This window comes from Sminthopsis crassicaudata, chromosome 2 (assembly GCF_048593235.1).
Source record: "Sminthopsis crassicaudata isolate SCR6 chromosome 2, ASM4859323v1, whole genome shotgun sequence".
Lineage (NCBI taxonomy): Eukaryota > Metazoa > Chordata > Mammalia > Dasyuromorphia > Dasyuridae > Sminthopsis > Sminthopsis crassicaudata.
The window spans coordinates 437,270,338-437,414,516 of record NC_133618.1 but is presented as its reverse complement, the minus strand read 5'-3'; the positions used below and the strand labels follow the sequence as shown (position 1 = coordinate 437,414,516).

The following is a 144,179-nucleotide window of genomic DNA, read 5'->3' as shown; positions in this document are numbered from 1 at the left end:
GCTAAGATGAAATCTTTACACATAGGACATTAAGGAGTTGCTTCCAGAATTGAGATGAGTAGAGCATGCATGGAAATTCTAAAACTGACTTTAGCTGGACTGCTATGTGGTAATGAAGAACCTTTTCCCATAGGCTGTGTAGCAGAACTATTTGCATCTTTAAAAAGGTATTCATCATCTCCAGCCATCTATCTGGGGGATTCATGTCTGAGAAAATAAAGTGACTCCATCATTCAAGATGTAATGAGGTAGTGTTTTATTCTAGAAAATCAAGTGCTTTTTGTCAACAAATAATGAACATAATAGTGTATTTCATTTTTAATATATTTCAATTATATGACTGCAATAAAATGGACTACTATAGAATGTAATTTTGTAAAACCTTTCTGTTCCCTTCTCATATAAGATCTCATTCAAAATCCCCTCAAAGCTAGTACACTGAAATTTTGCAAAGGGGAGAAAGTAGGCATAAGGGCGAGAAGTTACTGATATTTTTTGATTGTATTTTTGTTTGTTTTTTAATTTTTAAATTAAATTAAATATTGTTATATTTTTAAGTTCCTCCTTCCCTACCTCACACTAGAGAAAGCCATAATTTGGCAGATATAAATTCATATATATATATATATATATATATATATATATATATATATATATATATATATATATATATATATATATATATATATATAAAACCATTCTATGAATATTTCCATTTATCAGTTCTTTCTCTGGAGGTATATAACTTAATTCTTTGTAGTTGACTTGAGTATTTATGACATTTAGAATAACTTAGTCATTCACATTTGTTCTTCAAACAATATTGTTGTTATTGTATACAATGAGCTGCTCATTTCACTCTTCATTCTTTCATGCAAGTCTTTCCATATTTTTCTGAAATAAACCAGCTCATCATTTTTTACAGCACAGTAGTACTATATCACAATCACATACCATAACTTGTTTAGTCACTCCCCATTTAATGGGCATCCCCTCAATTATCAATTCTTTGCCATCACAAAGAGATCTGCTACAAATTTTTAAAACACGTAAGATCTTCTTTTTATCTAATACTTTCGGGGAAAAGACCTAATAGTAATATTGCTGGATCAAAGGGTAGACATTTATAACTCTTTGGGCATAATTCCAGATTGTTCTCCAAAATGGTTGAATCAGTTTACAATTCCACTAATAGTGTATTAGTGTTCCATGATTGTATTTTTAAGCAATAATAAGATCCAAGATTTTGTTTATTCCTTTGGAATCTTCCTCTCAGGTATTTTGAGACTTAAACCCACAATGTTCTCGGAATTGTCTCGCCTCCAGAGCAGACCTCCTCTACATATGCTTGCTTATGTAAAAATACAAATTGCTTTTCTTACCTATGTTTTCTTCAGTGACATTTCTCTTTTTCTATTTGCACAATCAGATATTAATGTTAGAAGTAAATATGGCAATTTCACCATCATCAATAGTGAAAAGAACAAATGATAAGAATCCTTACAGATATTTTCCTTTTTTAATTTGTTGTCCTCCATCCAGCCTTCAATGTTATAAAGATATTTCTTATTTGGGCCCCAAATCAAATTTCTTTAAATTTGTTTTTCCTGTACTAATTCTGACTATTTTACTTTTTTTTATAGTTTTTATTTACCAGATATATCCATGGGTAATTTTACAATATTGACAGTTGCCAAACCTTTTTTTCTAATTTTTCCCCTCCTTCACCCCCTCCCCTGCCCCGGAGATGGCAGGTTGACCAATACATGTTAAATATGTTAAAGTATAAGTTAAATACAATATATGTATACATGTCCAAACAGTTGTTTTGCTGTATAAAAAGAATCAGACTTTGAAATAGTGTACAATTAGCCTGTGAAGGAAATCCAAAATGCAGGTGGACAAAAATAGAGGGATTGGAAATTCTATGTAGTGGTTCATAGTTATCTCCCAGAGTTCTTTCGCTGGGTGTGGCTGGTTCAGTTCATTACTGCTCTACTGGAACTGATTTGGTTCATCTCATTGTTGAAGAGGGCCACGTCCATCAGAATTGATCATTGTATAGTATTGTTGTTGAAATATACAACGATTTCCTGGTCCTGATCATTTCACTCAGCATCAGTTCCTGTAAGTCTCTCCAGGCCTTTCTGAAATCATCTGCTGGTCATTTCTTACAGAACAATAATATTCTATGATATTCATATACCAAATTTATTCAGCCATTCTCCAATTGATGGGCATCCACTTAGTTTCCAGTTTCTGGCCACTACAAAGAGGGCTGCCACAAACATTCTTGCATATACAGGTCCCTTTCCCTTCTTTAAGATTTTATTTGGGATATAAGCCCAGTAGTACCAATGCTGGATCACAGGGTATGCACAGTTTGATAACTCTGAGCATAGTTCCAAATTGCTCTCCAGAATGGCTGGATGTATTCACAATTCCACCAACAATGTATAAATGTCCACTTCCCTTCCAACATTCAGCATTATCTTTCCCTGTCATTCTAGCCAATCTGACAGGTGTGTAGTGGTATCTCAGAGTTGACTTAATTTGCATTTCTCTGATTAATAATGACTTGGAGCATTTTTTCATATGGCTAGAAATAGTTTCACTTACTTCATCTGAGAATTGACTCTGACTATTTTATAAGATGATATTGATTATATATTTTGAAAATCTAGTGATTGCAACAGTTTTTAAAAGAATACATTAAATTGTATTTAATTAACTAACTTAATTAATTAATTATATTAAATTAAATTAATACATTTCATTAAGCTTACAAAATAGAATTTAACCATCTCTCCAAACTATATTGCCATCAAAGCGATATTTGTTTTATTCAAGAATAGAAGTGTAGTAGGATGGCCTGGAAGACAAGGATTAAAGGGCAGCCTCAGACACTTTGAGCAAATCATTTAGCCTCTAGGTGCCCTAACTAACTCTGTAATACTCTAAATTGTAGAAAGGAGTGTTATAAAAGCTCTCCTGGGAGGGTAGAGAGAAGATAGAGTCATTCAGTATTTACCTTAATGATCCCAACTACCACCATTTGATTCTTTCAATGGTACCTGCTGTGCTCCCAGTAATTAAGAGTCTAGGAGATAAATGGCCTTTTGGGTTGCTGGTCCAAGATCTGCTTTGAATTGAATTAAATGCTGATGAGGTTTCTGGTTAACACGATTACTAATTTTTTTTCTTTTCTTTTTTTAAAATTTTAAATAACAGGTTTTTATTTTCAAAATACATGCAGATAGGGTTTTTTGTTTGTTTTTTGGATTTGTTTTTTTGTTTTTTTGGCTGAGGCAATGAGGTTAAGTGACTTGCTCAGGTTCACACAGTTAAGAAGTCTTAAGTGTCTGAGGTCAAATTTGAACTCACGTCCTCTTACTTCAGGACTGGTGCTCTAATCACTGCACCAACTAGCTTCCCCCCAAAAATAGTTTTCAACATTCACCCTTGCAAAACCTTGTGTTCTAAATGTTTCTCCCTGCCTTCCTCCTTCCCTTCCTTGGTCAGCAAGTAACCCAACATACACTATACATGTTTAATACAAATTACCATTTATGCCTATAATATAACTTGCTTTATTCTATTATTGTAAATATCTCTATGTTCAAACCTGAATTTAAACCTAATTACTAGTTGGCTGGTCCAACTTACTAACAGAATTTGGTACCGGATTGACATGTCAGAATTGAACCTCTGCTAAGATGCTGATGGAAAATATTTGGCACAAAATAAAATAGGAGGTTCTCTGCATAGACGAGAGGTCTACAAGTTTTGTTCAGTTAATATATTTTTAGCCTTTTATGTGTTGATCAATTACACTGATTTTTTTCTTCTTAATTTTCTTTTTTTTAATCTTTAAAAAATAGTTTGTCATGTGGGTTAGCTCTCTGGAAGGGGAAGGGAGAGGGCTACTAGGAGAACTGTTATTCACTTGTTTTTCAATTATGTCTGACTCTCCTTGACCCCATTTAGGGATTTCTTGGCAAAAATACTGGAGTGTTTTCCATTCCCTTCTGCAGAGAAGAATTATAATAATGTATAAAAACAATGTATATCAATAACAGTTTTTTGAAAAGGAAACAAAATGAAATGCCAGAATCTAGAGGAAGAAATTTCTCATTCTGACTTGGAGGAGTAAACGGAAAGAAAATTACTTTTCTTTCTGTTGATCTTGTTGACTCTGGAACAGAAGCTGTAGGTCCATTAGGAGAAACTGATGTATATAATCAGAGTTTTCTAAGGGCAAAAGAAAAGAGGATCAGAGGTGTCAAAATGCCAAGATGGAAATAGAGCAAATAGATGCAATGAATGGACAATGGTTATAAGATCGATTTGTGGACCAATTTAAGAAGTTCAGATCCATAAATTTATGTACTAAGTTTTGCTTTTCACATGAAGGTCTTATTTCCCAAGGATAAGTGTCGCTTGGAGAATAAGCTTCTTCTTGGAGAAAGAAAAAGAAGAAAAAGGTAATGATTCATCTCTTGGCCTCTGTTCTTATGGAAAAGGGATGGGGGGAAGGGAGAGAAAGTGGTGTGGCAAGCAACACCAAGCTAGTATAGATTTGAAAAATAAATTAATCAAAGTTTAAGCTCCTTTAATCAATTATTATTTTAAAAGCTCTATTTATGATTCAGAGTTAAATCTGATGTGGGCATACTCTGCCACAATGTGTATGTACTCTGTCATAATGTATGCATTCATTTTTTAAATTTAAATGTATTCACTGGTGTTTTAAATTAATTTGATACAGAATATAAAAGACCTTGAGAAAAAAACTTAACTGACTTCTAACTCAGGAGGGAAGAGGACAACCAAAAAGAGAAGATTCAGATACAAAAGGAATCCACAAAATATTATATTATAGAGCAGTAACCAGCTAAATTCTTTGTATATGACCAATTTAAGTGGATCAATTTCAGTACAAATAAATGTCAGGAATTTCATAAATTGTGTGTATTAATACATTAGTATATTTATTTGCAGAAATTGAATTTTGCTTTTAAATTTAAAAATAGCTAACAAAAAAAAACTACAATCATAATTTCCTGTGAATTTGGTGCAAATTAAGAGAGGGGAACTAGGTTTTGATATAACTAATTAGAATGATTTAATCTTTGTTTAAAATTCCATTTATATCAATTTCAGGGTTTTTTCCTTCTTTATAGTGAGTTTCTATGAAGAACCTTGATTATTAAGGTGGGAAATGGGACAAAAATTGAATAATTTGATTATCTATATTCAGAATATCGTCCTAAAGATATTCACTATTTTGAAACCTGGGCATAAAGGAAGTAAAGATAGGGTGCTTTTTAAAAATTGATTTTATTGTCTATATTGTTCCAAGAAATAAATGGATACATTATCCATGTATCTGAAGTATCTCATGAAATTGGAGGGAGGGAAAGAAAAAGAGAAAAAGAGAGTGAGAGATGCTTAAATTCCCCCCCACCCTGAGGCTGGGGTTAAGTGACTTGCCCAGGGTCACACAGCTAGGAAGTGTTAAGTGTCTGAGACCAGATTTGAACTCGGGTCCTCCTGAATTCAGAGTTGGTGCTCTATCCACTGTGCCATCTGGCTGTCCCCTGCTTAAAAAGTAAAGTAGTTTTTCCTACCTAACCAGAAGTTCCCTCACATTCAAACAAGAATGGCCCAGTAGGACACTAGGAAAGGGGTCTTCTATCCTGTTTCCTGAAGTGCCTTCATTGAAAGATGCAGCCTTCATTTCTCTTTCCTATATTCTAGTTACACATGTATATTTCTTTTCACTTTAATCAACTCATTTGTTCCTGTCCATGTTTTTGTTTTATCTGTCTGTGCTATGTATAATTTACTATTAGAAATTGTTAAAGTTAAATACCTCATTCTAAGTAGCTATGTGACTGAGCTAATTCTCATTTGATGACATTGACACACAGCTAGCATTTGTATGGAGTTTTAAGGTTTATAAAGTGCTTTACAAATATGATCTCATTTTAACAATAACCTGGAAAATAGGTACTATCCCCATTTTACAGAGGAAAATATTAAGGCAGACAGGGGTTAAATGACTTGCTCAAAGTCACATAGTTAAGCAGAATTTGACCTCAGGTATTCCAGACTCTAAGCCCAACTTGCCATCTACTGTATTACCTCCCTGCCATATTTGATCTTGTGCTAAAATTTTCCCACTGTGACCACTGAATTCCCTCTCTGATACTTAATATGCATACGTTGGACAAGTAAGCATCTCTATGAGCCTCAGTTTCCCTATCAGTAAAATAAGGGGGATGGGGATGACTTGACCTTTAAGTTTTTTCCAGCTTTAATAGGTTAAAAGTATTTTATTAATTACTAAATTATTTTTACTTTATTTTATTAAAAATTAATTTATAATTTTATTTATTAAATTTATTTATTGAATATATTTATTCATTAAAAATTATTCTAAAATATATTTATTTTAAAATATTTTCAATTTATTATTTATTAATTTATTTAAAATTATTTTAAGAATTATTATTAGAGTATTTAATAGATTTAAAGTATTATATTAAAAATACAATAATATAAATATTAAAATTCTGAGTGGCTAGTAAATTCACCTTCCTATTTTCAAAGATAGACTTGTGAGAATATGTTACTGAGTACAATCTGCCAGAAGTACCATTGCCAAGTCTAGAAAATCCCAAATTCATGAGATACTTCGGATACTACAGAGAGAAATGTGTCCATTTATTTTTCAGAGCATTTTAGGCAACAAAATCAATCCACAATCATTTATTAGGTCCCTACTATGTGCCCAGCTAGAGACTGAAAGAGAAAAATGAAATGGTTTCTGAATTCAAATAACTTTAAATCTATCTAAAAAAACAGTATGTATACATGTAAATATATATCAAGTAAATGCAAGCAGGGACCAGAGCAGAGGAATCGAAGCTGGGGGAGATGAGGATTCTAAGAGGTGGAGGGGAGTAAGAAGAATGGACATGATTAAAACGAAGGTATTTCTGGCTCACCTTTCTGTTTCTGTCAGAGCTGATGCTGCATCAGCCTGCATGAACTGAGAAAGAATTTGGGATGCTAATGTAACCAATGCTGTGAATCCTAGTTTCCTCTGCAGTAGGACTTTTGAAGATCTCTGGCAGTGGGAGAGGGAGAGAGACAGCAGGGAGGGACACACAGACGGGTAGATGACCAGAGCAAAAAAAAAAAAAAAAAAAAAAGATAAGTAGAAGAAATGGTATTGAGCACTTCTGGATTCCACCAAGATGTCTGGTGTCTTTACTCATCAAGTAGGGGTAAAACAGCTGTGAATTGAGCATAGGATACTCTAGGAACTTTCCCATATCAAGAATTCAGGTAGCTGATGAGATGCTCTTTCTCCTTTCCCCTTCCCAATCATTTCTTTCCAAAAGGACAAATATTTAAATGCAGAGGTTTTGTTCTTTTAAGTTGTTCATTTGCTTATTTGAATAATACTTTAAGCTAACTTTCTTTTGAAAAAGATAAGATCAGTCTTAATTACTTTTGACTCATATATGTACCTAATTGCATACAGAAGGTAATAGAAACCACCAGTGACTTGTTAAGAAAACTTAAATAGATAAGTGATCTAATTATCTGCCTGAATGTCAGGGATTTCACAAACTGGGGCTTGATGAATTATGTGTGTGATAAAATTTTACGATGATTATTTTATTAATAACCTGTATTTATGAGATTTTTTTTTAAAAGCAGAGGAAGGGGTCTCCATAAAGCTAGGGTAGTTTGCCCTTAGGCTAATACTACTGGCACATTATAGCTGACAGAACCAGGTTATTTTGAATGCAGGTATCACAGGCATCCTTCTTCTCAGAGAGTGGAGAGGAAGTAAGTGGAGGGAATAACAAAACTCTTAGGGCTACACAGTAGAAAGAGAAAGATATGCTCTGAAAAGTATTCACAGTGTGGGAGGAAGTAAGAGGATATCAACAGTTAAGCTAATTATGAATAGCAGGTGTCCCTGTCTAGGGGCACCTGCTATTCATAATTAAGCTATAACTTTGAAATTAGAAAATTAGCAGCACTGAGATTTGTCATTTCTATCTAGATATTCTCTGTATAAATGTCCTAAGACTGGAAAATGTTATTAGTAGAGCTCACTGTTACTCAGCAGCCTCCTAGAGTAGGAGAATTTAGAACTCTGACTTTGTGATATCCCATAATAATCATTAGTGCAGTCTAAGACTGTCTTTTCCTTTGACCTGTTCTAAGACTTATTTGTGTATTGGGAAGTTGTAGAAAATACTGTGAGTGACCATTGGTTGGTCATCTAATCATCTTCCCATCCCTGATTACCTTTGTACTTTGTACTTAGTACTAACCTTTGTAGTTTGTTTCCCCTTTTGGTAAAAGAGACTCAAAAAGTATTAAGCCATTTTCCAGTTGTTTCCAATTCTTCATGACCCCAATGGGGCTTTCTTGGGAAAGACACTAGAGTGTTTTATATTAGAGTATAAACTGAGGCAAACAAGGTCATACAGCTTAGTGAAAGGTCAGACTCAGATCCTTCTGACTCCAGACCCAAAATTCTAACTGTTGAACCACATAGCTATCCTTTGACCAAAAGGGGAAAGAATACAAAACTTACCTAAAGAAAGAAACTCCTTAAAAAGCAGAATTGGCCAAATAGAAAAAAAGGTATAAAAGCTCACTGAAGAAAACAATTCCTTAAAAACCAAACTGAACAAGTAGAAAAAGACTTCAACAACATCAAAAAACAATAAAACAAATTCAAAATAATAAAAAAATAGAAAAAATGCGATCATAAGAAAACTGAGAAAATAGATCAAGGAGAGAGAATTTAAGAAATATTAGATGATCTGAAGCCAAAATTTTTGTTGTTGTTGTTATTTTGTCCTTTGTTCCTTTGTTATTAAAACTTTTTATTTACAAAACATACACATGGGTAATTTTTCAACATTGACCCTTGCAAAGCCTTCTATTCCAAATTTTCTCCTTCTTCCCATCCCCTCCCCTAGATAGCATGTAGTACAATACATATTAAATATGCTAAAAATATATGTTAAATCCAAAATATGTATATATATTTATACAGTTATCTTGTTGCATATGAAAAATCGAATCAAGAAGGAAAAAAACTGGGAAAGAAAACAAAATGCAAGCAAACAACAACAGAAAGAGTGAAAATGCTATATTGTGGTCCACACTCAGCTCCCACGGTCCTCTCTTTCGTTTTAGATTACTCTCTTCGTTACTGAACAATTGGATTTGGTTTGAATCATCTCATTGTTGAAGAGAGTCACATCCATCAGAATTGATCATCATATAGTCTTCTTGTTGCCATGTACAATAATCTCCTGGTTCTGCTCATTTCACTCAGCATCAGTCCATGTAAGCCTCTCCAGGCCTTTCTGAAATCATCCTGTTGGTCATTTCTTACAGAACAATAATATTCCATAATACTCATATACCACAATTTATTCAGCAATTTTTCAAATGATGAGCATCCATTCAGTTTCCAGTTTCTTGCCACTACAAAGAGGGCTGCCACAAACATTCTTGCACATACAGGTCCCTTTTCCTTCTTTAAGATCTCTTTAGGATATAAGCCCAGTAGTAACACTGCCGGATCAAAGGCACAGTTTGAATAACTTTTTGAGCATAGTTCCAAATAACTCTCCAGAACAGCTGGATTCATTCACAGTTCTACCAATAATGTATCAGTGTCCCAGTTTTCCCATATCCCCTCCAACATTCTTCATTATCTTTTCCTGTCATCTTAGCCAATCTGACAGGTGTGTAGTAATATCTGAGTTATCTCAGGTATCAGTGGTATCTCAGGTATCAGTGATATCTCTGATCAATAGTGATTTGGAGCACCTTTTCATATGACTACAAATAGTTTCAATTTCTTCATCTGAAAATTGTCTATTCAGATCCTTTGACCATTTATCAATTGGAGAATGGCTTGAATATATATGAACTTTCATAATGAACTTAAATATATATGAACTTATAAAGTTGAGTCAGTTCTCTATGAATTTTAGAAATGAGACCTTTATCAGAACCTTTGAATGTAAAAATGTTTGCCTAATTTATTGCTTCCCTTATAATCTTGTCTGCATTAGTTTTATTTGTATGAAGCCATAATTTTTTAAAAGCCTAAACCTATTTCAAGAAATTATAAAGGAAAAACTGCCTCAATATCTTAGATCCAGAAGGTAAAACAGAAATTAAAAGAATCCACTGATCACTTTCTGAAAGAAAACCCAAAATGAAAACTCCTAGGAAAATTATAGTCAAATTCCAGACCCAATTCAAGGAAAAATTATTATAAGCAACCAGAAAGAAACCATTCAAATATTATAGTCACAGTCAGACTCACACAAAATTTAGCAGTTTCTACATTAAAGGAGGGGAGAGCTTAGAATATGACATTGTGGAAGGCAAATGGATTAGGATTACAACCAAAAATAAATTACCCAATAAAACAGAATATAATCCTACAGAAAGGGTGGGGGTGGGGAGAGAGACAGAAACACACACAGAGAAATAGATATTTAATTAAATAAAGGATTTTCAGGCATTCTTGATGAAAAGACTAGAGCTGAATAGAAAATTTGACATGCAAACATAATACTCAAGAGAAGCATAAAAAAAGAAAACTTGAAAAAAAAATCATGAAAGACTCAATAAAGTTTAATTATTTGCTTGCCTATATAGGAAGATGATACCTCTTCTTATAACTCCTAAGAACTTTATCATTATTAGGGCAGTTAGAAGGAGTCTACATATATAGTTACAAACTGCATATATACAAACTACATATATAGTTACAAACATTAAGAGTTGAGAAAGGAGGATACACAGGAAAAAAGGGAAAGGGAGAACAAGAATGGAAGAAATTATCTTACCTTAAAGAGACCCAAAAGGAAGACACAAAAGGAAGATCTTTTACAGTAGTGGGGAAAGTGAGGGCTTGGGCCATACTTGAACTTTACCCTCACCAGGGGTAGTTCAAAGAAATCTCTTACTCAACAGGGAAATAGAAAGAAAAGGGAATAAGAGGAAGGGGAAGGATGATAAAAAGGAGGGAAGCTTAAGGGAGGCAGCAGTCAAGAAAAACAGACTTTTGAGAAAATACAGGGTAATAGAAGAGTGAGAAGGATTAACAGAAGAAAATAGAATGAAAGGAAATGCATACAGTTCTCAGTTTACATAAGTAAATCATTCTATAAACTTCTGTGAAAAGTGATTTTTACACAATACAAATTTGTCCTTGGAGAAGGAAGGGGGCCAGGCACACAGAGAGAGAGGGAGACAACACATGGTTCAAAGTCATCTGGGGGCTGAAGACAGAAAACCAAGAACAAGAGATGGAACACATGGGGACCAGGGACACACACTTGGTACCAGAAAACAGGACAGACAGAAAACAGATACACAGGTTCTAGACACTCTGGGGAGGGGGTGAACAGAGCAAAGCAAAAACTCTTCCTGTCTTTGTCCTGTAGATCTCAAGCCAAGCCCCAAATCTGAAGGCTACAGTTGTGATAATGGACTTTATGAGTGTCTATTCTGCTTTCTCTTAAAGGGTTGTTTTTTTTTATTGGTTTTTTTTTTGTTTTTGGTTTTGGTTTTTTTTTTTTGGTAGGAGTGAAGGATGGAGGCCACCAAGCTGAGGAATAGGAACAGAGAGAAAACATAGTACTGTACAATAAAGTTAACCTAGGTGGTTTGGGGTTTTGTTGTGGTTTTTGTTTGTTTGTTTGTTTGTTTTTTTGAAATGTGAATTTCAGAATACTTTAAATTAAAGCAATAATTAGGAGCTAATTTGCCCAACTCTATGGCAGTAAGTCTGACAATCTAACTGAAATGGATGAATATTTATAAAAAATATAAATTGCCCAGGTTAACAGAAGAAGAAATAAAATACTTAAATAGTCCCATTTTAGAAAAAGACATTGAATAAATCATAAATGAACTCCCTAAGAAAAATATCTCCAGGGACAGATGGATTCACAAGTGAATTCTACCAAACATTTAAAGAAAAATTCATACAATACTATGTAAATTATTTGCAAAAATAGGTAAAGAAGAAATACTGCAAAATATCTTCTATGACACAAATATGGTACTGATACCTAAACCAAGAAGAGCCAAAACAGAAAAAGAAAATTACAGACCACTCTCCCTAATGAATATTGTTGCAAAAAAATTAAATAAAATATTAGCAAAGAGATTACAGCAATTTATCAGCAGGAAAACTATTACTATAATTAACCATATCAATAACAAAACCAACCGAAGTAGTGTGATAATCTCAATAAATGCAGAAAAAGCTTTTGACAAAATGCAGCACCCATTCCTATTAAAAACACTAGAGAATATAGGGATAAAGGGAGCTTTCCTTAAAATAACAAGCAATATCTATCTAAAACCTACAGCAGGCATACAGTAAGAGAGAGAAGCTGGACACATTCCCCATAAGATAAGGTTTGAAATAAGGATGCCCATTATCGCCACTATTATTCAACATTGTACTAGAAATATTGGCTTTAGCGATCAGAAAAGAAAAAAGAAATTAAAGGAATTAGAATAGGCAATGAAAAAATAAAAGTACCACTCTTTGCAGATGTTATGATAATATACTTAGAGAATCCTAGAAAATCATCCAAAAATCCAATAGAAAGAATTCACAGCTTTAGCAAAGTTTCAGGATATAAAATAAACCTATACAAATCATCAGCATTTCTATATATTTCTAATAAAGTCCATCAGCAAGAGATAGAAAGATAAATTCCATTTAAAATTACTGCAGACAAAATAAAATACTTGGGGATCTACCTGCCAAGATAAACCCAAGAACTATATGTACACAATTACAAAATGCTTCAGACAGAAATAAATCAGATCTAAACAATTGGAAAAATTAAATAGTTTATTGCTAGACCAAGCTAATATAATAAAAATGATAATTCTGCCTAAATTAGTCTACTTGTTCAGTGCCATACCAATCAAACTGCCAAAACATTATTTTATAGAACTAGAAAAAATAATAACAAAATTCATCTGGAAGAACCAAAGGTCAAGAATATCAAAGAAAGTAATGAAAAGAAAAAAAAAAAAAAACCCACCCACAAAAGATGGTGGCCTACCAGTAACAAACCTAAAACTATATTGTAAAGCACTATGTCTGTCATCAAAATCATTTAGTATTGGCTAAGAAATAGAGTAGAATAGATTAGATATACACAATACAATAAGCAAGCCTTAGAGCAATCTTGTATTTGATAAACCCCCAAATTCCAGCTTCTGGAATAAGAACTCACTATTTGACAAAAATTGCTGGGAAAACTAGAAAATAATATGTCAGAAACTCAGCATAGACCTACATCTCATATCCCATACCAAAATAAGATCAAAAGGGATTCATGATTTGGGTGTAAAGGAAGATACCATAAACAAATGAGGAGAATAAGGGATAATTTACCTATCAGATCTTTGGAGAAGGTAGGAATTTATGACCAACAAAGAATGAGAGAACATTATGAAAGGCAAAATGAACAACTTTGATTACATTAAGTTAAAAAGGTTTTACACAAGCAAAATCAACAGAAACAAGATTAAAAGAGAAGTACAAAGGTGGGGAAAAAATTTTATAGCCAGTATTTATGATAAAGGTCTCATTTCTAAAATATATGAAGAACTGTGTCAAATTTATAAGAATTCACATCATTCAATTGATAAATGATCAAAGGATATGAACAATTTTCAGATGATGAAATTAAAACTATTTATAGTAATATGAAAAAAAATGCTCTAAATCATTATTGATTAGAGAAATGCAAATTAAGACAATTCAGGAAACACCTCACACCTCTCAGATTGGCTAAACTGACAGGAAAGGATAATGATAAATGTTGGAGGGGATGTGGAAAAACTAGGACACTGATACATTGTTGGTGGAGTTGTAAAATGATCCAACCATTCTGGAGAGCAAACTGGAACTATGCCCAAAGGGCTATAAAACTCTGCATATCCTTTGACCCAGCAGTGCTGTTTCTGGGTCTGTGTTCCAAGCAACTCATAAAGGAGGAAAAAGGATCCATATGTGCAAAAATGTTTGTAGCAGCTCTTTTTGTGATAGCAAAGAATTGGAAAAAGAATGGGGCCTATCAATTGGGGAATGACTGAACAAACTGTGGTACACGAAGGTAATGGAATATTACAAGTGATTTATAGAAAAGTCTGGAAAGATTTACATGAACTGATACTGAGAGAAACAAGCAGAAGCAGGAATATATTGTACCCAATAACAGCAAGAATGTGTGATGATCAACTATGAAATACTTGATTCTTATCAGTGATTCAGTGATCCAAGGCAATCCCAATAGACTTTGGACAAAAAAAAAAAAAAACCACACAGCAAAAATAAATAAATAAATAAACAAACAAACAAACAAACAAAAAACAGACAGACAGACAGATAGATAAATGAATAAATAAATAAATGGATAAATAACTAGATAAATGAATGAATAAAATGTATATTTCTTTTAAATTATTAGTATCAACATTAGCTTAAAAACTGATATGTAGTAGTTGATTGCCCCCAAGGTAATTTTCCTCTCTAGAGGAATCTTTCTGCATTGTGGACTAAAATATAACAGACTTTTATGATGTATTTATTGCCTAGAAATCTGAATAAATTGGATAAAACCTACATCTTCTTGGAACTTGTACACTAAAAGATCAAGATTGAGGGGGATCACCCATTCATTAATTTAATAATTGTTAACCTATAATGTCCAGTTTACCAGATAGAGCCCTAGTCCCTGCAATATGTGAATACTAATACTTAAATGACTGAGAAACAGGGCATTGTTCCCTTCCTAGCAGCTTCCTTGCTGTGGCACAAACAGAATGGTTTTCTGGTACCCTGCCTCTCATTCCTTATTAGGTGATTCAGAGAATACTCTGATTTTAGTGGTCCAGACTAGCCCATTTCCTTGACTCATAGATGACCAGGCAGTTATCTTTTACTAGGGATTTGAAGTGAGCACCTTGCACAATCTAAGATTGTCTACAATCTACTGATTGCCTGTAGAGCTGATAGTCTCACACCTATGCTGTTTCCCATTGACATTTGTCCTCCCATGGTAATCATCCCAGTGTAGGATAGTTGCTCTTTGGGAAGAGCTTCCTTCCATTTTGCCTTGCAACCATTTTGATTTGTTAATCTTTTCTGACTCACTATTGATTAGTTCTACAATGCTCTTGTTTTACCATGACCTGGTAACTTGTCACTATAACTGTTGACATGAGTACCTTCTACTTGTAAGTCTATTCAGACTTTGGGTCCTTTGGGGATCTAACATAAAAGTTTTAGGCTCTAAAACCAAGATATTGACCTCCAACAATGACAAATCAGTCACTGGCTGGTTGGAATATTTTCAGGGGCCTATCAAATCCAGGAACAGTGAGAGGACCAAAGATGACCAGACAAGGTGCTTCTCCCAAGCTGGGCAGGTGCCTGCCTTCAGCACTGCCAAAGTTTTCTGAAGCCCAGTCCTCTGGGAATTTCAGTTCAGCTTAAAATTCGAACCCAAAAGGAATTACTCCAGCTTTTAAATAAAGGCAGTAATGGGTGGTCTGAGTAGATAAACCCTGATATAGGGTTTATTTCTCTTTTATCACTAACCAGTCAGTGTCACTCTTCCCTTTTAACTGGTTATTATGACCAGTCCTAAGTCAGTTACTGTATAACTCATTCACAATTGATGACTTCTGAGATCAAAGGAGATCTTTACTCATGTCGTTGTCTCAGAATGTGCCCCTGTTTTGTTCCAATAAAAATGGAGTTCAGGAGAGTAGAATGTCATTCAGGTACAGGACAGCCCCACTGGTGCTTGGTGAGAGTGTTAGACTTGGAGTCAAAAAAATCTAGGTTCAAATCCCACTACGTCACTTACTAAAAGTGTGACTCTAAGCAAGTTCTTTAAGTCTCCTCCTCAGTTTTCTCAGCTATGAAATGATAATTCTAATATAACTATAGCATTTATCCTGTTATTATAAGGATAAAATGAGAGAATTGTGCTGAGTGTATTGAAAACTTTAAGATGCCATGGAAAACGAGCAATTATTACTATATTGTGATTATATAATATGTGGGATATTGATGGGATGTAAAACTAGAAGCTTAGGAAAAAAGTAAAAATCTGGAAGTTCTGAAGAAAATTTACAATGTTTTAATATAGTAAACTAATGACTGCTATAATTCTAAACCAATTAAAACATAGGTAATGTTTCTGTAGAAATGTGATAATTAAATAACTTTGTAGTGTAAATACTAAATAATTTGATATGGTTTGTAATTATTACAATGAGGAGAATTTACTGTATAAGATGGAACCTATTGGACTACTTTCATATTCCTCTGTGTTCCTCTTTTGATCTTGTGATTACTTCTTAGATCAGACAAGTGGTAAGCAAGCAGCCTAGTTAAAAGGATCTTAATATTTTTTGTGTCATGGATCCTTCTGGCAGTCTACTGAAACTGATCAAGTGCTTCCCAGAATCATGTTTTTAAACGCACAAAAAAAAAATTAAGATTAGTAAACAGCCTAATTATATTTAAATAAAGTTATCAAAATATATTTTCTTCAAAGTTCACAGACGCTCCCAGGTTAAAAATGCCTGCTTAACTTTGCATAGCTTTTAATCCAACAGTGTCATTAATGAGTCTGTATCCCAAAGAGACCATAAAAGAGTGAGAAAAGGACTCTAATCTGTAAAAATGTTTGTAGCAGCAATTTTTGTAGTGGGAAGGAACTGGAAATTGAGTAGATGCCCATCAGTTGGAAAATGACTGAATAAGTTATGATATAGAAATGTTATGGAATATTATTGTTCTATAACAAACGATCAGCAGCCTGATTTCAGAGAGGCCTGGAGAGACTTACATGAAATAATGCTGAGTGAAATGAGCAGAACCAAGACAACATTGTAGACAGTAACAAAATTACATGATGATTAATTGTGATAAACTTGGCTTTTGTCAGCAATGGGGTGATTTAAGGCAATTCCAATAGACTTGGAATGAAAAATGTCATTCACAATCAGAAAGAATAGGAGACTGAATATGTATTGAACCTTGGTATTTTCACCTTTTTTGTATGCTTGGTTTTTTTTTCTTTCTCTTGGATTTTTTTTTTCTTTCAGTCTGTTTTTTTTTGTTTTTTTTTTTCTTTCACAACATAACAAATATGGAAATGTTTTTTAAAGGATTGCACATATTTAACCTATGTCAGATTGCTTGCTGTCTTGGGAAAGGCGAAAGGAGGGAGAGAGGGAGAAAAATTTGGAACACAAAGTCTTACAAAAATGAACATGGATAATGATCTTAACATGTATTTGGAAAAATAAAATGTTATTGAGAAAAAAAAAAAAAAAAAGCCTGCTTAAGAACCACCTGATATGGTGGCCACATTGATCAATCAGCAATTGAAGTATCTTGTGAGAAAACTATTTAAATGATATAACAAAGCCCTAATAATAGTCCCAAAAAGCACATCTGTGGAATCTCCTACAAGTGAATAAATGGGGGAAGTGAGAGTAATTGAAAAAGTGATTGGGCTTTTCTGAAGATCCCATTGTTTTCCCTCTCTTGAAAAGATCAAACCCAAATCTGGTTGACTATAGGCAGGCCTGACTATGAAATCCTTGGGGTTAATATGAAGATGTATTGTATGAACTAATAATGCAGGAAGCAAATTTACCCAGGAGCAAAACAGAATTAGACTAACCAATGATGGTTTAGAAAAACAGATGATAAAATATACTTCTTTCCCCTTGGGAGCAACGAGTGCAAAATTTTAAATGTGATGTCACAACTACTGTGTCAATTGATTTTGTTTAATTGTTTCAAGGGACGAGAGATTTGATTTCCAGATTCTTATAATCAAAAAAGGAGGCATAAAGCAAAATCATCAATAAAACTTTGTTTTTAACTACAGGGTTGAAAGAAATCAGGTTCAACAAAATTATTCAAAGATCAGTCTGTCTGGATCAAATCTTGGCAGAAAACCATCAAGTTCTCCATCATTACCAGTGTTCCTCCCTCCCATTTTCACAGTCAGTTCTTCCACTATAGTCCTTGAAAAAAATTTTCAGCTGCCCCATAATCATCTTTTTTGCAGCTATCTGACCTGTGCCTCGAGAAAAGAAACAAATGTTTGCAAGATCAGACTGAAACTGAGAGGGACATATTAGAACAAAAGAATGCTTCTAAGATATCCCTATCATGAGAATCCATGGTAGAAAGAATAAAGGGATACAGAATAGATGGGGGGTAAGGTCCCTTTAAGATTCCTTTCTAATTGCCCAACCCATGGCTGACCTTGATTCACAAATCCTGGTCGAAGGCATCCTTTGAATATCCAGGCCCCGCCCCCACTATCAGCTCTGCTTCCCCCAGTCCTCATCTGATCTGAGCTAACTGAAAAGCCCACCAAGAACTTGGGGGTACCGCCCATCATCTTGTAGGTATAAAAGAAACGAGCCAGAACGCCCTCTTTACAGGAGCCCTCCCGCCAACATATGGTATCCTTCCAGCCATGTTAGGGTTCCTGCCCGCCCAGTGGCCACCTCTGGCCCTGGCGCCTTTCTAACTGAACTTTACTTCCAAATTCCTACAATAAACCTCTTATTTATCAGTCTAGGTTTCCAGGCCTGTAAATTCATTTACAGGGGACACTGCACCTCATGGGATTATCTATGCGCCGAGAAATGGGGTTCCCCCTTTCCTTTCCCTCATTAGTATAAGGGGAATAGTAATAATTCTAAAACTGACAGTTTGGATTTTTTTTTAATACCCTACTTCAACTTTACTCTTTTGTTTACACAACTTATTTTCACAGTCCCTAAAAGGGCATCCCTTCCTTAAAGGATACCATTCTGGTGTTCCTGAACATGAAAAACACCAATTTCCTCATCCATGAAGCCTGACTTTTAGCACCATCAGGATTGGCCACCATAATGATAAGTTACCTTGCTCCCAGATAAATGGAGTCTTAACTGAACAGCCCAGCTAATGCTGTCAGTCTCACTTGGGATTGCCATTCCAAAGCCCCAATTCTTTACATGTTATTTTTTTCACAGAGCAGCCACAGAGCTGTCAAGAACAAACTCAAACATATATAATTAGGCCTCTTCTAATACCCTACTGCATGTCTAGGACCTGATTTTGTGCAACCAAGGAGTGGACTATGGTGGTCTATGACTTACTCAATTTGCTTTCCACATGAAAAAACATGAATATGTTTTAAGTTTTGCTTTTCAATTTATTTCCCCAAAATGAGTCTCTCTCAGACTCTGGTTTTCCCATCAAAAAAAGAGAAGAAAAAAAAAACAACCCACTTGACCCAAGATCATACTTCATGTTTTCTATAAATGATACATGCAAAGTCAGTAAGAGAAAATTTCATTTTAAAACAGTAATAAAATCTAAACCCAAGGTCAAAAGCTCAACTGTATTCCTCTATCCCCTATTCAAATAAGCCTCAATGAATATGAAATATTAGGCCTGCAGTCAAGAAGGTCTGAGTTTGAACATGCTCAGACAGTTAATAGCTATATGAACTTGGGCTTGTCACTTAATGTCTGCCTCAGTTTTCTTATCTGTAATATGGGCATAATAATTACACTTCTCTCCCAAAGTATTTGTGAGAATAAAATGCTAGACATTTTTCTTATTTTTTTTTTTTTGACTACTTCTCCAACTTCTCCAACTGGCTCCTAAAAAAGCATGATACTATCTCAATTCAGATTAAGGGAGGCCTTAAGTCATTCAGCTGACTGATTATAAAGCTGCATAGAATTGTAATTAAATTTACATAGATTCCAAATCACTATTGATCAGAGAAATGCAAATTAAGACAACTCTGAGATACCACTACACACACACCTGTCAGATTGGCTAAGATGACAGGAACAAATAACGATGAATGTTGGAGGGGATGTGGAAAAACTGGGACACTGATACATTGTTGGTGGAGTTGTGAAAGAATCCAACCATTCTGGAGAGCAATCTGGAATTATGCCCCAAAAGTTATCAAAATGTGCATACCCTTTGACCCAGCCATACTACTACTGGGCTTATACCCCAAGGAAATACTAAAGAAGGGAAAGGGATCTGTATGTACCAAAATGTTTGTGGCAGCCCTTTTCATAGTGGCTAGAAGCTGGAAGATGAATGGATGTCCATCAATTGGAGAATGGTTGGGTAAATTATGGTATATGAAGGCTATGGAATATTATTGTTCTATAAGAAATGACCAACAGGAGAAATACAGAGAGGCTTGGAGAGACTTACATCAACTGATGCTGAGTGAAACGAGCAGAACCAGAAGATCATTATACACTTCAACAATGATACTGTACGAGGATGTATTCTGATGGAAGTGGATTTCTTCAACATAGAGAAGAGCTAATCCAATTCCAATTGATTAATGATGGACAGAACCAGCTACATCCAGAAAAGGAACACTGGGAAATGAATGTAAACTGTTATTTTTACCTTCTGAATCCAATTCTTCCTGTGCAACAAAAAATTCGGTTCTACACACATATATTGTATCTAGAATATACTGTAATATATTTAACATATATAAGACTGCTTGCCATCTGGGGGAGGGGGTTGGGGGAGGAAGGGAAAAAATCTGAATAGAAGTAAGTGCAAGGGATAATGTTGTAAAAAATTATCCATTCATATGTACTGTCAAAAAAAGTTATAATTATAAAATAAAATAAAAATTTTAAAAAAAATTTACATAGAAAAATTAAAATGTGAAATGGCACTAAAAAAAAAACCTGATAATGTATGATTTAAAGGGTAACACTGACTTATATCCAAGTCCCCAGTCCTTTGCTCAGTGTCCTGTGCTGAGAAATCCTTTTTCTTCTTTCTCACTCCCACCCTTCCCCTCACCTAGGCTATTCTAGTATCCTCCTTACTCTGGTATCCTCTCTGACTCTGGTCTCTCCCCAGTTCAGTCTTCTCTCTACAAACCTTGTCCAAGAAACCTTCCTAACCCAGCCCTGCCTATCACTTTTCTACAGCACAATTTTCATTTATTCCTCACTGCCTACTAATAAAGTTTAAATTCTTGCTTTTCCTATTCAAGGTCCTTCACAATCTAGTTCCAGTCAAACTCTTCTCACACTACTTCCCTTGAAGTCTAAATGAACTATTTATCCCACCCCATCCTCTTCTTGCTTCCCCTGCCTCATGCCATCTCCCAGTCTGCCTAGACTTTATGACCACCACCACCCTGTGCCCTATGATCCAGGGACACTGGCCTCCTTGATATTACAATCTCCTAATTCTGGGCACTTTCGCTGGCTGGTCTTCACCCCAAGAATGCTCTGTCCCTTCTATTCTTGACCTTCTGGTTCCCTAGCTTCCTTCCCTAGCTGGATTCCCTAGCTAAAATCTTACCAACATGAAACCTTTCCTGATTCCCCTCAATTCTAAGACCTTCCCTGTGTTGAGGTTGGGAAGGGACCCCAAAATGGTCACAAGGTGTCTCAAAAGAATTTGCAGGCTTGAAACCATATCCAAATCAAGGAGCAAAATTTATTGTAATTTTCTTTCTTTCTTTCTTTCTTTTTTTTTTCATGAGGCTAACCCCAGTTAAGTGACTTGCCCAGGGTCACACAGCTAGGAAGTGTTAAGTGTCTGAGACCACATTTGAACTCAGGTCCTCCTGAATTCAAGGCTGGTGCTCTATCCACTGCGCCACCTAGCTGCCCCATTTATGTAATTTTAAGGCGAACTGAAACAGGTAAAGTCCAGAAGATTTAGCCAGGAACTTGAAACAAGAAGACACATTTATCTAGTTCTTTATGTTGTAGATATGCTAATTTTATGGCCTAGGGGTAGAACCAAGGAATGGTCTCAAAAATTTGGTTATTACTGACCAACACATAGTAATGTTTATAGGACTATTCCGAGGCCAGAAGACTTGAAATCATTGACAGATTGTTAGAACAATAGTCTCAGGATCACTAATATATCTTCCCTAAAGTCTGATGGAAGAAATATTATATTCCTAGCCCAGAAGACTTTTACAATAGCATTCTTAGATCAAAGGGCCTCAGGATCAGATTCCAAAGCCAGAAGATTTAGAATCATTGACAGATTGTTAGAATCGAAGGTCAGGGGACCTTAAAATTATTGCTGTCTCCCCTAGAAGCTATATGACATCACCTATGTTGATTAGTTCCAATATATTCAATAAATAGCCTGCTGGTTTGTAGTTATTTACATGTCTCCTCAATAAACTTAATGAGGACTTTTTTTTTTCTTTCTTGGGGCCGACACATATAGTAGATGCCTAATTATTGACCATCTGACTGCTTTTCTATCTCAGTTTGGTCAAATTTTCTTCATTATTCAAAATCCAACAATAAGGCCCCAACCCATATTGAAAGTGATATATCTTTCCTGAAAATGTTTATGACACTTTGCTTGGATTGCTCTTATCTCACTCCTCCTACTAATGATTCATCATGCACTTTAACTAAATTCAACAAACATTTCTCAAGTGCTTCATAAGTGAAAGGCACTATTCTAGATCCTAGGAATACAAAAATGAAAAATATGCAATTCTTGCCCTCAGGGGACTTAGAGTCTTGTGGTCATGTGGCATGTAAAAAGATGTTTAATCATTTCAATCTTGTGCAACCCACTGTGCTACCTAGCTGCCTCCTCCCTCCAAAATAAAGATAAGTATACATATAAATTTTACTAGAATTTTTTTCTTTATTTTTAGGGTTAGGGAGGTAGAAACATAGATTTTTATTCATTAAAAATTCATTAAATTTTTTTTAAACTTTTAAAAGTATAAATCAAACCAATCAGGAATACTCAATTTCCTGAATTAAACCTGGCTTCAGACACTTGCTGTATGACCCTAGGCAAGTCATTTAATCCTGCTTGCCTCAGTTTTCTCATTTGTAAAGTGAGCAGAAATGGTAAACCACTCAAGTATTTTTGCCAAGAAAACCCCAAATGGAGTCATGAAGAGATGGACATGACTGAAAAACAACTGAACTAATAACAAATATGTAATGGAGGTAAAGGAAAAAATGTGGGGGGATTGGGGAAAGTGTCCCAAGCAATATATGGAGGAAAGAGACAGCAATTCCTTCCCCATACTAGATTTTAACATTCTTGAGAGCAGGATCTGGGTTACACTGACCTAAATTCTGAGCATTTTAGGACTCTGCCTCCTTGCACAAAGAGGATATTGTGGAGGAGGTAGACTGTGAGTTTGAGGGAAACTTCTTCCACCAAACAACAACAACAACAACAACAAAGCCTTAGAAATCAAAAAAACTGAAAGGGGTTGTCTAAATAGAGACACTCAGGCTTCAAGGACAAGATTTCTATCTTGAACTTACCACTACCTTAGACAATTTTCCCAGGACACCTGTAAGATTAACCACACAGAAAACATCCCACTGAAATAAACTGGACCTATGACAGCTCCTGAGATCCCATGGGTAAGATATTCTACACCCAAGACTAACATATTTTGTCCCAAATCACCTGGCATCCCCTTCCCAATACTTAAAGTAGCATTACTGGATAGGCTCTTGTTCTGTGAAGTTGCTGTCCCTCTGACATCACTCCAATCACATTATGCTGACTTTAAATTTTTCTAGCCTAATTTTAATTCTAAGTTTCTAATTTTAATTTTCTAGCCTTCCTTTATTGATCTCCAGTCCAGGAGACTAAAGTAGGAGGCTCCTCCAGGAGGATCTTAGGTCCTGAATTCCTCAAAAGTTCATATTTTGATGTTTGTTCAACTTAAATAACTGCACCAACTAATAGAGCAAAGAGAGGGAATAAGGAAGAAATCTTTCCCCTATTCTCTGTTCTCATCCTGGAAATAACTCTGAAAACCAATGATGACTATGAAAATATGTTTCAGGCAGGAAATGAACTTTCTAAAGAGTTGGTAGCTCAACTTAAGAGGGGTAATGTTTTATATAAGCTTGAAAAATATATTTAACAACTATTGGACTACTTGCCATCTAAAGGAGGGGTTGGGGGAAGGGAGAAAGATTGGAACACAAGGTTTAGCAAGGGCTAATGTTGAAGAATTGCTTATGTTTTGAAAATAAGCTTTAATTATATATGTATGTATTTTATAATACATAAATTTAAAATATGTATTATATATGTGTATGTATGTATGTGTGGGACACCTGTGCCTCGTAAGGAAGTGGATTCTGTTGATTTGGAAGGTCTCTAAAACAGAAAGCAATCACCAATCTATTTAAAAATGGGAAGGCGTGACTGTTTGTTTGCAGCAGGAGAGGAAGCAGCTACTAGCAGGAAGGAGCCGGAAGGTGCAAGCTGCTGGAGAACACCAGGGCATGGAGAGCAAAGGAACGCCAAGGGAAAAAGCGAAGGGAGCAGAAGTTTGAATAACAGTGTCCAAGAGTTTTCAGGGCTCAAGTGGAAGAGTAGATGGGTTCTGTTGCTCAATAAAACTGGAAGAAAGGCCCTCTGCCGAGAGAAGGAATGTCGTGACCACTTGGGGGATAGCCCCTGTGTCCGGGAGACGGTGAAACAGAAAATAACTGGGGAAGGCTGGGGGATCTCCCTGAGCCCAGATCCGGCCTCAGACACTGCGGAGCTGTGAGACGCTGGGCAAGTCACTTCACATTGTCTGCCTCCGTTTCTTTTTCTGTATATCTGTCAAGAAAACCCCCGAAATGTCCCCAAACCCCACAGAGTTAGGATTGAAAACGACTGAACAACAAAACAGGATTGTGCAACCTGCAGGGGCGAACTGGATTAGATAATTACTAAACCCAGTAAAAACAAACTACGTGGCCTCCTCCAGTCATGCCTTAGCTCCCAGCGACGGGGGAGGGAGACAGCGCGATGCGCTCGGGGGCGGGCACGGGCACGGCACAGGCCCTGTAAAGTCGGGATCGCTTCGTGGTGGGGCCGCTACGATTACAGGAACAGGATTAGGAAAGAAAGTGAGGCCGGCGAACGAGAAATGGCTTCCCAGCGTAAGGAGGGGTGGAGCTGGGCCGCTTCCCGATCCTATCCCTCCCTCAAATTCAGCTTTAAAAGCTCTGACGCCCCACCACCGCCCCTGTTTCCGAGGCCCCATAGGAGATTCCTCAGTGTTTATTGCCGCCAGCAATAGGTAGTACTTCTAGAGCGGTTTTTTAAGGTTTCTGAAGTGCATTTATTAACTCATCTGACCCTCAAAATAACCCTCTGAGGGAGATGTTATTATCCACACTGAACAGAGAAAACCAGGGAACGGAATTTCAGTGACTTGTCCAGGGTCACACGGCTATAGAAGGCCGAATTAGAACTCAGATCGATCTGCCCAAAAACCTAAAGCCGGCAACTCCAGGCCCGCAGGAAAGGCGGTATAAGCCAACCAGATTCCCGAGGGACCAATTGGCACGCACTGCGTCCCTCACTCGGAAGCCCCGGACCAATCCGATGACATCTCGTGCTCAGACCGGGTATGGGTGGGGGAGATACGCCAAGCATGCTAGGACCCGGCGCCAAGGGACCAATACCGAGGCACAGCGCCCTACCCTAGCGGGCCCCTAGCCAATAGGCAGAGAAGACGTTCCCGGCCTCCCCTCATTCGGACCAATCCTAAGGCAAAACAGAGGGGGCGGTTACTTCATCCTGCAGTCACAACAGTTAAAAGGGCTCTGAAAGGCAACCTGGTATATAGCCACATATTCTGGGGCTGCGCGTTGATAGAAGAGTTTGGGGGTGGAGGGAGAATAAAGAGTGCAGGGAGTCTGGAAGCTGCTCGCCGCCAATCGGAGTGGTTTAGTGCAGAGAGCGCGAGTTCTGCGCATGCGTACGGCCTCCCGCACCTGCGCGGTGACGTAGGGAAGCGTGCCGGGAAGCCCCACCCCGCTCCGCCCTTATAGCCACGGCCTCAAAGCGCGCGCGCCATTGTGTGGCTGGGATTCGGCCGCCGTTGTTCCTTCGTCCTCTGTTCGTGTTCTCTTATTTTCCTTTTCTTTCCTTTTCTCCCCTTCTGTCTTCCCTTTTCTCTTCCTACCTTCCTAACCACCTCACCCCTGTGACCGCCTCCTTTTCCCCCCTTCCCCCGCCCACCAGCGGAAATGCCGCGCGTCTACATTGGGCGCCTCAGCTACCATGTCCGCGAGAAAGACATCCAGCGTTTTTTCAGTGGCTACGGGCGCCTGCTGGAAGTCGACCTGAAAAACGGGTGAGCGCGCGGCCTGGGTACCCTGGCTCTCGCGGTGTCTCTTGGGGTGAGGTGGGGCGGAGTGTATGTGTATGGGGGGGTGAAAATAAGCGTCCGCGCCGCCGCGTGGCGGAGCTCGCTCTCAAAATGGCGGCGGCCCGACTGACAGGGGGCGGGGGAGGCCGGGGGGCGGGGCTGCACGTGCACGCTAAGGGAGGGGGGGCCCTGTGGCCCGTCGCCTGAGGCCTGATTGCCTCCGGGCGTGCCGCCCTTTTCCCTTTGGTCCAGGTACGGTTTTGTGGAGTTCGAGGACTCCCGCGACGCTGACGATGCCGTTTACGAGCTGAATGGCAAGGACTTATGCGGAGAGCGAGTGATCGTGGAGCACGCCCGGGGCCCCCGCCGGGACCGCGACGGCTATAGCTACGGCAGCCGCAGTGAGTCCAGTTCCGCGCGTGCCGCGACGCCTTAGGGAAAGGAGGGCGAGGAAAGGCTGGGGGCGGGCTGGCAGGCAGGCAGTGAGGGTCAGGCAGACTTCGGTGGCTCCCCCTGGCGGGGAGGGGAGGCGGGACGGGGATTCAGCACAAAGGAGCCAGGCGCTCTTAGTCATCCGGGCCTAGGGCAGGTGTGCTGTGCAGGGGTGGTAAGGGCAGTGGGAGAGGGGAGACGAAAAATTGCCTTGGTTTTCGGGGCTAGCCTAGGGCACCGATGTCCTAGCTCTTGCACTGAGGAAAACTCCATATTGAGGAGCCTCGGGCTGATTGTCAATCCAGGGAGGGGTGGGGGGGTTTCCAGAAGAACGAGTGTATAACAGAAGCGTTCCTCTGCGTTTTGCCTTTTGGTAATTTGTAAGAGCTCAGCGGAGCTAGAAAAGCACCACTGGCACCAATTCTGAGGCAGGGGGTGTTAAAACCGTTAGAGGGGCACTCCCTGAATTTCATTAGATGAAAATATCTATAGGCAGATGCCTTTTCTGAGAATCCTAGTGGGGGGGTGGGAGGAGGGGAATAATGTTGGGCAGGCTTTGAGACTTCTCCAATTGACAGTAAATAAGTAGCTTCTCTAGAAACAATTTAATATTGCATTAGTTTATTCAGACCGGGAATTTTAGAGCTAGTGTCGTGCTGTAATTGAGGTGTGGTTGGGGCATGTTTATGGGGGGGGGGTGGTAGTTATTTACTACTTAATGAAAATGTTATATGTTGAAATTGTTGCATGTTGAATTCAAACTTTTTAACAAGTCCTTGATGTTTCAATTTGAAAGTGACCAATGGGGCTGAGGCTGTGTCCACTGAGGCTAAGATGACTGCCTTTCCTGATTGGCCTTGGCTTTTCCATACATTGTGTGACCCTTGCCCTATGACCCTTTGGCTGACCTTACCGGAAGCCATGACGACAGCAGCCTTTTGCCATTAGACGCAGGGTGATGGTGAGGATTCCAAGGGTTAGACAAAACTGGTTAATCTGAACTAGGTGACTGTTACCTTGCGTGTTTTGTGGCCAAACCACCACCAAAAACCTCACACTGTGATGTAAGTACTTAGTGTAACTAGTAAACATTTTTGTAAAATGTAGAAATGCATGTAATCAGTTAAGTTTTATATTTTACAATGTTCTGTAAAATAAAACTTAGCGAGGTAAATTGAATAAAGGAGCAGTCACTTTCTAACAGATTGTAGGAGAAATTTAGTAGGATTTTAGTATATTTGACTTGCCCTTAATATAATGTATGGCAAATCACATATGTGTTGGAGGTTTAGCAAGATTAAAAGCAAAGTCCTACTCCAGTAAATAAATTACTTTGTTTGTACTAACTTTCAAAACATTTTTTGCTCCTAGCATTATGAAACACCTAACTATTTATTTATGTGATAAAGGTGGTGGAGGAGGAGGATACAGCAGTCGAAGAGCCACTGGCAGAGATAAATATGGACCACCTGTTCGAACAGAATACAGACTGATAGTAGAAAATCTTTCTAGTCGTTGCAGTTGGCAGGATTTAAAGGCATGTATATTTGTTATTAAAGTATTCCTATTAATATATTTTAGAAAGAAAATTTTCTGGTAAAATTTATTTGGAATAAATAATTGCTTTAAAATTTAAACAGTTGTATAGTAGGTTATAGAAACTTTAACTAAACTTTTTGCTTCATAGGATTTCATGAGACAAGCTGGAGAAGTAACATATGCAGATGCTCACAAAGAACGCACAAATGAAGGTGTAATTGAATTTCGTTCCTATTCTGACATGAAACGTGCTTTAGATAAATTGGATGGCACAGAAATCAATGGCAGAAATATAAGGCTCATTGAAGATAAGCCACGGACAAGCCATAGGAGATCCTATTCTGGAAGTAGATCTAGGTAATTTAAACCATTAGTTACCATTAAACCAACTTTCATGTACTATTATAAAAAGGTACACTGGTTTTGGGAGTTAGAACTAAGGTCCTTAGTCTATGCCCTCTTAACATGGAAGAAATTGCCTAAAATTTTAGGCAATTTGCTTTAGATATCATGTAATGGGTAGTTACCATCCCTAGATTTACAGCATTGACTATTGATAGTGAAATTATGCATTTAAGTTTTTCTTTGGGGTTAATCCTCAACATAGGTTCAATACCAATTAAATAAAATCTTAAGTGGGGTGTTTCATTGTATGAATAAATAGAAAAGCATTGATTTTATTGCCTACTGGATGCAAATGCATGTGATGGTAGTACAAAGAGAAAAAACAGTACACTCTTTGTTTTTTACTTGTAGATCCCGATCTAGGCGTAGATCTCGAAGTAGGAGTCGAAGAAGCAGCCGGAGTAGATCCCGTAGTGCCTCCAAAAGTCGCTCAAGGTAGAGGGTGTTTTTTATTGTTTGGTTGATTGTTTGAAGTTTGTTCATTTAAGATATGGTCATAAGATCATGTGCATGATAATTTGTTTCTTTTCAAGATCCAAATCTAGGTCTCGAAGCAAAGATCGTTCACGTTCCCGATCTAAAGGCAGGAAATCTAGATCAAAGAGCAAGTCTAAGGCCAAGTCTGATAGAGGCTCTCGATCTCGTAGCAGATCCAAGGCAAAGTCAGAGAAGTCACATAGTAGATCCAGGTCTCCATCTCCCAAAGAAAATGGAAAAGGAGAAACAAAGTCAAAGTCAAGATCAAGAAGCCAGTCTCACTCCAATTCACCACAACCTCCACCACCATCAAAGGCTCGTTCTGAGTCTCCTCCAGTCAAAAGGGCTACATCAGTATCTCACTCTAGATCTCGGTCACGATCGAGATCTAGTTCAAGAGATTAAAAGTCCAGAACTCCTTTGCACACTTATGGAACACTTTCTTACTTGCCAGGCAATTATTCTGTGATGTTAGTACTTCCGGTGTTGGCCTCTTCTCAGGAGAAAGCCTGAACATAGGGGCATAAAGGTTTGATTTGGAAGCAAAATTAATGGGGAAGAAATAAGGCTCTAGAGAAATGGTGACACAAAACAAGCAAAGACCCCCTTTTGTAGAAATTAAGCTCTTTGATTTTATAGTATTTCAGCAGTAATAACTTTTGTAGAGATTAGGCTTACTTTTGATTTTTAGCATTTCAGCAGGATCTGCTGTTGAATGAAGTTTTCTTTTAAAGTATTAAACTCTCAAAGAAAGGCTTTAAACTTTTAAAGCTTTGGAGAGGACTCAGTTATTGGTTTAATTTTTTTGGTTTATTTTTTTTTTTTTAATTATGTTCAAGTTTAAAATAATCCTGAGTTGTATTAAAGGTTTGCTACCAAGGAAATGAAAGCCACAGGTCAATATTAAATGGCTTTTGAGCAGTTTTGTCTCATATCTATTTTTTTTTTTTTAAATACGAACTGTGTTGTGTATGGTTAAGTGTAAAATTAGGCAAACCTCAAATCAGCAATAAATTCAATTTGGTATACCATTGTATTTCCATGTTATTAATTAAAACTTGCTAAAGTAAGTCTTCCCACCACCCCTGCTTTTTTCTCCTTCCCCCATATTAGAAACAAAAGGTCTTTGTAGGTAGGCTTGCATGATGCAGGAAATGTGGTAAAGATGGAAGTGTTCTAACTTGAGGTTTGCTAGTGCCCTGGGTAAATGATATTCCAAATATTTTTAGGTAATTGTCTTAATTACCACCATTTTCTGGTAGTGGTTAGTGTCATAAACATCTTAATAGTTGCAGGATTTGCAACTTGAACTATTCAAAAGCAGCAGCTATTCCTTAGTCTTCCACCATATTTGGAATTAGAAGTATGAACATTAGGTTATCTTTCTGAAGTTAACAATTACTTTTGTAAAACTGGAATTGGAAAGTCAATCCAATTGAGTAATTTGGAGGATAGGGATTTAGATTTATTGTTAACCTTAAAATAGGGATTCCTAGATGGGGAAACTTCAACTACTGCTATTGGTAGGCCACTTAGTATTAAACAATTCCCCCTTCAACACAAAGGTTAAGTGACAATATTTGGGGTTATTTAGCCAGGTCTTCCTGTCTAAAAAAAGTTGGCTTTCTCTGCTTAGCCATACTGCCTCTAATTCTATTAAAAAGTAAAATCCTAGTCCTTTAGTTAAGAAAATTTAATAATGTGCAATTAGAATTTCCTTGTAAATTTTATACAATGTGTTTTTTTTTAAATCAGTGGTAATTCCAAACCTTTTTTTTCCTCATAAACTTTTAAATTTAATTCCTAGTAATGGGAAACTTGAATTCATATTCATGATAACTACATTTAGATTAATATAGAATATATACATGTATGATCAACATCTTACATGGTTGTAAAGTACTTGACTTGCTGATACAAAGACAAAAAATTTGGGAGTTAGCCAGATGTTTGTCAACTTAGTGAAGATGAATTAGTCATTTCCAGGATGCTTACATTTAAAGTTTTTATTACCTTAACACTTACAACTGAGACCTTCCTCGGCTGTGTTCATAAAGCATAATATTTATCTCAGTGGCATAGAAAAAGGTTATTCATAGAACAAAAGTCTGCAGTAGTATGATGAATGAAGTCTTAAATGTTAGGATTATAGTTTATATTTTAATGAGTTCATTGTTAAAATTTATACAAAGTAAAATAGGAATAACCAAATAAGGGTAGTAGAAAGATCCAATATTCTAGCTCTCTTGCTAACAAGATATGCAGTTGGGGCAGTTCTTTTTTACTTCTAGTTGTTTGATAAGTCTCAAATCTAAAAATCCCAAAATTTTTATCTCATTGGAATAATTTAGATGTTGAAAGACCTGACGATTGCCTCAAAATTTAAATTAGAAAAATGAGGTGGACAGAGACTAGGAGTAGGACTGGTCCAGTTTATCTAAAGGTGCAAATATATTTAGAAGTTGGGCTTTTAAAAACTAATTTTAGGATTCATGTCTTCAAGGAACTCTGTATTCTGAAGTATAGAGATTGTTATAGAAGTTGTTTAAATTGCTGCCAAAACACAAGAGGCAAAAATACTGGTGTTTTGCCTTGTGATAACTAGGTTTTCCTTGTTAAGTTATAAAAAATGAGCTGCTTGTTTGGTTAATTTTTTTATATGTTTACTATAATAGGATGTCCTTTATTTGTAGAAGAGCCTAGGGTATTGTAAGATTAGAGAGTAGTTAATAACAGTCTGCTATTTTTATTAATACTAGTGACCACAAGGAAATGGTTGAGTGTACTATCTCTTGGGCACTAAGCTAAAATAAAAACCATAAAATAGCTCACCTTTGGCCTTTGTGGATTCATTTTTGGAGGAACTTGGCTAGAGTTTTTTTTGTTTTTTTTTTTCTTTTTAAGAGTAGTTTTGGGGGAGGGGGGTTGATTGGCTTTTCAAAATTTCCAAGGCAGGGTGGTCCTTCACTGGGGCTTTACTCTTTAAAAAGTTATGCTACAGTATATAGCAATATTAGCATGTTTGGACATTGTTGACTACTGCCTTGGCTATATAGATAATTGTTTAGCTGTATTATTAAATAAAAATTTTTCAGTAACTACAAAGCGTACTGCATTTATTGAATTTGCCTCATCACATAAACTTGTTTAATGGTTCTGGTTAGGTTAGTTTTTGTTTGTAGCATGTGAAATATTTCACAAATACAGTAGGTTAATTTCCTCCAGAAATAATTGTGATACATCAGTCTTTCAAACTGCATGCCAGTTCAACCTGAACAGAGTATTTAGAAGCCTGATAAATCTTAAATGTCAATTAAAAGGGGCAGAATTTCCTGATGGTCTACTGAAAGGGAATAAACATTTTCTTACTTATTTGCAAAATGCTTACTAGAAATAATGAAATGGAGAAACTGAGACATAGGATCCTGTTTCCCATTTTGCTCAAGTCATTAGTATATATTTGCCAGTCCTCTGAAGAACCTATACTGTTTTCCCCATCTGACTAATCTATCAACTCTTAATTTATTGACAAAGTAAAGGAATTTGGACTAATTCGGAGGTATTAATCAGTCTATTGAAAAGCTCCCAAATGCAGCTGGGAACTATATTAAAATGTAATGGACATATTTAACAGTAAAAATACAACAGAATATAATGTTAATATGTTTTCCAAATCGTTTGTGGTCAACAGCAATCCTTTTTCTATAGTTTAGTTGCCACCATTTCTGCTAGATACCGTAACTGGACAAGTTCATTTAAAATCAGAAGATCCTTCCAATTCTACCACGGTTTTTAAAATTATAATTAATGCTAAAGTAGCTAAAAGGAGAGAAGGGCAAACTATGGCATTTCATTTCCCTGTAGAAATTTGCACAAAATAACCAAATGATTCCAGTTGTCTATGGTAGCCTAGTTTTTGAGTGGTAATTACACTGATTTTGAGCTACTTAAGTACAGTATAAAAACTGCTATCCTATTAATATAATTCAGTTGTGCAAGACTGATCCTAGTTGAGGCTTTTTTGGCAATGATACTAGAGTGATTTGCCATTTTCTTTTCCAGGTAATTTTACAGGTGAGGAAATAGAGGCAAACAAGAGTATCTTTCCCAGTATCAAACAACTTAGTATCTGAAGCCATATTTTAACTTGGGAAGTTGATTTTTCCTAACTCCAGCATATTACTGTACTACCTAGCTACTCTAAATAACTTATTTGACTATAGTAAATAAGGTTGTCCTATTATACTTTTCATTAATATATCCCATTATATATGTGAAAGGAATAGAAGGATTCTATGAGAAAATTGGAGTGGATTAGCTTCAAAAAGGCAAAGTAATTTGATTTGCCCAATATCAAAAATTACAAGATAGAAACCAGGTTAGATCTTAAAAGAGCTTATTCAGTCTTTAGTGTATCAGTAAACAAGATGTTGAGTAGCTGATTTTTTTGTTTTGAGAAGAAATTGTCTTTTGTAGCACTTTTGCTCCATGAGAGGTAAAAAGCCAACCACATATCTAAGAGTCTGTTCCAAGACATTATTGAGACTAGGAGAACCTGTGTCTTTTATACCCGCTCTCTTCTAGGATCTAGATGGTGGTTCTTCCCTCCACATTTAGTGGAGGAATAGTGAGAACCCAACCAAATCTCAATTCAGCTCCTTTACTACTTCTGTCCTAAGACTCCAAATGCATGATTGGTAACCAACATATTTGAAATTGTTAATATGTTTCATACTGTAAGTCCCATTATTGGGCATTCTACGTGTCCGTGTTGAAAAGAAATATTTAGAGCTGAAAGTAACTTTTAGAGATTACTGAGTCCAAACTATGTACAATATATTCCTATCTTTGTCTAAATTTATGGTAAGCAAGCTGTTCAAATGCATCCTTTTAACAATATGACTATATATTTTTTCTGTTTCACCCTACAGAGCTGTTAAGTTCCTTAATTTTCAGACTTTTTGTATTGGAAAAAGAATTATTCAATTAGTAGATTATGCCAAATAAGATAATTCCAATAAAGTCAAGTTCAGTTACACAGAATTTTGCATATATGAATATTTGAACAAGTAGGAAATAGATTTTCCCTAAATCCCATAGACTTCCAATTATTTAAAATTATTTTTCTAACAAGCACTTATTTTCTCTCTCCCACTTCTTAATTTTCAACATTCATTATAAGATTTTAAGTTTCAAATTTTCTTCCTCCGTCCTTCCTTTTCCCCCTCTCTCCAAGACAGCAAACAATCTGATAATAGGTTATGCGGTAATGTAAAACATTTTCATATAGTCATGTTGTAAAAGAAGAAATAGAACAAAAATAATCCACTCCCCCCCCCAAAAAAAAGTGAAAATAGTCTGACTCAATCTGCATTAAGACTCCATAATTTCTTTCTCTGGCTGTGCACAGTATATTCCATCATGAAACTTTTGAAATTGTATTACTGAGAAAAGCTAAGATATTTGTAGTTGATCACTGCTCAATGTTGCTATTACTATGTATAGTGTTTTCCTGGTTCTGTTCACACAGCATCAATTCATGTAAGGATTTTCTGAAATCCTCCTCATTTTTTTACTACAGAGTCATATTCTATTACATTCATATACCACAACTTATTCAGTCATTCTCCAATTGATGAACGCCCCCTCAATTTCCAGTCCTTGTCATCATTTTTAAAAAAAAATGCTTTAAGTATGTTCCCCTTTTTTCTGATCATATCCCAAAGACTTAGGTATTGGTGGTATTAGTGGAACAAAGATATGCATAGATTGATTGCCTTTTGGTCATGGTTCCAGATTGCTCTCCAGAATGGTTGGATCTATTCACAATTCCACCAACAATGCATTAGTGTCCCCAATTTTCCCACATCATCTCCAACATTTGTCATTTACCTTTTCTGTCATATTAGCCAATCTGACAGGTGTGGAGTGGTACTTAGAGTTGTTTTAATTTGGGTTTCTCATTTTTTTTTCACATGACTATAGATAGCTTTGATTTCTTCATTTGAAAACTGCCAGTTCCTTTGATCATTTATCAACTGGGGAATGACTTCTACCTGAGTTTTCTATGTATTTGAATTGTAAAAACTTTCCCAGATTTTGCCTTTCTTCTAATCTTGGTTGAATTGATTTTATTTATGCAAAAACTTTTAAAGTTAATATAATCAAAATTGTCCATTTTGCATTTCATGATTCTCTCCATCTTGTTTGATCATAAATTCTTTCCTTTTCTATAGATCTAACAGATAAACTGTTCCTTGTTCTAATTTGTTTATCACTGTTTATGCCAAAGTTGTCTACAATATTATTCTGCTCACTTCATCCTACATCAATTCATATAGCTAATTCCATATTTCTCTAGAACTGTCCCTTTCCTCATTTCTTTCATCACAAAGATTATTAATTATATTATATTATATATTATATATATATATTAATTATATAATTATATTAATATAATATTATATTAATTATATTATTATATATATTATATTAATACACCATAATTTGTGTAGCCATTCCCCAATTGATGAACATCCCTTTGATTTCTAGTTATTTGCCATCACAAAGAGTTACTATAAGCATCTTTTAATATATGGATTCTTTGCTTCTTTTCTTATTCACTTTGGGATATAGGCCTAACAGTAATATCAGTGGATAAAAGGGTTTGCACAGTTTAGTAACTTTCACAGAATACTTCCAAATTGATTTCAAGAATAACTGGACTGTCCATGAACTCATATAAAGTGTACAAAGTAATAGCAATGTTGTGGGATGATCAGCTATAAATGACTTTAATATTTTAAGGAATACAGTGATCCAAGACTACATTGAAAGACTTAATAATATCCATACTCAATGATTGTGTCAGAATCTAGATTGAAGCATACTTTTAAAAAATTTTATTTTTCAGTGGGGGGTGTTGGGGGAAATCTCATGTTTTCTTTTGCAGCATGATTTTTAAAGTTATATATATATGTACATATGTACATGCATATTTTAGGTTATACATGTACATTCACTTTTTACATATTTCCATATGAGTCATGTTGGAAGAGTAAAATCAGAACAAAAAAAAAAAAACACAAGGAAAAAAGAGGTGAAAATTATGCATTCAGTCTCTATAATTATCTCTCTGGATGCAGATGGCATTTTCCATCCAAAGTTTATTGGAAGTCCAAAGGATTATCAAACTGTGCATACCCTCTGATCCCGCAGTGTCTCTACTGGGTCTGCATCCCAAAGAGATTTTAAAGAAGGGAAAGGGGACCCACAAAATGTTTGTGGCAGCCTTCTTTGTAGTGGCAAGAAACTGGAAACTGAGTGGATTCTCTCAACTGGAGAATGGCTGAAAAAGTTATAGTAAATGAATGTTATGGAATATTATTGTTCAGTAAGAAACGACCAGCAGGATGATTTCAGGGAAGCCTGGAGAGACTCATATGAACTGATGCTGAGTGAAATGAGCAGAACCAGGAGATCATTGTACACAGAAACAACAAGATTATGTGATGACCCAACTGATGGACTTGGCTCTTCAACAATGAGGTGATTCAGGGCAATTTCAATAGAATTGTGATGAAGAGAGCCATCTGAATCCAGAGAGAAGGCTGTGGGAACTGAATGTGGATCACAATATTTTCACCTTTATTGTTGTTATTATTGCTTGCTTGTTTTTTTCTTTCTCATTTTTTTGTCCTTTTTAATTTGGTTTTTCTTGTGCAGCATGATAAATGTAGAAATATATTTAGAAGAATTGCACAGGCTTACCTTATTGGATTACTTGCTGTCTAGGATAGGAGAGAAATTTGGAACACAAGATTTTGCAGGGATGAATATTAAAAATAATGTTTTGTGTATTTTGAAAGGTATTTAGCTATTTTTTAAAATTAAAAATAAATTTATTATTTTAATAAAATAAAGTTTATTGGAATTGCTTTGGATCACTGAATTAGTGAGAAGAGCCAAGTCTATCACAGTTGAACATCACACAATCGTATTGCTGTGTACAATGTTTTCTTGGCTCTGCTTGCTTTACTCAGCATCAGTTCATATAAACTTTTTCATATAAGCTTTTATAAAATCAGCCTGTTCATCAATTCTTATGGAATAATAATATTCCATTACTTCTATAACTTGTTCAGCCATTCCCCAGTTGATAGGGATACACTCAATTCCCAATTTTTACCACCACAAAAAGAGCTGCTACATTTTTTCACGTGTCCTTTTTTCTTTTCTATGATTTCTTTTGGATACAGACCCAATGTGTACAGCACAGCTGGATCCAAGGATATGCACAGTTTTATAGCCCTTTGGCCGTAATTGAAGTTGTTCTTTATACTTGTTCTTATATTCTATTATTTGCTATATTCCTTTTTTGTCAACTTTACAAGTATAATCCAAAAACATGTACAATATATACTATACCTATAAGTCTCCTGCATTTACAAAGGGATGATCTGGGAATGTGCTTATTTCTTTATTCAAGTCATGCTTAATCTACATAATTTCATTATATTATTTATGATTGCTGAGTGGTTTGTTATTGTTTTTAAATTTTCATTTTTGTAGTCACTGTTTATATTGTTTTCTTGTTTATATTGTTTTCTTGCTCTGCTGTTGCACTTTCCATCAGTTCATATGGATCTTTCTGTGTTTCACTGTATTCATCCCATATTTAACTTCTTACATACAGCACAGTAATATTTCTTTACATTCATGTACCACAATTTGTTTAGACATTCCATAATAGATAAACATCTTCTTTATTTTCTATTATTTGCTATTACAAAATTGATGTTATAAGGGTATATTTGCAGTTTTCTTTTTATCCAAAGGGTCCAAAGGATATGAACATTTTATGCAGTTCTTTCCATAATTCCAAAATGCCTTCTAAAATGATTATACTATTTTACAGCTTCACCAACAATGTATTATTGTACTTGTTGTGGAAGAACCTCTAATATTAATTATTTCCCTCTTTTTTGATCATCTTTGCCAATTTCCAGGATATGAGATGAAACTTTAGGGCTGTTATGATTTGCATTTCTCTTATTAATAGGGATTTTGAGCATTCTTTCATGTGAATTTTAATTCTTTGTAGTTCTTTTGAGAAGTATTTGTTCATATCCTTGACCAAATATCTATTGGAAAATGGCTGTTATATGTAAAATTGTTTTTTTATATATATATATATTTTATGCCAAATTCTTATTTGATACGAAGTTGGTTTTTTTCCCCCATTTGACTACTTCTTTTACCATTACGTACACTGACTTTTTCAGTTTGATATAACAAAAGCTATGGATTTTATCTTTGGTAAGGCTTCTATCTCCTGTTTGATAAAAATACACCTACCTATACTTGTGAGATGAATATGATCTGGTCTTCTAATTTTTTCATAGTTATATGAAAAAAAGGTCTCCTGTCACTATTATATTACTAATTGTCTTCATATAGTTCCATTAACATTTCCTTTATTTATTTGAATACTTTGAATATTTGGAGAACATAAGTTTATTGTTATTATTAGTATTGGTTTGATTCAATATGCACCCCCCCTTCCATCATCTACTTGACCATTCCCCTTCTTTTGCCAGAATATTTTATCCATCATAATCTTCCATTGAATTCCTTTTTTAATCCCTTTAATTTTTTTAAAGATTTGTTTTTGCTTTGTCAAATGATTGTAAAAATACTGCTTTTTTTGTATTCACTTGATGCAGAGTAATCTTTCCCCATCCCCTCAGTTTTATTTTGTATAGTTTTGTTTTTAACATGTGTTTCTTTTAAGCAATAGATTGTAGAATTTTGTTTTCTTAATCAGTCTTATACTCATTTTTGTTTCATTGGATTGTTTGATCCATTCACATTTAAAAGGTTTTTTCTTTTTTTCCCCTTTTTTTCTAATTATTTTTGCTCTGAACTTAAAAAAATAAAACAAATATGTTTATAACAAAGTGGAATAAAAAAAAAGAATATTGTACCTGAAATTGCAGATCTGTTATACTCAACTAGCTATTCCTTTTTAAATGTACAGCAAAGTTATTGTATAATAGTAGGTAGCTACCATTAGATATAAACATTATATATATAAATATATGTATGTATATGTCAGTTCTTTCTCTGAATGCAAACAGCATCTTCCTTCATAGGACCTTTGTAGTTAATTGGAGTATTTATAAAAATAGTTAGAATGACTTGGTTACTCAAAGTTATTTTTATTAACAGTATTGATGTTACTGCTTATATGACACTTTATTGATTATGCTCACTTTACTCTTAATTATTTCATACAAGTCTTTTCATGTTTTTGTAAACTCAAACTCATCATTTCTTATTAGTTCCATCATGAACATATACCACAATTTTTAGTCATTCCCCAATTGATAAACATTCTTATAATTTCTAGTTCTTTGCCAACACAAAAAAAGAGAACTGCTATAAATATTTCAGACATAGGTTCTTTTCCTTTTTATCCCAATCATTCTGGAAAACAGATCTGACAGTGGTACTCTAGGTCAAAGGGCATAGGACAGTTTAATATTTCCTTGGGCATACTTCCAAATTGTTCTTCAAAATAGTTGGATCAACCCAAAGGGCTATCAGACTGTGCATACCCTTTCATCCAACAGTGTCTCTCCTGGACCTGTATCCCAAAGAGATCATAAAAAAGGGAAAAGGACGCAAATGTGCAAAAATGTTTGTGCAGTCCTTTTTGTAGTGGCAAGAAACTAGAAACTGAGTGGATGCCCATCAGCTGGAGAATGGCTGAATAAGTTATGGTATATGAATATTATGGAATATTATTGTTCTGTAAGAAATGCTGAGTAGGTAGATCCTGGAATTATATGAACTGTTGCTAAGTGAAGTGAGCAGAACCAAGAGAATATTGTACAGAGTAATAATAAGGTTATATGATAATAAAAAGACCCTCTCTAGAAGGAGGTAGAAAAATGAATAACAAAAAACAATTAATGAACGGACTATTTGAAAGAGAAGAGAAGGGAGGGAAAAAAGAAGAGGAAATTAAGCAGATAAAAACGGGGAAAAAAGGAACTAATTAGAAAAATCTTAAAGGAAAAGAGGTAACAAACAGAAAAGGGAGTAGGGAAAAGAGAGCTAGTGGGAACAGGGCTACTTTAAAAAAGATGAAGCTATAATAACTGAAGGAACATAGTAGTGGTATATTATTAACAGAAGTGGGGGGGGATATAACTTGAAAAAGTCAACATTAGAGATCAAGGGAAGAAAACATAAAAATAACTCATAACTTTAAATATGTCTATCAAACATTTAAAGAGTAATTCCAATATTAAATAAATTATCTGGAATAATAAGCAAATAAGGGAGGACAGAGGTCTACTCTAGCTTCTCATTTGCTGGTTTGTATTGATGACCTTTATAATTATCTTCATTGTTGTTTGGTCGTTTTTTCAGTCGTGTCTGACTCTCTGTGACCCCCTTTTGGGGTTTTCTTGGCAAAGACACTAGGAGTTTGCCATTTCCTCCGCCAGCTCATTTTTAAAATGAGGAAATTGAGGCAGACAGGGTAAAGTGACTTGCTTAGCACTTGGCTAATAAGCGCGAGGCTGGATTGGAACTCAAAGAGATAGATCTTGTTGGTTCCAGGATTGGCATTCCTTCCACTGTGCCACCTAGCTGCCTTGTCTCCAAGCTTTGTATTCCATAAAATCAAAACTTCTATGATTTCTATTTTGAACTTTCTCCTAGCTGCCCTGTCTCCAACCTTTGTATTCCATAAAATCAAAACTTCTATGATTTCTATTTTGAACTTTCTCCTCTAGACAGTTTCTGCCACTGCCTTGGCTCTTGGGCTTCCTCATTTCCATTGTGCCTCATACCCAGAACAGTGCCAGTTGCTGTTGCTATGGGAGATTGGGTGATTGCCCACATATGTACACCCCCAGAACAAGATTCCCATCTCCTTCCCAGAGCATCTTTTTTTTTTTTTTTTTTTTTTTGGCTGAGTCAAATGAGGTTAATGATTTGCCCAGGGACACACACAACTAGGAAGTGTTAAGTGTTTGAGGTCATATTTGAACTCAGGTCTTCCTGACTTCAGGGCTGGTGCTTTATCCACTGCACCACCTAGCTGCTCCCTTCCCAATATCTTTCTTCACCCATGGGAACATTTATAAGTGGAGCCCCCTCCCACTACCAAAACAAGGCCTTGCTCCCCATTTCTCCTTCAAGATCTTCTCTTTCTGACATCATAGAAATAACTTCCCTTCATAATTAACCCTCTTTTTCACTGGGGTACACCACATCTTCCTCAGTCCTCTTTTATGCCCTTCCATATTATAATATAGCCTCACAAAAACATTGATTCACTTGTAATCAGGCTATCCCCAGATTCTGTTCCTATGCCCCTAGGTTCATATCCCCTATGTTAACACTATCTTGATCTCTACCTTCTACCTTGTATCTTTGTGCATCTTTAATAAGTCTTTTTTTACAGATCTCTGCTAATAACTTTATTGTTACTCTCCCTGGGTACTACTTTCATTCAACCTTCCTGCAATTCTGTTGTCTGGGGTGTTCAAGAAGCAAATAATCCCTTCAGATTTTGTTTTTTTTTTTCCCTTAAGAATGATTCAATGTCTTTTTTTATATTAAACATTCTTTTCTCTTTTTCATTTGTGGTTCAACTCAGATTTTTAGGGTAGGTCACCCTTGGGCAGCATTCTGAGCCCGGTTGCTCTTCAGAGCATCATTCTTTCCTATTTAAGAATAGTCTTGTATTATTCAAATTTCCTTTCCTTTGTATCACTTACTATTGCTTATAATTATAATGTTCACATTTTTTTTGTCTTATCCTGTCTTTCTGGGAGACTTGTGATCTTTAAATTGTCTTTGCATATAACTCATTTAGTGAGCATATTTTCTTTAAATATGACAACAAAAAAATCTGAACATTTTAATGAAAGAAATATCATATGAGAACTATCCAGAGTTTAGGAATACAGAAAATGAAATATCAATTCAAAGAATTAGAAAAAACCAAAGATATAAACACCAAGACATATAGGGGTTGAATTTAACAATTCAATTCAGAAATAACACATTTTGCAAGTAATACCTAAAAAGGAAATTCAAATAATGCAATACTATTTCTCAAACACCACAAAATGTAGAAAGGTTCTGAAGAGCAGTAGAGTTCAGAATTGCTGCCCAGGGTAACCTACCTGAAAATCTGAACTTAACCACAAGTTTCAAGTTCCATAAGGAGTATTTAATAATTAACTGATACAAGTATTTTGGTAGAATGATACCCAAACATTTCATGCATTTTATGTGATTTTTAAAAATAATATTAACCCTTAAGAGAAACATTAAAAGGTAAAAATAAATTTTGGGAACTATATTTCTGTTATAAATATACATAAAGAACACATATCTAATTTGGTTTTATAGTTATAATATAAAAAAGAAATGAGAGGTGGAAAGGAAATTGTACTAGAAAAATGTAAAGTAGGAGTACTACATCTCATGAAGAGACAAAGGAAACCTATTATATCTGAGGGAAAGAAGGGAGGGGGATGAACATAGCATGTATCTTACTCTCATCAAAATTTGCTTAAAGGGAAAAATATTAGACATATTCGATTTACAGAGAAACTTCTATCTCATTGAAAAGTGAAAAAGGAAGAAGTAAGCTAAGCGGAAGGGAATACAGAAATTGTGAGGAAAAGGGGTAAGAAAAGGGGAGGAACTCTAAGGTGGGGGAAGGATCCTAAAAAGGGGGGCTGTGAGAGGCAAGTGGTACTCACAAGTATAATACAGGGGTAAGGGGGAAGGAAAGGAGAAAGGCATAAGCAGGGGTTAACAAGATGGCAAGTAATACAGAATTAGTCATTTTAACCATAAATGTGAATGAGGTAAACTCATTCACAAACTTAATGGGTTAAGTGGAAGCAGATAGCAGACTGGATTAAAAGTCAGAATCCTACAATATGTTGTTTACAGGAAACACACTTGAAGCAGGGTGATACAGAGTAAAGGTAAAAGGTTGGAGCAGAATCTATTAAGCTTCAGTTGAAGTCAAAAAAGCAAGGGTAGCCATCCTATCTCAGATCAAGCAAAAGCAAAAATTGATCTAATTAAAAGAGATAAGGAAGGGCACTATATCTTGCTAAAGAGTAGCATAGACAATGAAGCAATATTAATATTAAACATATATGCACTAAGTGGTGTAGCTTCTAAATTCTTAAATGAGAAATTAAGAGAGCTTTAAGAAAAAATAGACAGCAAAACTATAATAGTGGGAGATCTCAACCTTGCACTTTCAGAATGAGATAGATCAACCACAAAATAAATAGAAGTCAGAGGTAAATAGAATACTAGAAAAGTAAGGTATGACAGATTTTTGGAGAAAACTAAATGGAGAAAGAAAGGAATACACTTTCTTCTCAGCAGTTCATGGAAACTATACAAAAATTGACCATATATTAGGACATAAAAACCTCAAATTCAAATGCTGAAAGTCAGAAATAGTAAATTCATCCTTTTCAGATCATGATGCAATGAAAATTACATTCAATAAAAATCCAGGGGAAAAGAGAACAAAAAATAATTGGAAACTAAATAATCTCATCCTAAAGAATGATTGGGTGAAACAGCAAATCATAGACATAATAACTTCACCCAAGAAAATGACCCAATAATGAGATGTCATACCAAAATGTGTGGGATGCAGCCAAGTGGTAATAAAGGGAAATTTTTTTTTATCTCTAGAGGCCTACTTACATAAAATAGAGAGAGAGAAGGTCAATGAATTGGGCTTGCAACTAAAAAAGCCAGAAAAGGACCAAATTAACCCCCCCCAGTCAAACACTAAACTTGAAATTCTAAAAATAAAAGGAGAGATTATTAATAAAATTGAAAGTTAAAAACTATTGAATTAATAAAACTAAGACTTGGTTTTATGAAAAAAAATAGATAAACCTTTAGTAAATCTGATTAATAAAAGAAAAAAGGAAAATCAAAATCTTAGTCTTAAAAATGAAAAGGGAGAACTTGCCACTAATGAAGAGGAAATTAAAGCAATAATTAGGAGTTACTTTGCCCAACTTTATGCCAATAAATTCAATAACTTAAATGAAATGGAAGAATACCTTTAAAAATATAGCCCAGATTAACAGAGGAAGAAGAGTCCCATTTTAGAAAAAGAAATAGAACAAGCTATTAATCAACTCCCTAAGAAAAAATCCCCCAGGACTACATGGATTTACATGTGAATTCTACCAAACATTTAAAGAACAATTAACTCCAATGCTAAATAAACTATTTCAAAAAAAAAAATAGGGATTGAAGGAGTCCTACCAAATTCTTTTCATGACCACAGACATGGTACTGATACCTAAACCAGGTAGATTGAAAACTGAGAAAGAAAATTATAGGCCAATCTCCCTAATGAATATTGAAGCAAAAATCTTAAATAAAATATTAGCAAAAAAGATTACAGAAAATCATCCCCAAGATAATACACCATGACCAAGTAAGATTTAAACTAGCAATGCAGGACTGGTTCAATATTAGGAAAACTATTAGTAAAATTGGCTTTATCAATAACCAAATTAACAAAAACCATATGATCATCTCAATAGATGCAGAAAATGCATTTGATAAAGTCCAACATCCACTTCTAATAAAAACACTTGAGAGTATAGGAATAAATAGACTTTTCCTTAAAATAGTCAGATATGTTTAAAACCTTCAGTAAGCATCATATGTAATGGGGATAAACTGGAACCATTCCCAGTAAGATCAGGAGTGAAACAAGGTTGCCAACTATAACCATTACTATTCAATATTATATTGGAAATGTTAGCTTCAGCAATAAGATAACTAATAAGGAACTAGAGTAGGTAATGAGGAAACCAAATTATCATTCTTTGCAGATGATATGATGGTATACTTAGAGAACCTCAGAGATTCTACTAAAAAGCTATTAGAAATAATTCACAACTTTAGCAAAATTGCAGGATACAAAATAAATCCACATAAATCCTCAGCATTTTTATACATCACCAACAAAATCCAATAGCAAGAGATACAAAGTGAAATTCCATTCAAAATAACTGTCAATAGCATAAAATATTTGGGAATCGCCTATCTACCAAAGGAAAGTCAGAAATTATATGAACAAAATTACAAAACACTTTCCACACAAAGTCAGATTTAAACAATTGGAAAAATATTACGTACTCTTGAATAGGCTGAACGAATATAATAAAGATGACAATACTACCTAAACTAATCTATTTATTTAGTGCTATACCAATCAGACTCCCAAGAAACTATTTTAAGGGCCTAGAAAAAATAACAAAATTCATATGGAAGAACAAAAGGTCGAGAATTTCAAGGGAACTAATGAAAAAAAATCAAATGAAGATGTCCTCGCTGTATCTGATCTAAAACTATATTATAAAGCAGCAGTTACTAAAACCATTTGGTATTGGCTAAGAAATAGACTAGCTGATCAGTGGGATAGGTTAAGTTCACAGGACAAAGTAGTCAATAACTATAGCAATCTAGTATTTGACAAACCCAATGATCCCAATTTTCAGAATAAGAATTCACTATTTGACAAAAACTGCTGGGAAAATTGGAAATTAGAATGGCAGAAACTAGGCATTGACCCACACTTAACACCATATATCAAGATAAGATCAAAATAGGTTCATAATTTAGGCATAAAGAACGAGATTATATATAAATTAGAGGAACATAGAATAGTTTACCTCTCAGACTTGGGGAGGAGGAAGGAATTTGTGACCAAAAAAGAACTAGTGATTATTATTGATCACAAAATAGAAAATTTTGATTATATCAAATTAAAAAGCTTTTGTACAAACAAAAATAATGCAAACAAGATTAGAAGGGAAACAATAAATTGGGAAAATGTTTTTACAATCAAAGGTTCTGATAAAGGCCTCATTTCCAAAATATATAGAGAATTGACTCTAATTTTTAAGAAATCAAGCCATTCTCCAATTGATAAATGGTCAAATGATATGAACAGACAATTTTCAGATGATGAAATTGAAACTATTTCCACTCACTATTGATCAGAGAAATGCAAATTATGACAACTCTGAGATATCACTACACATCTGTCATATTGGCTAAAATGACAGGAAAAAATAGTGAATATTATTGTTCTATAAGAAATGACTAGCAGGATGAATACAGAAAGGCTTGAGGAGACTTACATGAACTGATGCTGAGTGAAATGAGCAGAGCCAGGAGATCATTATATACTTCAACAACAATAGTGTATGAGGATGTATTTCTGATGGAAGTGGATATCTTCGACAAAGAGAAGATCTAATTAAGTTCCAATTGATCAATGATGGACAGAATCAGCTACACCCAGAGAAGGAACATTGGGAAATTAATGTGGACTACTTGCATTTTTGTTTTTCTTCCCGGGTTATTTTTACCTTCTGAATCCAATTTTTCTTGTGCCACAAGAGAACTATACAGATCTGCACACATATATTGTATCTAGGATATACTTTAACATGTTTAATATGTATAAGACTGCTTGCCATCTAGGGGCAGGGATGGAAGGAGGGAAGGGAAAAAATAGAACAGAAATGAGTGCAAGGGACAATGTTGTAGGTATTACTCATGCATATGTTCTGTCAATAAAAATCTATAATTAAAATAATAATAATAATCTTTCTATTATTGTGGTTTGGGTTATGCCTTCATAATTTAGAAAGTTTTAAATTCTTGTGTGTTTATTTTATAGCTTGAACTTTGCTAAAGCTATTGTCTCAATTCCTTTGCTGATTCACCAGGGTTTGCTAAGAAAATCATTATGTTATCACAAAACAGAGATAGTGTAATCTCCTCTTCGTCTATGTTTATGTTTTTAAATATTTTCTCTTTTATTGCTAGTGCTAGCATTTCTAAAACTATACTAAATAATAGTGTATAAGTAAAAAATAAATTTAAAATACTCATATATTTTTTGAGAAGTCTTATAGTGGATTGCCATTGCATATGATACTTGCTTTTTGTTTTGATAAATATTGTTTATTATACTAAAAGAAAGAAGTCTTTGACTATATCTTGTAGAATTTTTAGCATAAATGAGTGCTTTACTTTTCAAAGGCTTTTTGTATCATCAAGATAAATCATGATTTTTCATTTTTGTATTTTTAATATGCTTATATTGACTTTTTCCAAATGTTGAACTCTCCTTGCGTCTCTGCTATGAATCCAATTTGGTTATAATGAATTTGGATAAATTTTTTTGACATTATTTTTCTTTTCTTTTTTGTAGGATTTTATTTAAAACTTTTAAATCTGCATTTATTAATACTGTCAGTCTATAGTTCTCCCTTTGTGCTTTGTCATTACCTTGTTTAGGAATTAAAAAGGAATTTAGTAGAGTATTTTCTGAATTCCTGAGAATAACTATAGGATTGTTATTAATAGTTCTTTAAAAATTTGATATTGTTGAGTTTGGGAAGGAGAACCCAAAAATTTGGGGTCAGACTATGTCGCGAGGTGTCTCAAAAGAATTTACAGGCTTGAACCCATTTCCTAGTCAAGGGACAAAGCTTATTGTAATTGTAATGCCACTACAAGCAGGCTGAATTCCAAAAGAAAATAACAAAGTCCTAAGAGAGAGGAGACCCCTTTATCCAGCTTTCTATCATTGATATGCTAATTTTCTATGGCCCAGAGAAGTAGTCTCCAGAATTTGGTATCACTGACCAGATTATTACTGACCAGATCATCATTCAGCAATAAATTGAGGAGTGGTCTCCAGAATTTGATTATCACTGACAAGATTATCAGTCAGCAATGAATTGAGAAGTGGTCTATTCAGAATCAGAGAGAACATTGTTCTTAGATTGGGAGTATGGGAAGTCCCTGAAGAATTTTTTTTTTTTTTTTTGCTGAGGCAATTGGAGTTAAGTGACTTGCCCAAGGGTCACACAGCTAGGAAGTGTTAAGTATTTGAACTGGGATCCTCCAGACTTCAGGGCTGGGGCTCTATTCACTGCACTATCTAGCTGCTCCCAAAACCAAAAGATTTAGGATTTACTGACATATTGTTAAAACATAACCCTCCTTCTAAAATCAGAGGACCAGAGGACCACAAAATCATATTACATCAATACTATCCTTTTGTAATCCATGAAGGATCTTGAATTGTTATTATTTCCTTTACTTCTAGTACTGTTTCTTTTTTCTGAGATTAAATTATTTAAGATTTCTATTTTATATTCTATTAGTTGGGTAATTTCTATTTTTTAAAGTAATTCTCCATTTCTTTTGTGTTCTCAAACTTGTAAGCATATGTCTGTGCAAAGTTCACATAATATTTTTGGTTTTTCTGGTTTTGTTGTAATTTACCTTAGTAATATTTTATTTCTTTGATTTTCTATCCTCTTTTTAAAAATTACATTGACTAAAGCTTTATGAATTTTATTAATCTTTTCACAGGACCATTTTTTGATCTTTTTAGATTTCCAATTTATTGATTTCTCCCCATTTTTAAGACTTCCATATTTCAAGACAAAATACTTTACTATTTGGCTTTTTTGTTGTTTCTCTAAATTTTAAAAATATGTGTTCATTATTTCTCTCCTTTTCTATTTTGTGAATGTTTTTTGTGACTTGCCCAGGGTCACACAGCTATGAAGTGTTAAGTGTCTGAGGGTAGATTTAAACTCAAGTCCTCCTGACTTCAGGACTGGTGCTCTATCCACTGCACCACTTAGCTGCCCCTTTTTTGTTGTATTTCTTAAGTTTTAAAAATATGTGTTCAATTCATTATTTCTTTTCTTTTCTATTTTGTGATTGTATATTTTTAAAGATACTTTTTTTTTCAAGGACTGCTTTAAATACATTCCAGACATTTCACTATATTGTTTCATCATTATCATTATCTTTCATATAATTATTAACAATTCCTATGATTTGTACTTTGACCTACCCATTATTTGGGGACTTCATTATTTTCTCCATTTAGATCTATGAATTTTGATTGTGCTCTTCCAAATACTTACTGTTTTTGTTGTGTTAAAATGTACAAAGGATATTTTTAGTATTTTTGCCTTTTTACACTTAATTGTAATTTCTGTGTAGCCTCATCCATAGTCAATTTTTATAGAAGTTATAGGTATTGAAATATATATATATAAATATGAATGTGTCTATTATATATATGAATATGTCTAAAATATATATGAACGTATATTTTACATATAGAAATATGTGGGTCTATTAAAAATATTAATATATACTTTACTAGACCCATTTAGAAGACCATATGTCTTTTACCTCTTATTTCTCCAAAAGTTTGTTCAATTCCATTTTTCTCCTTTTGTTTATCTTTGTTAGATTTATCCATCTCCAGGAGAATCAGGCAAACAATTTTTTAAGGGCTTATTATGTGCCAGGAACTTTGACAAGTTCTGGGGATCTAAAAATAGGCAAAACAGTCCCTTTGCCTTCAAGGAGCTCACAGTTTAATGGGGAGACAACAATCAAATAACTATATACAAACAAGATGTGTGAAGAACAAATTGGAGATAATCTCAGAGGGAAGGCACAAAGGTCCTTAAGGACTGGGAAAGGCTTTTGTAGAAAGCTGAATTTTAGCTCAGAACTCAAGAGAGTGAAAAAAGCTGGGGGTATGATGAGAAGGGAGAAAATTCCAGGCATGGGAGACAACTAGTGAAAATGCATGGAAACAAAGTGGGCGTGTTGGTGCAAACCTGAAGTTCTTACTACTAGACAGGGTGAAGCTATGGATTTCTTGAATATGGGAATTCTGTGGTGTAGTACAGCTAAAATGAATGGGTGTGTGCACTGAATCTGGCACCAATATGGTGAACTCCCTTGGACTGGAAGGCAACCAGGCTCCCTAAAGAGGAGCAAATAGCACAATAAAAGACCGCAGGTCCTGGAATCATACCTACCAACACCTACCAATATCTAGGCCTGCGATCACAAATATCATATTCAGCAAGATTATCTATGACAATGAATGAGAAAAAAATAGTCAACAAATTCGCAGATTTGGGGGACTTTCTAGTGTGTGGATTAGTAGTGACCACAAAAAAATCAGACTCTGAGTAAGAAAAAACAAAAAGTGGTTTATTATGATCTCATAATCTGACAAGGTGTCAGTTAAAGGGAGTGTGAAATAAAAATTGCAAAACAAGATTAAATAGCCTGAAGAAGCTCCTGAAGGCCTGGCCTTTTCTCCCATTGTTTGAGGGAGTCCAGGCTTACATTCTAATCAGAAATCTAACCCAGAAATAAGAGAACAAGTCAATAATAAACTCAATTTAAATTTCTCTAGAGAACTGATATATAAGCAGATATCCTCAAATAAAAGAATTCAAAGCCGTCATCACCTTTAAAAGAAGTACCTAAATGCTAATTAAGAGGTGGTGGGAAACAGGAGGGGACAAACATCTACAACTTTTTAGCTATAGATCTATTTGTCATTATAAAGTCTCAAATCACACTTAAGGTACAGGTTATGGCTATATTCCCATGATAGTGTCTTCACTCAGTTAATTCCACACACTAACAACCAAACCCAAACTTAAGAGAAAATTTTACATATAAGAGCCAATATTAAAGATCAGTTTCAAGGAATTCAGCATGGACAAATTGTTTATATTTCTTTACATGGAAAATTTATGCCTTATGTTTTAAGATTGACAATAGGATAGTTCAAAAAAAAAAAAAAGATTGAGGCAGAGTTAAAATAAAAATAGTAATTATGTTATATAAATGAGGTACAGAGGAACACAGAGGCATTAGAGGAGGAGGGCTCCTAGTTCTGAAAAACTACTCATTGGGAATGGGTTAAATAGATAACACTACAAAATCTATAAAGAAATAAAGGGGGGAAGTTGATGGGGAATAAAAGGTGAGGGAAGAAGACAAGGGAGCAATCTGTGGGTGAGAGGAGGTTAAGTACTAGTAAAGCAAGAAGCAGAATTAAAGCAAAAGAGTCAGCATGATGGGGGGTAAGGTCCCTTTAAGATTCCTTTCTAATTGCCCAACCTATGGTTGACCTTGATTCACAAATCCTGGTCAAAGGCACCCTTTGAATATCTGGGCCCAGCCCCACTATCAGCTCAGCTTCCCCCAGCCTTCGCCTGATCTGAGCTAACTGAAAAGCTCCCCGAGAACTTAAGGGTACCGTCCATCATCCTCTAGATATAAAAAGGGCCAAGCCGGAGCACTCTTTGCAGGAGCCCTCCCAGCCACACATGGTATCCTTCCAGCCATGTAAGGGTTCCTGCCCGCCAGCCGCCACCTCCGGCCCTGGTGTCTTTCTAACTGAACTTTACCCAAATTTCTACAAAAAACCTTTTATTTATCAATCTAGGTTTTCAGGCCTGTATGTATGTGTGTGTGTGTGTGTGTGTGTGTGTGTGTGTATATATCTTGGAGATGGGGGGAGGAGGAATGAAAGGAGAAAAAAAATAAAGTAAAAAAGGTGCTCAGCAGAAAACAAAAGAACAATTTACAAAGAAGTAAAAAAAAAAAAAAGATGAACACTCATGAATATAATTTCTTCTACTAATACATATTTTATATATAATATTGTATTAACATAATATGATATATATTATATGTTCCAGTCCAACTCCAATGAATACTGAGACTGTGAATGAATATCCAAGACTAGGTAGAAGATATACTTTGCAATCTCCATTTATTAATCTGAGTGCCAGGCTTAATATACCTTTTAGGCTAGTGTACAATATCTTCAGGTGATATATACCTTCCAGAGCTAATGCACAATCCATATTTTGACATTTCAGTTCCACCTTATCAATACCAAGATACATATCAATACAGAATTGTAAATAGCCTAGTTGTGATGCTCATCCACATCAACAGAATTGTAAATAGTTATGATGTTTTATCAATAACAAAGTACTTATCAAAAGTAACTTCACCCCACAAGTCCTGTCAATACTCTCCCTACAACCCCTGCTATGGACAATTTCCTTTTCTCTGCTCACCGAACCATTCCCTTAGGTTAGGCCCTCCTTAATTCTCACCTGAATTAAAAAGATTAATGCTATTATTGTCTCATTAGTCTCCCAGACTCTCCTTCTCTACCATCTTCCATGTAGAAGTAAAGCTGATATTGCTAAGGCATAAGTATGACCATCAGTCCCCTAATAATAGCTAGTCTCCATATGCCCAATTCTTTATAACTGTTACCTCATTGGACCCTCCCAAGAACCCTGAAAGTTAGGTGCTATTATTGTCCCCATTTGGCCGATGGGGAAACAAACTAACAGAATTTTTTTAAGATCCCACAATTTGTAGCAATCTGAAGCCAAACCTGAATCGGGTCTTGCAGACTCCAGACCCAGCTCTCTACCCATTGTATCACCTGGAGCTCTCATGCTTGATACCTTGTACAGGTTGTCCATTACACCAGGAATATTCTCCATCTTCACTGCTGCCTGGTAAAAACAACAATTCAGGCAGCACCTCTAATAATACTGAGTACTAACAATAGAGACTAATAACTGGGAGATTACAGATCTCCCAGAAATTAGGAGTTCCAAATGCATTTTATATAAGATTATCTGCTTACATGTTGATATCCCTCTAAGACAATGTAAGTGCCACAAAGGCCAGGAGATTTCTTATTTGTCTCTATTCCTCTTATCAAGCTCAGTGTCTGGCATATAGTTGGTCCTAGATAAATGCTTGTGGCATTATACTAAACAAAACAGCTCCTATGCATATCATATGTCAAAATGATCTAAGAGTCTTTGAATTATACAACAAAAGAACTATTCTTGTTCAATAACCCCTGGATCATTAATATCTATCTGGGTAAAAAGGACAGGAATATATGCCCATTAAAGGTATTTGTCACTGTTATAAAAGAAATCCTATGCAAGTTCCAATTCTAAGAGGGATTCCCTATTGAATAGGAGGTCTTTCAAATGATTGCATTTGTGCATGAAATGCTGATTACATAAAGCCTTAACATGCTGCATAACTTGCTAACAGAAATGCGTTATCATTTAAAAGAATTTGGCATAACTATCCACACAGAAAAAATAAATAAATAAATAAGTGGACCATAGTGGATCATAGCTTTAGAGATGGGACTGCATGAAATCTTACAAGTTATCTAGCTCAGCTTCCTAACTTGGAGATGAAGAATACCCATTATTCAAGCTGTGATGAGCCCAGAAAGTTCATCCCTCATATACATCTTGGATATACATTGCAATTGGACAGTGAGTTAGAACCAAATTTCAACAAGAGGAGAGCAGAACTGGAATAGTTTTTTGAAAAATGCAAATTCTCTTGATCCCACACTTAGTGACTAAGCTTCTTCCAGAAATGAAGGTTCACCTTTTAAACAACAGTATTTTTTGTTGATGTTGTATTGCTTCATGTCACAGAACACTAGAACTTGAAGATGTCCTTGGTGGTTACAGATGGGCTGGAAAACATTACAGAAATGGAATTATGAAAAAGTAGCTGTACCAAGCATGGTGGATTTTAATCCCTTCTAGCAGAGAACTTGAGGTTGATTTAGACTTGAAATAAAGAGTTCTGAGCTGAACTGAGTTATGCTAATTAAGTGTCCATATTAAGTCTACCACCAAAACGATGATCCTCCACGAGTGAAGAGAAGATAAAGTTGTTTGTGGAGGAACCAACTGACGGAGGTTGAAAAAAAAAAAAAAAAAACTATTAATGAGACTGAATCCCTGAATAATTGCTACACTTCAAACACCAGCAAGATAGAGTGATCCAGCCTGAGATAAGAGAGATATATATGTAGAGATAAATGAATAAGCATATGCTAGAAAAATGAAGTTAATTTTTTTAAATTTTAAGAGTAGTTGTGTAATGGATGTGGAAAGAGTAAATAGACAAGCCACGTGCTCTATTGATAGCCTGACAAACTCAACAGAACATGAGGACAGTCCCCAGCATATTGAAAGAACTCCCTATAGCAAAATATTGTAGAATATGAGTCATTATCACATGGGATGATAATCAGGGATAAGTTGTGGTCTCTATTATTGAAGGAAATATCCACTTCAACAAACTCACAACTTCACTAGAAGTTTACTAAGGTAAAACAATTTTCAGAAGTCTGTATATGTTACTGACAGAAGCACAAAAATGGATTGAGCAAAGATATTGTCCCCAAGGATCTTACAATCTGGTACAGGGGATTAAATGTACACCCCCCAAAAAAAAGTAATACCCGGAAGAATGTGGTAAGTACCTAAGAAAGATACAAATAATGTGTTATGAGGGTTCTGCTGTAAGAGGGAAATAAGAGGGAAGAAAACTAGGCCTTGAAGGCTGGGTAGCATTTCCTCAGGCAGAAAAGTGGCAAGAGCATTCCAGGTAGAAGTAATAAACATAAGCAAAATCATAGAAAGGAAAACTGAGAATATGTTACAAAGACAGTAAATAGTTCGGCTTGATGGTGTCAGCCGGATGGAACCTGTCTAACCTCTGGATGGTGGGAGTTGAACAGAGTAAATTAGAGATAGGAGAGTCAGGAATTAAACAAGTTTAATTTCAAATGAGGGAAAGGAGGCAGATCAGACACATATGCAGGGGCCTGCACCCCTCCTAAGGGTACCTGCAACTGAATCTTGATTTATATGTACTTGTGACTGGATTAAAAAATGGTATTATGTCGCAATAGTCGGGAGGCATAACAACAAAAAGTCCATTCACGGCAGAGCTTCAGGTCTAGGCCAGTTGATGCTTGCCTGAGCACAGAGACCATCGGTTCCAGGTGAGCACAAAGAAATGTTTTGCCAAGCTAAGTTCACAGCTTGCTTGCTGGGCCTTAGCTCTGGAAAACAGGGTGTCTCCTAATAGTGTCTTGACAATGGAAATAAAAAATGTATAGGGGAGTGTCCGATTCACTGTGATCCTATTTGGGATTTTCCTGGCAAAGGTGCCATTTCTTCTCCAGCTCATTTTACAAATGAGGACTTGAAGCAAACAGAATTAAGTGACTTGCTTGGGGTCACACAGCTAGTAAATGTGTAAAGCCAGATTTGAATTCAGAAAATTGAGTCTTCCTGACTGACTCCAGGCCCAGTCTAGCCACTGCACCACCTTGAAGAACAGAAGAAACTAATGTTAGGAAAGTAGCTTAGGGCAGATTCCTAGAGGTCATTGAATTCTAGACTAAAGAGTTTAAACTTTATTGTTTTAGGCAATGGGAAGAGAAGGGCCCTGGGATTGTTGATGGCTTGCAATATGGTTCCTGATGTTGCCAGAAAAACTTCTATCTCTTTAGGGGGCCTGGGATACTGTGGTTCTCTGTAAATTGGCAGCATCAGTGAGCATGGAGTTTATGACCAGAGATCTGAAAAAAAGAAAGATTAGAGATGAAAAAATGGTGTTTGGAACGTATTACAATAGGCCAAGCAAAAAAAGAAAAAGAAAAAAGAAATGTCTGAATTAGAGTGAGGACAGTGGGAGTGGTAAACAAAAGATGATAAATGTAAGAGCCAAAACATATATTAATTCCCTTTACCTTTTTGGCATTACAATCTACAAAAAAAGTTGAGAAAGAAAAGGCATCTTTCCCTACTTTCCATGAGACAGAAAACTGATGTCTACTTTGTAATCCAACATGGAATGGAGAATAGAAGGACGATGCATAGAGGATAAAATGGGGGAAATGGCCTCTTTCTGTCTTTTGACAAGACAGGTTTCAGCAAGGTATTTGACAGAACTTCTCATATTATTATTAAAGATAAAGAGTCACAGGTTAGATGATTAACCAATTGAGCAGATTTGGAACTGGCTGAAATGACTGAACCCAGTAAGTATTCATTAATTGGATGATGTCAATTCAGATGCAGGTTTTTGGTGAATGCCCAGACATCTACTCTTGAGCCAGGATAGTTTGATTTTAAAAAGGGACTTGAATGGAATATAGATGAATATAGATGACATATTGGTGGGGAGGGGAAGCTAATACAATGGATGATAGTCAGGATCCAAGATGATTCCTACAGGTCAGAAGAAAACTGTGGACTAATTCTAACAAGGCAAAATTTAATACAGTATTATGGCATTCTACATTTGGGTTCAAATTCTATGTAGTGAACTTTGCTAATCAACAATTCATCTGATACAGATCTGGAGGTTTTAGTGATTTATAGTTGCAATAGGAGCCAAGAGTGAATTAGAACAGCCTAAATGCTCAAGGATCCCATGTCAGACGGTTTATTATTCATAGTTGCGCAACGATGCTCCCCAGCCCTTTTGCCAGCACTGGGAACATACCCAGTCCAAGAAGCAAAACTGTGTGTTCTCAATCCCTATACATGATTGGAGTTTCTGGACAGATTCACAGGGACCAAGTGGGAGGGGCATCATTGCAGCAGTCACCAGCCAATCAGCCATCGACTGGGCTGAATTCCACCCATCTCAGCTACAAGGGTATTGTGGTTAGGAAATTTTGCTAAACAGATTAGGATTATTAGGAGTCTTGAATATCTGGTTTAAAAGAAGCTGACTGAACCAGTTATTGGTATATAGGAACTTCCTGGTGCATAAGCAAGTGAGTCAGTGCACAAACACAGAATTGCTTCTGTCACCTGTAACCTAGTAAAAGACTAATCTTCACACAGTTAAAAAAAGTTAATGATATTTTAGGCTGCATTAAAAGAAGTACAATGTCTTCATTTCCCACCATCGGCATTCTCTAGATTTGACTCCTCCATTATATGCTCTCCCAGAAAAAAAAAAAAAAAAAATCATTCATTAACAGAAAACTCATCATCATAGTTTGCTTTTGCTTTGGTAGTCCACCCTCATCAGTACCCTCAGCTGACCCTGCCCCTCTGATTGGAAGGCAGAAGGGGAAACCAAAAAGTCCCCCTGCCCAAAACCTCCCTTTGAAATACCACCAGCAGCATTGCTTGGTTTCCACTCAACCTCATACCCTTTGTACTTCTCTCTTCCCAGCTTCCTTTAGTAAGTCATCTTCCTTCATCAGATTGTAAGCTCCTTGAGGGGAGGGACTGTCTTTATCATATTTGTTTTCCTTGCACTTAACACAATGGGTAGAACATCGTGTTCACTCATTTTTCAGTCATATCTGAGTCTTCACAGTCCCATTTGGGATTGGGTTTGGTTTTTGTTGTTGTATTTTGAGGTATTTGGATTTTTTTTTTTTTTTGGTGTTTTGTTTTATTTTTGCAAAGACATTAGAATGATTTACTATTTCCTTCTTCATCTCATTTAGTAGTTATGAAAACTGAGGCAAACAAGGTTAAGGGGCATAGTGACACAGCTAGTAAGCGTCTGAGGCTGGATTTGAACTCAGGAAGATGAGTCTTGCTGACTCCAGGCCTGACACTGTATCTACTTTGCCATCTCACTACCCTGTGTACTCTGTGTGTGACACATTGTAGTGTGTTGCATTGAATTGTGCAGAATGAAGGAGGTAAATGACCCATTTTACTCTTCCCTGTTCAGGACACATTTGACATATGTTTAACAAAAGTTCTGGGAGATATATATTTAAGAAAGAGATTAGAGGCAGCTAAAATGGTGCAGTTCATGGAGTATTGCACTTAGATTCAGGAAGACCTAAATTCATAATCCTGCCCCAAACACTTACCATCCATGTGACCTTGGGCAAGTGTTCCAACGTTTCTCAATCTTAGTTTCTTCATCTGTAAAATAAGGGCAATAATAGCACTTCTCTCACAAAAACTATTGCATAGATCAAATGAAATAAGTTGTATAAAGTGTTTTGTAAATCCTAAAATGCTATACAAATGCTAACTTTTATTACTTCACAAGAGAGTGAAAGCCATTCATCTGACAATCTATCAAATTAACTGGGAATATTTTGCCTAGAGATGAGAAGACTTAGTCAGGAACGTGATAATAATTTCAAGTATTTAAAAGAGAGCTTAAGCTTGTTACCCTAGATCCCAGAAGTTGAAAACTAGAAGCAGGATTTGCAAAGGCAGATTTCCACTCTCTATAGTGTTGCCCAACCCTCCTAGATTTGCCCTCCATTTTTCTACATCTAAGTTCATTAGCTCCTCTCCAATTCAAATCCATAGCTCCAAGCTCCTCACTAATATTCTTTCTATACCAGACCAAACCAGATGATACATGGATTCAAAGCAATCACACTTAATTAAAACAGAAAGATGAGGTAATAACAAATAATTGGATCAAGTGTGAAATGCTTTTGGCATTCATTCCCAAATAGCTGCCATCCCCAAATGTCTCTCAGGTGTGCTGGTCGGCTCCCAGTGAACTTCTCTATCTGCCCAAAATGGCAGGAGAGGGACATTGTCTGCACACAGCAAGGTGAAAGTAATTGGTGCAGAGCAGGTTCTCCTTGGTTCCCTCCTCTCCTTCCAGCAGTAGTGTTGGGAACCATGGCTTCTTGGTGTAGCAGCTACAGTATTGTTTTTGTCAGTACAGCAGCAACCCAGGAGAACCGTCAACTTCTCTTGAATATTAGAAAGGAACATTTTCCCTGCATCTCTCCATGTCGCTACTGTCTCCACTCCCTGTACTTACTTGTCTTACATCCATGGCTTTAGCATGGTCTGAGCATGGCTGCCACCATTTCTGAGACTCTCCACAGCTGAATCCATACCTTCCAGCTTAAGCCTACTCAATCAGAATAAAACTGGGGGGAAAATAAAATTTTAAAAAGCCTACTCAATCAAAATAAAAACTGGAGAAATAAAATAAAAATAAAAAACAAAGCCTACTCACTCAATCAGAATATAAACTGGGGTGGGGGGGAAGAATATAAACTGCGTGTTGTTGCTGTATCCACAGTGGCTAAGCCTGCCCACAGGTTTTTGGCAGGTAATTTAGTCTCAGTAAAATTTCCTCTAATGGGGGTTTGTCTGAGCCCAATCACTGTGGAAACATGTGGAAACACACTCTTATATTAAAAAAAAAAAAAAAACTTCCTTAAAATTAGTCCCATCCAGAAATAGAATCTGTCATCCTGAAAAATGATTAGTTCTTCATTTGGTAGCCCAATGAACTCTTGGGAATGTCTCAGAAGAGGTTCCTATCCAAGTACAGGCAGAACTAGATGACTGCAAAAGCTCCTTCTAATTGTGAAATGCGGTGCAATGTGTTCTGTTATTTGGTTTGAAGTATAATCCTAGATCATCAGACACCTATATTGGAAGACCAGGATCAATTCAATCCAAGAAACCTTTAACGAAGCACATTGATCTGCAAGTCTCTGGAAACACAAAGAAAGAAATGAAATATTGTGTGCCACGTTGGAGTTTACCTTCTGGAGAATACTCTAAGACTGATCAGGACATAGAAGAGGTTTGAAGAGAGAGAAGATACTAAGTAGGAAATCTTCAAAGAATAGGAGGCATTTGAGCTAGAAGATAAAGATCCTTGAAGAAGAAGGAAGACATCCCAGTCTAAGAGGATGGTGTGTGCTTCTTGTTGTGAGAATTGAATTGTCAAATTCAGGGAAGAGTCAATCATTGTGCTAGACCAAAAGGGAGATTATGTGATGGAGAGTAACATGAAATGAAGACAATGAGATGACCGATTTTGAGCTATAAAGGATCCCCTCATCCCAAAGGAAAGAGGAAATACAACTCACCCATATTACTTTATGTAGTACCAGAGCTAGAATAGAAACCCATCTCTTCCGACTCTTGGAGCAGTATTCTCTTCACTACACCAGACAAGTAAGGGAAGATTGAAGGAAGGAAACAAGCATTTAAATCACCTAACCATATCTCCCTCAGTTTCCTCATCTGTAAAATGATCTGGAGAAAGAAATGTTAAACCCCTCCAGTATCTTTGCCAAGAAAACCTCAATCACAGTCACAATGGGAAAATGACTAAACAAATGTGCCAGGCAACTTACAAATGCTAGCTTTTTGATCCTAAAAATAGCTCTGGGAGTTAGGTATTATTATTATTTCCATTATATAGTTGAGAAAACTGAGGCAAATAGAGCTGAAGAAACTTACTGTTCAGTCACTCATTTGTGTCTGACTCTTCAAGTCCCCATGGGCCATGAATGCCAGGCTACAATTGCACTAGACAAAAGAGAGGTAGAGCCACAATGAAGGGTACTTTGTTTTTGTTGTTGTTATCAAGCTAAGCAGGAAGAGGGTATTTTATCCTAGAGGCAATAGGGAGCCACTGAAAGTTTTTTGATCCAGGAGTGACACAGCCAGACCTATTTCCTTCAAACATTGTTTGACTGCTTTGAAAAGCATCCTTTAGAGAAGGGAAAGCCCAGAATCCAGGAGATTAATTAGGAACAGAAAGTTAAAACATGGTAAATTAATCTGGGGTTATCATCTGTAGTGTGAAGGCCTATGACCATCTCTAAAGTAAATTGCACCATTCCCAATTCCTGAGTCTATTTAAAAGGAATGACTTGAAATAAAAAATTGGAGCTCAAAGACAATTCCAATAGACTTAGGATAGAAAATGTCATTCAAATCCAGAGAGAGAACTATTGATAAGGTCAAAAAAGAGATAGCCCAAGATAAAAATAATTAACAGGAAAATTCTTGTCTGAGGAGAGGTTAAAGGAAATAACTTGAGACACAAATGATTAAGAGAAATTCCTGTCTTATTTACAAATATCTCTGGAACCTCTTGGATAACTTCTCTGTGCAAACGTTGTTTTATGACCCTAGTTATGTATAAAAGGAATTTCTAAAATTGTTTTCCTCGCACTCGGTTTATACTTACCTTGTACCCGCCAACTTGTTCTGGTGTCCCGGCCCTTGCCAGGCAGTTTGGCCTGTCTGGAGGCCAAATGACTGTCTATTCCTTTACTATCAATAAAGACTTTGTTTTAAGTACAGCATTGATAGTGAATTCATTCGCTATCAGATCTGCCCTTGGTTACTTTGGGGAAGGAGAGAGAGAGAGAGAGAGAGAGAGAGAGGCAATTAGGCCACAAAGAAAAGAGCTGATCCATCTCAGCTTAAAGCCCCAAATTTCTCCTCATCACTAGGAAGACTAAATATGGACCAAAGAATAGTATTTTCACCTTTTTTGTTTGTTTGCTTTTTCTTTCTCATGTTTTTCCCTTTTCTTCTGATTTTTCTTGTACAATATGACAAAGATGGAAATATGTTTAAAAGGATTATATATGCATAACCTTTATCAGATTGCTTTCTGTCTTGGAGAAGGGAAAGAAAAGAAAGGGAGAAAAAATTTGGAACACAAAATCTTATAAAAAATGTTGAAATCTATCTTTACATGTATTTAAAAATAAAATACTATTGGGGGCATCTAGGTGGTGCAGTGGATAGAGCACCAGCCCTGAATTCAGTAGGACCGGAGTTCAAATCTGATCTCAGACACTTAACACTTCCTAGCTGTGTGACCCTGGGCAAGTCACTTAACCCCAGCCTCAGAAAAAAATAAATTAATTAATTAAATTAAATACTATTTAGGAGAAAGAAGGAAGGAAGGAAGGAAAGAAGGAAGGAAGGAAAGGCATAGAGTCCCATGGGACTTTGAGTAACCTGTGGTGTAGTTACAATCTCATGTGTGTGTAAGGAAGACTGGGATTTTTTTTTTCCTGTGGTGGCAGGAATGAAAGGCAAAGATCATTAGTACTTTTTCTCCTCCTACATCCCTCCCATTACTAAGTGCTTCATTGAAACTTCCTGAAGCTACAGGGCCATTTTGTGAACCTAACACCCACAAATGTGCCTGGGACATGTTGATGAGGAATGGAAGGACAAATGAAAAATGATGTAGGTGTTTAGCCCCAGCATCAGAAAGACTTAGTGAAGGACAAGGAGAGGCAGCTTGTTCAGGGAGTGACAATTATGAGGCTGGAGGAAAGCAATAATTTGCCCTCTCAACCAGGAATGATATAAAGAAAATTGATTCATCCTGACCCAGCTAGGAATAAGGACTGGGAATATTTCTATGACGGGGAGAGGATGGGGCAGCAAACCTCAACAATTGCTTGAGAGAAACCTTTTTGTGTAACAGACAAATATAATCTTAAAATAGAAAAGCCAAGAATATATTATTAGCTCCAGGCATATTGGCCCAGGATGGTGTTACTAGAGTTATAATATTCCTCTGAGAAAGATGCAACTACAGAAAGAAGTTTCTGTAGCGACTCTGTGGGGAAATAGTGACTGTTAGCTTTGGGGTAAGAGAACTGCAGCAGAAAGCAGTATTTGAACAAATAATAGTAGCAGTGAGGAGGAAGAGAAATTTGGGGTTTCACCAAGGGAGCTTGATACTTCACTTTGGAGATTTATTCAAAATTTTTTTCCTTCCCATTGTGAGAGATTTATATTGTTTTTGTATAGGTGATATGGAGGAGGAAAATGAGAATGATTTAATTGAATTATTTTCATTGTTCTTTACTTTGCTCTTCTTTCTCAATTAAATCACCTGCAATTTGATTTACGGTTCTTGCTTGCTCTGAGAATATACCAAATGGGAGATTGACCAAAAATATCCCATGCTGAATCTGAGATAGCAAAAAGTCAAGGAGATTCTCATGATAGTAGGAACATGAGTAGTTTCCCTAGAAATGGTATACTGCAGAATAGAAAACTCTGTAATGATCTTGGAGCTCTCCTTGCTGTTGCTATTCTGTTTTACCTTTATCATTTGAAGTAGTTCCTCCCTATGCCTTCAAAATTGCCTTTCACTGTTTCTTTTCTGAATTGCTAAAAATAATAAATAATAGTTAACATTTTGATTGTGCCTACTACGTGCCAAATACTATACTAAGTACTTTACAAATATCTCAGTTGATTTTCACAACAAATGAGTACCATTATAATACCCATTTTACAGATGAGGAAAATGAAGGCTAAAAAGCTGTACCCCAAGTTATATGTTAGTGTCTGAGGCTAGATTTGAACTCAGGTCCTCCCACCTCCAGGTCCAGCACTCTATTCCCTGTACCACCTAATTGCTATTTACTAAAGTTATCATATGTCACTGCTTACTATTTTTTCCTCAAGGGGAATACCATGACTCTTATAAAATCACTCTTGGACAACAAGAGCTTATGAACATATTTCCAGTTCTTTTATTGGTCATGTCTAAATATACTACTCTTGACTGTCATACAAAAAGATTGTTCAGTCAGATGTCAAGATCTTGTTTATTTATATACCCCATACCTCCTTCTCTCCCTCCCTTCCAGTCTCCTCACTCTTAAGTGGATCAGGGTAAATAATTCATTTCTTCTCTCCCTTGACTCAGAGTGTGCCCCATGTGCCCTAACCCTCTCTTCTCTCCCACTATGCACATGACGCACACTTTCCACTGAGTCTTTCTTAGACTAGGAATAAATGCATGCACAACTTCTCATTTCCCTTCCAACTTCCATCATGATGGCTAGCGCTCAACCGTGCAAATTACCTTGTTGTTTCAATAAGCCTCAAGGAGACATTAATACTGGAATGCAACAGGTGAAACTAATGACCTCCACCCTGAAACCCTACTGCCACAGCAAAAAAAAAAAAAGAAAAGAAAAGAAAAATCCTTGCATTCTTTATATATGCACATAGATGAAAATCTCAGGTCCTTTTTACAGATATACATACACAGTCAGACATTCATTCATGAATCACTGCTGCTTCTTCCAGCAATATTGTCAAGTTTCATATTTTATCTTATTTTTATTTTTAAGAGTATTTTATTTTTTCCAAATATATGCAATGGTTTCAACATCTCACCTTTGCAAACCCTTGTGTTGCCAATTTTTCTCCCTCTCCCAAGACAGCAAGCAATCGGATAAATTGCACGTCTCAGAAAGAGCTCTGAAGAACTCCCATGAGGCCTAGGCCCTACACTGAGTTATTAAGTGATTTGGAAACAAACACATCATTCTATTCACTCCGGTGGGAATCTCTGTCCCTTCTCCTTTTCTTTCTCTACTGATCTGTTCCTAAAGTCAGTGAGGCTGCCCAGTGGTTAGAGCACTGGACCTAGAGCCAGGATGAAATGAGTTCCAACCTAGACTTAGACATTATCCACTTTGGGGCTTTGGGCAGCTACATAATCTCTTTGTGTCTGAGATGCCTCATCTATAAAATGGGGATAATAATTGCACCTTCCTCTCAGGATTATTGTGAGGATCATATGAGTTACTACAGTAAAATAGTTTCACCAACATTAAAGTGCTTTGTAAAAGCTAGTATTGTCATTATTTCATCATGTCTATGAATTATCTTGTTGCCCCTCATGATACCTCCTAGGTGAGACAGCTTGCTCTTCTTACTTAGTACATTAGATACATTCTATACATACATACAGAGTCCATTCTATAGTCAAAAGATTTGGGTTCAGATACTGCCTCTTTCCCTTTTTCTATCTCTGTGACCTTGGATAAGTCACCACCACCAGAGAATTAGCTGTCCCTGGTAACTGTGGTTCCCTTCAAACACTAAGCCATTTCTGGATTTTAATAAAGGATTTATTTTTTAAGGCAGAGTAAAATATTATCTAAAATTAATTTAGAGATATCAAGAGAATGTCTGGAGCTAGCGATAAGCTTCTGAATCTTAGCTGGTTTCACCTGGAAATCAGGCCAGGGCTCCAGGCCTGTGGGATAATAACAGTGAGAAGTGTACCCAGCCATTCCTTCCTTCTAAAGGTTTGGGCTCCAATTCCACTGCACATATCCTAAGGGCCAAAATGATATATACTTAGTTTGTGTCGACACTATATAATCCCGAACTACAAATATACCAGAAATATGGTCTCCTTACATCAGCGCAGAGCAATTGCTCCATTTGCCATTATTCTTTGGGGATAGATCTGGTTACAATATTGACGCTTTCCTTTATCAGAAAAAAAAAAAAAAAAAAAAAAGAATTGGCTGCATCCACATTCTGGGTATGATGCTTCATTTAAATATAAAAGCAATTGATGAAACCAGATTTTTAAACCAGCACTAGATGGCCAGAGCTTTGTCCTAGGCATGCTTTGTTCCTCCCAGGACTAATCTGCCAATCTGTTCTGTTCCCTTTTTCCTCTTTTGAGCTGTCAAATACCCAGAGTCCTGTAGTTATCATGCTTCTCTCCCAGAACTGCATGTCCATTGGAGTAGAATGCCCTTTGTGAACCACCACCAAATGGAATCTCCCAAACCAGTACTCTCTCTGGAGGGGGATGAGAAGGGAAGTAAAAAATTCTGGATGCCACATCCAGCCCCCAAAATAAACTCAGCCCTAGCCCTCCCCAGTTTCTATCCTCTATTCTCTTTTTTTCCATTGTGATCTTTGGAACGCTCCTTTGTTTTTTTATTGTTTATATTTAATTTATTTTTTAAAGCTCTTTATTTTCAAAACATATGCATAGATAAATTTCAACATTCATCCTTACAAAGCTTTGTGTTTCAATTTTTTCCTCTCTTCCCCTCATCTCCTCCCCTAGATGACAAGTGATCCAATTATATGTTAAACATGTGCAATTCTTCTATACATATTTCTATAATTATCATGCTGCACAAGAAAAATCAGATCAAAAAGAAAAAAAAATGAGAGAAAACAAAATGCACGCAAATAACAAAAACAGTGAAAATACTATCTTGTGATCCACAATCAGTTCCTACTATTCTCTCCTTTAACATTCACTCTACCTTGTCCAGATTCTTGTTGCTATCATCAATAGCCTTTGGTATCTTCAATTCTTGTGACCCATCTTCATCAACTGCCCCATACACCCAGCCCCTAACAAATGCATTGTCCCCAGGTAAAGAAGTTTCTAATTATGGTTTGTTAAACAGTCCATCTTTCTAAGGATATTCATCAGGATTTGCCTAATCCATTTTTTCCAGATTTCCCCCTTTATCTTTCTTTTTATTAAAGCTATTAAAGCTTTTTATTTTAAAAATAAATGCATGGATAATTTTCAACATTCACCCAATTTGCCTACAGAGACTAGAATGAGTAGCTGTCTTCCCTACGTCATAACTTTCCAGTATCACAAATCTCAGATTTGAATAGGATGTCAGAGGACTAGTCCAAACCTCACCTGAAAAGGATTATTCAATAATATTCCTGACAAGTTCTATCCAACATCTATTTGAAGACCTCCAACAAGGGGGAAACTATGACACCCTTGCTGCTGGAACTGGCTGTGGGCATTTGCTTGAGCCTTAGGGGTCTTTCTTCTTGATCTCACCTCTGAGATCTAAAGATTAGCTAGAGTCAAATCAAATAAAAAAAAAATTACATTTGTATATTAACTATATACAGGTACTATGCTATGACCACTGGTGTGTATGGCTGAAATGGGGTGGAAGTGGGAATCATGGGAAATGTGAAGGTTGAGGAACTCTGTGATTAGCATTTTTAGGGAGAGTAAATGTTTATGTTAAAGACCCCTAGTATGCGGGCAGTTGTGGAGGGAGAGAAAAATTGGGAGTCAGATTCCAAATTTATTGAGAAAGGAAAGGGAGTGACCCAGGAGTACTTGTAGACAACATCTACCAGGGTTTTAACTAATAAGTGGAGAGCATGAACCTTAAAGGAAGAGAGATTAATGAGTAAGAGAAGTAGGGTGAAAACTTGGAAGTGGCAATGGGGAAGAAGGAGTATTCCAACTTTTCTGTTTCCACCAGTAAGCAGAGAATGAGTAAAGATGCAGCCAGTACTGGAAAAACTGGTCAAGAGGAATCTTTGTCATCTGGGGAAAGTCACATTTCAATAAGAGCTAATAGATGAAGAGTAGGTAAAATTTAGGATAAAAGGAAGTTCCATAGAGTACAGTTGGTTGAGTTGAGTTGAAACTTTGGGGTGGGAGGTTGAGCATCAGACAGGGTAGTAGAAAAACCAGGAGAGAGCAATGTAAGAGAAACCTAGAGTTGGAGAAATTATCAACAGTGTCAAATGCTGCCAAGAAATCAAGAAGCATGAAGATTGAAAAAAGACCTTGAGACTTGGCAATTAAGGGATCATAGGCAACTGTGGAAAGGTCAATTTCAGTTGAGTGATGTGACTGAAAATCTTGATATCTTGTTGTTGAAGGGAACTATACAATCCAATTCTTGAGTCCTGGACCTAATGGGGAATATTTTAATACTGATCTTTTTGCTTCCTATTGTGGTCTGAATGTATCACTCTGCAAAAAGTTTACAGAAATTCTCTTAAAAACCTGGGTAGGCCCTTCATCATGCTGACCAAGTATCCCTGAAACACCATCAGAGCAAAACACAAATTATGTTCTAGCACCTGACATAACCATCCATTAATTTAACAAATTAGCATATTTTACATCAGCTACAATAATCATCGCTATTCAACTGGTGTTAAAGTTTTTAGCTGACTGGCCACCCTCCACGGAGGAAATATTAAATGATCCCCTGCAATACTATGAGCCTTAGATTTCATTTTCCTATTTACAATTGGAGGCCTTACAGGAATTGTGCTTGCCAACTCATCCCTAGATATTGTTCTTCACAATATATAGAAACCATTTATTTTAACATTTTTTTTTTCAATTTTAAGTTCCAAATTTTTTCCTTTCCCCTGGCCTCTCCCTTACCCAGTGAGGAAATAAACAATATTTTATCAATTATACATGTGAAATTAATGAGGGAAAGGAAAGGGGGAACCCCATTTCTCAGCACATAGATAATCCCATGAGGCGCAGTGTCCCCTGTAAAATGAATTTACAGGCCCGAAAACCTAGATTGATTAAAAAAAAAAAAAAAAAAAAAAAAAAAAAAGGTTTATTGTAGAAATTTGGAAGTAAAGTTCAGTTAGAAAGACGCCAGGGACGAAGGTGGCCCCTAGGCGGGCAGGAACCCCTACATGACTGGAAGGATACCATGTGTTGGCTGGGAGGGCTTCCTGCAATAAGGGCATTCCGGCTCACCTCTTTTATACACAAAAGATGATGGGCGGTACCCCTAAGTTCTTGGAGGGCTTTTCGGTTAGCTCAGATCAGGTGAGGGGTGGGGGAAGCTGAGCTGATGATGGTGGGGGCTGGGCACAGATATTCCAGCCATGATTTGGGCAATTAGAAAGGAATCTTAAAGGGACCCCAACCCTCATCAAAATCATGCAAAACATTCAAGATATATTTTATTAAATCAAAATAAAACTGGCTCTTCCTTTTTTTGTAGGGGGAGAAGTTCACAATAAGTTTAATATTCATTCATGCCATTTCTTCACTTGTCAGCCTTTATCTCATAGAGACTTTTAAAAAAAATTAATATATGTTGTGCAGATTTACCATGTCTTCTTACACTGAATACTTCTTTTAAAATTATTTCAGAGTCAAGGGAGAGAAAACTCTAGTCTTGGCAAAGATAAGATATAAAAATAAGCAGATATCTTTGTGTTTGTGTATATAGAGACCCATTATTTCCATTGTTATGGCAACCAAAGGTCTCAACCAATTCAGTCTCATTTCCAATAATATGATACGATTAACACTGAACAATAAAGAATCAACAATTCCATCACTGTCACAATCAAAACAATTCAGTTCTACAAACATCTTTGAAGCAGCTACAAGTCCTTTGAAAGGATAGGGACTATAAATACAATGACAAGCACAAAATATCTCCTGCTTTGAAGGAGCTTAAATTCTTATGAACAGATAAGGAAATGCAAGATATATACAAAATAAATAAGAAATAATTTCAGGGTTGAGGGGGTGGGGGATAAGGGATCTCATAGAGCAGATAGCATCTAAATTGAAATTTGAAGGGAAATAGGAATTCCAGCAAGGTGCTGGGCCTACAGACTCATCTTCTTGGGTTCAAATCTGGCCTCAGATATTTAATAGCTGTGTGACCTTGGGCAAGCCACTACACCTTGTTTGCCTCAGTTTCCTCATCTATAAAATTAGATGGAGAAAGAAATATCAAACCCCTCCAGTATCTTTGCTAAGAAAACTCCAAATAGGATCATGAAGAAGCAAACATGATAGAATAAATGACTGAACAACAATAACAACAAAGATTATTCTATGGTTATGAACCAGAAAGTGAGAATCTAGAGTAAACACAAAAAGAATGTGGATAATGAAAGAAACCTTCTCTGGAAAGAGGTGTAAAAAATGAATTAAAAATTAATGAATGGGATTAGTAAGGCTGGGGGAATTAAATAAACAGATAAAAGCAAGGAAGAAAAAGGAACTAATTAGCAAAACTCCAAAGGAAAGAGGTAGCAAACAAAAGAGGTGGTGAGGGGAAGAGAGATGAATCTAAAATGACTGAAGAAACATAGCACTATACTTATAGCAGAAGAAGTGGGGAAAATCACAACTTGGAAAAAAACCAATAATACAGTTAAATGGAAGAAAATATAAAAATAACTCATAACTTTAAATGTGAATGGATCAAACAATCCCATGAAACAAAAGAGTGAAAGATTATTTAAGAAAACAAAATAGTAAAATCTATTGCTTAAAAGAAACATATTTAAAAAACAAAAGCATACAAAATAAAACTGAGGGAATGACTAACAACCATTGAAAAGGCATGGAGGAAAAAAAAGAAAAAACAAAGAAATGAAAAGTGGAATTTCATGTCCAGGAAGCAATAAGCAGATTAATTGTGGTGTTTTAGACCAGAATACTTAAATCCTGCAGAAATTAAATGAAATACTATGGTTCAGCAGATTGCTGACAGGTTCTGGCACTGATGCACTGACTGAACCAAATAATATTTTCCAGATCAGAAATTGATCTTTTGAACATTTGAATAGAATATAAGAAACACAACAGGTACTCCCTACATTCAGCCATTAATTTGGGTATTTCTAGGGACTATGACACTGCTATCCTGAAGATCTGTGGTGATGAAAAAGATATTCTCTAAGTGCCTCTTATCTTCCTGGGGTGTGTGTCTCTGTCACCTACTTCAGTAGCTTTCCAAGAACTAGTAAATGTGCAAATCAGTAGAAACAGCAACCTATTTTTAAAAATCACAGTTGCTGTTGTTTTGTAATAAATAAAAACTCACTATTGGCATACATTACACAAAAAAAAAAAAAAAAAAGGCTAGATATTAGAGTCAGAGGATATTATTTAGTTGCATTTCAGTCACATCTGACTTTTTATATCCTTGTTTGGGATTTTCTTGGCAAAGATACTGAAATGGTTTGCCCTGTTCTTTCTCTTGTTCATTTTACAGATGAAGAAACTGAGGCAAACAGGGTTAAGTGACTTGCTCAGGGTCACACAGCTAGGAAGTATCTGAGGCCAAGTTTGAACTCATCTTTCTGATTCCAAGTCCAATGCTATCTACACTGTGCCATCTTGCTCTCTAGAGCTAAGGGGATCTTAGTTTAAATCCCTCCTTTGCCACTTATAATTTATGTGATTTTGGTCTTTGCGTCTTCATCTGCAAAACAAGAGGTCAGACTTAAATGGCTTTGTAGATCTTTGTAGAGGAAGTAGAGAAGGAGGAGGAGGAGAAAGAGCTATCTTCCTAACAACACTCTATGCCAATCTGTCCCTCCTTAGGAAATCTGCTTCTGGAAGAAGTTCATCATACTGATACCGAAGAGGTTTGGCTCCCCTAGATTCCCTTAGGATTCGGCACAGAGCAGAGAGTTGTGGGAACCCCCTTCTGGCAGCACAGAGGTTCTTTGTAAAGGAATTTACAAACCCCCAAAGCTAGACTGGTAAAAGGAAGTTTATTATTGGCATTGGAAAGTCAGCCTAGAAAGGCTGTATTCCTTAGTGGCAAAGTCCTGACAGGGAAGTAAAGTTTCTAGCAGAGAAATTCCAACAGAGAGCTATAAAGTCTTGTTAGGGAAATAAGTGAGAAAGATAAAGAGAGGGTAACGCTGAAAGAGAATATCATTCCAGCTGGTAGAGTTTGCTGCTATGTCAGGAAGAGAGAGGTTCCTTGGCATGGCATATTAGGTCCTCTGCAAGGACCAAGGCCCAAGTTGGCTCATTTTGTAATAGAAGCCTAGGGGTTGCTCTTGATAGGGGCTAGAATCAGAATAGAAAATCTTGTTGTTGAATGAGTGTCTCTGAACTAATCTTTGAATCAATGGGATTAGAATCTCCTACTTGGCTAAATAGGAGTGGTACTCAACCAAACCCACATAGATAACTGAATGCTTAATTTCATGGGGCAGGTCTTTCCCAGAGGCAAGGTTCAAGGAGAATCTCTCCTTCAAGGAGCTTCTCAAGTGCTTTACCTCATGGCTCACCCATAAGTCAGAGCGAAAGAGAAAGAGAGGCTCCCCTCGTCAATACCAGACTCTGTGCAGACACAAGATTTAGCCCTTCAATAGCTCAAAACTCAAGTGATTCATTAGCTTCAGTCTCCTAAGAAGTGGGAACTAACAGAATTCCGGTTAGCATTCCCAGCTGTGCTGGCCATTAAAAGGTTGTTAACTCTGGAGAGCCACATGGCACAGTGGATACAGCACTGGACTTGGAATTAGGAAGATTCGTCTTCTGAGTTCAAATCTGGCCTCAGACTGCTCCAAGCTGTGTGACCCTGGGCAAGTCTGCCTGTTTCCTCATCTGTAAAACGCGTTCTTTGCCAAGAAAATCCTAAACAAGGTCATAAAGAGTCAGATGTGACTGAAAGGCAACTAAATAACATCCTCTGACTCTAATATCTAGCCTCTTTTTTTTTTTTTTTTTTTTTTTTGTATAATGTACATCAATAGTGAGCTTTTATTTATTACAAAACAACGGCAACTGTGATTTTTAAAAATAGGTTGCTGTTTCTACTGGTTTGCACACTTACCAGTTCTTGGAAAGCTACAGAAGTAGGTGCGAGACACACACCCCAGGAAGATAAGAGGCACTTAGGGAATATCTTTTTCATCACCATGGATGTTCAGGTTAGCAGTGTCATGGTCCCTGTAAGTATCCGATTTATACCCAGAAGTATCCTGCAATGTACCATGGAGAAGAGAACATTGGATCGGGACTAGGAAGCCTCTGTCCCTAGTTCTGACCTTAGGCAAGTGACTTCTCTAGGCTTGTTTCTATCCCAATCCTGCAGGCATCATTCATTCACTATAAATATTTATTGAGAAATTACGCGTAAGCCAGAGTGCTGGATGCTATAAGGCACACAGGGGGGAACGATGACGTTATTTCGTGTGACATTTTATGAATAGAAAACACTTTAATGTATGAACTAATTTGACCTCCCCATCATTTCTGGAGGAAGGCGATGCAAAGACCATCGTCTCATTTGCACGGGGAAAGTGGTGATGGATCAGGGTAGGAGGGTGGACGAGAAAGCCGCAGCCCGGAAGATGAGCGGGAAGGTTAGGAGGAGAAATGCGGGCCAGGCTCACAACTGGTTGCGCCCCAAAGTGGGAACAGCATCTGCTGGGCCTCGGGGCATGTTGAGAGCCACTGAGACGAGTACAGAGGCCCAACAAGGCGTTTTGAATGTCCTGCGGCAAGGTCTGAAAATGACAAAATTTCCCAGTTAACTCTACCCATGGCCACCTTCTTGCAGGGGGAAAAAAAAAAAAAAAAGGTCTGGTCTGTCATCCACATGAGAACCCTCCAGATGCTTGTCCTGAGAGACCGGGCTCGCCCTCGGCGCACCCGGCCCCCGCAGGGCACCACTTTGCGAAGCCTCCCCCCGGCGGGGCGTGGAGCTGCAGCCCCGAGAGCAGAGCGCTCCGTGCTGGTTTTTGGGGCTGGGCGACTGAGAAAGGTCCTGGTCTGCGACCTCCAGCGGGAGGGTGCCAGAGCCCCGGGCTCTTTCCTGGGGCTGAAGGATCCGCTGTCTAGCTAAAACAGGGGAGGCGTCCGCGTTTCCGCCCCGTCCCGGGGCGGTGAGATGAGACCCGAGTGGGGCGGCCCAAGCTCTGCTCAGCTCTGCGGGCCCGGTGCGCCCGATCCCTCGTTCAGACAGCCCCACCTGGGCGCCTCGGGCTCCCGGCGGCCGGGCCGTGACGCAGCCTCGGAGCGGCCTTTCTCGGGCACTCCGGGGGTCGTTCCCGCCCCACCCCATCCCGGTCCGAACCGAAATGCGATCTCTGGGGGCTGGCCCCCCAGCCCCTGGATCGAAGCCCACCTTCGCGAGGGCCCCTTCATCCCAATGGAAGGTTCCCGAGCTGCAGGCAGCCCAGGCTGGGGGCGGGGGTTCCGCGCTGCGGCCCCCGCCCCAGCTCGGTGTATATTAAATATGCTTCGCTTGTCAGTTTCTCTCCCGTACGTTTCTGCAGAGGAGGCGGGTCCGCCCCCCGTGCGCGCAGGCGCGCGCCCAGCCTGGGAAGCCGCAGGCTCAGCGTTCAGTGACCACAGGCTGGTTTATTGTAGGTAAGGAATCAGATAAGAAAGTCATTTATAAACCTCTTTAAATCATCAAAATGCGGCTCGCGGAGGGGCTTCTCGGGCGCCCGGGCCTCGCTCCCTTCCGCGAGCGGGGCAGGGCTTTGGAGCAGCCCCTGCCCCGGCCTCGGCCAAGTGGACGCCGTTCGTGGGCACGTCTTCTGCTAGGGTGGGGGGTCGGTGGGGGAGAAACGAAGATGTTCGAGAAAATCCCGGGCGGAGGTGGGTTTGGCCGCCTCGCAGGGCGGGAAGCAAAACGGGGGTGGGGGGCTGGGCTCGTTTTCGGGGCGTATTCTGGCTAAACTGGGAGAGTTTGGGCGTGTTGTGTTGTGGTTTTTATTTAATGCAACCAATTAAGAGTTTTCATTAATGCTGAGGAGGAGGGGGCCGGAGAGGGCAGAATTTTCCTTCTCTGGAAAATGGGTCATTTCCCAAACTTACTTTTTATTTTCCCTTTCCTTGATTTTATTTTATTTTTTTCTGAGAGAGAAAATGAAATCTGTGTCGGGGGGACAGGAATAAAAAGAATTCCGCCATTTTGATGTTTTAAAAAAAGTAAAGTGGTTTCGGGATGACAACGGCTGCCGAAGCAGGGCTGCAAAGGCGGGGCGGGGGCGGCGGCTCCGGGTGGGCTCGGGCTGGAGCCTGGAGCGGCGCCGGCTCGGGCTGGGAGCTGTCCCTGCGGAGCGCGCCGGGCGGAGCGGCTGGCGGGGCTGACTGAGGCCCCGAGCCTGCCGGAGGGCAAGTTTGCGGAGAGCTCCCCTTCTGGGGGGGGAGGGGGAGAGGGGACCTGATGCTGCAGGGGAGAGGGACGGAAGTGGGGAGGAGGCCGGGGGAGGGGACCTGCGGCGCACTGACCTGGCGGCGGAGACGCTGGGCCTCCACAGCCAGGTTGGAGGGGCCGCCACCCCTGGCCCCTCAGAAAAAAGCATCCTTCCTTTTCTCAGCGTGTGGCCTGGGCTTTGTCCCAGGGTAAAGCAGCCCTCGGGTAAAGGGACGGGATTTTCCCAACCAAATTCTGGCACGGAGATCAAAGTAAACTTTCTTTTCTTCCAATCCGGATTGTCCCAGGTACCTGGGGGTCCCCCGTGTGTGGGGGACACTGCTGCTGCATTGTGGGTGCCACAGCCCCGGGGGAGACTACGCAAGTCACTCAGCGTTTGTTAAACAGACTCTGGAGGAAATAGAAAGTTTAGAGAAAACGGGGACACAACTATGCCTTTGGAACTCATCTGTGATCATTGAATTCAATAAATTGATTATTGAATAATTAACAATATTCATATAGTTCCTTAAGGCTTATAAACCCATTATATATTTCACAATCAGTACCATTTTACAGATGAAGAAACCGAGGCCCCCAAAAGTTGTTACTTTGTAAACCATAGTCATATGTGATAAATACACAAACATGTTAGTTGCGGTGGAAAAAAAAAAAAAAACAAACCCACCACTCCACTGAATTTGCATTTAAGACAATCTGGATTTCCGTCCTACATGCCATTTGCTCTGTGACCTTGATTATGTCACCTAACCTCCAAGCCTTAATTTCTACCAATATAAAATGGTTAATTAGAGTTGAGGTCCTCCAAGGTTTCTTACAGCTCTTAATCTATGATACTATTAGAAAGCAAAACAGCAGCAAATAATATATGCGAAAAGCATTTTAAGCAAAATGTTTCCATGTACCGGGACAGAACTGAATCAGTGAAGCCGGGAAGGTTTCCTGGAGGAAGTGGCATTTGAATTGAGATTTAAAGGAATTTCCAGCGTGGGAGCAGTTTGGGAGCGGCCGTTATAGATTTAGAGACCTGGGAGCAAAGAAATGGGAAAGAAAAGGGGACAGCCTATCTCATCTCTTGGGATAACTTGTTCTGTATGTTGACCCCCAGCTGTGGATGGTCAGACTTCCTTTGCTTTGTCCTAAATTTACCCCTTGAAGAATATGAGATCTCATACCTTTCATGACACTATAGTCTTGGATGTTCCTCAAAGGCTGCCCGTCCCCAGATGAAACAGGGCCATTTCTGTCATCTTGGATGAAAAGACCTGGCCCTTGGATGATGCTCTTGGACGTTCTATGAACATTCCCAGCTCTTTTATTTAAGGGACATGGCTCAGTGCAGATGACTTTTGTTCTTTCTGACCCAGTTTATTAGGACTCTCCCCTTCCAACTTCCTCCCCATTATCATATATACATTGTACTGATTTGTCTATACATTTTGGTTCACTCCAGTAGAGGATAAACTCCTTGGAGTTTCTTTCTTTATTTCCTGGGAATGTAGCACAGTAATAGGCACTTAATAAATGCTTGTGGAGTTGCTGTCACATCAGAATAGCATAAATTTAGACCTGGAAGACTTCGTGTGGTCTAACATTATTTTATGAGTGAGGATACAGACTCAGGAAAGGAAAGTGATTTCCCAAGTCCTACACAGAGCTGGTGGCTTAATGAGATTTGAACTCAAGTCCTCTCACTCTAAATCTGGTCCCTCTTTCCACTATTCCACTTTTCCTCTTGGCAGTCTATTTATAGTGCCTTTATCTAAACTGCTTGTTTGGGGAAGCAAATTACTTTTCAAGGTTCCCGAATACTGTTTATTCTTAAATGCCTTTCTAGAATGTTAACAGTACTTAGCTGCTTTAAAAAAAAAAATCCATTCACTTAAAAAAATGAAGTTTTCTCCTAGAGGGTAATTGTTCTCCTGTTCTCTCCTACACAGTGTCCCTGCTGATTTGTGGCTGTTTGAGTCTGATAAGGCTCATCTCCAGGGATGCTGCTGCCGCTGCGACTACTTCTCCTAGAATCCTAAAGACCAGGTTAGAGTGGAATCAAGAACATTCAAAAGCCAGGTGCAGGCTTTCATTACTGGGGCCTTTGTGCCCCCAAGAGCTGAGCTGGGGCTACTTAGGAATCAGACTCTTTCAATTTATAAAGTGTGTTACACATAGTTCAGTATTCATCATGATTCTGGAAAAGAGGTGGTGTTATTATTATCATCCCCATTTTACAGATGAGTAAACTGAATCTGGAAGAAGTTTAGTGAATTGCCTAGGATTCCACAGAGAATAAGTGACTGAGAGATAGCTTTTGAATTCAGGCCTTCCTGTCTTCTGAATCCATTATCCACTATCCTGAGAGCATTCTCCCTATGCCTTCTATCTGCCTTTCCTTTCTTGGGAAAGAAGATTCAGTCCCTATGTAGTTCTCTTGGTTTCAGGTTAATCGGAGTTGTTGGGGTTTAGAGGATTATTTATTTTATTTTATTTTTTTGCTGAGGCAATTGTGCTTAAGGGACTTGCCCAGGCTCACACAAGGAGGGTTATTTTTTAATAATAGCTTTTTATTTTTCAAATTACACGCAAAGATAGTTTTCAACATTCACCCTTGAAAAACCCTGTATTCCAGATTTTCTTCCTCTCCTCCTCCTCCCCCCTCTCCTAGATAGCATGCAATCCAATATATGGATAAATATATTTTATTCATATGTTAAATATGTACAAATTTTCTAAGTATTTCCACATTTATCATGTTGCAAAAGAAAAATCAGATCAAAAAGAAGAAAAACTGAGAAAGAAAAAAGCAAGCAAGTAAACAACAACAAAAAAAGATGAAAATACTTTGTTGTGATCCACATTTTCCTATGGTCCTCTGTCTGACTGCAGATGATTCTCTCTATCACATTGGAATTGGCCTGAAACATAGAGGGTTATTTTTTTAATCACATATGTCAAAGGTTGGCTTCCTTGGCCTCCAGTTCCTGATACTCCTGCATAGTGAACTTAACTTTTCCTGGCCCAAGCCAAGTAAAGGCAACTCTAGTATTTTGTTACAATTGGGGACTGGTCCCTCTCTTCCTTGCTTGTTAACATATAATCACCTCTGCAAGTAGTGGAGAAGGGAAACATGTCAAAGGAAGATCTCAGAGTTCAAAGGTCCTGCTTCACCTATAGTCCTGAGCAGGTTGGTTCATACATGTTAAACCTGTGATTTCTTTGATATAAGGAACTCCCAGATGAGGAGATTCCTTCTACCAAAGCAGGTCAGCACCTTCTCTGCAGCTTACACAGTCTTCAGAAATTGCCTGAGTACTAAGAGAGTAAGTGACTCCACCAGGGCCACACAACCCCAAGGCTAGGACCCTCTTGGTTTTCAGGTTCTACATCCACTTTACCATACTGAAATCTTAACCTAGAGGAGACCTCAGAGTCATCTTGCCTCTTTTTTACAAAGTCTCTGATACTCACTCAGATCCTTCTTGAAGACTGTGATGGAGAGCCATAGTTCTGTAAAGTTAGAGTTGGAGAAAACCTCCACATTTGCCAAGGTCACAGGTGACATTAGGCAGCCCAATTCCAGCACTGGACAGCTTTAATTGTTTTAAATATATATATATATATATATGATTCCTTCATGCAGTCCTAAATATGCTACCCCATCCTAACCATTCTCCTTTAGATTTGCTCCAACTCTTCACTGACCCTCCTAAAAAATTAGGAGCAGGGCACCATGCTCCTAATCCCCTGGTCTTTAAGTACATTTAGTTATATCAGAAAGTCTTCCTTGGAGTGTCTTTGTTCTGTTGAATTGAACACTGAATATTAAAGAATATCCAGTGCTTTTTTTTCCTAATATGGAAGAAAGAGCACTGATTGAAGTCAAAGGAGATAAAATCCTATCTTTCTTTTACTTGTGTGACTTGGGGGCAAATCATTCAGTCTCCCTGGGGCTCAGGTTTCATCTGTGAAGTGAGGGAGTTGGATAAAATGATCTCCAGGGCCCTTTCCAGCAATATTTCAATGATCCTGTAAGATGGGTATGGATTCCTTCCCTCTCCCTATTTCCCAAGACCTGACATCTTTAAACCACTTTGAAGGCACCTATGAACCTTTGCTTCCTCACCTGATTTCTGGGCTGGTTAGAATTAGGAGCTAGAGAGCACATAGGCCAGAGGGCTTTCTTGGGGCAGGACATCACCAGAATGAAGAAGTTTTTCTTGAACCTCAACATGCTGTGATAAATATAAGAGCCAAGAGGGATGAGTCAGGCTCATTTTGGGAGAAACTCATTTCCTGAAGCTGAACCTCTCCTGGGGTCTGCTTTCCATTGATTTGATTGTCCTTTTCTGTTGGGGGTTTGTGTGCAGGTGGCTCTGGGACCTTTCGGTGGTCCGTGGATGGGAGAGTGGAGATGGAGATGTTGAGGACCTTGAAGGGCACTGCTGCTGGGGAGGTCAGCGTCCACCTGGTTGCCAACGACAGCACTGGCCACCTGCCAGCCACCACCTTCATCATCCCAGGTGCCCCTGGGCCCCAAGTCCTCAGCCAGCCAAGGGCCCCATCACTGCCTTTCCTCTATCTTCCAACAATTCACAGCAGGGTGGGAGCTTAGGAAGAACCTTCCTGTAGTCAGCCAAGAAGCCACCAATGCCCATTCCAGCTGTGTTGTCTTGCATTCCTGAAAATGACCAGGAATATACCCAATGCTGCTAGAAATCCCCCCTCCCCTCTGCTTCTGAGCCCCCCATCTCTACCGGAGGAGTCAGGGAGCTGAGGACCAGACCTGGGATGACCTGAACTCTCCCTTTTTGGCCTCCCTGAGTCCCAGCAGCATCCAAGCTAGAAATCTCCAGCCTGGGTCTGGAGAACCCTTTCTTCCTAGACTTTGTCCAGTGGGCAAGAGGTGATTGGGATAAATGGTATTTCTACCGGTATGATAGTTCCTTCCAGCTCCCAACACGAGGAAATATGTTGGTTTATGGAGGAACTTAGGACAGCAGTCTGTGGAATGACGAGGCTCTTTGGAGCTTGTTCACTCTCTCTTATGTTCTTCTCTTAGCCAACACCACAACCATTAGCCTCCCCACCAATACTTTAGAAATCCCACGGTTCCCCAGGGAGTCTGCGAGAGCAGGAGGACCAGAGCGGGTCCCAGGAAGCGAGCCGGTCACAGCTACAGTTCTCCCCCAGCTCAGTTCGGGGCAGGCTGGCAACACCGTCAGAGTGCTTGAGTGGAAGGATGGGGCGGCCTCTTTGCCTGGGAGCAACCTACGGGTCAGTCAGTATGAGGAAAGTATCCTCAGCCACCTTGGGGGGGAGGGACTGGAGGCCTTTCTGAGGGAGATGCAATGTAGAGAAAACTGGCTTGGGAATTGGAGGAGTTGGATTCAAATCTACTCTACTGGCACAGCACCTGTATAACTGTGGGAAGATCATCCAAGCTCCTGGTTCTCAATTCCTCATCTATAGAAAGAGGGGCTGGATTAGAGGGCTTCCAAGGTCCTTCCCCCTATGATCCAAAGTTAAAAGAAGATAAGGGGATTGCTAGAACATCTTTCCTTGTCCCCTAAAAGGCCCAGAGGAAGGGCAGAAGAATGTACAGGACGTTCTCTAACCTGCCAGCCACTTCCCACCATCCACTCAGTTTCTGAACTCTAGACTTGGACAGAGGTTCTTATTGTGCTTCTCCTGGGGGTCCCCTCCGAGTTTTCTCCCCATCTCCCCAGGACCTTTCCTTGCATGAAGGTGGGAGAAGGGGGACTGTTACCCCATTAGGGCTGGAACAAGGAGGCTGGAGAAGGCCCATCAGAGCCTGCTGACGCTCCCTTCTCTCCCCCAGCTGCGGATCAGTGACTATGGAACGCTGAAGGTGGTGGGCCCAGACAAATTAAGCTCCCCAGAGCTGCTCCGGGAAGACTTGGACCCTGACAGAGTCTCTCAGGGCCCAGTTGTTGGTGTTGATGCTGCTTCCCAGATACAGGGTAGGGCATTCCCCTGCTGAGTGCTGGGCCTCGGGGCCAGAGATGAGGGTGGAGGCTCTGTCTGTTCCTAAGTGGGGGGCTCCTTCCCACTTGCACACTTTACCTGGTACTCAATTCAGATTTTTCCTGGGATCCACTGGGGTTGGGACTCCCCTGAACCTCAATCAGAGGGGGCAGTTGGGTCATTGAACTGAAGAGCTCTCCAAGTTTATCCTAGAGAAGGGAGGAAGGCAGAAGCACCTGTAGCGATGGGCTGAGAGTCCCAAGGACCCAGAATGGAATGGGGAGTTATGGGATCCTAACCACTTCACATCCTTTGGTTCTGATGTAGAATGCCCTCAGGGGCGCCAAGATGAGGAAACTTTGGGCCACTGCCACATGTGTGGGCGCCAGAATATATCAGGGCAAATCAGGGGTTTCTGCAGCGAGCAGTGCCATCGACAGTTCAAAGAACGGTAAGAGGAATGGGGGTCTGGGGGCAAGGTAAAGGGCCCTCCTATCTCAGGCTGGGGAATCCAAGGGATCCCTTGGCCTGTAGTCCCTCTTGAGTGGGAGCCTTTCCCAAGGCCTCAGAGAGCCTTTCAGACATCCAGGTCTCCAGTCAGGGACTGCCCCCAGCTCAGTGCTTAGGGAACCAGGGCCCTCTCTGACCAGTACTTCCTTACATGTGTGATCTTGTCCATTAGAACATAAACTTCTTAAAGGCAGGGAGAGTCTACAAAGTATCTGTATCCCGGCGCTTAGCACATAGTAAGTTCTTAGTGAATGTTTTTCCATTCATTTATTCATGTTGACATCCAGTTCATTGGATTCTGAAAGTGACTGGTTGAGGTGGGCAGGAAGGCAGCTCCAGGTGTCTGTGTTTGGAACGGAGGGGAACTTGGGGTGGGCCCTGTGGAGAGAGAGAAGCCTCTCATTTCCCTCAGGTCTCCGTGTTTCTTCTTTCTTCCTTCAGATCTGTGATTGTGGAGAACTCGGTGGGCAGTAACAACACTTCCGAGCTGCTGAAGCCTGTGAAGAAGAGGAAAAGGAAGGAGTACCAGAGCCCCTCCGAGGAGGAATCCGAGCCTGAACCTCTGGTAGGGAGAAAAGTCTGGAAGTAGGAAGCAGAGTTAGGAGGCCCACCACCCACATATGCCTTCAGCTGTTTATTACGATGCTTATTAGCATCCTTGCTGTGGGTGGGGCCGTGGGCTTGGGGGGGGGGGGGGAGAAATTGGACTAGACCCATTCCTGTTGTCAAAAAGATGCGAATGGATATCCTCTGAGTCCTTGGGCTCACCTAAGTAACAAACAGCAGCAAAGTCTGTTGGAAGAGCACATTAAGGGCCAGGGGAATAGTGGCTCTCGAGTGACAAAGCTCCATCCTGAAGGGGAGAGAAGAGAATGTCATTGGAGATGCCCTCGTTTGAGGTTCTAAGAGCCAGAGGCCAGGTGAGGGTGGGGTATGGGAACAGCCATGGGGAACAGGGGAGGAATAAAGAGAAAAAGCTCCCACCGTAATACCTGGCAGCCTGGCCTAAGCCTGGCACACTGCATGTGTTTAAGGCCTAAGTTTCCTATCTGTGGGTGCCCACTGGTCCAAAGCTCTTTGGTGGTGTGTGTATGAAAGATCATCCCAGGGGCTCTGACAAATTTCACTTGGGTCAGAGACAACTTTCCTAGAAACTGGGAAGAGGCTTATTTCCCATAGGAGAAACAAGAGGAACGCAAGAGCCTGGGGCCCGAGCCCACTGCTGACACCCCCGAAAGTGAGGAATGGAGCAGCCAGCCTGGTATGGTACCTGTTTTATGCAGGAATGGTGGCAAGTGTGTCTGGACTGTCAGTCTATTGATGAGAATATTTATCATGAATATCTATGGCTAGATTTATCTGTTGTGAAACTATAATGAAACAGTGCTGCAGAGCCAGGTAGCACAATGAATAGAGTATTTGACCTGGAGCCAGCAAGTTATGGGACCCCAGGCAAGTTCCTTAACTTATCTTTCTCACTTTCCTCAAATAGGGAGATCAAGTGAGATATTTATAAAGTTTCTAGCACAATGCCTGGCATACAGTAGGTGCTTAATAAATATTTGTTCCCTTTCCCTTCCATTCTCATATCATCACCTTATTGTGGATTAGAGAAAGAGATGGAATTATTTTTTATAAAACTGTGCTTGGTTCTGGGTCTTTCCCACATCCCACCCCTCACCCCTAGCTTATTTAAAAAACTTGTTTCTCTCACCTATTCTTTGGCAATGTAGCTTCTATAGGGATGGTTTTAATCAGTCAGTCAATAAGCATTTTTTTAAGTGCTTACTTTATGCCAGGCACTGTGCTAAATGCTGGGATACAAAGAAAGGCAAAACAGTCCCTATCCTTAATCAGCTCACAATCTAATGAGGGAGACAACTTGTAAATAAGTACATGAAATTTGCAGAATGAATGAAAGTAATTTGAAGTGGGGAAGAAAGAACACAATTTAAATTTTTTTAGGAATAGAACTAATCTTCTCACATGAAAAACTAATTTTTTCATAGAAAGTCAAACAGTTGAAGAACACTCCAAGATTTATCTATTTCAGGCTGTTCTACTGGCTTACTTCAGATTTAAAACCTGCCTTCCATTGTCCTCATCTGCTAAAATTATTAAATGGCACTTTCCATGTCCTGCCTGTCATTGATTTTCATCAGTTTGACATGGTGGCGCTTGAGCATAAACATCTGTGACTGAGTGCATTGTGAAGTTGTACTGGGCTGGATATGTGTTTATAGCTTAGATGAATAGATACATTTGTTCACCTTCAGAATTATGAAGTCCTAGGTAAAAAAAAAATTAAAAAAAATAGAATGCCTTAGGATGTAATGGTGGTATTTTCATCATAGCTGCCAAGTTGATGGTAAGGGCTTCAAGGGAGGGTCAGTTTGGGAAGTGAAAAGGCTGGTTAAGAAATGATATCTGAGGATAAAAATCTAGATTTTGACCATTAGGAATGATGGGCCTTTGGTCAATATTTCCAATGAAACCAAAATATTTGCCTGGAATTTGTGAATCTAAGCATGAGAACTTTAAACTGAAAATGGAAAAAAGAAAGAGAAAATTAAATATATATATATATATATGTGTGTGTGTGTGTGTGTGTGTGTATACATACATATTGTATGTATACGCACACACAAATATAGAATATATACATATATATTTACATATTATCTGCCAAGCTATATTGTAGCCAGTACAGCATAGTGTCATGTTATCAAAGAATGAAGTTAATACTAAAACATCTGTCTGGTCTTTGATATCTGTGGGAAAATTATAGACGATAAATATGGCAAACTGGAAAAATTCATACAAGGAGGCAAATTGAATCTTTTAGATATCATTGAAACTTGGTTAGATGGTTTTTGTGACTGCAATCTATCCTGTAAGAATATACCTTTTTCAAATGGAACAGAAAATATAAGAGAAAAGTAAAGTATTATTATTATCAATTATCAGCAGTGCCATAGAAATAGAGCCAGCTTCCTGGTCCTCCAAAGCCCTCAGAAGGAGCCATTTTTGTTTTGAAAATTATATATATACAAATATAGCATTTATGTATGTGTGTGTATATACATATATATATATATATATATATATATATATATATATATATATATACACATATTATCTGCCAAGCTATATTGTAGCCAGTACAACATATGTCATGTTATCTAAGAAAGAAGTTAGCACTAAAACATCTGTCTGGTCTTTGATATCAGTGGGAAAACTATAGATGATAAATATGGTGAACTAGAAAAATTCATACAAGGAGGCAAATTGAATCTTTTAGGTATCATTGGAACTTGGTTGGTCACTTTTGTGACTGGAATATAGCCTGTAAGGGTATATCTGATTCAAATGGAAGAGAAAATATAAATTTAGCATATTATTAACAGTGCCATAGAAATAAAGAGCCAATTTCCTAATCCTCCAAAGCCCTCAGAAGGAGCCATTTTTGTTCAGACTGCCTTTAACTATTGACACTTGCCTCTGTGGACTCCCTCTCCCAGGTTCTTAACATATTGAGAAATGAATCTCTCAGCTCTTGCTTTTTTACACTGGTCACTTCCCCTGCTTTTATCCACGAAGATTCATTAATTTAATAAGCAGTTTTAATTGAATAGAAAAAAACAATAAAAACAGAAATGTTAATCACTTAAAATCTAGACAGCATATACATTGCATTTGAGTTCACATCTGACCTCAGACATTAAACTGTCTGTGTGACGCTGAGTAAGTCACCTAACTCTCATGTCTCAGCTCCTTATCTGGAAAATGACTTGGAAAAGGAAATGGTAAACCATTTCAGTTGCCAAGAAAACTCCAACATAGGGTCACGGAAAGTCAAACACAGCTATCCTGAGTGAATAATATCAACAAAAACATTCTTTTCGATCCCATGTCCAGCTCCCTCTGGCAGAAAATTCAGTTTAGCAGCTTGTTCTTCCCCAGCCCAAGTCTTCATCTCATAAGTACAGAAAGAGTATCTGCCCATAATTGTCTCAGCTTCCAGATGCACACATGGTGTGGGGAGACATGTACAATTCCTTTTGTGAGTCCTAATTCACCATAAGTGTAGAAGCTTGAGATCTAGAGAACCCCTTTTCCTTTCTTCTAGGCCATTTGCCTCTGTAATATTCAGCCAAGCATAAGGCTATTTAAGCCTTTACCCAATGCCAAGGAATACCTATGTTAGCAAGCAGAACCTTGCTTATTCTGTCTGTCTTGGTCTCTACTCAAAGAGCCATTGACCTAGAACTGGAAAGAAAGGGCCCTAAAAGTCACCCTGTCAACTCTCCCCTCTCCTCATTTTATAGATGAGGAACCTGGAGTTCAGGTAGTTTGCCCCGTCATACAGTTAGGAAACAGCAGAACCAGATTTGAACTTGGGTCCTGTGATTTCACCATTTGTGTGTGTGTGTATGTGTGTGTGTGTGTGTGTGTGTGTGTGTGTGTGTGTGTGTGTGTGTGTGTGGCAGTTGAGGTAAGTGACTTGCCTAGGATCACGCAGGTAGGGTTATAATCGGAGGTTGGATTTGAACTCAGCCCGGTGCATCCAGCTGCCGTACTTTCTTTCACTCTTAAAGTCTGCTGCTTTAACTATCCTTGAAGCCTGCCTTCATTAGGAAGTGCTGACGTTTAAAGGCATCCAAAGCTACCAGGACCAGTAGACTCTGTCTCTCAATTTGGAGGTGGGAGGTGGGGTCCAGTGTAGTAACCCATGTCTTTCTTCTCTCCCCTTTCAAAAGTTCATGCGTGATTCTGCAATCACTATCTCCATCATTCATCCGCCTTGTTTATAGATAGAAGGCACGTTAAGCAAATGAAACCATGTCAGGATGTCAGTCAGTCAATAAGAACTTTTTAAGCAGCTACTGTGTACCAGACCCCGTGCTAAGTTCTGGGGATACAAAGAAAGGCAAAAGATGTCCCTGAACTCAGGGAGCTTACAGCTAATGGGCAGTGGCCTGACAAAGGGCTAAACTGCCTTCTGCTGTATTCTTTTGCCTGTTTCCAGTGGGGAAAAAAAACAGTTGTAGTTTCCACAGGTTCCAAGAGGTACATTTGAGACACCTGTAATCATACGTTATAACCATATTTCAATTACCTACATTATAAACACCTATCAATTTGCTATGAAATAGAAATGAGTAATTATCACAAATACACTGTATATTCATGCCGGTCCCTCACCTTTAACCCATCAGTAGATGCAGCAAGCATGAGTACATATTAAAAAGATTTATGATAATTCCATATTTAGTAGATGAAAAACAAAAGTAATAAAATATATAACACAAAGTATCCCATCACAGGTTTGTGTGCAATTAATATATGTCACAGAGGTCAGATGCAGAGGTAATAAAGGTCCATGTAACAAGAGTCTTCCAGCACTAGCTTTGTTTATTAAGAGCAGAATATGGCATTAAAAGCATACTGCATAACAAATAACCGTCAAAGTTACGCATTACTTGCTCTGTCTACAAAAGGAACCACTTCCCCACTGTTGCTCCTACAGTATCATTAATTAGCTTGGTCACTAGCCCAGCAGTCCTGGCACTTCTACTGTGGCCTTGACTTGTAGGGCCCACAGGCATCCTCATGCCTGCTGACCTTCAGTCCCTATCCCGAGCATGTAGAGGGCCCACGCTGACTACTTCTGTAGCTTCTCCATCACTCTCATCTTCCTGCTCACCCACTTTCTCAGTTGGGCAATAGGGCACTGGTGATAGATCTTTCCACAAGGCTTCTTTATTAAACACTAAGTTACTGAGTTCAATTGTTTCTGATTCTCCCTGGCCAAGTTTGTTCCATTAATCTAATTCTCTATTTTTTAACCAACATTAGACAGTTTTGATGACTGCTGCTTCATAATATAATCTAGAAGTACTATTCCCCCATCATCCCTACCTCTTTTCCTTGTTTCCCTTGATAATCTAGTTTTTTTTAATTTTTCCAAATGGAATTTTGTTAATATTTTTATCAGGTTCTATAAAGTATCCCCTTAGTAGTTTCAATGATACAGTAGTAAAAGTTTAAATTGACTTTGATAGCAGTGTCATTTTTATTATTTTGGCACAACCTAGCCAGGAGCACTGAATATTCCTCCAGCTATTTAATTAAGTTGTTCTTTATTTCTTAAAGGAGAACTTTATGACTGAATCTATACAAGTCTTTTGTGTGCTTTAGTAAACCAAACTCCAAATCGCTTATTCATTTTATAGTTATTTAGAATGAGTTTTGTAATTATATAGACATGCAGTGGATTTTTGAGGATTGTTTTGTAGTCTGCCATATTGATGAAGCTGTAATTATCTCAGGGTCTTTACTGATTCCTAAGGATTTTCCAAACATGCCATCATATCATCAAGCAGTTAGTAATGACTTTATTTCCTTCTTCTATCTTTATGTCCTTTTCCTTTATTGTTGTTATCAGCATTTCTAGAACTATATCAAATAATAGTGAAGAAAGTAGCCATCCTTGCTTCACCAACCATATTTATTGGAAAGAGTTCTATGGTATCCTTATTCCATATAATGTTAGCTTTTGGCTTTAGATAGATGCTTTTTTAATATTATAAATTTTATAATATTAACAATATGTTATTATATTATAACCATAATATAATATATAACAATAAATATTAATGTGATATAAAATATATATGTAACTATATATTAATATTATATGATAATATAATATTAAACAAAGGTTTCTCTATGTATATAGTATAAATTTTATAATGCTAATATGTTATTCTATTAACATAATATAAATATTAATATTATAAATATATAATTATTATAATATAAATTATATTAATATTGATGACAATATAATATTTTAAAAGGTTCCTCTAAGCCTATTGTATAAATTTTATAATTTTAACAATATATTATTATAGTATTAATGATATAAATATTAATATTACAAATATAATAAATATTAATATAATTTAAATATCTATATAATCATATATTAATGTGACAATATAATATTAAAGGTTCCACTATGTCTATAGTATAAATTTTATAATATTAACAGTATATTATTCTTATGATATAAAAATCAACGTAATAAATATAACAAATATTAATATAACATAAAATATATAATTATATATTAATATTATATGACAATATAATATTAAAGATTTCTCTGTGCTTCTTAATAGAGTTTTTAACATAAATGAATCTTGTACCTTCTCAAAGACTTTTCCTGTTTTTATGGAGATAATCATGGTTTTTCATAGTGTCTAACCACTTTTTGGAACTATTGACTGGCATGTTATTCAATCTTCCATTTTGTTCCAGTAGATAATAATTGCTGACATTTATATAACACTTTGAAGTTTGGAAAACAACTTACATGTATGATTATCTCATTATTTCTCATAACAATCCTGGGAGATGGGTGCTATTATCATCCCCATTTTACCAATGAGGAAATTGAGGCTGAGAGGTTAAGTGATTTGTCTAGGGTCCCACAGCTAGCAAGCGTCAAAAGCAAAATTCCAACTACTCAGGTCTCCCTGACTTCAAATCCAGTTTTTAATCCAAGCTACCTTGGTATGGAGAAGCTTTCTATGGGATTTAACTGACACACCAAGATTTCTTAATTCTGTCCCATTGCTAAAGCATGAAAGGGAACTTGAGTGTCCTATTCGTCAGAACTTTTCTGAGTTGAAGTCACAGTTAGAATGGGAGGCCTCCTTTCTGAGAAGAAAGGCGGGCTGGGGACTGAGGGTAAATCTCGGTGGAGCCAGTACTTAGCACTTCTAGTGGCTACACCCAAATATCAGCAGGTATGGAGTTAAATCTGTTTAACATCATTTTTGTAGCCTCATACATAGCTACTAGAAATGCTAAGTGACAGCTCAACCGAGACTTCTGTTAAGACAATTTTCCTATACCTCTATACCATTTTTTATAATGTCGTTATAACATCTTTAGGTAGGTCATATTCCCAGCTGTCTTCATAAGATATTGAAAAGTACTAGATGACCCAAAGATTCTTGGGGACACATGCACAAATTAGTAGATTCTTGTTAGGCTTATAAAGGGCATCTTTTTCTACCCCTGAGATTCTAATAATATATCCTCTGCACAGGGCTGAGACCAGTGGCACCTGGCAGACAGTCCAGGGCTTTTAAATTTGTAGCATGGTACACTGGTCTACTCTTCTAATTCTAAAGTCCAGGAGTCTATACACATATCTGGATCTTTCTAGTCTTCTGTCCCAGAATTGTGAGGAGACATATGAACTAGAGGACACCCTGATGAGGCTGCTGACTAACCTAAACAACATGGTCAGGTGCTTTTTATGGTTTTCTGTCTCATAGAGGGCAACCTCCTGAGATGGTTCTTGAACTAGTGGGTTGGGTTGTGTGCTCCATGATCATACACCACATCCTGCTCCTGCAATGAGAACCCACCATGCTGTTTCTTCCTTAAACAATCCTCCTGTTCCTCAGGCACTGAAGAATCACCAAACTCAAATCCCTTTGGATACGTTGCCATGGATTGTGACCCAAGTCATTGCTTGCATTAATCTGTTAATATTTTGAATATGCAATAATTGGTCTTGATAGTGTTGATACTTCAGGGAGGTTCAGCAGGTCAATTAAGTCATAGAATCATAATTTAGAACTGGAAGGGGTCTCAGAGGTCACTGAGACCCCCTCATTATACAACGGGAGATACCTAGAGATTAAGTAACTTTGCTCATGGTCCCACGTCTAATGGATGTTGAGCACAAATTATGAAGTCTAGCATTCCATCCAGGTGGGAACCTGAGATGGTTGTAGGAGAAGCAGTTTTTAGTTTCTTTAGGATCTGCGTAGCACCCTGTTTCCAACCTCATTGCCATTTCATTAGCTTCTACTAAAGTTCCATTTGCCTCTCAGGTGTATTTAGCATTCCCATGTCCAACTGGACCAGAAATATCAAACTCACAGGCCCTCAGGAGGCCCAAAATAGTTTCAGTGCAGAATCAGATTAAAATGTAAGCAAAAAGTTTTTAATAAAATAATTAAAAATACATGTCCTAGATAGTGCACATTTATGGTTTTCTAAGTCAATGTGCTATGGGCAAAGATTTCTTTCTATATGGGTTTGACTCCATTGAATAATACAGCTGTCCCTGACTTCAGTCCTGGTGCAAGGGGTCTATTTCAGGCTGCCATGTCCTCTGTTCCTTCTCTCCTTTAACCTTCCAGAACAGGCCATTTTATTCATCATTCTATATATTAGCAGATTTTCTATGTACTTCTACCTTGGAATCTGGAAAGGGGTGATTGATAGGATGAAAGACCTCTGGCTTCCATGGCCTGTGACGAAAGGTTGTTTTGGAGCTGGTTGAAGGCATTTTCTTTGTTGCAGATCCCCTTCCTATTTTCTGGCTTCACCCCAAAAGCTTGTGATCTCTGTAGCCACTGGTCACATGCAGTCTACTTTCTTTCCCATCAGGGCAAGCTCACCCAGCAAGCATGGCTCCCTTAGGACAGAACATCCATCTCTTCATCTTCTTTAACTTCCATCTTCCAAAGAAGCCTGTCCACAAGTAGCACAAAGTCAGAAAGGGTGTTCCCACCCTTTCTATTGTTAGCTGTTAATGCCCTGGACATAAGCTCCTTCCTGGTCACTGCTCCACCACATTGCCTATCTAATCTTTGCAAGTATTCCACATTGTGGACTGCGATCCAATCTGAGTATGAGCTCACATCTTGGACCTCTAAGTATTTTCTAAATTAGTTTTGTCCCAATTGGCCCCCAGCACGTGCTATAGTGTCCTAGCTTAGCCTCCTCAGGACTGGAATGATTTCTCCTCAGACAGATGTGGTATTTCCCCTGAGAAGCTTCTCAGCTTGGCAGCAGTGAGCATTCTCCTCAGTAAGTCTAATCTCCATTTCTTGCTGCTGTGAGTCTAGGTGTTAGTCTCTCCCTTCTCTCCTGAAGGCATTAGTGTCACTCTATAAACAATCCTTCATTTCCCACGAGGTTTCAGACTTTAAAGCAACTTCTTGTCCTAATAGAAGATCTAGTGATAAGTTTCTAGGTATTTCCAACAACTCCTCTCTCTAGGGATGCTGGGATGCATCACTTATTCCACTAATTTGCACTACATAGATGCAGCTTTGTCTACTTCCCTAAACCCTTAACAGATATTCCACATTCCCCCAAGTTCTTCACAGAACCATATATGCTGCTTTCAGGGCCCTTGTCATCTACATGAATAGGGTAACCCTAAACTAGGGGCTCCCTATGAGGTTCCAAGCTCACTACTTTGTGCCGCATCCATTCTTCTGGTCTCTGCCCAAATCACATGCAGTACTATGATAGATAGGAATAATTGTTCACACAATAGTAACACAGCAATGGCTTAACATTAGAGGCAAAAAAAAAAAAAAAAATGTAGCTGTTCTATTAAGGAATGAAATCTCTGTAGGAACAACAGAATTTCAAACTCTCCATGAAACCTAAAAGCAACATAAAACAAAGAACAAAAAACAAGTTTAGTCAATCTGGAATAACCTTAAGCTGTACCAAATAGACTCGCCAAAAAATTTTTTTTAGTTCTAGAAAGAAAAAAAGAGAAAACTGTAATGAATTCCCTTTTATGAATCATGTGGTGGTGCTTTAAGGGTGTGCAGTCATTGTTTTAGCCTTAGTTCTTAGACTAAGCACCTGGCACTATGCTAGGTTATAAAGCGCCCTGAAGGCGCTCATAGTCTAATGGAGCAGATAATGCACAAACAAACGTGTAAGCAAGATCTAAAAGAACTAATTGGAGACAATCGACTGGGAGGGCACTAGAATGAAGGGGGATTGGGAAAGGCTTCCTGTGGAAGGGAGAGTTTTAGTTGGGGCTTGAAGAAAGTCATGAGGAGGGATAGCCTTCCAGGTACCAAGGACAGCCCCCCCAAAAATGTCCGTTGACCAGAGACACTGGGTTACAGAGTAATGAAAGTGAGTATAGTATGAGAAGACTGAGAAGGGTTATAACCCAAGGGTTATAAAAGATTGTGGGTGTAAAAAAAGAATTATGTTTTATTCTGGAAGTGATAGGAAGTCATCAGAATTTGTTGAATGGGGTGACAGTGAGACGGTCTTTAGGAAGATCACTTTGTCAGGTGAGTGGAGGATGGAACGCAGTGGGAAGACCAGCAGACTGCTGCAGTATTCCAAGTGTGTAGAGATGAGAGTCTGCCTGTGGTGGGTGGCAGTGTCAGAGTGTTAGGACCATGTACCTGAGATGTTACTAAGGTAATATCTATGCATCTTGGCAACTGATTAGATTTGGGGGAAAGGGAAGGAGGGTGACACTAAGTAACCGATGATGACATCAAGGTTGCAAGGAGAAGGGAAGTACTACCCATGACAAGGAGAAATCAGGAAGAGAGGATGGTTTGGGGGGAAAGTCTTCTAAAACTGTTAGAATGGGTCTATGGTGGTCATTGATATCTACTAGCACTCTGATATATCTGCCTGGACTTTGTGATAGTTTATCCTTCACTCTCAGAGGACCATGGCATCAGGGAAGTGATGCTACAGCATGCAAATGAGTTGGATTTTAGGGAGGGGAGGATGGAGTCATGAGCTTCACTTTCCCCTCCAGAGTCATTTAGGTCAAGGAACCATATATAGATCAGGACAATTGAAAATGGCCCTGGTTGCAGTGGGAGACCTTGGCTGTTTTAAGCTAAGATCTTTAACAAATCTCAGTTTGATCTATTCAGTGATTAAGGCTAAGTAAGGAAAAGAAGGATTTTAGTGTGTCTGTCAAAGAGCAAAATGTATTCAGCCTCTAGGCTTAGGCCCTTATACCCACTGGTCACTCCTCTTTCTTCATAGAGTGGTATGTCAGCTTTGTCATTAACTTAGTAAACCATTTAATTGGGTTAGGGGAAAAACAGTAACAAAAACAGAAGCGTAATGTATGTTTAAACTCATGTGTAATATAGTTTAAACATTCCATTTGATCACTCACATGTAACATAGTTTAAACATTCCATTTGATCACAAGTCCAATTATTTCCTAGATGGGAAAATTCCTGTTAAGTTTGGTATGTATTTTCTCCCCAGCCAAAATCTGGGATCCAGGACTGTCAGAATTTGTATGTGACTGTAAACATCCCAGATCCTAGGTGAAACACAAAGTGTGGGAAGACAGTCAACCCACAAGAAGTCCACGAGATCCCTTTCACTCTCACTGAAATTGATTTGGTTCACTCCCTCTAAACTGTATCAGCTCAGGTCTAGAAGGGGCTACTTGTATTCACTCCTTAATCCAAAAGTCAGGATGTACCTGTGGAAGCATCTCTAGTGTCCAGCTCTTTCCCCTTGAGAACCATGGGCTCAAACACTGGTCTGTCTCGAAGTTCCACTCATTGGGAAGGATGGATGCTTAATGGTTCCTAAGGCCAAAGGAGGTCCAAACGCGGACACAGGAGAAATAGCCTGACTTATTGCTCTCTCTTCAAAATTTTACAAGTTGTGTCAGGTCTAATATCACAATCTCCTCTTCTTCCCTCAAGGAATTAAGATCTCTAGAGGCAAATGGGACAGATTAAACTACATTTCAAGGTCGGAAATACCCTCCTTTGCATTAAGAAGCTAAACTCTTGTAAGGAAATCTAAGAATTGGAAGAAGACTGGTAGAGAACATTGGAATAAAAATCAGTTGAAGTAGAAATCAAAGTGGTATTGTTGCTGGTGTAGATTATAGACAACTTAGATAGAAGGGGAAAGTAGTTCATTTTGGATCACGAACTTGGTGTGGAGGCGCAATATAGCAATGATTATGTTTGTATATATTTAATATATGCTTATATGTATATACACATATAAAATGTATGTAAATGTATATGTGTATATATATATATACATATATATATATATAACTATATGTATATTTACAAATATGTGAACACAAATAGTAATGATGGCAACTTATTTCAATTATCTGGTCATCTCATGAAACTTTCTCTGTCAAAAATATGGTGACTGATGATTTCTTGACTTGCCTTCAAATGAAGGTGCCAGTAGATGATAATGCAAAGGCCATTTTAAATCTATTGGATTATAAGGAAGGACTAAGAAGATATGTAATAGATGCTTAGGATGGATAGAATCATGATAACAAACAAAGGGAAGAAGGCAGAACTTATTCTGCTTGTTTTCCCTATCAAGGAGAATTCTCTTCAGACTGGAAAAAATGGAACAAAAATGGTTAACAAGGAATTGGCTCCAGAGAATAGAACCAGCAACAATGGGTAGAAATTGAAGAAAGGCAAATTTAAATTTAATGGAATAAAAAAATTTCAGAACAAGTAGAGTCAATTAGATTGTAAGCTTCTTGAGGGAAGATGTCTCTTTTGTCTTTTTGTGTATGTTCCCAGAGCTAAGCACAGTGCCTGACACATAACAGCTAGATAATAATATAAATAAATATTGTATATTTCATTTACATATATAGTGTATATATAAATAAATAAATAGGGAGATAATGAATAATAAAATTAATAATTGATTGATTTGAGTTATCTAAAAGTAGAATTAGCTGCTTTAGGAGATTCATTCTCCCTCAAAGGGTTCAAGCAACTGTTCCCCCCCAACACTGAAATTCTAAAATTCAGATTTTTATGAGTTAAAACCCAAGATAAGTGATATGATGATAAAAGAGTACTTGGTGCTCTCAGTCCCTCAAATCTCTTGTATAAACCTATATTCCAGGACACTAAAAGGACCAATTGCTGAGTTTTCTTTTACAAATTATGGAAATTAGTAAAAGCATAATCCTGAAAAGAGCAAATCTCTGAGGCCTGTAGGTGACATAGTGGATAGAGATCTCTGGACAGATGGTTCAATGGATAGAACTCTGGGCCTTGAATCAGGAAACCTGAGCTCAAATACAGCCTCAGACTCTAGTTATTTGACCCTTTTCCTACCTCACAGTGTTATTGTAAGAATTAAATGAGATAATGCTTGTAACTTAGTAGATGCTTAACCAGTGCTTTTCTTTCCTTCCCCCACGCCAGTTCCTCAAGTTTTAAGCAAATAACTTGGGTGGAGTTTCCAAAGATAATCCATTTCCAAATTTTGTGAGCCTCTAGAAAGGGAAGTAATGTTCACTGAGAGCCATCTAGGTTTCACCATGAACAACTCATGCCAAACCAGCTTTATTTCCTTCTTTGGCAGAACTAGTAAATCAGGAAAATGTCATAGACTTTGAATATCTGGATTTCAGCACAGCATTTGACAAATCCTTCTCTGCTATCCTTATGAAGAAGATGAAGAGATGTAAAATTGATAATAGTACAGTTATGTGGAAACAAGCTGATTAAATGTTAATATTTATAGGGGAATCTCTAGTGGAGTACCTCAGAGATCAGTCTTTGTGAGCTTGCTGTTTTATCAATGATTTGGATGAGATTTGAAAAAATGGATAAATTTTAAACAAATGGCATGCTTCTCAGATTGGATACCAGGATCAAAAAAAAAAAAAAAAAAAAAAAAAAAAGTCTTGAGAGGCTAGAAAGAACTATGGGCCAAATCTGAATTTATCCCTGTGAAATTTAATACATCAAAGACCTACCTTGAATTCAAAAAATCAACCACATAAGCACAAAATAGGGGAACCAGACAGTAGCTTATGTGTAAAAGATCTGGAGTTTAAGTAGCCTGCAAACTCATTATGGAGACCATGCTTCAACAAAGCTAATGGGATCTTAAGCTGCATTGTAGGGTAAAATCTCCAAGATGAGGGAGGGCTTAGTCCAGCTCTTCTCTGCCCTGAGTCAGCTACATTAGGAGTATTGTATTTAGCTCTGAATGTTAAACATTTAGGAATGAGGAAAAACTGGACTATATCTAGATAGGAGTCTACAAACTATATATTGGATGGACACCTATTTTTTTTTGTTTTGTTTTCCTTTTAATTTTATTTTTATTTTTCTTCTCAGTTACATGTAAACAAAAATATTTAACTTTTTTCAAAATTTTGAGTTCCATATTCTTTCCCTCCTTCCTGTTCCCCCTCAAGAAGGTACATAATTTGATTTAGATGTGCCTATGTTTTTGTACATTTCCTCAAGCTAACTATAATTTTACATTTTAAAAAATCAATAACACTTAATTTTAAAATATAAATATAAAAACAATTCTTAACTTGTGGGCCTCCACAGTGGCTGATGAGATTTTTGTCTTTGTGCTATAGCTTGCCATCCTCTGATCTAAAGGAAGGCAAAGATGTAAAGGGACTAGCGATCATATCTTATGAAGGCTAATTGAAAGAATTAAAGAGATACATCTGGAAGAGACTTATAGGACATGTATTGTCTTTTTTCAAGTTTGTGAAGGATTAATGTAGAAGAAAGATTTGGGTTGTTCTGTTTAAGGGAAAAACTTGGATCATTTGGTAGAGTTTTAAAAAGAGAAATTTCAAATGCATAAAACAAAAAGCTTCCTAATTATTGGAACCAGCCCAAATGGAGTGGACAGTCTCACTATGAAGGAAAGTCTTCAAATGGAGGCTAGATGGCTATGTCTAGGATGTTGTAGAAAGACTTTCAGGCCAGATCTGTATTAGAATGACCTTTTGAGATGCATTCTAATTATGAGATCCTATGAATCTGTATTACTCAGTACCTATTTCTCTCTTAAATAAAACAAGTATAAGATATTGGACTGCTAGGTAGCATAGTGGATATAGTGTTGGATCTGTGAATCAGGAAGACCTTAATCCAAATCCTATAATTAGCTATATAACATAAGGTACACTGTTCTCTTTTTTTATTATTATTAATTTTATAATTATAATTTTTTTACAGTACATATGCACGAGTAATTTTTTAAATAACATTATCCCTTGTATTCATTTTTCCAAATTTTCCCCTCCCTCCTCCTACTCCCTCCCCTAGATGACAGGCAATGCCATACATATTAAATGAGGCACACTATATTCTCAGCTACAATGTTCTCTTCTCACAGATTTGTTATGAGGATCAAATCAGATAGTAGGGGTAAAACGCTTTGCAAACCTTTAAGCACTACTTAAATGTTAGCTATTATTATTATTCTAGCTTTGATGATTTCTCAGTGCTGACATGATCTTTCTATTCCCTATGAGCCTAGCTCACTACCTAAAACGTCCCCCTTTTTAGGATAAAGTTATTTATCTTTTGGATCCCAAACCTACTTCCCCTCTTCTCCACTTTACCTTTGGGGCCTTTAGACACATCTCCCTTACAGAATTAAACTACTTCCTGTTGGTCCCCAGTTTTACTTGCTTGGCCTAAATTTAAAACAGCCCTCAACTCATAATTTTATTCTTGCCTTGATCTGTGAAAAGATTCATCTAGAGTTGTAACAAAAAATTGGTTCCACCTATGAATGTTCAAACCTTTTCTCTACTTAGTGAAGCCTTAGATCTCTTACTCAGTCTTGGGGTTGGAATTGTTATTGGAGAAATAACTCCTATTTGAATTTATGTGTAGGTCAGTACTGCCAAAATCTATCTACCTCAATGTAGAAATTATATAGGTAAAAACTTAATTTTTATGGTGTTTAAGCATAGGTTCAGATCTTAGATGTGAAAAAAAACCATAAACCCTGAATAAAAATTAGGATTCTAACAATACCTCTTGTAGAGAAATTTATGCCAGCGACAGAAAAGTAATTTTTTTACATATCACTATAGTGTACATTTCACTTAGGCCATAGAAATTAAACAAAAGACTGATTTATAATCCCATGCTTCCTTCAATTCCATAAAAGTTGAACAAATTTAATTAAACAGTCATAATTTCATACATTCCCTAAGGAAACAAAGCTAATTAAGTAAATTCTGTAGGTAAACTGTGTCAGGTTACAGATTAAACACTATTCGCAAAATCCTACACTTATAAAAGTGTAAGGCCACATTGTGAAGAAGTTATGTGACTAATTGAGAGAAAAAGATTTTTATGTCTCAAAGATTTGACATCAGAGAAATTCTTCCCCAATAAAATATTTGAGGGAGGTTTTAAAGATGTTGTATTCCCTTCTTTCTCTCATTTGGTTTAATTCAGGAATGTCAGATGTCTTCCTTTAATGTTATTATTCCAAAAGTCAGGTCTTGATCAGGTGAAGTTAATATTAACAGAACACAGGCTTTTAGTTAATCAGAAATTGCAAGAGGAATGGCCCTGAACACTGGATAATAAAAATTAATGATAGGAAATAAAAAAATAAGAAATTCCTATTATAAGATATTGTCAGCAGCTGTCACATCTCTGGGCTCTTGGAATTTTCCCAAGCTGTGGTCTCATTGTCTTTTCCCTTTCAGATCTAGTCATTAGGGACATGGGTGGGGTAGGAGGATCTCTGATCTTATTAAATGGGAAACTACCAAATTGTGAAGGCTTAAGGCTGAAGAGATTCCAAAGACAGTCTGTGACCTTTCCCAGAGTTAATTAACCTTCAGCAATTCAAGTATCTGTCTAGTTTTGTTCAAGATTTTTAATCTTTCTTCCATTTCTCTACTCCCTTCTTCCCTTCCCCATTATTTATTGGACCTTTTTGTCTTCCAAAGAAAATGATTAAATCAAAGGATTACTCAGAATTTCCATACCCACCCATTCTGGTCAGAGTTTACAACCTCACAGCTTCCTCCGCCTGCTTTTACCAATGTCTACCTTGCTTTAACCCTGAGCATCCCTCCTGTTTATCATTTCACTGACAGCATTCTACATGGTATTTTGCCATCAGCTTCATCCTTGTTCCATGTTATTAGCATATCTTGCTCTAAACCTTTCTTTACTTTGAGCAGTGTAGTGGAAAGGGCACTGGACCTGGAGAGAGAAGAGCTGGGTTTAATTAACCAATCAGTCAGCAGGCATTTTATTAAGTACCTGTTACATGTCAGGCACTGTGCTAACCCCTAGTACAAGCACAAAGATTGGTGGTGGATGCTGCACTTTTGCACTTCCTTCCATTGCAGAGAAGGCTGAAACTGGTGGGTCTCTAGAACTCAGCGGTTCCAAATTGCAGTGGGCTCTGCTGAGTGTCAGACATTCATGTGGTTAGGCCTTCGGAGTGGAGATTGCCCAAGGAGGGGCAGGCAGTTGGGCCAGGTCAGAAATGGAACAAGTCAAAATGCCTGTGTCCATTAATAGTGGAATCAGACTCATGAGTCATCCCTGAATTTTCAGCCTGAGTGAGAGAGGGAGACAGTCTACAAAAAATAGAGAAATTATTCTAAATTAAGAAAAATTAACAAGAAGTGAAACAATCCCTGATTATAAGGAGTTTAAATTCTAATGGGATGACAAATATGTGTGTATATATATATATATATATATATATATATATATATATATATATATGTCACTTCTTCTTCTAGTTGTGTAACTGAGCAAATCCCTAAACAATTCTCAAAAATTCTTTTCTAAAAAAGAAATGATAATATTTGCAATCTCAACTCACAAAATTGTTATGAGGAAAGTGCTTTGGAAATTTTAAAATGCCATCAAAATATGAGCTGCTATTACCATTATTATAATTTTTAAGACCATGCTTGTGATTTTATTGGGGCAGAAAATCCCCTTTATCAAAGTAGATTTGTAACTTAGATCCTTAGAGAGCTCTCAGGGGACTGGTGAGGGGACTCGTTCAAAGCCACAGAGCCCATATGCATCAGAGGCATTTGCACCCAGGTCTCCATGGCCCCATGCTGCTGCTATGTTTTGGCTGCTTTCTGGACTCTGTCCCTCACATACTTAACTTATGAGAGACACTGGTTAATAATGGCTCTTCCTTTAATAGCAGTGAGATAAAGTCTTTTTGTTAAAGCTGTACTGGGATATTAGATTTAGGCAGCTAGGTGGCAGTTACAGAACTACCCTGTCCAAATTCTTTTTGGCTGACTTTTATGAAACCTACCCCATAGTTGTGAAGACCAAATGTCATGTGTAAAGCTCTTTGCAAACCTTACAACGCTGTATAAATGCTAAATATTATAATTATCATTAAGAACATACTCCACTCTCTAGAAGTTTATATTGAATTAACAAAGCATGACTCAATTCAGATGCTTAATGCCCTGAGCTGATGCAGTGCTTTGACGCAAACCTATCCACATTCCAGGCTGAACTTCTGGGATACTTGAAATCCTATTCCAGGTTCTTGGGTTACTTGCTGAACTATTGAAAGATTTTTTGCTTTCTCTAGCACTCAGCACAGTGCTAGGCCCATAACAGACACTTTTAAAAATATTCATTGATTGACTGAAGGATTGTCTGATGAAGAAAAAAGTCAGACTAAAGCCGATTCTATTCTTTAAAAAAAAAAAAAAAAAAAAACAAACCCTAGTTTTTAAAAACTTCATTTTGAATTTAAATACAAAAAAAGAAAAAAAAAAGAACATTTCCATGAACACAACACAACTTAAAAAGAGGATTCAATATAAAATCATTAATTTCCATTTCACGCTGTTTGCTTTTTTTTTTTTTTTTTTGAAAACTATGTAATAAATGTATATCTTTTTTTGGATTTTATATATTTTTTTTAATTTATTTTAAACATAAATACAAAATAAGAAAGGGAAAAAATTGTCACATGTAAAACAGAACATGTGAGGATTCAAAAATATGAAGCTATAAATTTCCATTTCAAGAATATTCCATATTGTGTTCAAAGTTGTCTTTGCTTCTTTGTAGGTTTTCTTTTGATCTCTGCTGTGTACTTTTTACTTTATTTTTCCCCTTTCTTCTTTCCTCACCCCAAGAAGGTTACAATTAATCATAAAGATTATATAAATATATGTACATACACATATGTACTTGCACATATATAGATATCCATAATCATAGACATCTACATATATACATTTAAAAGCATGAATGCAAAACTGTAATATGCTTATTTCCACTTGTCCTAATTCTCTGAAGGTGGATAACATCTTCCTTCAAAAGTCCATAAGTCTTTCCATATTTTTCTAAATATATCACCAGTTCATACTTTCCTGTACCACAGCAACCTTACACTTTCTAGTTATTTTAAATAGTCTAAAACAATATTGATTATTGTAGCTGACATATTGTAACAATATTGATTAATGTAGCTGACATATAGGGTAGCTCCTAATTTTTCTCTTTTGATTAAACCTATTTTAGCTTTAAATTTGTTTTAACTCATGATTGCTACTCCTGCTTTTTTTTTTTTTACATAATAAATTCTACTCCTGATCTTTATTTTATGTTTGTGTGTATCTTATTTTTATAACATTTCCTGAAATGAGTTCAAATTTTTAATCTGCTGTTTTCATTTTATGGGTTAATTCATCCAATTCACATATTAATCTATTTGTTTACTTTCTTCACCTTATTCCTAAACTTCTTGATTCCTCTACCTTATTTGCACCCATACCTTGTCCAATTACTTAATCTACCCTCCCTTCTAAAAATCAGTCCCTTATCTTCTCTCACCCTTTCCTCTTGCCTTCTGGGATTTTTTTCTCAGTTTAGAAGGTTTTTATCTCTTTCTAGATATGCATGTATTGTTCTCTTTTTAACCCTTTCTTAATGAGAGTTGTATTCCAGAACTACTAGCTTTCCTCCTCCATCAAATTCCTCTATCAGTCCTCTATCAGTCACACCTCATTTGTATAAATAAAAATTTTTACCTTTTTATCTACATGGTTTTGTTACTTAGAATCACATCATACTCAGCTCTACCCCAATCTTTTTTTTTCAAACTCTCCAATTAATAATGACAATCTTAAACAAATAATTTACATTTCCACTATAAAAAGTAAGTAGTTTGTCCTTATTGAGAGTTTTGTAATTAGTCTTTGATGTCTACCTCATATTTCTCTGCAATTTTATATGTCAAATTTGTCAAATTTTCTACTAAGTTCAAGTCTTTTTGCAACAAAATCCTGAACGTCCAGCAATTTATTGAATATCCTTTTTTTGTCATTGTTCAGCATTATGCTTAACTTTGCTAAATATATTTTTGGTTAGAACTTCACTTTTTTGCTCCTCAATATGTGGTGTTCCAAGATCTATGGTCTTTTACTGTAGATACTGCCAAGTCTTGTATAATTCTAACTGGGGCTCTGCCATATTTGATTTTTTCTTGTTACTCACAATATTTTCTCCTTAACCTTCAAGTTTGGGAATTTAGCTATGATATTCCTATAGGTTTTCCTCCTTGGATCTCTTTAAGGTGGTGATCAGTGGATTTTTTTTTTTTTTTCTATTTCTACTTTCCCCTTTTGTTCTAATACTTCAGGACAATTTTCTTTAATTATTTCTTATATGATTTTATCAAGATTCTTTTTCTGATCATAGTTTTCAGTTAGTCAGATTTTTATAGTTTCTCTTCTTGGTCTGTTCTCCAAATCAGTTGTTTTTCTTGTGAGATGTTTCACGTTATCTTCTATTTTTTTTTTCCATTTTATGTCTTGTTTTATCATTTCTTGGTCTCTTATAATGTCATTGGCTTCTCCTTGCCCTAATTTTCAAGTTGTTTTCTTTCTTAAGATTCTGAATCTCCTTTTCCAGTTGGTTGAATGTTCTTGTTTTTTTTGGCTTGTTCTTACTTTTTTAAACTTTTCTTCAGTCTCTCTCATTTGATTTTTAAAGCCTTTTTTGAGTGCTTCAGTAAGTTTTTTTAGGCAGGTGACCCTTTGACATTACTCTTTGGGGCAGGAGAGGATTTTTTTTTTTTTTTTACTTCAGTATCTCCTGAGACACACACCCTCTTCTTTCCTATTTCCAGAGTAACTGGTTGGGTTGGGTTCTTCCTTGCCTGCTTTTTCTTCTTAAATGTATGCTTTTGTTATTATAAGCCCCTTAGTCCAGGGTGTGGGGGAAGGAGCCTCTTGCCTCAGGTTCTTCTTACAGTTAATTTTTGACCCACCCCACTGCTTCTGCACTTACCAGGCAGTGTTGGTCCTTCTCACCCAGTGTCCAGTCTCAGCCACACGGCTGGGTCTGGCATCCCTTTCCCTCAATCTGTCCCGTTCAGATTCCCCACACTGCCTGGGAGGTGAAAATGCCTGTGGCTGAAACAGAGGCTATCTTGCAACCAAGCTACCCCCAGACTCAGTATTTACTGTTTCATATCCAGGCCAAGCTTTCCTTCTGGGGATCTTTCCTCAGATCCACTTGTCCCAGGAGGACCACTGTTCTGCCCAATTCCTTTTTTTATTTTTGTCACTCAATGTTCATTACAAGGTTTTATTTATCTTCTTTGTGGAGGAAATCTGGAAAGCTTGAAATTTTCTGATTTAATCTGCCATCTTCCTCAAGATAGTATTCAAAGTTTTTGTTTATTTTCTGCTCTGCACATTTTTTCCTTTCCCATCCTACCCTAGAGAAAGCTATCATTAGACTCAAAAAGTGTGTGTGTGTATATGTGTCTGTGTATAATCACTGTATATACTTCTATTTATCAATTCTTTCTCTGGAAGTGGATAATGTCTTCCTTCATTGGTCTTTTGTAATTGATTTGGGTTGAAAGAATTATTCATTCAAATTTGTTCTTAGAACAATATTGCTATTACTGTATACAATGTCCTCCTGGTTCTGGTCATGTTTCTTCATTATTTCATACAACTCTCTCCATAATTTTCTAAAATCAGCCAAAACTAGTGCTTTTCTTTTTTATTGTATTAAATTTATTTTTAATACACATTGCTTTATGAATCATGTTGGGAGAGAAAAATCAGAGCAAAAGAAAAAACGGGAGAGATTAAAAAAAAAGAAGAAGTCACCATAGCAAGTGTTGATTTACATTCAGCCTAGCCTCTTTAGTTCTTTTTCTGGATGCATGTCTGTCCAAAGTCTATCGGGATGACTTCAAATCACTGAACCACTGAGAAGAACCAAGCCTTTCATAGTTATCATTGCACATTTTTGCTGTTATTATTGAAGAGGTCAAAGTAGATAGCCCAGTATGCAAATGATTAACAGAATCTTACATCCTCAAGAGAAATCCCTTTCCTATACAAACTTCAAAGGATTTTACAGCCTCCTGAGGAACTTCTTTGATATACAAACTTCTCTATATCCAAAGGAAGCAGAAAAGTCCTTTGTAAATACAAACTCTGTTTTATGATCCTGTTTGTGTATAAAATGAATCTCCAAAATTCTATTCCTTGCTATAGGCTTTTCTCCCTGGAAGCCTTTTGCCCTCCAACCCTGCTGCGTCCCTTTCCTAATCAATAAAGATTTTGTTTTATCACAGCATTGAGTAGACGAATTCATTCGCTACAGATCTGGCCTTGGCACTTTGGAGGGAGGAAGAAGGAAAGAGAGAGAAGAAAGATAGACAGCCAGAAAAGAACCATTGACCCATCTCTGCCCAGAGTTTACCACCCTCTTCATTCACCCTCTTCAATTATGTATAATGTATTCTTGATTCTACTTAGTTTGTTCAACATTAATTCATGTAAGTCTTTCCAGGCCTTTCTATAATCAGTTTGTTCATCATTTTTTATTAGAACAGTAATATTCCATTACCTTCATGTACCATAACTTGTTCAGCCATTCCCCAGTTAATGGGAATTTACTCCTTTTCCAATTCTTTTACACCACAAAAAGAGCTGCTACAAACATTTCTGCACATGTGGGTCCTTTTCCTTCCTTTATGATTTCCTTGAGATACAGACTCAGTAATGGCAAGCTAGTGCTTTTCTAATAGACACTAAGGGCTTCCTAGTAGATTCTCCTTTTTCTAATATGAGCTCCTTGGCCAGTCCTGAAGCCATTGTGGCAGATACCAATGCTCCTTGTCCATGCCCTAAGATCATGAACATCTCTGAGGTTCTTTGTTGACCTGTGAGAACGCGAGGGCTGGAAGAACCAGGATGCTCACAGGAGGACCAAGAGCAGAGTTGCTTCTTTGGGGTGTTCCATGAAGGAGTAATGGGGACAACAGCTTTAATAGAAATCAGTGGGTTCTTCATCTACATACACACTGCTGTTTCCCAGGGTGCTGTCTGCCTCTCTTGGATGTGAAAGGGCCTTTGATTTCAGAAGATCCCAGATTTAGAACTGGAAGGGACCTTAGAAGTCACCCATTCTAATCCTTCTTGTTTTACAGATGAGGAAACTGAAGTCCAACAAAATTAAGTTACTTGTTCAAGATCACATCAATAGAAAATAGCTGAGAATGGATTTGAACCCAGTTTCTCTAGCTTCAAATTTGGTGCTCTTTCCAGGGGAAAGATTAATTCAGTTGATCTTCATTTAGTACAACCCCATCATGAGCAGCAGAGGCCTAGAGAAGACTAGGAAAAAGAACTTTCCTTCAGTCTTTGAAGCTAAGGTCCTCTTTCTCTGCATTCAGTTTCCTTTCCACTGCTTCAGGCTGGCCCAGGGACACAGAGGTACTAGATTTCTTTCTTTTTTAAAGTTTTAGTCTTTTCTTTTCTTTTCTTTTTTTTTTTTAAGTAATAATAGCTTTTTATTTTTCAAAATACCTGCAAAGATAGTTTTCAACATTCACCTTTACAAAACCTTGTGTTCCAAAGTTTTCTCTCTCCTTCCCTTCTCCCCCTCCCCTAACAACAAGTAATGTGATATGGTCACACATGTGCAATTCTTCTAATTGTATTTCCACATTTATAATGGCAGTTCTAGCTTTTTAGAGTAAGGGGTGCCTACTGAACAAAACCACCTCCACCCCATGGTATTTTCAGCCTTTCAGGGATCTCCAGCCTTAAATTATTCCCAGGTCTTTGAATCCAATACCATGAATATGGCTGATGTAGAGAAGGAAGAAAGGCAGATGAACAGAACAGGAAATGGAAGGGAAGGGAGAAAGAAACCCTGATGAAGCAGTGTGGCAAGGAGGCTACCAATCCCCAGAGGAAATATGCTTGACTAGGTATTATAAACGCAAAATGGGACAGGGATGGGGATCTGGTGGTTTGGGTCTTAGAGCTCAAGATTGTGACCGAAAGTGGTCCATCTGTCTCGCTTCTCGTCTTCCCTGTTCCTCATAGGAGGCAAGCTGGGGAGAGGTCCGGGGATCTTGGGAAGTGTGTGTCCTTCTGATAACCAGTGTTAAACGGTTATGACAAATAAAATTCAATGTCTTTCATTCAAATGGGAAAAGATAGTACCAGAAGTTTTCCTATCACTGCTCTGGCAATGCAGGGAGGAATATGTGCTATCAGCAACCAGGAACAAAGCGAAATATATGTGACCTCAGCAGCTCCTAAGTTCAGTGCTGCAGAACCATGAATGTCCATTGGTGTCCTCCGCTCCTGCTGAGCTGCTGTGGCTCTCTCTGGCCACCTGCCAGTCTTCAGCTGGCTTCTCTGCTGCCTGCCACAAAGTGACCTTCAACCAAAGTCTGGCTTCTCCAGGCCCTGCTGCAGCTAGACGGAGGGGTCTGCTGGCTCTTAGCTTCTAGCTCCAAAGGACAGGTTTAGTTTTGGGGGGATGTAGACTCTTCCCGCTTGGCCACATGGAGAACTTTATACATTTAAAGTCCATTTTTTGATTCTATATGAGCTGCCATTCTTGAAATATTGCACTGAAAGTAAGAAAGTGCCTTACCCTGACCCTCTGCCAATCAGTAGTGTATCTGAGGGGGTAGGACCAACTCCATGTTCTGTGTCCCAGCAAGCAACAGAATTACTCTTCTGCTGCCTAATACACTCAGCCTCCACTACCTTCTTTCTGGAGTAGTTTGTCAGGGCGTGGAGGGGACACCTGAAGACCAGCCTGGCCTATCAGAGGTTCTCACAGGGCTTGCCAAGTTGTCACGGCTTCGGGTTTGGACCTGGTGAAGGACAGAGGGTCTGTCACCTTAGAAACTATAAAGTCACATTCCGAGTCTGCTGGCTAGCAAAAGAACAGTGAACTTCCCAACCAGAGTAATTCTTAAAAATCATCAACTAGGTCAGGAATGTCCCAAACTTTTTTAGTCTGTGTACTCAATAACTTTCAATTAACTCTCCATATTACCTCCCATTCTATGTGAAAATGAAGAAATTCCTGAGTTTATTGAGTATATGTGCAAATTGGAAATAAAACAGAGAGATTGAGAACAGAACTGAAAATCCTGATTTACACAGAGAGGTTGTTACCAAACAGAATTAAGATTTTTTGAAATATTTCAATATGATCATAGTAATGATATCTCCTAGCTATTCCCATACTGCTGTAAACTTTGAGAGAAATATTTCCTCTCTGAGTTCATGTGATAGGTAACTGCTACAAAATACATTTACCGCAATGCAGAAATTGTGGAGGTGAAAACCTAGGTTTTATTATTATGCTCAACCAAAAGTTCAGGCTTCAGAGAAAACCCAAACGTTCATTAGTATTCTAACAAGCTCTCTTATAAGCAAAATTACATCAGAGGCAGAAATAATTCTTTTACCCACTGCAATCTTGTACATTCCTCTTAAGCCATAAAAGATAAGATAAGACAGCATACTTCCTTCAATGTCAAAAAAAAAATTGAATGAATTTAGCAAACATATCCATAATTTCATGCATTTCCTAAGGAAACAAACTTTATCAAACAAAATCTATAGGTAAACGAAATCAGGTTACAAATTAAACTACATTTAGAGGTTTCACAAATAGTCTAGTTGAGGAGGAAGATTTATATTTTACCAAGGAGTCTGGCACCGCTGCAAATTTTTTCTCTGGCTTCTTATCTAAAGAATGTTTATGGCTTAAAGTAAATTTTCATAAACCACTGGACAGATTTTGGTCAAGTGAGGTTAATATTAATAGAAGATAGGCCTTTCAGTTAAATGAAACTTGTAAGAGGAATAAAAAGAACCAGTCAATGATATGGTCAGAGGGAGGAAATTACTTAACTTCATAACCTCAACAAGGGATAGCAGGAAAAGAACTTGAATATCATATGGACTTGATCTAGATCATCCAACCAGTTAGTGGTAAATAGAAATCTCCATTGGATTTTCTCTCCTCTCTGGATTTGACTTCTTTATTTTTTGGGGGGGGGGTTCAATTAAATTTTTTTTCAAACAGCAAAAATATACCTTCTCTCCTTGCTCCTCTCCTCTCTCTCAATTGAGGAAAAAAAAAAACCTTATTACAAACATAGTCAAACAAAACAAATTTCTTCATTGACCACATCCAACAAAAAAAGTTTCATTCTATACTCTGAGTCCTTCAACTCTATCAGTAGGTGGGCAGCATGTCATAATAACATGTAACTAGGTGGTGCAATGGATAAAACCTTCCTTCCAAGATTGTGGTAAGGACAAAATGAAATGGCATTTGTAAAGTGCTTTGCAAACCTTCAAGTGCTCTGTAAATGCTAGTCCTTTGGCTCTTTCATGTGTAAAATGAAAAGTTTGAACTAGAAGATCTTCAAGAATCATTTCAGCCCTGACCCTCTGTGAATTCCACCACATCTCTTAAGTAATTTTCTTAGAACTTTAAAAACAAATCTATCAATGCAGATTATAGTTATTCCTGACTTTCTTATTCTATGATATCCATATCTATTTCTTCCCAACAGTTATATATAGAAGATCCATCTAATATACTAAATCTTATTTCCTAATTCCTTTAATGTCTTAGAGCAGTTATCTTTCTTTTTTATTTTTTAGACATGATATTATTGTATTAATGCTACCTGGAATAGCACTGGTGTTTTAGACTGACACGTTAGTCTATTTCATTGATTTGGAATTAATTTGTAGTCCACTAAAACTCCCAGGTCCTTCTTTCCCCATCACCATCCCCAGTCCGCTTCTCCCTATCCACTCCCTTCTCCCTCCATTGAAAAGAGTAAGAAAACCTTTGTAATTTATATTCTCACATTGACCATGTCTGAAGGTACCTGCCATTAAATAGTTTTTTGATGAAATTTCATTAAATGAATTTTTTGTCCATATGTGGGCACTGCAGATGAAACAAGTGACCTCAGAACCCCAGTGCTCAGAAACCAATAAGAGAAGGCCTGGATTTCTCAGCTCCCACACATACCCCTCTACCTTCTTTTTTCCCCCAGCTGGGTGTTTGTTCTTTCTTGGTTTTGACGGGTGAGCTCTGGAACTTAGGTAGTTTTTATTTAAGAGTCCAGTATGGTTAGAAGGGTGACCTTCATTTATTTATTTTTTTTGGGTGACCTTCATTTAAAGGCAGGTCAAAAGAACTGTAAAGAATTCTCTGCATCTCAACATTTGCAGTAAACTAGGGCAGCAGTTATCAAAGTGTGGTTGTAAAACACTGAGCCTGTGAATGCCCTTTCAGAAAATCCGTGAGATAAGAACTATTTTTATAAGAATACTAAGATAAATACCCACAGAAATATTCTCTTTTCCAACTACATAATTGCATAAGTCTAGATTTTCTTCATATACTTCAGCCAAAGTAGTATATCACAACTGATTAATTAAATGCAGAAGCAGATAGGAGAAATCAGCCAGATATTAAGAAAATTTGCAGAAATATATAAAACAGGGGCAGCTAGGTGGTGCAGTGGATAGAGCACCAGCCTTGAATTCAAGAGGACCTGAGTTCAAATCTGGTCTCAGATTTAACACTTCCTAGCTGTGTGACCCTGGGCAAGTCACTTAACCCCAGCCTCAAAAAAAAAATATATATATATATATATATATATATATATATAAAACAGTACCACTCATCTCACTAATTTCTCTTTATTTTGAAAAAAGTTATTTCTCCTTTTTAAATATTAATTATATTCACAAGCAATGAATGACTTTATTTTTATTATTTTTAATAATTAATAGTTTAATAATTTATCCATTTTAATTTCTAATATGGTAAATATAAATATACATATTTAACCCATGTAAACACAAGTTCTTTAGACTCCTCCATAGATTTTAGAAGTATAAAAGTATTGAGGCGCAAAAATTGGAGAATCACTGACTTAGAGAAAGTTCATTGTTGGATGATATAACAGAGAATTGGGTCTCTGAGTCGTCTCACAGCAAAGATGCGGAATTAATTTTGTTAAACAGATATTTTTTAGATTATACAGGTATAGGCATATTAACCATATTTACACATTAGTCATGTTGTGAAAGAAGAATCAGAACAAAAGGGGAAAACCACAACAAAGAAAAAACAATCCCCTAAAAGTGAAGATAGAATGCTTCAATTAAACAGATGTCTTCTTTGCAGTGGCATTTGTTGGAGAATCCCATTTTTTCATAGCAGACATCTAGTTTTTAGGCAGGAAAATGAGCTGTGCCCTGAGAAGGGGTGTGAGTGGGATCTTGGGATTCTGCAGATAGTTCCTCATTCAGGCTCTTGACTGAGACCTGGAAGTGGGGGATTCAGGCTGTTCAAGACTCCAGCTTGTCTAAGCTCAATGAGGATGAAACCCCGATTCATTCCTTACTTTGTACAGTACTAGCCTTACAGGGAGGTTCTGTGGAGTCGCACAGTAAGGGTAGAGCTGCCTATATAAAAGAGACAGAAGGACAAATAGTTTTATAATTATATATGTTATATATACACATATATATAATTGTAGAATATTCCTTATGAAAGGCCCTGTGAAACCATCTGGTCCATGAGGCCCAGAGAGAGAAAGCCAGAGTCACACAGTCCAGTACTTTCCCCCTGGGGTTGGTGTCCTTTTCTCTCCACTATCCTTTAGTGTTCTCTGGCATTATTTTAAACTGAAACCTGTTAAAGACCTTAAAAAGGCCGAGGTCTCCCAGTGCATCCAGGGCCATCTCCAGTTGTCCTGACTCGCATCTGGCCACTGGATCCCGATGGCCCAGGAGAAGAAAATGAGACTGGTGCCCAGCCCTCCCTCCCTTAAAGCCAGTTGTGAGGGACAAACCACAGAATGAGGCCTGTTTTTGCCTTTTTCCCTACCCCCAGTATTTAGTCTCACAAATGGTAGATACTTAATGTAAGTGCTTGTTGCCTGACTTCTGCCCCTGCCTTTCTTTTTTTATTCTGTTCTCTTTAACCAGATCCTAACTCCCTTCCTTCCTTCCTTACCTCCACCTGAGTGCTCACCATACCCACTAGCAGTCCAGAGAAATTCACAGTGCCTCGGGGTCCTGGATCTAAAAGGTCTGGGAAAACAGGCTGATAAGTAGGAAGCTGGAAGGGGACTGGGTCAGCTGGTCTCTCTCCTTCATTTTGCGTGTGAGGCCTCAGGTCTTGGACTCCAGACCCGGCCCTTACTACCTTCCTTACATCACACGGCTCTGTCCAAGCAGGCCAGGAACCAAGCAGACTAGCCTCCCCTTTCCTGCTGGTCCCTCCTGGGCTCCAGCCCGCGCCCTCATGGTCGATGGAGCATTCAGAGGGCCTCCGGAGCAGAGTCAGGCGTCAGGCTGCAGCCAGCAAGGGTTCTGTCCCTGCAGGAGCTGGGGAGGAGAAGAAGGACGGCTGGTCGTGGGCCGCGTACCTGGAGGAGCAGAAGGCCATCGCGGCGCCGCTGGATCTCTTCCATGATGTGAGTCCTGGAATTCCCCCACGGGAGATCCTACTTGCCTCTGTACCCCAGAACTCAGGGCCCCATGTCTAACATTAGTGATGTCCCAGCCACAGCCGGGGTAGAGAGGCTGGAAGGGGGGAGGCCCAGATACTGCCCAGCTCCCTGACCCATCTCTTAAATCTGTCTCCCTAATGTCTAATTCTCAGCTCATGAAAATGTTTGGGGGGGAAGCCTCACTTTCTCTCCCTCCCCCAATAATGCTTAACTAGGGTCTCCTCAGCCCCGCCTTCCACCTCCCCAGGACCCTCACACTGGATCAGGGCTGTGCCTGCCTCTCCTTTTTACCTTACAGTGCCAGGCTTTCCCTCAGAACAAGAATGGCTTCAAGCTGGGCATGAAGCTGGAAGGGATTGACCCTCAGCACCCATCCATGTACTTTATCCTCACGGTGGTGGAGGTGAGTTCTGTGCAGTGCACTCCCAGTGGGGAGGGGGCTTTGGATCCTCCGCAGAGCCCGGCACCAGGCAGTGGAGCTGTATATGGCAGCTGCAGGTTTGTAAGAGTGTGAAAGCGATCCTTTGGGTCCCCAACTTCTCTGGGAAGACTTCCCTGACGAATAGAGTTTGGAAAGCACAAAGATAAAGGGGAAATAATCCTTAGGGGCAAAAAATCTGAAGCTGACATGCAAAGGGTATGTTTGGGGATAGTTGTAGAAGTTGTTTGTTTAAAGTTCAGGATTATGTAGGACAGTCACCAGTGGGAAGGATAGATTGGGGCTGGATCCTTAAGACTGGGCAGGGCATGGACATAGCCAGAACCAGGGGAGTGCCTCACAGAGGGAAAGGGCTTTTCAGCCTGGCAGGATTATCTGAACCCCAGCGAGGTCTCTCTCCTTCATGGAGAAGACAGACAATCTCAGAACCAAGGCCCCAAACAAAGAGGCTTTTGAATTATGTACCTTTTTCCTCTCTTTGTTTAAGGATCCCTTCTTAATAAGTGTATGCTAGTTTTGCCTCCCTCTTATAATATGTCAATCAGCTGGCATTTATTGGATGCATCCTGTGTGCCAAGCATTGTCCTGGCTGCTGGGAATACAAAGGAAGCAAAAAAGTTTCTCTGCCCTCAGGACAATTGGAGTAGGCCCCGGATGTAGTGGGGGACCTTGGACTTTTTAACCTAAGGTCTTTAACAGGTCTCAGTTTGACTGAAGCAATGCCCATTCAGTGATTATGATTAAATAGGAAATGAGACAGAGAATAATTTCTTTTATGTAGTCACCAAAAAAAAAAAAAAAAAAAAAAAAAAAAAAAAAAACCCAAAGTCTAATCTGAGAAGAGAAGATCCTCTAGCAGTGGGAAAGACATTTTGTAAAAAGTGGCATTTGTGCTGAAAATGTGCCTCTCTGAAGGCAGAGTCTGGTTCCTGTGGGACTTTACACCCTCTGAGTCTGGCTCAGTCTGCTGCATAGTGGGCATGTGTTTTAAGACTGTCAAAAATGAATAAGTGAAGGCCAGTGATAGAGCAGATGACCAAGCAGAAGAGGAAACAGGCTCAGGGAGTTTTAGTGACTTATCCAAAATTGCAAAGGCAATAAGCATTTGAGGTGAGATTTTAAGCCAGGCCCCACGATTCCAGCATCAGTGCCCCTCTCAGAATAGTCTGTGATGGCTTTGGAGTTCCAAGGTTATTAGGAGAATAGTGTTGTGGAGTGGAGGGAGGAATCAGGAAGAAGACCAAGTTTTTAGCCAGGGATGAATATGCTGTGCTCATTTTGGGACATGTTGAGCATCCAGGAGGGGATATCCTTGGCCCATGGAAGCTGCTGATGCTGACCTGGAACTTAGAGGAGAATGGTCAAGGAAGAGATTTAAAGTTGAGAGTCTCCCCTATAATTCTGAGAATAGATGAGTCTCCCAAAGAAGAAGAGAGTTTGAAAACATAAGCCCAGAATGAAGTTCCCCAAGTTGTTCTTGTTCCCTTTCCCCATAATTTAAACTCTCTGTGTCTTTGCGTCCCCAGTACCTAGCACAGTGCCTGGCACAGAGTAGGTGCTTAATAAATGCTTATGAGCAGAAAGGAGAACATGGAGGTGAAAAGAGTATGAATTGGAAGGAGAGGGAGAGAAGTTAAGGTTCAGCTGTTGGCCCCTGCTCTGATACTAGACTTTCTTTCCCTTGAGCTCTTGTGTCTCCCCTCTTCCTAGGTTTGTGGGTACCGAATGCGATTGCACTTTGATGGCTACTCCGAGTGCCATGACTTCTGGCTCAATGCTGATTCCCCCAATATCCACCCCGCTGGCTGGTTTGAGAAGACTGGACACAGACTACAGCCCCCCAAAGGTAAGGCTTGGCCGAAGCCCACCCCAGACAGGACGGGCCAGTAGATATGTCTGCCCTATCCCTCCACTCCCTAGCTCACCACTTCTCTTCCCACCCACTCCCCCCCATGGCCACCAAGTCCTAGAGGAAGAGGGAGGCTCTCCTTTGTAGGAAGGAGGCTCTGAACTTCTCCTGGGGCTGGAGGTAGGTGCCTTGCCCTACCTGACTGCCGGGGTCTGTCCCTTTCATGCTCCCCTGTCCCCCAAGGACCAAGCCATGCCCTAGCTTCCATACCCTGCTCTGTTTGTTCCCCTGAGGGGACTAGGTTACAAGGAGGAAGAGTTCAGCTGGAGCAACTATTTACGAAGCACCAAGGCCCAGGCTGCCCCCAAGCACCTGTTTTCCAACCATAGCAATGTGAGTAACTAACCCCCTTCCCCACTGCCATACTAGAAGAGTCTCTTCCTACTTCTGGTCACCCCAACGCCTGTGTGACTATAAAGTTATTTACCCTACTTAGGCTTCCATTTTCTCATATCTAAAATGTAAGGGCTGGACTATGTGGCCTTTGAGCCTTCAGCTCTAAACTCATGAGCCAGGAGGAAGGGTATCCTGCCCTTCCATTGGATCAGGGGAATGATTTCTCCTCCCTCGACTAGACAGGGACTCCCTTACTCGTCCAGATCCAGGGAGTGAACCTGGAGGTGTCAGGGAAGGGTGGGGGGGCCATACACTTCTGTTCTGGGTAGGGAAGGTAATCATAAATTTCTAGTTCCATTCCCTAGGACATTCTCCCTGTGTCCTTCCCCTGATGAATGCTATGTAATGACCAGTCATTCATCTCAATCCCTCTGGCCAGCTCCTTTGAAGGAGCTTTACAAGATTGAAAGTGAGTTGAGAAATCTGATAGGATCTAGGCTCTTTGAGAGGAGGAACTGCTTTTGCTTTTGTATCCTCAGTCCCTAGGAGAGTGCCCAGCAGATAGTAAGTAGACTCTCAGTTTTTAAAAATAGAATTAGATTAAGGGGTTGCACCAGACTAGCTCCTATTTCCCCAACCTTCTCCTTCTCAAAGTGACCATGGGGCTACTGTCTCTTCTTCTGTCATTGGATTCAAGAGTGGGACAGTGGCTTTGAGCAGGGACCGAAGCCCTGTTTGGTCTGTGACAGAGGGGCTTGTGTTACCCTACAGAGCTCAGTGCCCACAGGCTTCCAGGTGGGCATGAAGCTGGAGGCTGTGGACCGCATGAACCCCTCCCTCATCTGCGTGGCCAGTGTCACGGACGTGGTGAATGGTCGCTTCTTGGTGCACTTTGACAACTGGGACGACACCTATGATTACTGGTAGTGGGAGCCATCCTGGAGTGGTAGGGGCGGGGGCGGTGATCTTGGGTTCTTGATCTTGAGAACTAGGAGACAGAACAAGAGAAAGAGGTGCTATCTTAGCCCAAGACTTCCAGACCAACACTCACATACCCACCCTGTAAACTGAAAGGAATCACAGGGCTTGGATTCAGATCCTGCTGTCTCTACCAAACTGGAATTTGGATAAGTCCTTTTTGGACTTCAGTTGCTTCACCTTTAAAATGAACTAAACAAGCTCTAAGGCCTCTTCCAACTTTAAAAATATTATCCAAGAAAATAAAGTTCCTTCCACCCCTAAGCCTATGATCCTTTAGCCAGAGTTATGACCTCCAGCCCCTGCGGTTCTAACCAAGGTTGTCAGGACGCTGCCCCACTGTTGAAGAGGAGACGCTCTCAGGTCCGAATAGAATTGAGCCTCCTTTTTCTGCCCCTTATTTCTGGGGTTCTAGGAAGTGACTAGAGGCTCTAAGGCCAGCCCACTGTAGATTCCTTGCCTCCTTATTTCTTTATTACCTCTTTCTATCCCTTCATGCCCACCTCTTCCTCTCTCTCTCTCCTCTCTCTCTCTCTCTCTCTCTCCTCTCTCTCTCTCTCTCTCTCTCTCTCTCTCTCTCTCTCTCTCCCCCCCCCCAATCTTTCTTTGTTCCTCTCTCCTTATTTTTCAAAGGTGACTGCTAATTTTTTTCTAACAGGCCGGGGCACTCAAGAATGGACAGTATCTCAAGGCTCTGGGAGCCTTAACTAGGGGAAGGAATATATTCTGCTAAAAATCAAGAGGAGAAAAGATGGAAAGAAGAAAAATGTAGGGGCTGGGGGAAGCTAACCTAGGGTTCATTGATTAGGTTCCCAATCCACCCAAGCTTCCTCCTTCTCCATTGGCCAACATTTTAAATAGAGGGCATCATTCAATTTTTTTAACTTGAAGGAAAAAACAATCAAATGTCACCTTATGTTATTTTAGGGAATACTCTCTAATTAATCAGATAATTAGTCTGAAAAACATCATGAGGTTAAGACAAATTATTTAAAACATAATTTCTATTGAAACAAGATTATACTATTTAAGTTTTTCCATAATCACCCGGAAATGTTTTTTTTAAAAATTCTATTATATATACTTTCAACATTAAAGAGATTTTTTAAAAATTAGTAAGCCAAAGCTATTTGATCCCTGAAGCTCTGCTCATTTTAAGAGGGCCCAGAGTCTGAGAGCTGCACTCTGAACATTGAGGTCTCCTTGTGTTTCAGGTGTGACCCCAGCAGTCCTTACATCCACCCTGTTGGCTGGTGCCAGAAGCAAGGAAAACCTCTCACCCCTCCACAAGGTGACCTGGCTGATCCCTTCCCCCATGCTCCATCCTTCCCTCCTGTCCCCCTCCTCCAATTAGTACATTTCGATTATGGGAGACTCTGGTGGGAGGGATGCCCTTTCTCAATCCATGGGCACTACTCACCTTGTTACCTTGTGTTGGGGGAGAAAAGTGTCAGGAGCCTGGACCCTTTCAGAACACTCCAAGAGAATGTAGGGAAGGTCAGCACTCTCAGCTCCCTAGGAGTCCAAACATGTACCCAACACACCCAATGAGCAAAGCAAATTGAGATCAAGTAATTCAGGCGTTTTCTCTAGGGAAAAATCAGAGAAGAGAAACAAATAGGAGAAAAGAGCCAGAGCAGCAAAGCTCAAAGGGGAAAGAGGGAACAATTTGGAAATGATCCTCTGGGCAGATAAAATAGACCATTCCTCTTCTCTTCCTCTTCTCCTCCCACCCAGGATTCTGGGTCTCAGTGGCCAGGATTCTGCAGGGTCCAGAGCCTTCAAGCCAGGGGTTGGCAGCTGAGGATTAGCTCCCCTTTGGCCCTTTCCCATTTGGTTCCCTGGCTGGCCCAGGATAGAGCTATACAGGAGCTACATCCAGTGTAGCCCCAATCCATTAATTCATTCGCTCCTTCCTACCTGACGACAGGGAACAGAAGCAAGCTCTCCAAGCTCCCAACACATCATAGCTTACTGTCATCTTCCCCTCTAGATTATCCAGATCCTGACAGTTTCTGCTGGGAAAAATACCTAGAAGAGACTGGAACTTCTGCTGTCCCTTCCTGGGCTTTCAAAGTGGTAAGTGCCATGGGAGGAGCAGTGATGGAAGTGAAGCCTGATAAAAGGGTATGCTTGCTACTTTCAGAGATCCAACAGATCATAGGAAGGATTCAGAAAGGGAGGACAAGCCTCATTGACCCCCCCCCCCCACTCTATTTCCATGCAAGAGAAAGAGCACTGGATTTGGAGTTGAAAGACCTGAATTAAAATTCTGTATTACCTTGGATCAATTAACTTATCTGACCAGATAGCCTTTAAGGACCTTTCTAGCTCTACATCTTTGGTTCTTTTAGAATAGATCTAGATGACCCTTACCTTTGACTCCAGGGCTTTGACTTTTAACCACTCTTTTTGGGTTTCTTTGATATACTTTATTTTTTATATAAAGCTTTTTATTTTCAAAACACATGCATATATAATTTTTAACATTCACCCTCGCAAAACCTTGTGTTCCATCTACCTCCTTTCCCTCATTCTCTCCCCTGGATGGCAAGTAATCCAATATATGTTAAACATGTGCAATTCTTCTATGCATATTTCCACAATTCTCATGCTGCATAAGAAAAAATCAGATGAAAAAGGGAAAAAATGAGAAAGAAAACAAAATGCAATCAAACAACAACAAAAAAAGGCAAAAATACTATTTTTGTGATTCACACTCATTCCCTATAGTCCTCTTTCTGGGTGCAGATGGCTCTCTTCATCTTTGATATATTTTATATGTGCATTTCTGAGTTTTTCCAAAGGGAAGGAAAATTTTCATTTTTGTCTTTGAATACCCAGAATCTAGTATTCAGTCAACAGCCATTAAGCACTGATTATGTGCCTGGTACTAGGAACACAAAGAAAGGCAAAACACAATCCCTGCTCCCATAATATAATGGACTAGCACATAGTAGGTGCTTAGTAAGTGTTTGATGAAATGAAAGAATAAACTAATCAGCCTTAACCAAGGGTCACCTAATTCCTAGATCCTTCCTGACCTGTCTCCCTAGAATCAGATCCCATTCAATTCAACAAGAACTTGTTAAGATCTTAATATGTACAAGGTATGTTTGAAAATAAAAAGCTATTAAAAATATATGTACAAGGTATTGTTCTAGGATCTATAAAGACAACAACAACTGACAATCTCTGTTCTCAAGCAGTTTACTTTCTGCTGGGAAATACAACCTATAAAATGAAAAATAAATATAAGATAATTGATATAGGACAGTGGGAGGAGAGGTAATACTAACCACAAGAAGAATCAAAGATAAATGGCTTCCTGTAAAAAGTGGCACCTGAGCTAAGCCCTGGAGGAAGATCTAGCTACATTTGATCTCTCTATCTCTTCTGATGTTGTTGCTCCTGCCAGAACATCTTAGTGGCCAGGTCCAGCATCTATTTCTTTCCCTTGTACCATTCTCCACTCTCACCCCAACTTGTAGCCACAAGAGTGCATAGTCTAGGTTTCATCTACAAAAAAAAAATTTCAAATTCAGAATTAATATACCAAAGTCAGGTGGCTAGAACTGCAAATAAATCTGCCCAGTTGCAAATTGGATAGTATTTAAATGCTAAATTCTTCTATTGAGGACAGTACTTTGGATCTTGTTTGGCCCAAATAATTCCTTTCCACCTTGGAGAGTCCACATACTCATTTATCCTAATAAGAAGCAAGGGAGAAAAATAGGGAAAAATCTTGGTTTTGGAATCAGGAAGTCTGAATATGAATCCCAGCTCAGTGAAATGAAAGAAATGCTGAATTTGCATCCAGGAGAGATCTGAATTTGGATCTCACTTCTGAGTCTTACTAGTTAAATAATCACAAACTAGTCATTAACCTCTCTGAAGTTTATTCAGTTTCATCATATGTTAAATGGGGTGCTAATATTTATGGTTCCTACCTCCCAGGTAAGACTCATTGAGTTACTGTATAAGAAGGCATTTTAAAAGATGATTTATAAGTAATATGTTATTATGAATATTGCCTTGAGCAAGACACAGATTCTCTGGGCCATGTATTAAATCTAAGTCTTATGACTAAATGAGAATGGGGTTTATTTCATAATCTCTGCTCCCTGCTCAAGTCATTGATCCATTCTATAACCCCAGGCTTATTCTTAGGCAATCTGGAAGACTTCTCATTCCTTAACGAAATGTGAGTTGTTCCACCCATGTTCTTATTTAATTGGAGGCTACCTATGACCCACTCCTACCCAAAAGGAAAATAAAGGAAATACAAAATGAGCACAATGTTTCCATGACCTCAGAAATAAGAATAATCCAATTAGGTTCTCCAAATTGCCTCTAGTCTTCAAAAAATACAGACTCTCATATGGAAGAGGGATCTCTGTCCTGCTTGGCTCCCAGTTGTGTAACAGTGATTGAAGGGAGCAGATTTTGCCTCATTTTAAAGAACTTCCTCATAAGTAGAATTGTCCCAAAAAGAATGTGCTACTCCCTGTCAGGGGGGCTATTAAGGCAGAGGCTAAATGACTGTCAAGAATTTTGTACAGGAAATTTCTTCACTGGGTAGGAGGTTAGACCATTGATCTTCCAGTTCTGAGATTCAGTGGCCCAGGTGTTGGATTTACCCCATGGCTGCTCCAGCACTGTCTGTCCTGAGACTGCAGGGCATGCAACAGTACACATACCTGCCTCTGGAGACCTAAAGAGAACAGCTCCCTGGGGTCTGACCTCTGCTCTGAGGGGCTCTGAGCCCTTAGCAGCTATCCCCACGGAGCACCAACTGGGGTAGGAGACCGCAGAGTGGACAAAGCCAGTCAGACAGCCTTCAGTTTGAGCTCCATTTGAAACTCACCCTGAATCTCCCCTGAGCTGGGATCTCAGCCTGATGGTCTGTCCCCTGCAGCGACCACCCCATGGCTTTCTCATCAACATGAAGCTTGAAGCCGTGGACCGAAGAAGTCCAGCTCTGATCCGAGTGGCCAGCGTGGAGGATGTGGAAGACCACAGGATAAAGGTGGCAGCAAGGGCTGGAAAAGGAGAGTGGGCTGACTGGGTGGGAGTCAGCTAACCAGGTTGACTTTTGTCAACTAGCAATATTGACTTTGGCCAACATTGTCCTGCTTTTGTTCCCCAGACTCTGTGCCAACCTGCCCTTCAAGGCAAACTAAAAAACATTTAACTGCCTCCTCTATGCAAGGCACTGTCCCTCGTGCTAGAAACACAAAGATAGAGATAGAGCAGAGGACCTGCTCTCAAGGAGTTTTATAATCTGACGGGGGAAGAGGTGATCAGGAAGAGGACATGAACAAAAATAATTGAAACTGAAGAGAGTTCTAAGAAGGGGGAAATGGAAAGTCACAAAGTACTCTGGGAGATTGGAAGGGGGATAGAAGTCAAGGAAGACTTCATGAAGTTGAGCCTTGAGAAGGAGGAGGAAATTCAGTGGCTAGAGATGGAAGTGGGAAGGGTGATGTGAGCCTTCATTCCACGCCTATGGGGTAGTGTATGAGAAAAGCACAAAAATGACAGAAGGCAGAATGAGAGAGGAGAAAAGAAAGTTTATATACTGAGATTGGAATATAGATTGCAGGGATGGGTGACTTGGCACTAGATTGTGGAGGGCCTTGAATGACAAGTGTTAATTCTTTATTCAATAAGCAATGAGGAGCCACTGAAGATTTTTGAGTAGGGTCATGAATTTATTGTTGGAAAGCACATTCAAGTCCTTTCCTAAATCAGCTTTTCACTAGTAACTTTGGAGAGAGAAGTTTCAGTTGACTCATGAGGTCAGAAGCTGCATTATAGAATATTTAGAAGAGAGTAAAAGGAGAGGGAGTGGAAGCAATGAGTATAGATCATTTTTTAAGAAATTTGGCTGAGAAAGGGAGGACATAATCAAAATTTAGTAGGGATGGTGGAATCTAGTGAGGGTTTTTTTAAGGTTAGGCAAAATATAAGGAATCAGTAGATGGAGATTAAAAATTAAAGAAAGAAAAATTATAATTGGGACAATATGCTGGAGAAGATGGGAAGGGTTAAGATCAGAGGGCTTGACCTCAGTGAGAGGGCTGTGGGTTTGTTGGAGACCAGGATAAAGAAGGAAATGGTGGGAGTGATGCTCAAGGAGTTGTGAGATGAGGAGGAAGAAGAAAGAAGATCAAAATGAATGACCTATCTTTTTGTAAAGTATTAGGAGAGGACTTCATGTAACAAGGTAAGAGATGCTGTTGAAAGCTTGAAGAGAGATGAGAATAATTATTTGGAAGAGTCATTGTGGAGAGTAGAATAGAGGATCAATTAGAGAGGAATAAAAAGATTGCCTTGCTGCAGTGAGGGCCAAGTTAAGATGAGATGATATAATTTTGTGGCAGACCCAGTCAGCAGGGTATGAGATTTTCATCTGTCCAGTAGCTGTGCATAGTGCAAAGAGCAATGGACCTGAGTCGGGAAGACCCAAGTTCAAATCCAGGATCAGACATTCACTAGCTGTATGATCCTAGGTGAGTCAACCTTGATTGCCTCCAAACAAACAAAAATAACTGAGATTAATTCTGGGTTTATTGTGAAGATTCAGTAAGATGGTATTTTAAAAGTGCTTCACACAGTGTCTGACACATAATAGGCTCTTGATGAATGCTTGTCCCCTTCCTTTTTCTTTGTGAAGAATAGGAACAAAGTACACAGATGGAGGGAATGATGTAGGGTTAATATTAAGATAAGGGAACAAGGGATTTGAGAGTATCAGACATTGTAGAGATGAAGTGTTCCACCACTGGGTCAGACTTGAGAAAGAAGAAGATGGTCATTAGAGCAGGGGAAACAATCTGACAAAATGCTGAAAGCTGGAGAAAATACAGGTTATAGTGAAGACATAGATAGGTTTGGGAAGAGTAAGGAGTAGGGAGAGATGGAGTGATGAGATGTTTTCATTCGATAAAATAATTGCAAAGGTCTTGATCATTGAGTGGAACACTTTTGGGTGATGACAAGGTCAAGAGTATGACTTGTGTGTAACTGAGATGGAATACAGGAATAGGGAATGGGAGTAGGAAAGATGGAGGAACTGATCGTTTAGGATATTTGGGAAAACTCAGCATGTAAGCTGAAAGACTTAGGACAGAGTTGGGGTGGGGAGAGAGACTTTGAGCCAGGTATTGAACTTCTTGACAAAGGAGGGAACATGTCTTGAGATGAGGAGATCAATAATAGCCAATAAGGAGAGGTTGTTAAGACATTCGAGAAAGAGTCAGGTAGGGGCAAAGGGGAGCCAGGAATAGTCCTACCCTATCTTCAGGTTCAGTGAGTTGGGAATGTGAGAAAAGATCCAGCCAATATTGGAAAGGAAGGCCTTAGGGGATAGGAATATTTCTACCCTTCCTTCAGGTTCATTGAATTGGGAGTATGAGAGAAAGTCCAACCATTATTGAAAAGGAAGGCCAGGGATGTGAGAAGCAGAAGATGGAAGGAATACGAGAGGAAAAAGTCTCAAAGGAAGACAGTTCATTATAGAGCAGGAATTCCAGCCATAGAAGGATTAAATATATATGTGATGAGGTAAATGGGAATCAGAGAGGCTCTACTCCAAGGCAGGGGCAGCAGCTACACAATGGATGAAATAGGTCCTCAGAGGGCTGGTTTCAAACATAAGAAACCAAGTTAACAAAACAGAACTGGGGGATCAGAGGGAGAAGGTTTGGAAGGAAAGGTAACTCTAGCCAGGGATATGTGGAGTTTTGTGAGGCCTTTTAGTTGGAGATACCCTTTATGTAGTTGGAAATGTGGATTTGCAACTTAGAGGAAATGAAAAGACCAGAGATAAAGTCATCTCATAAAGGTGATAGTCAAGGCATGGAAGTGAATGAGATTACTAAAGAAGTGAGTGTAAGGAAAAAAGAGATCCTATTAAATTGGGTAGATTGAATCAGGAGTTTAGAAAGGGAAGCTACATCCTGTGAACCTGTGGGGTAGTTAGAAAACTTCAGATCAGAGGGAGAAATGGGTTATAATTCTCTCTTCCTCTGTGGATCTCTTGGACCCAGTTGCAAAGTTTCCCTCTCGCTCTGTCATTCTATATAAACCATTCAAGGGGGAGGGAGGAGTTCCTGGCAGTGGCCTGGGGGTGTTGGAGCCAGGTTATTTTTGCTTCCTCAGCTCCACTTTGATGGCTGGAGTCACGCCTATGACTTTTGGATTGATTCTGATCATCCTGACATACATCCTGTGGGCTGGTGCTCCAAGACTGGCCATCCCCTACAGCCCCCACTCAGTATGTACCTGTCCCCCCCAGGGACCCCTGGGCACATACCCCTAACTCTATGCAGACCCCCTACCCAGCAGAGACCCCTGGAGATATCCTCGTATTTCTCTCCCTTAGTTCAGATCCCTTTTCTTCATTTCATGGAGTCCTGGCACTTCTCCTTCCTGGATTTCGGGAGGTGGGAAGGGATGGTGAAGGTGGATAGACAGGAGTTTTTAGGAACTAAGTAATCATGTGTTCTTGACATAAAGGCTTTAAACTGGGGGGTGGCAACCACAGGAACTTAGTTTGACTTAACCCTCTTTCCTGTTCTCTCTTCTCTAGGACCCAGAGAACCCAGCTCTTCCTCTCCTGGGGGTTGCCCCCCACTCAGCTGTAAAAGCCCACCTCACGTTAAGACCTCCAAGTACAGTTTTCACCACAGGTGGGTGGGTGGGTAGGTGAGTGAATGAGTGATCAAGCAAAGCTTTCCCCTTCCTCCTGCCCTGGATGACCTTCTCTCACTTTCCCTGAGATATGGTGGACACTTACACATACACCCTGAAGTCCAAACTTGCCCATGGGTGGTGCTAGGTGAGCATCTGAGATTGACCTAAAAGGTGACCCTGTCTTCCCTCTCCCCAAACCTGCTTTTTGCTTCCCCTTGGGGCCCCCATCAGGGACAAAGGGCATCTCTTGGGTATTGGGAAGAACTTTTGGACGTCTAGACACTTGGTGAACTTCTGAAGAGGATTTAAAACTCAAAGGACAAGGAGCAAGAGAAGATGCTCAGAGAGCACTCTTGAAGATAAACACTCAAGAAAAACAACAAAGGAGACTCCTCAGATCAGATCTGCGGCATTGTGTTTAGTTCTAGGTGCCATGTTTTATGAAGGATTTTAACAAACTGAAGCTCCCAGAGATGGAGCCCAGATGGAGAGAGGACTGGAAATCACGTCATATGGAGGTGAATTGAAGGAACCAAGATGTTTAACTTGGAAGAAGAGAAAACTCAGGGAAACTATGACGGCACAAATTGGCTTCAGATATCTGAAGGATTGTGACATGGAAGATGGACTAAATGAATTCTATTTGCCCTCCGAATAGAATTAGAACTAATGCATAGAGACCACTAGGAAATGGATTTCGGTTCAATATAAGGGAAAACTTGCTAACAGTCTGAGCTGGCCCACAGTGGAATGGATGGCCTCATGAGGAGAAAAGGAGCTTCGTCTCTGGAAGAGGGGAAGCAGAGACTAATGACTGTCTATTAAGTGTGTTAGGCTGGAGATTCTTGTGGGAGTGGGTCAGCCTAAGTACCCTCTGAAGCCCCTTCTAACTAAGACTTTGTAATTATAAACTCTGTAAATACCATAACTGTTACATGAGGCCCATGTGAATTTTCTCTTTTCAGCCCACTCTCTTTAACCCATTCCTCCTCCCTGACCATCTCTCCCTGGGTCTGTCCAGACAGTCCTGGCCAGTCTGGGTCACCTGACTGGGGGGGGGGGGAGTTTGAGTCTGGGTCATGGAGGCACAGGGGACAGAGCATAATGATGAATAGGGATGAACATTTTCCAGAAGAGGCCACAGATTAAAAGTCAAATCAAGAAGTATTTATTAAGTGCTTACTGTGTGCTAAGTACTGGGGATGCAAATAGAAGCAAAAGGAAAGCCTGTTCTTGCCCTGAAGGAGCTTACATTCTAATGGGGAAGACTACACATAAAAAGAAGTTGAAAGGGGGCATGGTGGAGAAGGAAGGCCTGGGGAAGAAGGAATGAGCACGGCTGGCCTCCCTACAGTGGAGGTTCCGGGAGGAAAAGGCCAATCGGAGGAAGGGGCCGCAGAGACATCCACGCAGAGGACTCGGGGTCCTCTGGCCTGGGCATGCAGGAAGCAGGATCCGGTCCCAAGACTGCCGGTCACTTTGGTTGTGTCTCCTTTCCCTTCCCAGGAAGTGCCCCACCCCCGGCTGTGATGGCTCCGGCCATGTCACGGGAAAGTTCACGGCCCACCATTGCCTCTCAGGCTGCCCTCTGGCCGAGAGGAACCAAGGCCGCGTGAAGGCTGAGCTGTCCGACACCGAGGCCTCTGCACGCAAGAGGAATCTCATTGGCTTCACCCCCAGGAAGAAATCCCGACACCACGGCCGGTAGGAACAGGCCTCCCAGCTTCCAGGGCTGGGGGCTGGGTGAGGGGTATCTCCTGGGGGAGGGCCACGGGCATCAGGAGCGCAGCAGCAGTGACCCTGACCGCCAAGCCCACGGGTCCCTGACTTCCGCGGCCTTTCTCTGCTTCTCCCTAGGATCGGGCGTCCTCCAAAGTACCGGAAAATCCAGCAGGACGACTTCCCGGGTAAGTGACACGCAGTGCCCGTGCTTCACACAGCTCCTTGGCCTGCCCTTTATCTCCTCCCCGCCCGGCTCGGCCCAGGGCTCTGTGCTCGGTAGGCTCGAGGTGGGGGTTTGCTGGACGAATGGCGTGAATGAGGAAGGAGGCGGTTTCTGGGCAGTGGCTGGCCCATCCACGGTCGCCTTTCCATTCCTCCGGCCCTGGGCAGACTTCTTCCCCAGAGAGGGAGAGAGGCGGCCCGATGCTCTGCTTAGGAAACTGAAGGGGCCTCTGGGGGCTGCTGGATCTTCGGGGGCAGAGGTCCAGGGTCTCCCCACTTCATCAGCGTGGGGAGATTGTGAGCAGGCTAAGGCTCAGAGAGCTCGCGCTAAATCCATCACCATAGCCTAGTGACGGCGGAGCCAGGGCTAGAGAGGGAGAGTTAAAAATTCCGCTCTCATGAAGAAACCACAGATTCGTAGCTTTTATAAGGAGTGACCTCGGGAGGTCTGGGGTGGCTTCCAGGAGAAATGGGGTGTAAGCTGAGCCTCAAGGGAGGAGTTAGAAGGGAAGGGAAGGGAAAGGACGGGGCTGTGTATGCAAGGCAAAAATGGCATCACCAGCTTGTAGTGTCGGCAGGACATGGTGAGGGCTGCGGCTAAGACTTCTTGATGGACCAAGGAAAACAATCAATCTGGCTTCATTGTACCCAAAGTCAGTACTTACTTTGAGGTCCTTCTCCAGATATGCAGAAAGCAAAGCCTGAGTCTCAGTGAAAGTGATGGATGCCAGTCTCCACCCATGTGCTTTCTTCCTTCTCAGGGAAAGTGAGGTCCTCCACAGGGCTTCTCCCAACTTGACTTCTGCCCTTCTCCACCACAGGCTGTGTACCCCTGGGTACATCACCACCCACTTGTCCAGCAGTTTTTCTTTATGCCTAGCCTAACTCCTTGCTGCATTTTTTAGCCTATTGCTCTCAGTGAGCACCTACAACAAGGAGGTAACATGGAGGCAGCTCTGGGCAAACCCTCTCAGGTTGCATATTATATATACTACATTCTATAATATATATCATTTATGCAATGTTTCTCATTCGTCTTTCCTTAAGCTTTATTATAATGGACTCACCCTCAGAATTTTTCCCTTGGAAAGCTACCTTGGGAAGAAAGCAAATGGGTGACCACCTGTTTTCCATGTCCTCTGAGGACAGAGTGAGAGCAGTGGCCTTGAGATGCATCTCTGGGAACATCATCTACTCTAGCTCCTTTCAAAACAGCTTAATTTGATTTGCTAGTTTTATTATTTGATTTGATTTGTTTTATATTTGATATATTTTGTTTTTAAATCATTTACATTTCTAAATATACCCTTCCTCTATCAACCATCCAATGAACCATCTCTCATAATAAAGAATAATTTTTTTAAAAAAGACTTCCACAAAACTAATGTATCATCTGTGTCTGATGGCATATACATTGTTACTTATCTGTAGAAATCTTCTCAAAAAAAAAAAAAAAAAGGGAAAGATAAACATTTTCTCCAGGGCCAAAGTTGTCCATCAAGAGCACAAAGCATTCGGTTTCTTTTTGTTGTTGTTGTTTCCATACACCTTGTTGTGGTCATTGTGTATCTTATTTTCTTGGTTCTGCATACTTCATTCTGCATCAGTTCACACAAGTCTCTGCAAGCTTCTAAGAATCCTTATATTTCTGTTTCTTGTAGCATAATATATTGCATGACTTCTACGTGGTATGATTTATTTATCTATTAAACTCCTTATTTTGCAGAAGACAAAGGGGGGAAATGCTTTGTCCATCATGTAACTAGTCAATGACAGAACCCAGGGCTCCTAACTTCCCAACTAATTACACTCTTCACCACTCCTTGCTCCAAAGTATAACACAGGATTGGAGTAATCATTTTATAGTGGTGATGGATTTAATAGACGCCATTAATGATAGCTCCCCTTTCCCCCTTCTAAACTGTTTTGTAACAGTCCTACAGATAAGCGCCTCAGGGATTATTATCGCCATCTTTCAGAAGGGGAATGGAGCTTCAGAAGTTGAAGTGACACGATCACGTCACACAGTAATCACGAGTGGGGGTCGGAACAGATCGGGAAGGCTCCCTTCCTGAACCAGCTGCAGTGTTTCTCATTCATCCTTCCTTAAGCTTTATTATAATGGGCTTACCCTCGGAATTTTTCCCTTGGAAAGGTGCCTTGGGAAGAAAGCAGATGGGTGACCACCTGTTTTCCATGTCCTCTGAGGACAGAGTGAGAGGCAGAGGCCTTGAGATGCAGCTAGAGGGCTGACAGGTAGCCATGAAGAAGAGGCTGGCTATGATGTGTGAAATCCTGGCATGGGTTACTGTGAAGCAGAGCTGTAACTAGGGTGGGGCGACTGGAACTTTGTCCAGAACATCCACATTTAGACGGTGCCGACAACACCAGCCCTGGGCATGCTTCCTTCCCCCACCCCCACATCCCAGGTGAGCCCTCCCTTCCCTATGCAGTCCACCCCTTTATTCAGATGAAAAACTCCCAGCTAAAGAGTCTGCTGGGAGGAAGGAAAATTATAGAGTTCTTCTCTGGATTTGGGGAGAAGAGGGTATACCCTGAAGGAAAACTCCCTTCAGACTTCCCAGGGGATCCTTTCAGGCCTTATAAAAGGCAGTGTCTGTGGAAAAAGTTGGGCCCCTGGTGAGAAAAGAGAAAGATGAGTGGGGAGCTGGAGAAACCATCTTAGAGGCAGGGGATACATAGACCAGGCAGTTCAGTAGGAGGAGAGGAGAAAGGAAAGAATAGTGTAAGTGGATCCAAAGGCAGGCAATAGAAAAAGAAGGTGTATTCTTAAACCCTATGTGCAAAAATAAAAAAAACATTTTTGAGGTTCATTGAGCCCCAAAAAGAAACCAGCTAAGAGCACTGGTCCTGGAGTCAGGAGGACCTGGGTTCAAATTCAGCTTGGGCATTTACTAGCTATGTGATGCTGGGCAAGTTATTTAACCCCAATTGCCTCCAAAACATATTTTTTAAATCAACTGAAATTCACATATATTTAAAAACCACTTGATTTTGATTGTTTTTTTTTTTTTTTAATGAGCCATTCTAGGCATCTATTGCTTTTTAACTTAAGAATACCAAACATAAAATTCATTCCAGCAAATAAAGCCTATATAAATAATAATAATTTTTTTTAAAGTTTGGTTCTTTAGCTGGTTAACAGAGAAACAAGAAGTAGAAAAAGGAGAGAAGAATGAAGGATTACAAATTTAGAGATGAAAAGGAGCTGAAAGATTATTTAGTCCAGGGCTTCTTAAACTTTTTCCACTTGCAACCTTGAGAAATTTTTGCAACCCCAGATATATAGGTATATAAAGTAGGTATGCTAATCAGACATACTAATAATAAATTATAATTTTGCTATCCCCACATTCAATTATGTGACCCCATATGGGGTTTTGATCCATAGTTTAAGAAGTTTTAATTTAGTCCAACACCCTTTTTTTTACGGATGAGGAAACTGAGGCAAAGAGACTTGAACTGATTTTTTCCAAGGTACACAGATAGTAAATGATAGAAAAGTATTTGAACGCAGGTTCACTGACTCCCATTCCAGCATTCTTCCCATTGTACCACACTGTCTCCCAGAAAGAACTTTCCATCTTTGGGAAGGGGTTGCTAGTTGTGGCTGGCACTGAAATGGGCTAGTTTTTATCACAGTCCTGTGTCTACAGGACAGGAAGACATGAAGGGTCTGTGATTTTGACAGTTTAAAGAACTCCTGCTGTAAGGAATCTCTCCACCAACAGCAGACTCAACTGCTTTGTTGCTTAGCAGATAAATCCAAGACAGGTGTAAAAAGTAAATAATTTGTTCAGGTTCACACTCAGCAAATGAGTGTCAAAGGGGAATTTGACCCTAAGCCTTCTTGGCCTTAAGGCCAGTACTGCCTCTGTAAGCACACAATAGGTCCTAAATAAATTGGAGCACAGTGTTGGGCACAATGAGGACAATAAACCCTCACATGATACTAACATCCATGCTGATTAAATGATTGTTACATTGCTGAGGACATAGAAAGAGCTCAAGTGTTTATACAAAATGGATCTTGAGATGTTTAGCACAGGGACGCAACAAATCCTTATAATTATTTGTTCTCTTAGAAGAGGGAGTTTGGTGGATCAGAGAGGGATGTAATAGTAAGATGTGGATGTAGGCTTTCCTCCATCAACCAGCAATGAACAAGTAATTATTAACTGTCTACTATTTATTAAGAGCCTCGACTCACTAGGCACAGAGCTAGATGCTAGGAATACCAATTACAAGGAATGAAACAGACCTTATTCTCAAGGTAGTGAGATACTGAGGAGACTCCACTGACATAGCTAAGTGTGTGCAGAATAAATAACAGAATATACCAGAAGTCAAAGTGCAGATTTAAGCTAATAATGGCTTCAAGATAATAGGGATTTTAAAAATTGCACTCAGATTTTTGGGATGCTCTGCACAAATAAATATAGATAAGTATGAATGCAGGTTAGCTTGGGAGGAGATTAGGAAAAGCTTTATTTAGAAGGTGGTACTTAAACATTTAAGCTGAGTCTTTTTATTTAAAAAAAAAAAAAAAGATTAGCTGAAGGAGAAGGGAATGAGAAAAGTCTCAAGGATGAGTCAATGTGAGAGGCAATGTGGTGCTTCTGGATTCAAAGCCCAGTGATTTAGGTTCCTCTAGAGTAATTAAGTGGCACTGGCCTTAGAGTCAGAAGACCTGAATTCAAATCCAACACCACACACTTACTAGCTGTATGTATGACCCCCAGGCAAATCATTTGATCTCTGCCTCCCTCAATTTTGTCTGTAAAATGCTGTAAATTAGCTGTAAAATGGGGATGATAATAACACCTCCATACTTGGATTGTTATGAGGCTCAATAAAACAAATTATCTCATTAATAATACTTGTAAAGGTTAGCACACAGTAAGTGCTTAATAAATGCTTTTCATCTGTCCCCCTCCCCCATTTCCCACCTCATCGTAACCCATGGGACCTTGAATAAGCCCCTTATCCCAATTTTAAGTTACCATTGCCACCTCATTTGGAAATCAGTGTGAAATCCATATGCATCTGTTTCTAACCACACAATGTCAAGAAATTTAGAGGATGACCTCCACTGTGTCAAACAGGTTTCGAGGGGATTTTACAAGTGGTTGTGGGACAAGAGTCCTTTAGGGTGTCATGGAAAGGCAGGAATGGGTTACCTTTTTCATCATCAGAGGGAGTTTAAAAGATCATAGATTTAGGACTGGAAGGTACTTCTGAAGTCATTTAATCCAGTGGCCTCATTTTACAGATGAGGAAACTTGAGTTTCAGAAATATGGAGTGGCTTGCCCTGAGGCAGGTAACCCAGGTTTTCTTCACTTCAAGGCCAGTGCTTCACCTTGCTCCATCAATGTGAAAAACTCACTCTGTCTGATCCTCCAAAGTATAACACAGGATTGGAGTAATCATTAATAATCAATAATTAATCACTTATCAGCCTCCCTCAGAAAGCTGCTGAAGATAAAGTTACATAGGATGTCCAAGGGGCTTCCCCTGTACACTTTCACTGCTGGGGGGAAGCCTTTGGAAAAGGCTACGAATAGACACCTTAAGTCTGAAGTGAGGATGTTGTGTCAGGGATGAAGTGGAAGGTCAGCGTAAGGGCTTAGGAGCTGGGACGGTGTATTTACACATTTTGACTGTGATCACAAAGAGGTTGAAAGTGGCCTATCTTAGGCTGACCCACAGGGAGAACCAGACACACGCTCCCCTGCCCCCCATGCCTTTCCACGCATGTCCCCTCCCCAGGTTCAACTTCTCTGCTGGCTTCTAGATGCCCATCAGGAGCGCCATGCACTGCCCAGAGCGGGCCGAGCGCCCCTCCCCATTTGTCTGTCAGGCTTTGCATTTGGTTTCCAGCTTTGCCCCCCGACAACATGCACCAATCCTTCTTCATGTCGGCCTTGCCAGCTCACCCGGGTCGTCCTTTGTCCACATGCTGGGAGCAACACTGCAAACTCCTGCCGGGAATAGCAAGTGTCAATGCAGCATCAGTGACCAAATGGACCATCGAGGAGGTAGGAGGGCACTCCTTGGGTCTGGGGAGAAGAAGCCTCCCCCCCCTTGCCCACTAATGAAAGAACTTACAGAGGTGCACTGAATGCCCTCTCCCAAACTGAGACCTTCCCTCCCTGAGCCTAGCACAGCCTAGTTGTGATAATCATAAATGCAGAATCACCCTGATTCTGAATTCAAATGCCTTTGTCCAATGGTGTGGCTCAGCTTTCTGTCCTTTGGAAACCCCCCCTGGGGGGTTGGGGAAGAAGAAGAGATTCTCCCAACAAAGGTTGGGAATTTTCCCCTTCGGGACCCTCGAGTACAGGGCTCACGGGACTTACTGGAGCAGCCACCAAATACGGCATTGCAAGATCCTGCCTGGGATTAGCTTCACCTGGTGGATTTGGGCCCAGGAAACCTCTGCATGCCTCATGGGAAGCCAGGCGTTTCTAGCCTGACTGTTCTGCCCTCTCACTTCCCATCTCTCCCTCTCCCTTCTGCTTTCTTCCCCCCACCCCTTTCATCAATATTCCCTTCCTTGGTTTCTAAGGTCTTCAGCTTTGTCCAGATTCTGACGGGCTGTGATGAACAAGCTAAACTCTTCAGAGATGAGGTAAGGAAAGCCAGTCAAAGCAGTTGGGAGGCTGCTGGTCAAGCCAGAGGGCTCAGGGAGGGCAGGTGTACATGTTCTCCTCTGCTTTGGAAGCCAGACAGCAAAGAATCCCATCAGAGGTCCCCGTGGCCCTCAATTTCTACATTTTAATAACAGCCTATATTCTGAGGAATGGCATGGGCTATAAAGGGGGATGGTAAACCCTCAACACAGCAATGGTCTCTCCTGCTAGCTAGGACAATAGTGAATACTCATCAAGTTAATTCAGATTCTCTGTTAGCCTAAGCATTTGTTTATTTGCACTAACCACCTATTAGTCTGAAGTGCCAATCAATATAAATGTTTTTTAAATTTCATAGCATATCTAAACATGACATTTAAAATCAAGAGGCAAGGCCTTATTTGAGCTAATAAAGAGCTTAAAATAATAGAAAGCAGTATCTAATTCCTGACTATTAATTCATATTCTAAGGCTTGCAAAGACCCTCAGGAGCCATCTAGTTGAACAGTATGGAAGCCCTGTTGACTCTTGCTTGCATACCTCCAGTGATGGGACTTTCATTACTTCTTAAGACAGTTCATTCTGTGTTAAACTGCTCTCACTCTTTAGGAAGGCTCTTAGGTTGGGATGAAATTGGCATCCCTATAATTTTAGCTCATTGTTCTAAGATTCACTTCTGGATGAACACAAACTAGCATGCTTCATCTTCCACAGTGGCAGTCCTTCAAATATTTGAAGATAATTATCTTGTCTCCTCTAAAGCTTCTTTTCACCAAGCTGTACATAATAAGATCTTCACCAGTTCTTACTATAGTATAGTTTTCAGACTTCTCGTCATCCAGGTCTCATTCCTGTGGTTGTCCCCTAATTTGTCAATGTCCTTCCTAAAGAATAAGTCCCAAAACTGTTGATGGAACTGGACATACTATATATTTTAGATTTGGTCTGATCAGTATACAGTATGATGGGAGTCTCACTTCCTTTATTCTGGGACTTTTACCCAGTGCAGCCTAATTGTTACCTTTTTTTTTTCTTTTTCTTTTTCTTTTTTCTTCTTAAGCAGCTGCATCACATTGTTGTTTTATGTTGGACTTGTTTTCTATATTAAAAACTCCCAGGTCTTTTTCACCTGAGCTGACCTAGGACTATCCCCAATCCCATTCCTCTACTTAGACAATTGATTAGTTAGAATATATTTGATTTTGTTCATTTCCTGTGATTGTTTTGTATCTGTTTCTATCATCACTGGTCTTAGCTATCCAGTAGCAGACTTGATAGGAAAATCTTCCATGTCTTCATCCAAATCATTGGTAAATATATTGAACATAATTAGACCAAGGATAGAAGCCCTGCTAGCAACTATTTTCTCTCGAGAGCAATAATTATTTAACTAATTAGCCATTAATCTGATAATTTTGGTACAATTATTCAATCCATTTTATAGTATTATCATCAATATTCTTATTTTACAATCTCATCCTTGAAGATGTCATAGGAGAATCTACCAAGTGCTTTATTAATATCAAGACATGTGATGCCTACAACTTTCCCCTAACCTACTCCCAAAGGAAACTTATCCAAAACAAAAGGAGAAAAGGTTAGTTTAGCATGACTTATTTAGAGCGCACTAACATTAGCTCCCAGTGTTCACTGAATTTTTTTCTAAATATTTGCAAACTATCTGGTTGGTGTTCCATTTTTAAATTTTGCTATTTAATGATAACCGATTGACTAGTTGCTCTGTAGTTCCTAGGATCCATACTGTTCCTCTTTTTAAAATAGGCATTTGCCAATCTCTTATCTTCCAGGGCTTCTTCTCTCCACACTTTCTCAAATATTATTGGCAATAGTTGGAGGATTATATCAGAAGTAGCCTGGATTGTGATTTATCTGAGCTTGTAGACCTGACCTAAATAGTAAAAGGAGTAGGGATTCTCTTATTATCTGTTCAGTCAATTAATAAATCATTTATTAAGTGCCTAGTATGTAACAGGCATTGTATTAAGCAGCTAGGATTACAAAAAGAGGTAAAAAAAGACCTCTTTGAGGTCATGAAATTTCTCCTTGACTTTGTTTGTCTTTCCCTTTCCAATTTGAAGACCATTCTCATTGCTAGAGATAATAAGAGCAAAGAAGGAGCTGCCTAATCCATTGTTTTCTCTGTCATAACCTAAAATAGTAAATTTCTCCAGTGGCAGACTTTTCCCTTTTTACTTCCTATCTAAGCACGGCTTTAAAAGTTCCTTCTCTTATTCTTAGTATTTTTTGCAAATCTCAGCCCCCCTTAGACTTTCTAATACTATTCTTACACACAATGGCTTACTCTATTGTACAGAACTTGTCATTAATTATGAGATCCTTCTTCCATGTTCTATGTACATCCTTTTAATATGAATTCATCAGAGAATTCCCTATATTGGTTTCTTTGTCTTCCACATTGCAATTATTTGCTACTATAAGATCAAATTTTTACTTTTAGAGACACCCATAAACTATATTCCCTTTTAAAGTCTCAGGCCAAGTTTGTGGAGGATAGTCACTGTGTCCCTGTGGTTGCACAGGTGGAAAGGGGTCGTGGATGGGAAGGGCAGTGGGATTTCCTTTACTTTCATTTACGGCATTCTCACTGCAGCATACCCCATTACAACATATACAACATGGTTTCAACCTTTGCCCTGGGATCTTGTCTCTGTTTTTTTTTTCCTGCGTATTAAGATTTCTTATGTTTTACTTGGTTACATCTCTGGACCTAGTGTTCCTTTAACTCACTATTACCCTGCTAAGATGTGATCATTGCTCCCTACTGGGGAACAGGTATTTTAAAATACCTTTAGGAATGAATTCAGTAACAAATCAGTTGTCATTTGCTTAGTACCTACTAATGTGTGGAATCTGCAATCTCTAGCTCTTGGGGGGAGATGCAGACTGGTGCTTAAGACCCCTGGAGTTTACTAAAATAAGAGACAGGAAAATTATGATTGAGAAAGATGAAAGTGCTTATACTCAAGAGGAAGTGAGGAGTTTGAGCTTTCTGAATATTGGGAGTCACCTCCTGGCAGCCTGGCCATGATCTATAGGGAGAAAGATTTGAAAGGGAAAAAAGGGATTTAAAAAAAGTCTCTGTGCTGTTAATAGGAAGGAGGTAAGGAAGGAAGGAAAGAAGAAAGGAAGGAAGGAAGGAAGAAAAGGAAGGAAGGAGAGAGAGAGAAAGGAAGGAAGTAAAAAAAGAAGAAAAACAAACAAACAAACAAAAAACAGAAAGAAAAAGAAAGATGTGAACAATCCAAGCTTTCAAGCAGAATTACTCCTAGTAATCTCAACCCTGCATCAGGAAACTCCTTTAATCAACCGACCCTTTACTATATGATATCCCAGTTAGTTTAGAAGTGATCTATGAAGTAAAATTCAATATTCCCATTTAATAATTAATACTATTAAAGCTATTGAATGCTATTTTTAAAAATTCCTATTTAGAAACTATTAGATACTACTTAGTATTCCTATTTAATAATTAAAACTATTAAGGCTTTTAAATACTATTTAACATTGCTACTTAATAAGCTATTAGATACTACTTAATATTGCAATTTAATAACTAATACTATTAAAGATAGTATATACTATTGAACATTCCTATTTAATAACTAATACTATTTAAGCTATTAAAGCTTAAAGACATTCAGTCTATCCTATATCTGTATGTAAGGCCATTCTCAGAATTAAGAGGGCCAGCAAGAAAAGCATTTAGGGAGAGGCCATTTGAACAATTAAAGCAGCGCTGTGTTACAAACAGAATTTTTAAAGCAGAAAATGCTCAGTTTTTACATTGAATTTAGAAAATAAACTAGAAAGAACTGTAGACCAAAGCAGTACTGAAGTATTTTAGATGAAGGAAGCCCTGCTCCTAGGCCTTCTTAGGCAAATGGGGCAGTCATTTCTTCCTTGAATACTAGGTAGCATCATATTTTTTCTGATTGCCTGTCTGAAGATCTGTTTGCCAAGAATGACAGGTGCGCCTGTCCCTGGAGCTTTCCCGTTGGTGACAACAGCCAGTAGCTAGCCCAGCACTTTCTATACTGCCTTCCAGATTAGGTGTGAGTATCCACAACGTAAGCAGCCAAAGATAGTACAGGATGGGAATTGTAAGCACCGATTGGAGAAGGGCTTACCCTTGGAGGCTTATGTCACAGAAGACACATTTCCCTCCCACAGAGAGGCCATGTCAGAGACAGATTCTTTCATCTTGGGGGAGGCTTACATTACTTCTCAAGGGCCTAGAAAAGACCCATGTCTAAAGGATGCTTGTTTTCCCCCAGCTAGGCCCAAATTGCCACATGGAGCCCCATGATCCCAGAACCCACAAGGAGGAATAGGAAGAAGGAAGTATTGTTCTCCTGAATTTTCCATAATAAACAATGAGATCCTTAAACCCAGACAACCTCCCCCCATTCAAGGGCCCCTTTGTTCTTAGCCATCCTGCCCCTCTAAGAAGGGAAGCTCATGGAGTCTGGGGTGAAATTAGGGGAGATTGATCATCCTTTAATTTCTTGTTGGTATCCACAGCTCCTTTGATACGCTCCATATAGCTCCCAGGACTTACATGAGATCATAGCTTTAGAACTGGAAATGACCCTAGTACTCATCCAGGCCAACCTTTTTTTCTTCCTTACCCCCCACAATAATCTCAGACTCAGAAGCTCCCCTGAGTCACAAACAGCCCTTCTGGCTTTTACTTGTCTATCCTTAAGACCTAGCTCCCCACCATCTCTCCCTCAGTGCCGTTCCTGTCCCGGTTCTATCACTCAGTCAATAGCCACCAAGCTGTATAAGCAAAGGGAATCAAAGCAGCCAGTTCCCTAATCCATTCAATGAGATTATCCAGAGGCGAAGTTATGCTTAGAAACTTTGTTCATACCTTTCAACAAGCCCTGATTTTCCATTGCTCAAATTTCTTCCTCATTAGGGAGTTTTTGGTGACTGTTCCTAAGGGTGAAAAAAAATCTTAGGTTCATTGTAATTTCTTTTTTTTAATTATAGAATCCAGTGTTCCAATTTAGATATTTTTATCTAAACATTTTGTACTTAAAATCATCAGTGTCTGTGCAAATGTGTATGTGTTAATAGAAAGAAGCCACTACATCTTTCTTTCCTTCTCTGTCCCTATTTCTTGGTCCCTCTTCCTTTATTCCTTTCTCCCCCATCCCCATCTTCCTTTATTCTCCTTTTTCTTTCTCTCTTCTCATTTTTCTCTTTCTCTTCTTCCTTCTCCTTTCCCTTCTCTTTCTCTTTCCTTCTTATCCTTTTCAAATCTCTTCTATTTTCTCTCTTTTCCTCCCTTCCTTGTTCTTTTTTCTCTTCTTCATGATCCCCCTTTTCTCCTTTTCCTTCTCTCTTCTTTCCCTTCTACCCTCTTTCCCCCTCCCTCTATCCCTTCCCTTCTTGTCTTCCTTTTTTATTCTCTTTCCTGCTTGCCCTTTTCCTTCCTTCCCTCTTCACCACCTTTTTCCTTCCCCATCTTCCCCACCTCAGAAGATTGATGGCGAGGCCTTCCTTTTGCTGACACAGGCGGACATTGTGAAGATCATGTGCATCAAGCTGGGCCCAGCCCTGAAGATCTATAATGCCATTCTCATGTTCAGAAATGCCGATGATACCTTAAAGTGACTGTTACCATGGGCCAGGACTCCCAATTCTTGGGGTCCTCCCCCTCCTGCTGACATCTTCCGGCCCCAGCTCCCCAAACCTACATCCCCATCCTCTCTCTGTCTTGCCTCTCCCTGCTGGGAGTCTCGTCTGTTTCCATCCCAGGTTTGGTCTCCGTGTTTCTGGGGTGGGTCCTTAGGAAGTGGGAACGGAGGGACTTTGGAGAAAGTACAGTCCCCAACTCCACAAACCAAGTTTTCTCCTAAGGTCCTAGCAAAGGCAGAATATGGGCTGGAGATAGGCCTTCCTTGCAAGCTAGCCCAATCTCTTGGTCCAGCTTTGGGCCCACACATTCTAAAATTGTTGTGGGTGTTGTTGGGTGCTGGGGGAGGGAGGGACAGGATTTCTCATCAGTGATCATCACTGGAGTGGCTGGAATCACATGGTCCCTCAAATCTCCTCAATATTTCTCCCCGGACATTATTTATTTATTTATTTATTTATTTTTGGCAACTGGACTTTTTCAGAGCAATCAAGAGCAACTTTTCAAAAGCTTTAAAAGCTTGGCAGAAAGGGGAAGCATCCAAGAGGAAACATCTTCTGACATAATTTTTCTGAAATCTTCACCCACTTTTCTCCCCCGTCAGATTTCCTGTTCTGTTCAGTTGGCCCACCCATTTGCTACAATTTCCCCCAGTTCCTTTTCTGTCATGGGTGCCCCTGCTTGGTTCCCCCGTTCTGCCAGTGGAGCATTCACAGGCCCGACCCAACTCCTTTTTCCCCCTCTGATATTCTAATCCACAGGGAGACTGGTTTTTAGAGGATCTGTGGCAAACCCCTCATTGCCTTCCTCCCCACTGCCGAGGAGGTCAGAATTAGAGCCAAGATGCCTTCTTAGAACATGCCTTGAGCGCCAGCCCTGGACTACATGATGTTCCAAACTCCAGTGCCAAGGTCCCAGCCCCAGGGTTTGGGAGACAGTCTAGGGTCTCTTTCAAGGCAAACAAAGGTCTGGATCATTTTTTAGCCCATTCCTTTGTTCTTCCAACATGCTCTCTTCTCATTGGCTAAAGTCCCTACCCTCCACCCCCAAACAACGGGCTTGGGAGTGACCGCTAGTGAGAGAGAGGTAGGCCTAGCTCCTGCAGGACAATCTCTGCCAAATCCCTGAGCAGCTCGGAGCCCGGGAGGGGCCGGCCCCCATTTCTGCAGTCGCTGCCCCTCCCTGCCCGCCGGTTGGGGATGGGCACCCTCATCATGGAACACCAGCAACCTGTCTTCACTGCTACATGTCTGCAATCCACGTTGGTGTGTGGGTCAAACTCATGCTCGGCTTCCCATGGAAATGTTGCATTTTGACTCTTTACTACTGAATATGTGGGGTCACTTCTGACCTATCATTTACATGTTTGCTGCTTGCTCTTCATGAGAAATTTTTAAAAAGAAGAGATGCTGGGGGTGGGGGGAGGCTGTGAGTGTGTGTGTATGGGGGCGCATGTAGGTGAAATTTTCTATCTTTTTTAATGAGTTCTCTGGCATCTGTCCCTTTCTCATGACTGTCCTCCACCACTGCCAAACTGTTTCCTCCAGGGGGGGGACTCCTGGGACCCTCACCCACCTCTGCTCGGGGGTAGAGTGGAGGGGACAGGAGAGAGACCCCTGGCCCTGAGCAGTCACTGCCAAACCCGTCCTGTGGCCCAAGCAGCACTGACCCTTTTCCTGAGGAGGACTGGGCTGGAATGCTGGGACTTCTTTGTTTCCAGCCTCACTGGTGAGGAATTTTGAGAATGTGGGCCTGAAAGGCTCTGGAGTCTATATCCTTACCATGGGCCTTCGAGCTCCCCGCTCTGAATACTTAAGCAACTGAGCTTTTTGCCAAGAGAAGCAGACCCCTAACCAGAGGAGATCTGTTATTAGCACCTTGTGCTATGTGGGGAGGGCAGGGGGAGAACACCATTTCCTCTGTTTTCTGGGGGCCTACAGAGCCAGCCTCCAGGAAGAAGAAAAGCAAACCCAAGACCATAAAGTATAAATCTGTCCACAGAGCACCAGCCTTGGCCCTGCTGGGGTTACAGGCTACAATCCAGAGCCAGTGGCTTAGTGGGAAGTGGTCCCAGGGCTGGGCTTTCCTGTCCCACCCAATGGCAAGAGCCCAAGCTCCCCCAGCCCCAGTTTAAGCAGACCATCTCGATCTGGTCCCTGGATCTGCTCAGGCTCTGCCCCATTAGCATGCTGAATGTGGTGTTTTAGAGAGTAAAGCCTAGATGGATTGGACATCCAGGGTGGATGTGATTGTCTATGTTGTGAGCATGTGGGGAGTGGGGAGGGAGAAAAGGGGAGATCATGTGGGTGTAAGGGAAGTACATGAGTGGATGAAATTGTACATACTGTGAACATGGGAGAGAGGGGGAGATGACTTGGGTGTTGTAGTGTCTCTGTGTCAAGTCATACCTGTCTGCGTGGTATGAACACATTAGCTGAAATGTGAGTGGGCCATTGAGTATTCTCTGGTTGGCTGTGTATGTACTTGGATGAAGAGGTGTATGAGTGTAAGGACCTGTGAGAGCAATATTATCTGTATATAACATGAGTGTGGGTGAGATCTTTTTAGAAATATATGTTTGACAAGGTTGACCCGGGATTGTCTGACTATATGTAATATGAAAGATATGAGAAAGTATGTATTTTGAAACTGCATTGGGGAAGGGCAAGGAAGGTGATATGGAAGGGTCCATGAGCCTATGAGTATGAATTTTAGAGAGTTACATTGTGGGGGGCTGGTGTTGTGTCTGTGTATGGTATGGAAGCAAGGTGTGAACACGGTGAGAGCATCATGTGTGAAAAGCATATTGCATGTGAAAGGCTATTGTGATTAAGTGTGTGATATAAAAAAGATGCTATGAGCACGTGGAGCTGGGGGTTGTCTTCCAGTATAGGGAGCCCTGACCATAGGTGCTGACCTGAAAGGCCATCTGCCCAGGACAAGGTCAGGACTTAGGGAGAAAGTTAAGGGCTATTTCAATTTGAATTTTTTTTCTTTCAAAACAAAACAAAGACAGACAAACCCAAAGCACTGCCCACTCCTGCCCCTTTACCCCACCAAGGTGGAACCCTGCTGGGGTTTATTTAAAGAAGAGGAAATTAAAAGAGAGGCCCTAGGTCCTCAGTCTGCAAGCTGCAGAGAGCCAAGCAGAAGTAGGACATTCTTATGATACATAGGGTACAGGTTTGGGGATAGGATCTGTGGAGCCACAGAGGAGTCTTTCTTGAGGAAGGGAGGAGGGGATCCCTGTGCAAATAGAGCAGGTCCTAGGGAACTGTGGGAAAGGGTGGGAAAGGTCAGAAGGATGAGAACTTGCTGTTGTCTTTGTCTATGGTGCTACAGCAACTACTGCTTATACTGACCAAGGACTCTAAAGCCAAAGGCATTTTGGAATGGGGGAGGGGGAGGCTGTAAAACCAGCTTCAATTACTTGCTCAGAGTGATTTGGGACTTATAGGACCTGGCAGAAGTCCCCCACTTCTGGGGTTTCCTTTTTGGTGGTGAAGCTGTTGATGAGGCAATTTGGTGCCTTGTTTGGGGAAGGTGTCTTGTTTTGTCAGTGTCCTGCCTGCCCTCCACCCCTAATCCCGACTTCTCTGAATTCAGCTGTCTCCCATGTCCCATTGCCTCTACATTATCGCTCCAAAATGAAGAGAGACCTCAGAAGCCAGCATTAGAAGGCAGGTGGCTCATTCCAAAAGGGCATGGCCTGCGAGCCCTCTGGCGTGGTGGGATTGGGGCTTCACTGGTGCAAAGAGGGTGAGAAGTCTGACTGACCCTCCTCCAATCCTGGTTCATGGGCCCGGCTTTATAGTTTCTAGTCAGCCTCTCTGTTAAATGAGAGAAATGTTCTTTCACCTCCTGCCTTGAGGCAAAATGACTGGTGCTAGGTCAGCCCCTCCAGGCCCCCTAGGTGAGGTGCTAAGCCAGTATTTGTTTTCCTGGAGGGATGATCTGCCAGCAAAGACTTGGGTTGTTTGGTTGTAGAGAAGCTGGGGACTTTCACCGGAAGAAACCCTAACCTCCCCAAACCTGGAAGCATCCATACTTTCTGCATCAATGTCAAGCACTTTGGAATAGAAGAAAAATCACAGGAGAGAAAATTCAGCCCTTGCCTTCTGTCCCTCCAGGATGAAATCTTTGCACTTGGATGTGGGGGAGGCAATGGGGGATTGTTTCTGGCTAACTTATTTTACCCCTCCTCATATCCCCCCCGCCCCCACCCCGCCAGTTTCTGAGGGATAGGGAGATGCCCAGCCCTGAATTTAAGAGGTGAGAGGCCCCTTCTGTTTAAGTTTGGATTTGGGAGTGGGGGGATAATTGTGGTGACAACAACAAAGGAAACTTTTGCACTTTTGTTCTTTTGCACATTTTTTGGGCACGTTTTTGATATTTGCACCATTTTTTGTGTTTTCATGAGGAAAATACTCTGATTCAAGTAGATGCAGCTAATCTGGAGTTTTATGTCCCAAGTATACAGAAATTTAAGTTGGGGGAAAGTTACAACAAAGTGTGATGTGTTTTGTCAGTGTTTTGAAATTATCAGTAAATAAATGTGAACAGCTGAATCAAATGACACCTGAGCTTGATTCTCTCCATTTGTTTATTTACACTCCAACCTGCTTCCCAGTGTTTATTCATACTTCACCTGATCCCCAAAAGGATTTGAGATAGTTTACATAAACCCAGTATAAGACAAAACAAAAATTTTCTAAATGAAAAAAGAGAGGTAGATGGCAAAGAAAAAGATGCTATGAGAGTAATAAAGGGAATTTTCCTCAAAATGATAAGCAGCATCTATCTGAAACCATCAGCAAGCCTTATTCATAATGAGGAGATGCTGGATGCATTCCCAATAAGATCAGGAGTGAAACAAGGATGCCCAATACCATCACTATTATTTGATCTTGTACTAGAAATGTTGGCTTTAGCAATAAGAAAAGAGAAAATTAAAGGAATTAGAATAGGCAATGAGGAAATAAAATTGCCATTCTTTGCAGATAATATGATCATATACTTAGAGAATAGCAGAGAACAATCCAAAAACCTAACTTGAAACAGTTAACAGCTTTAACAAAGTTGCAAGATATAAAATTAACCCACACAAATCAATAGCATTTCTGTATATTACCGACAAAGTCCAACAGCAAGAGATAGAAAGAGAAATTCTATTTAAAATAACTGTAGACAAAATATCTGGGTTTCTACCTGCCATGACAAACTAAGAACTTAATTTTCTAAGACTTTGAGAGGTTGAATGCCTTGTCATATGGCTAGTATAGGACTTGAAATGTTGTCTTCTGGATTCTGAGGTTAGCTCTCCATCTGTTATATCACATTGCCCATCAGCTGGGGAATGGCTGAATAAGTCATGGTATATGAATGTAATGGAATATTATTGTTTTATAAGAAACAATCAGCAAGATTATTTCAGAAAGGCCTGGAGAGAGTTACATGAACCGATGCTAAATGAAGTGAGTATAAATTAAAAAAAATATTATACACAGAAACAACATGATTATGTGATGACCAGCTGTAATGGATTTGGTTCTTTTCAACAATGAAATAATTCAGGCTGGTCTTGTGATGGAGAGAGCCATCCTTATCCAGAAAGAAGACTATGGGAACTGAATGTAATCACAACATAATATTTTCACCTTTTTTTTTTGGTTGTTGTTTGCTTTTTTTTTCTTTCTCATTTTTTTTTCCTTTTTTGATCTGATTTTTTGTGTAGAATGATAAATGTAGAAATATGTTTAGAAAAACTTCACATGTTTAACCTATATTTGATTACTTGCTGTCCAGGGAAGGAGGACGGAGGGAGAAAAATTTGAAACGTAAGGTTTAACAAGGGTGAATGTTGAAAACTATCTTTGCATCTATTTTGAAAATTAAAAAAAAAAACTATTATCAAGAAAAATAAATTGTCATATTACAAATTAGCCAATCAACAATCATTTATTAAGTGTTTATTATGTGCCAGGACTTCATGACCTAGCTTCAATCTCTATTTTCAGCCCTATTATACATTACTTTATAATTCAGCCAAATACCTTCTTGTTATTTTTTATAAACAATACCTCATCTTCCATTTCTGTGCTTTTGTATAGTCTGTATCCCATGCCTTAGAGACATTCCCTCCTCACCTCTGCCTCTGAGATTCCCTTGTTTCCTTTAAGATTCAGGTCAAGCATTACCTTCTACATGAAGCCTTCCCTGATCCCCTTATCTTCTAGAGCCCTCACTCCCAATATTATTTTGAATAGATTTTATATATGTTCTGTAAACATGTTTTCTTCTTC

The 144,179-nt window shown here is 39.0% G+C and overlaps 2 protein-coding genes and 2 long non-coding RNA genes across 13 annotated transcripts; 2 read left to right on the top strand and 2 right to left on the bottom strand.

The window, feature by feature from the left end:
• Positions 1-25,971: 25,971 nt before the first annotated feature.
• Positions 25,972-30,191, top strand: SRSF6 (serine and arginine rich splicing factor 6). Its single transcript, XM_074292382.1, has 6 exons — positions 25,972-26,297; positions 26,565-26,713; positions 28,154-28,281; positions 28,432-28,640; positions 29,040-29,123; positions 29,222-30,191. The coding sequence occupies exons 1-6, from the start codon at positions 26,191-26,193 to the stop codon at positions 29,568-29,570; spliced, it is 1,026 nt and encodes a 341-aa protein (XP_074148483.1). The 5' UTR covers positions 25,972-26,190; the 3' UTR covers positions 29,571-30,191.
• A 21,562-nt stretch (positions 30,192-51,753) lies between these two features.
• LOC141557149 (uncharacterized) lies at positions 51,754-59,979 on the bottom strand. 2 transcript variants are annotated; one of them, XR_012486721.1, is made up of 3 exons: positions 59,833-59,979; positions 57,841-57,895; positions 51,754-53,664 (listed from the first exon to the last, which is right to left on the bottom strand). It is a non-coding gene; the product is annotated as an uncharacterized LOC141557149 (long non-coding RNA). The 2 variants fall into 2 exon arrangements; XR_012486722.1 differs by lacking the exon at positions 51,754-53,664 and adding an exon at positions 55,110-55,569.
• A 12,305-nt stretch (positions 59,980-72,284) lies between these two features.
• LOC141557148 (uncharacterized) lies at positions 72,285-73,444 on the bottom strand. The gene is made up of 2 exons (XR_012486720.1): positions 73,216-73,444; positions 72,285-72,595 (listed from the first exon to the last, which is right to left on the bottom strand). It is a non-coding gene; the product is annotated as an uncharacterized LOC141557148 (long non-coding RNA).
• On the top strand, positions 73,391-142,453 carry L3MBTL1 (L3MBTL histone methyl-lysine binding protein 1). Of its 9 annotated transcripts, none has more exons than XM_074292379.1 (23): positions 73,391-73,460; positions 76,197-76,293; positions 78,621-78,773; positions 79,313-79,527; positions 80,093-80,234; positions 80,566-80,689; positions 81,190-81,313; positions 81,928-82,009; positions 111,104-111,195; positions 111,530-111,634; positions 113,381-113,516; positions 113,821-113,912; positions 114,687-114,838; positions 116,108-116,184; positions 116,887-116,972; positions 119,812-119,922; positions 123,060-123,174; positions 123,490-123,589; positions 125,100-125,297; positions 125,451-125,500; positions 131,329-131,597; positions 132,128-132,190; positions 137,721-142,453. In XM_074292379.1, exons 3-23 carry the CDS (start codon positions 78,665-78,667, stop codon positions 137,853-137,855), a joined length of 2,577 nt encoding a protein of 858 aa, XP_074148480.1. In that variant the 5' UTR covers positions 73,391-73,460; positions 76,197-76,293; positions 78,621-78,664; the 3' UTR covers positions 137,856-142,453. The 9 variants fall into 9 exon arrangements, 8 of the variants coding, with proteins under 8 accessions (XP_074148480.1, XP_074148477.1, XP_074148476.1 ...); XM_074292376.1 differs by lacking the exon at positions 73,391-73,460 and adding an exon at positions 73,511-73,694 and having other exon boundaries at positions 78,621-78,706; positions 141,865-142,453; XM_074292375.1 differs by lacking the exon at positions 73,391-73,460 and adding an exon at positions 73,511-73,694 and having other exon boundaries at positions 78,621-78,706; positions 137,757-142,453.
• Positions 142,454-144,179: the final 1,726 nt, after the last annotated feature.

What these genes read in the sequence shown, in the direction of transcription:
- SRSF6 (XM_074292382.1), top strand. Translation starts at nt 26,191, where the DNA reads ATGCCGCGCGTCTACATTGGGCGCCTCAGCTACCATGTCCGCGAGAAA. An exon ending in GAAGTCGACCTGAAAAACGG is followed by an intron (nt 26,298 to 26,564) that starts GTGAGCGCGCGG and finishes CCTTTGGTCCAG; the next exon opens with GTACGGTTTTGTGGAGTTCG. An exon ending in GCCTCCAAAAGTCGCTCAAG is followed by an intron (nt 29,124 to 29,221) that starts GTAGAGGGTGTT and finishes TTTCTTTTCAAG; the next exon opens with ATCCAAATCTAGGTCTCGAA.
- L3MBTL1 (XM_074292374.1), top strand. Translation starts at nt 73,511, where the DNA reads ATGCGGCTCGCGGAGGGGCTTCTCGGGCGCCCGGGCCTCGCTCCCTTC. An exon ending in GACGACACCTATGATTACTG is followed by an intron (nt 114,839 to 116,107) that starts GTAGTGGGAGCC and finishes CTTGTGTTTCAG; the next exon opens with GTGTGACCCCAGCAGTCCTT. An exon ending in CTTCCTGGGCTTTCAAAGTG is followed by an intron (nt 116,973 to 119,811) that starts GTAAGTGCCATG and finishes TGTCCCCTGCAG; the next exon opens with CGACCACCCCATGGCTTTCT.